This window comes from Panthera tigris, chromosome B4, assembly GCF_018350195.1.
Source record: "Panthera tigris isolate Pti1 chromosome B4, P.tigris_Pti1_mat1.1, whole genome shotgun sequence".
Taxonomy (NCBI): domain Eukaryota; kingdom Metazoa; phylum Chordata; class Mammalia; order Carnivora; family Felidae; genus Panthera; species Panthera tigris.
The window spans coordinates 135,682,549-135,821,065 of record NC_056666.1 but is presented as its reverse complement, the minus strand read 5'-3'; the positions used below and the strand labels follow the sequence as shown (position 1 = coordinate 135,821,065).

The following is a 138,517-nucleotide window of genomic DNA, read 5'->3' as shown; positions in this document are numbered from 1 at the left end:
CACGTGGCCGTGAGGCACAGAGAGGGACCAGGGCCCCCCGCGTCTGTGGGCCAAGCCTGGGTTCCCTGAGCCGCCAAAATGGGGAGGAGCTGGGGGAGGGGCAGCTGGAAGGCGGACACCGCGTCCACGGAGAAGGCTGCCTCGCGAGAGAGTGAGCTTCCCATTACAGGAAGCGTGCAAGCATTCGCCACCCAGCAGGAAGGCCGCCGACGCTGGGGGCAAGGTGGGCACAGCTTGGTTTTCTCATCTGTAAGACGGTGGGCAGGGCGGGCCCATCAGGTCGGGCACAGTTGTACTCGGGTGTTCTTGAGCCTCTGTCTTTGGGCTGCAGGCTGCTGGCCGTTGCGTCCACGGGGGCAGCTCAGGGGGCCCTGCTCCCCACTCAGCCGCCAGGCCCCAGGGTCCCCAGGCGTCCTCAGGATAAGCTTGCCCACCTGCGGGGAGGCAGGGTCAACACCTCACTCTCCCTGTCTTAGCTCCTCCTTAGGGGCCTTGCGAGCCCACAGAGGGGCCAAGCCAGAGGAGGGAGCAGAGGGGAGGCCCCACTTCGGGGAGAAGGCAGAAAGGGGCAAAGGGATGGGAGGTCGTCACCGGGAGGGCTCCCTGGAGGAGGGGTAACCTATCTCCCTTCCCTCCTCCCCCCCCTCCTCTTCTTGGACATCCAGCCAGCTGTCCCCCTCAGCGTCTCTCTGCCTCTGTCTCCCATCTTTCCCTGTCTCCATCCCTGCCGGCCCCACTGTCCCTCTCCATCTGTGTATCTCTCCCCGTGTCTCCTGTCTGTCCCAGCCCCTCCCCACCCCCGGTGAGCGACAGGGTGACAAGACGGCCCTGGAATTAGACCAGCAGGTGAGAGGCCGACGGCCACCGTCTCCTTCCTCTCTGCTTGGGACCCCCATCCTGGGGCAGGTGGACTTCATGGCCCTCTGGACAAGGGAGACCCAGTTGTCGCCACCTTGAAATAGTGCCAGGTGGAGTGTCGTGGCCGACGAACCACGGACAGCGGGGTGGGCGCACCCCGGGGAGAAGGCGGTGGCCCATCAGACGCCCACACGCAGGCATGTACGGGGGGGTGGGGGGGCTCTGGGCTCTGTCCCCGGAGGGTGACCATCCCCTGGGCTTCTCAGCTACTCCGTCCGGTGCACAGACTCCCGGATGCAGCCGGAGTCCTGTGAGCAAGGGCAGGGTCTCCAAGCCACAGGCAGCGAGTGACAGGGGACGTGGCCAACATGTGGGGCGAGCGAAACAGCTCAGGCGGGGAACGTGCCAGGCTGTGGACCCTGGAGACGCTCTGAAGGGGCTCCTCCTCTGTAAACAGGGAGGTGTCTTCTTTGGGGAGTCCCTTCACCCCCGACCTACCCCCTGTCCTTTCCTGTCACCTCTCGGGCTCTGCTCTCATGCCTCCTGCTTCTCGGCGTCTGAGCGCCTCTATCTGGTCACGACCACCACGTGGTGGCCTCGCGCTCACCCCCAGGAAGCAAGGGACCACGGCACGTGGTGAGCCCGCTGGGCTCCAGAGGGGAGCGACTCCCCTCCAGACCGTCACACCCGACGTGTGTCTTCAACAAAACTGAAGCCTTCCCATAGCTGCAGTTGGCGATCACTTAGCTCGGATCGTGGACATTCGTCCCGGACACCGAGTGCTGTCCGGACAATGCTGTGAATGGCCGCACGGCTGCGACATCGTGTGGACGGCCACGACTCACCGAACCCTTCCTTTGGGGGAATTTGCCCGTTTGCCCAACAAACAGGAGCAGAGGGCCCTTGGAGCCCCGCGTAAGCCACGTGTCTGCCTCTGGGGAGTTCCTACCCTGTTGGAAGAGACCATCGTGAGCCAAAGCGAGGACACAGCGCACAGAATCTTCCGGACGGGTGCCCTGAGGGGTCTGAGCCTGGAGAGAACCAGGGAGACCTGCTTCAGAGGGCAGGGTGGCGGGGGTCGGGGGTGGTCATTCCGGAACGCGGCGCGGGTGGACGTGGTCGTCTCCACCTCATGGTGTTCCTACCCCACGGGTCCCAGAAGAGACCGCTGGCTGGGCCCGGTCAGCCGCCCTGGGGGCGGGTGGTCCCGGTTAAGGAGTGACAGCCCAGACCCTCCCTGCTTCCAAGCACCCTAGGGTTGTATGGCTGGAGGAGGCCCAGGTTGGGGGGGGGGGCTGACATCTGTCTCCTGGGGGGGGAGGGGAGAAGCCCCCACGGCTACATTTGCATTGCAGCATCCACAAGCCTGCTTCCTGTTCCCCGGGGCAGGGTGGGGGTGGGGGGGCACAGAGGCAGGAATCCCAGTCCCCAGCCCTTACGGAGAAGGTGGCATTGGCGTGGGAGGCTGCAGAGGGCAGAGCGGCTCCTCAAAGGCGGGCTGTGGGGTGGCCTAGACGCGTGGTCCGTGCGTCAGGGACGGGGCTGCGTCGGTTCCGTGAGGGGCAGCTCAGCCTGGAGGCCCCACCCTGCCGAGGGCGAGAGGCTCCGGTGGTGAAAGCACATCCAGCAAACACACACACAGAGCAGCAAAGTTCTTTCCCTACGAGCTGAGTCAATGTGGATGGGCAAACACTGGCGGCCCGGTGTGCGCCTGGCACCGTCCCCTCCTCGCCGCGGCAGGGCCCGAGCCGGGGACAAGGAGAGCGAGGCCCAGGTGGGTCAGGAGGTGTGCTGCCCCCCCGCCCCCCGCCACGGAGAACGGGGCTCCCCTCGGGACACCAGACGGCTGCAGAGAGGCCCCGCGGCCGAGTCCCATAGCCCATCAGTGGCCATCTGGTCTGCAAAGGAGATGACATTTATAGAACACCCAGCGTGCCGTGAGCCAGAGGATGAGAGGGAGCGTGGGAGTGGCGGGGACAGCGGTGGGGACAGCGGTGCGGACAGCGGTGGGGTAGCGGGACCGTAGTGGGGACAGAGGTGGGGACAGCAGTGTGGTATCAGGACCGCAGCGGGGACAGCGGTGGGGACAGCGGTGGGGAATGGGGACAGCAGTGGGGTAGTGGGACCATAGCAGGACAGTAGCAGGGACAGCGGTGGGGACAGAGTGAGCAGGGCTGAGGCTGGGAAAGGGGATGTGCCAGGGGATGGCCGTCTGATCAGGAGGCAGGACGGGGGAGCGAGAAATGCCTGAGCCGTCACCCAACCCCCCGGAAGCTGCTGTCACCTTCGAGCAGGGTCCTTGGGTCGGCCCCTCACCCTTCCAGACCTCGGGCCCCACACCTATCAAATAAGTGTTCCCAGCAACCTTGCGGGGCAGTTAGGAGACTGATGCTGGATACCAGAGGATGGGCATTTGTTCCCTTACTTACTATTTACTGAACACCTACTATGTGCGTCCACCCTGGAATAGCACCCTGGGGGTTCTGACGGTGAACCGGGCAGCCGGGGTCCCTGTCCTCCTCGACCTCAGTCCAGTTGGGGAGAATACACAGTGGGCAGCTGTGGCTCCCCATCCTCCCGTCCCCGCCCTGCTCTGCGCGGGGGTGCCCGCTGCACTCTTTCGTCTTCCGGACGGGGAAACCGAGGCAGGCTGGAGAGGGGAAGCACCTTGCCCAAGCCGAATCCCATTCTGGCCGCTGAGTCAGGGGCCGTCCTCGCCGGAGGGTCCCGGAGACCCCCCCACCGCCCCGCCCCGGTCCAGCCCCGCCCTTCTCAGACCAGAACACTGAGCTCCACACCCTTTGAGCACCTCCGACTCTCTTCCAGAACATTCCCAGTAAGTCAGCCCAGGAATGGGCTCGTTTGAGCCGCTGGAAATCTCAGCTGGGATCCTGGCGTCTGGGGAAGGGCCGGGCTCTAAAAATAAACCACTCGCCTCAGCCTGGGAGAGCAGCCGGCGGGAGCCTGGTAAGCAAAAGCTGTCGCCTGACGCTCCTGGCAGATGACGGCGGGCCCGGCCCGGCCAGAGCGCCCCCCTTCTCGGGCAGCTGGCCCCTGGGATGGGCCGGTGGCAGGTGGCAGCCAGGAATATTTGACCCCTGGCTCCTCCCGGAGGCACTGCTACGCCCACGGGCACATATACACGTATGCCCCGACCCGGGACGCGCCCCACACAGCCTGGCCGGGGCTGCTCCCGAGGAAGGGGCTGGTGGCGGGCGCCCCGGACGCCCGGGGTTACCCTCTGCGGGCTGGACAGCAGCGAGGCTCGGCACAGGTAAGGGGACATTTCATTGCCCGGAGGACGTGAGGCTGGGGTGGGGGAGTTCCGGCGTGGGGGTGGGGGCTCCAGTGCCCCCGACGTCAGGGAGCCCCGACATGGGGGAGGCGAGTGACGCCACCTCTCCTCCCTCTGCACGCCCCCCGCCCCCCAGCCTGGTGGAGAACGGCCTGCCCTTTCCAGCTCTGAATGCTCTCAGCCGTTGCCAGAATGTCAGAGTCCTGTTGGCTCAATTAGAAGCCGCTGCAGGTTAATGGGGTCGCAGGAGCCGGATCGAAAAGTTCTGGCGGCCGGTTCGGGGGAGACGGGCCTCCCATTCTGCTCCAGCAGTGGGTGGGGACGTGCACAGGGGGCAGAGGGGACCCTGGCGGCCGGCCTCCTCGAGAGCCCTGTGTGGGGAAGATTCTCTAGAAAGACCAGGAGAAATGCCAGGGACCTACAGCTCCCAGGACGGGCCTCGAGATCCCTGGTTCTGGGTTGTACTTCGAGGTTTACAGGGAGGACGCCGTCTGGGCAAGGGCTGCTTTGGGCGAGGAGTCAGGCCGGAGGGAGCCAAGTCGGGAGGGGGTCCGTTCCTGGCGCTCTGCGCCTCTGTCCCCTGGGGCTCGGAGGGGCTGTCACAGCTGACTTTCTGCCCAAATGGATTTCTGTGCCTGATGCCTGGGCAGGATAGTCAGCGACAGACCAGGTGATGGGTGCTAGCCGACCTCCCACGCCCAGGAGGGGCCAGGCAGGGAGACGGGCTTGGCCAGGGGGCCTGCTGTCTGTCTTCACCCGTTCGTCGGAGGAGGGCAGGTGCTGCGGGAGATCGGGGACAGGCCAGACCCGCCTTTCCTGGGCACGGGGCAGAGTGTCACTTGGGGATGGGGGCGAATCAGGACGAGTCTCCGTGGCCTGAGAGCGAGCTGGCCTCTGCCACGGTCAAGTCACGTGGCCGCGCTGGTTCAGCCGGAGCCCCGGGGCTGTCCCGGCGTCGAGTCCGCGCCTCCCGGGAGCCGGTGTCCTTCGACCTTCTCCCACGTATCCCCCAGAACTCAGGGGCCCCTGCCCTCGGACCTGCCCGGGAAACCCAGCCCACGTACCCCAGCTCCCGCACGACCTCCAATCCCAGTGGCCTGCGACGCTGGGACGTGCAACCCAGTGCCGGCTTCCTGTGAGGCCAGCACTGCCCGCTCTGCACTAGGCCACGTGCCTCGAGGGCCAGCCCTTCCAGCTCGGGCCCCGGCACACGGCAGACTCACGCGCGCACCCACACGCTTGCGAGAGCGCGGCTGCTCGGGCCCTGACCCGACCAGGATGTGGTCACAAGCTCCACGGAAGCGTCCCCTGTCACCCCTTCCAGCGCCTGGCGATGCCCCCGCCTCACACGGTCCTGGCCGGCTCGGGGGGCTGACGGATTTGGGTCCGGGGCACTCGGGGTCACCTCCTTCCCGCGGGGCGAGCGGAGCGCAGGAAAGGGAGCGTCCCCAAGTCTTGTGAGACATTAAGGCGCCTGTCTCGGGAACGTAGTCTTTGTTCTCCGATCTGGTTCATCGGGTTCCTGCCTCATGTTGCGCGTGAACACCCGGCCTTCCCCTCCAGTGCCTCTGAAGCGAGTCTGTCCCCGGGAGCCACCTCTGACCCAGCACAGCCTGTGCGGCCACCCAGGAAGCCTGGGGGGGGGGGGGCCCGGGTGGGGGTGGGGGCTGTCCCAAGACCCACTGACTCGGTCACGGGGAGCCTTGTAGCAAAGCCCTAAACACCCAGCCGCGTTCCTGCCTTTGCCGCCGCGACCCCGCTGGCCAGCGACCAAACGCTAGGCTGGGGCCGGCTGCGTGACCCCTTCTCGCGCCTCTGACCGCTCGGGTCTACCGCGAAGAATGCACGGCTCTGGAAAGAGACCGCTCCGCAAAATGACACAGCTGCGCGTCCTCTGACGGTGTCGTGATGCGCGTCTGCCGTCGAGGCCGTCGGGAAACGCACGGTGCCCGCCGGCCACGGACAAGGCCCCCTCCGCCTTCGGCACCAGAGCCCTGCCCCCGACCTTGCCCCCCTGGCTGCCCTCTGTCACGCTCCCCACGCTGCAGATGCTGAGGGTAAAACCCAGGCTGCAGGTGCCCCGCTGGGGTCGGCGTTCTCCCGTCTCATCCAGGTTAAGGCGGCCCTTAGGCGGAAGGGGGGCGTCTCTCCCCCTGCTCCTGACGCGTTGGAGCCACATCTCTGCTGCATCGGTCAGCTTCTGCTGCAACCATGCTCTGTGACAAACGAGGCCCCCCTCTCGGAGGGACTCACGTACTTTTCTCGCTCTTGGGTGTGGATTTGGGCTGACGGTGGTGGGGTCTGGCCGGGCCGAGCTGGGTTCAGCCGCACTTGACTCCAGGCTGTAATGCGATCGGGCAGGAAAGGAGGGGGCCAAGCCGCGTCAGCCACGCCTCAGCTCGCGCCGCTGGGGTATCACCCGTCCGCCCGACCCCAAGCGGATGGGGGAGGGTGTAGATCCCACCCTATATTCTCCTGGGGACACTGCAAGTTCAGGAGATGAGGGGGCCTCGTCTTCCACATGCACGTACCTGACTCTCCCTGGACCACACGGCCCTGATGTTGCAAATATCACTGGGACGAGGTCAAGTTGGGGGTCTAGAGGGGGAGTCAGCGCCCAGGTCACGGCGTTGCCCCCAGCTTGGGGGGTCGAGGGAGGGGAATGAGCGGAGACCGGGGAGCACGGAGGCGTCCTTGAGGGGGCGGTGGCCCCATAAAAGGATTCCAGCAGGCAGGGGACCGGATGAAGGGCATCCTGCAGGCAGGAAAGCAGGGGCCGTAGTTGGTCCCGCTGCTCACCTGCTGAGCATACGGCCCGCCGCCCCCTGGGGTCGTGCAGAGAATGCTGCCGGGGCCCCTCCAAGGCCCCTTCTCTGCTCCTGAGTTGCTCCCTGAGAACTCTGTTGAGCTCCTCTGACCTGCTCTGAATTAAGTAGTAACCGGGAGCCTCTGATCTCATGATGTGCATTATAATTGTCCTGTTCTTTCTTGATCATTCCTGGTGGCTGAGCCTGGGGACACCGGGCTCGGGAGAAAGTCTGCAGACGGGCAGAGGAGGCTGGAGGGTTAAAGGTCACTCACAAATACTCCGCTTCTCATTAATCCACACAATAAAGAGCAGCACAGCCCAAATGCCCTTAAGCCCGGAAGGTATTTAAATACCAGCCGCTCAGAACACCGAAGGGGAAAGGGACGGTTTTTTCAAGTTAAATACTCTCTAAATCTCCCCAGATTTCAAGAAACGCCCTGGGCAGAGAGGTCACTTACGGAAACAAATCCCATCTCAGAGACATGTGTTCAAGGGGGCTCTCCCGTGCCGGTACATGCCCCTGCCAGGCGGGGTGGAGCAGGAGACAGAAAGGCCTGGATTAAGGAGCGTCCCTAGCATTGTAGCCGGGTGCACCTCCCCTAGCTTTGAGCCTCTGTTTATCCATCTGTGAAATGGGCCAATCCTCTAGGAGGGCTGGGAGAAGGCAGGTTGGGAGTGCATGGGGCCTGGGGGAGGAGGGAGCAAGGAGGGACCCAAGGGCACAGGAGGGAGGGAGGGGGAGGCAGAGGGCGGAGAGAGGTCCAGCTGCTGTCCCTGACTGGGGCCCCGAGAGGCCCCAGCATGCGCCAGCCTCAAGGCTGAGCGTCAGAGACTCTCAGCCCCACAGAACCCGCCCTGCCTCACTGTCCTTCCCGGAGGGGTGGGGGGTGGGGGAGCTTCACCGTCGTCTCCGGCCCAAACGGGAAAGAACTGAGCCCGTTTGAACCCGTAAGAAATAACACGAAGGCCAGCCTGGGAACAAACGTTCATTAGCTACCAGCTCGTCCTGGGTGAGAACCAGTTTCCGTCTTACTGTCCTTACCCTCCTTCGCCAGGGGCCATCGTTGAGGGCCTACTGTGTGCACCAGGCGTGGACTGGGGGCTCTGGAGCCAGACAGCCTGGGTTCAAACCCCAGTCCTGCTGCTTACCAGCCACGAGACCTCGGTGAGCCTCAGTTTCCCACCCTGGGAATGGGGGTCTCGCGGAGGCGCGGTGAGGGGGGCAGGCGTTAATTTGTGCCGAGCACTTAGCACAGAGCCAGGCACAAGTGGGTTCTCCAGAACACCACTGGCTGCTGTTGTCAAGACATTTCTCCTGGGGGACGTCCTCCAATCTTGGGTAACCTGGATGGGGGGGTGTGGATGGCCACCGGGAGGGGGGACCACGGCCTTGGGGCTTTGAGCATTCTTTCGGTGGCTTTTCAAACAAAAGGTTTTCTGGAGCTACTCTGATTGGAGGAGATGCGAGCCCCCCCCCCCCCCAGAGTGGAGCCCCCACCCCTGGAGCTCTCCTGCTCACCCGGGGGGGGTACAGTTAGACCACCCCCCACGGACAGCATCTTCCCCTAGAAACCCCCTGGGCCTGGGGCCAGTCAGAGCCCCCCTCCTAATCCCAAATCCTGGTCACACAGCTAAGGAGAGCCCAGCGGGCTCTGGGCCTGCCTTCCTCAGCCTTCTTCCTTTCCATGGAACATTCCCGGCGGCCTGCCCTGGGCGGCTTCCACCTGGCAAGAGGCTGAGAGAAGAGGTGGGTTCGAGGAGGTGCCAGCCTGGTGGGGGCCACACCCGGGTCTCCCTCGGGGCCGCTCCCTCTCAGCTCCCTCCCCACAGGGGTGGGTCCCCGCCGTTCTCCCCTCCCTTATCTGTCTGTCCCTTTTCTCTCTAGACCCTCAGTCTCCCTCCCCCCCGTCCCCCCTCCCTCTCTCGGCCTTGAGTGGCCCTGAAATAAAACCGAAGTGTCCTCTAAGGCAATTTAAACGTATCAAATGTTTTCAGTTCTTAATTTAAAAAGCAGACGAGTGGGGTATTTTCTCTTTCTGTCTCAAAAAAGTGCAACCAAACGACCAAATGAGTTAACGGATTCTTTTCTCCCGCTGCCCTCTCTGCGGGGCGCTGGGGCCTCGTCGCCCTTCACGCTAATCCCACCGACCTGGCAGCAGGAAGGACTTCACGCCAAGAACGTGCACGTCTGGGCCTCCGAGGCCTTGGCTGGGTCCAGGCAGCAATGGTCCACCTCTATCCTGCTGGGCTCCCCCGGGACCCTGTGCCTGCCCCCTGAGCCCCCCCCACCACCACCCGCGCCCCCAGATGCTAATGCAGATGCTGGCTGATGGTCAGCACGGCTCTCTACCCCTTCCCTCCGCAGCCCCGCACTGGGGCACTCCGTCACTCCACAGGCACGACCGTGGGCTCCAAGGGGCCAGGGGACATGTCCAGAGGCACCTGCCGTGTGTCACAAAGCTGGAGCTCGAGCCCCTGCGCAGAGAAGCATTAGAAGCAGGGTGAGCGTCGAGGGTCTGGGCACTGGGTGTGGTGACCCTACTGTTCAGGCCCTGCCGGGCGCTTTGTCCCAGGTCGGGGCCGATCTGGGGGAGCGAGGGCCCGCCCGAGTCACTGAGCTGGTAGCGGTGGCCGCGCGTGTGCTCTGCAGGCCGGGGACGGAGCTAGCTCGCACGGGGACTTGCCCACGCACGTTCGCCCAGTCGGCCGTGTGGCCTGGAGCGGGGTGGGCCTGAGCTGTGTGCCGCAGGGGCAGGCAGGACTCTCGGGGGGCTTGGGGGATGGGAGGGGGCCTTGGGGCCTCGGACACAGGCAGAGCTGAGCGGGCCCCGTCCTGGGCCACCGTGGGCTTGGTCACCATGTCCTTAACTTACACAGCGGTGACGCCGTTCCTGGCACAGAGGCGGCCGGCCCTGCCCGTCTCCCGAGGGTGCCAGCTGGCCCCGAGCGCACACAGCTCCCCGGGGCCCCTGAGTCCCCAGGCTCCCTCCCACCCTGAGGTCTTCGCACATGCTGAGCCCTCTTCCCTCCCGTCCCCGCCCGCCTGTCGCTTCGTGCCGCTTCGTGCCGCTTCGGGGTCTTTGTCCTCCTTGGCGCTCCACCACCCCTCTGCTCCCAGCCTCAGCGCCCGCGCCCTGCGCCCTGCGCTCGTCTGGCCTCATGCCTCCCCTCTTGCTGTTCCCAGGGCCCCTGTTCTTCCCGGTAAGTTAACTTCTCCTGATTCAAGCATCACCTCCTCCGTGAAGCCATCCTGACCTCCCCCCGACGCCCACTGGACCCGCGCAGACTTCCAGGAGGGAAGGCAAGGGGACGGTGGCTCCACGGCGGACGTGTGCCCTTTCCCACCACGAGAGGGGACCCCTCGAGGGCAGGGACAGTGGCGGCCTGAGCCCGCCGCGGAGGAGCCCTTCCCAAACAGGGACCGTTGCCACCACGACGCAGCAAGGCCCCGGGGATGCGCGGGAGCTTCCGGCACTTTCTCCCGGCCACAGGGAACCTTGTCTTCCTCCTTGTCTTCCTCCAGGCCACTGCTCCGTCTCTCGCATCCCCAGGGAGAATCCGGAGGGGCCGCCAGGTCCTAGATGAGATGCAGAGCTGAGAAAACAAGCTGAGGGGGCGGGGCGGGGGCGGGGGAGGGAAAGAACCTGTTCACTGGATCGGTTCCTGAGCTTTCCTTTGTTGGAGAGCGTCGTGATCGCGGGCAGAGTGGAGCAGAGGCCATGACGCGAGCGGGCAGGCCCAGGCAGTAAGAGAGGGTCCGGGGCTGCGAGCAGGACGGAGGGAGGGACGGAAGCGTGAGCAGGGTGGGGGCGGACCGGGTTTGGGGTGCGGTTGGCTTCCCTGCAGAGACTGGGCCTCACGGGGCCACGAGACCCTTCTGGGTGACGTCACGTCGTCGTTACGAACCAGGGGTTCTCCTGCCCGGGGGCATCCCAGCCTGCACCGCACCCCGAAACGTCACTCTCGGGGTGACTGTCCACACCCTCTAATCCGGGCCAACTGAGCACAACAGTGAAGTCTCCCCGCTTCCTGGATGCAGCACAGAGATCAGAAACCCCGTTCTCTGCCGGCCTTCTCGGGCGGGCCGGTCTCAGAGCCGGGCTGCCCCCCAAGTGCAAGTCCCGAGCCGTGCGATCTCTCCGAGCTCAGTCACGGGCAGCACGAGCCGCTCCTCGCCGCCCGCCCATTAGCCCCCTCGGAGGCCCGCGGACAAAGTAGGTCCTTCACGATGAAAGACCGGGAGACGGTGAAGGTTGCTTGTGCCTCCCCGTTAATGCTCTTGAGAAAAGCGAGTCATCTGGCCCTGCTTCAGAGGAGCCCCTCGGCCCGTCTCAGGCTGTCGCCCCGCCGGGACGCGTCGCCCCGAATCGAGGCGCAAGGTGGGCAGAACCGATGGGATGGAGGGGTCAGCCGGGAAGATGCCAGCTCAGTCATCAGTTCGCGGTCCCAGCTCTGCAGGACGCGGCGGGGAGAGCTGGGGCTTTTCTGCAGCCTGAATCCAGCTTCCGTCCCCACGCCGGCACCTGGGGGCTGTGTGACCTCGGGCGACTGACTCTAGCTTTCTGAGCTCCAGGTGGCCTCCTCTGTAGAGCAAAGCCCAGCATGCACCTGGGGCGAAGGGGACAGATGGCAGAGCGAAAGGAGAAGGCTCCAGAAGGGCCTGGAGCCCATGGAGGCTGGAGCACGGCGACGGCTGTCAGGTAACAGGCTGCCAAGTTTAGGACCCCAGGCCCCTCCAGTCCGTCCCCTGCCCTTCGATAGGTGTCTTCTTTCTGGAAGATGCCCGTCATCACATCCCTCCCTAGCTGATCAGCTCGGCGTAAAGCCCAACCCCTTTCTGGCCCCCTCCTCCCCCTGCAGCCCCCACTCCGCTACCGTCTGCCCCCCCCTCCCCGCGAGACAAAACCTGGGCACCGGGCCTTTGCACGTGCTGTGCTCCCCAGACCAGCATCCCCGCCCCCCCCCAGAAGACCCCGTCCCCCGCCCACTTCACATTGGCCGTCTCCTCAGTCAACAGTAGACCCATCTGTAGCCGAGAGAACAAGCTCATGGGGGACGCTGGCACCAGACCCTAGAACTGGCGATACCAGGAGAGGGGCCGGGAGCCCAGCCGGCCTGGCTTCCAAGCCCCGAAACTCAGTTGGTGGTGTAGACAAGCGCTGGGGCTGACGTGGTCCGGGCCGAGGTCCCGTGGGGGCCTTGGTGGCATGGCATCTGTGCGAGGAATCGGTGTGGGCTGGCCCCCATGGGGACCCCGCCTACCGCCACCGAACCGCCAGCTAGGATTCCTCTGAGGACCCGCTGCGGCAGGATCGGTCACGGGGGCTCCCGTAGCGGTCAGGTCTGCGGGTGTATCGTGGCGCCCACCGCCTCCGCGAGCTTCGATCGCGTCAAGACTCCAGTCTGGCCCCCAACTTCTGTGCGCCATCAGACCCCCCTCTGCTTCTGCCCGCCTGTTCCCCTGACTTGGAAACCCCCCCACCTTGGCTTCTGTGAACACGGGCCCCCTTCCCCGAGTCGCCACACGGCGATAGGAACTGACTCTCCCCGTGGGCCCCCGGCACTGTGTTCGGTTTCCAGGTCACCGCTTCTGCTCTCGGTCGCCGCGCTCTCGCCCCCGCAGCCACGGGGCCCGGCTGGAGGAGGCAGATGTCCGTGGAGAACGGGGCACCTCAAGAAAGGACAGCAGTCTCACAGCATAGGTTGGAAGGCAAGGAACACCCTCGCCGAGGAAGTGACATTTAAGCCAAGACCTGCGGGAGCGAGGGCAGGTCAGGGAACAGCATCCCGGGAGAAGGAACGGCGTGGACGAGGCCCCTGGCGGTCAGGCTCGCGGCAGCTCGCCTGCCATTTCCGGGGTTCTCTGACGTGCCGGGCTCCAGAGCCCTGTGACGCAGCGCTCCTGTCACCTCCTTTCCATAGTCGAGGAGACTGAGGCTCAGGGAGACAGAGTGATTTGCCAAAGGTCACGCAGCAAAGGGACAGAGGGCACCCACGTGGGCCTGGGACCGCATCCTGTGCAATTTCCACCCCAAGGCACAGCCTGCTTGGCGTTTATGCGCGGGAGCTGGCAAAGCGTCGGGATCCCTGCGCTCGGAGAGGGAGAAGCCCCGTCCCTTCCAGGAGGCTGCAGGTGCCTGGCGGCCTGGCGCGGCCGGGGCGCCCGCGGGCCGGCCTAGGAGGCGAGCGTTTAGCATCCGTTATTCCCCGCTAGGCCGCAGAGCTTATTGCTGCCTCGGTGGGCACTTCAGGACTATTTCCTCAAAGAGCGGCAGGCGGCCCCAGAGGAGCCGGCGGGCTCATTCGGCCGCGCCCCGGGATGCCGTTTCCGCAGTCAGAAGGCTTCCGAGTTCCGAGTTGCCACGATTTTTCAATGCATTTATAATGTAATTGGATTTCAGACTCCCAGGGAGCCCCGGGATGGGGCCAGTCCAGGGCCGGGGAGCCTCCTTGTAGGAGCGGGGCTTTGGTGCGGCCTGCTGGACAGGTGCCCGGGATGCCGGGCATTCTCAGGGGATGGTCCTGTTCCCCCCTGGGAGCCGGGGCCTCGGAGAGCCGGCAGCTGGGCCTGCCGGGCTTCGAATGTCAGCTCTGCCATTTACCAGCCCTTCGACTCTGCGCGAGCCAATTTACCCCCCACCCCAGAGCCTCTGTTTTCCCATCTGTAAAATGGGCTGTCGCCAGGAGTAAATGAGCTCACCGTGTGTGCGCAATCGTGGCAGGCAGCGAGGTCCATCAGCGCTGGCTGCGCTCGCGATGTGATTCTGAAGCACCCAAGCAACGCGCCCAGGAGCAAGTTCCGGCCGCCGCCCGTGGGCACCCTCACCCCCCACCCCTCACCTGCCCGCCCACTTCCTCCGCGGCCTCACTCCTGCTTCCTTGGGGGCCCCTCGCACATCCTTTGTCCCTTCTGGCCTCTGAGTTTTGCACGTGCTGTTCCTCTGTTCCTTTCCATATCCCTTCCGCAGGCTTGGCCGCAGCGCCGCCTCCCGGAGGGCGCGCAGCTCTGCGCCACCGCGTCCCCTCCAATGACGTTAAGGTGGGCTTCTCACTCTGAAAGGAGAGTCCCTCTGCTGCTTTCTGGTTCCCCGCCCCCCCCCCCCCAACCCTGCTGTCAATTAAAAAAGTTACATGCGCGCCTGGTCGTGGGTCACGCGTTTGCCAATCTTATGGAAATGTGTTCCCTGAGGCGCACAAGCTGCCTGCCCAGCCCCCCGCCCAGACCCTCTCCCACGAGCCAGCGGCTGCTCTCTGCTTTTGCTTCTAGTCCCGCGGTTCTCTTTAGGACACGCTTACACGCGCCGCTCCTGCTCTGAACCGGAGGCTCGGCTCGCCCACGCTCCGCTCCCCGTGCGCCTCCGCCTCCCGCTGCTGTGCTCCCCGCACCTGCCCCGCGGACTCCGCGACTGGCCACGCTAGGCCTCCGTGGCCTCCGTGGCCGGGCGCTCGCCTCCGGGCTCAGCCCTCCGCCGCCTGAATCTGGACCTCAAGGCAGCAGCCCCAAGTCGCTTTGCGGATCAGGGCTGTCCCCTGCTTAAAACCACACGGCAGCTCCCAGGGTGGAGTCCAGACTGTGCTGTGGCCTCCAGAGCCCACGTGGGCTGGCCCTGGGGTCTCCCCACCTTCCGGGACCCCACCCCCAGACCAGCCCTGCCACCTCTCTTATTTATTTATTTTTAATTTTTAATGTTTCTTTATTTTTGAGACACACACACACATACACAGAGTGCAAGTGGGGGAGGGGCAGAGAGAGGGAGGGGGACGCAGAATCCGAAGCAGCTCCAGGCTCCGAGCTGTCAGCACAGAGCCCGACGTGGGGCTTGAACTCACGAACCATGAGATCATGACCTGAACCGAAGTCAGTGCTCAACCCACGGAGCCACTCGGGTGTCCTCCTACCGCCTCCCTTAATTCCTTAGGCCTGGTCCTACTCTGGCAGGAAGTCTGCTCCCCGCTGGCCCTTCCTGACATTCATTCCTTACGAGCTTTAGTCCCTGCTGGCCCATCGGAGGACCTCCTGTCCCAGAGCTCAGCCCCCAGTGGCCCCGGCCGTTCTTGGCCACTCTTGGTGTCTCCCTCCCATGTTGTTGGGTTTCGTGTCTGACTCTCGCATGAGAGAAGGAACTGGTTCGCTCTCGACTGTGCCCACGACCCACCCACGTGTTTGCAGCTCTCCGGAGGCACCGGGCAGAGCGTCCCCTGCGCGCAGGAGGAGAGACGTGGCTCCCGGCTTCTCTGTTCACTGGCGCCTTCCCTCTTCGCCTGCTGCGTGGGGCTGCTCCCCCCCCCGTCAAGGTTGAGGGTGGCTACGATCCAGACAGAACCCTCAACCACTGTGCCTCCTCAGGTGCCTTTACGTCTACGAGTTGGAAATTAGTCAGTAGGGCTTACGACGTAAGCGTTACTTAAATCTTAGGCCCCGAGGAGCCACGAAGCGTGATTGAATCTGCAGACGGGACGTATGATCCCAGATCTTGAAAACACACCCCTGGGTGGAGAACCTACCTGGCGCACAGCTCCGTGGATACTTGTCCCCGCGGCTCTGCATTGCCCGGCGGCCCCATCACCCGGTCCCCACTGCCTTCTCCCGGGCCTGGGGTTTGCAACAGCATGTGTATATACGGCCCGGACTCAGGGGGCTGGGGGTGGGGGGCAAGCCGGCCGCCTCGCCCTCCGTCTGGAGAAGTCTCTTTTGCTTTCAAACCTTGTCCCATCGTCTTCCCGCTTCCCTGGCTGACGGGGAGAAGCCCTACCCAGGTGTGATCCCCTTTCCTCACACGCTTTTCCCCACGTGAGCCTTCAGAGTTTTCCGGTATTGTTGCCCTGCTGAATTGCACCAGGTGTGGGTTTTTTCCATCGTCAGCCCGGTGCACGCTCATCGGGCACATTCGATCTGTCAGCGTGTATCTGGCTGCGGCTCAGGGGAGACGTTGCTCCTGTCGTTATTTCTTAAGCTGGGCTTTCTCTTCCCCGTCGTCCCTGGCTCACCGTCTTGGGAGCTGCTCTCGGACGCTACTGAATCCCAAGATCAGGTGTCCAGGTCCCTGGTCCTTGGCTCACTTCTGCCTCTCGGCCGTTCCGTCCTGTGTTGTGGGGGTCCTTCCTCGTCTTCCAGAACACCACCTTGATCTCCAGGTGAGACTGTGTGATTGGTCAGCCTCGCCGCGAGACCGTTTTCATGCACGTCAGCAATATTCAGCATCCTAACGGTTCTCCCGCATGAGAAGGATCCAGGCAGGACCCGCCCCGGCACGCTGGCTCCGGGTTGGGGGAGGTCAGAAGTCACGGTCGCCAGCAACTCCGGCTAACAAGAGAGGAGCACCCAGACGAGCCCCCCCATCCCAGATGGGCCCTTTGACTCCTGCCCCCTGACCGGTGACACCCTTTGAACTCATCACGCCCAGCTGTCTCCCCCCCGGGTCCCGCCAGGGAGACCCACGCTCCTCTTCACCCCTGGCTGAGGTTGACTCCAATCGCTCAAGCCCGGTGCGGTCCAGCCCGCAGGGGGCCAACCAGCGGCCCCTTCCTCCCCCGCCGGCACAGCCTGGCCGTGGTCATCCTCACTAGACGCACGCTTTCTGCTTTTAGACACCTCGGTGTGGGGGTGGGCAGGGTCCCGAGCCCCGTGTGCCATCTTGGGCAGGAAGATGCCCAAACAGGTTGCCTTGGCTATTTTCCCCAGCAAATCAAATTACAGTATTTTGGGTGTTTTTTTCCCCTAGAGTAAATATTAAGGCATTGCTTTTTCCCCCCAGCTTAACCAGTGAGACCCAGTCACCTGTCAGGCATGTGTGATTCACCCACTCCGGGGCAGCTCCAGGAGAGCTGGGGTGGGGGGGGGGGCAGGGGAGGGGCGACTCGGCGTATTTGTTTTTGTCCAGGGCAGTGGCCAGGAATTAACTCGTCAGCCGTGTGATCGTGCCTTTTCTCTGCCTGGTAACCCTCGGCTGGCTGTGAGGCTTTGGCTCCCTGGCTGGTTTGCTCTCTGGGCTCCAGAGCAGGATTTGGGGAGCCTCCCGCTGCCCCTCCATCAGCACGGTGACACGTGGTGGTGCCCTGAACCCCGGGTCCCGAGGCCCAGCTGCACAGCACTGGGTGTGTCTGTGGCACAGAACGGTGACGTCCTCGGGCCAGCCTCTTCTGCTTCTGGGCACCTGCAGGGCCTGGGCCTCAGAGATAGTCTTACGGCGGAGAAGACAAATATGTGTTCTCTGGTTTAGAAAGTCTGCAGGGGGGAGGGGGCGGGCAGGTGGCACCTGGGTGGCTTGGTCAGTTGAGCATATCTGACTTGCGGTTCGCGAGTTCGAGCCCTGCATTGGGCTGTCTGCTCAGCCAGGAGCCTGCTTCAGATCCTCTGTTCCCGCCACCCCTGCCTCTCCCCTGCTTATGCTCTCTCTCTCTCAAAAAATAAATAGCAATAAAAACAGTCTGCAGGGGGGCAACCGGGTCCTCATGGAAAGTTACTTACCCAGAGGCATGGGGGCAGGGCAGGAAAGGCTGCCCAGGGCCCCGGGCAAGTGCCTTGAGTTCCTTCACATCCCCTCCCCAGGTTAGCTGGGATGGCCCAACCTTGCAGGTGGGGAAACTGAGGCCTAGAGGTGGCAGGCAGGTGGCAGAACTGCCGTGGGGCCAGACCTACTGGTCAGTCAGCCTTTGACTCTGTCGATGGACTGTTTCCATGTGCCTGAGACCCCCCAGACCAGAAAGGGGTCCCCGCCCGGAGCCATCTGGGGAGGGTACCCACAGCCGGCGGGTGGGGGGCGGGTGGGGGGTTTGGCAAACAGCTGGAGTCACCGGAGTCCTTCCTGTAGGTGGAGGAGGGGAAGGGCCAGATGCGGGTGGGGCTTGGTCCCCAGGACCCAGAGCGACATGCTCGCATTTGCATTTAAAACTGATCCAGAGGGCGGAGGGCACTGGAACTGGAGGCTGCTCCGTGGTGACTGTCATCTGCAGGGGTGGGGCGGGCGGGGCAGATGTCCACCAGCCCACCAGGACTCCAGCATGGCCGGGCCGGGACACGTGCCTCCCCCTTCCTCTGCCCCTGTCCTCTGCCTTTTTCTTCCTTCCAGCACCCAGCCCTACCCACCCTGCTTCCCAGGGGAACAGTCAGGATGGGGAGGGTGGGGGATGGGAAGGATCACCAAACTCCGGTTTAAAACTGACTTCCCACACGCCGTGTGACCTTCAGGAAGTCACCTGACCTCTCTGAGCCGAGGCTCTTGCTCGGCGGAAGGCGCAAACCGTGTTCCTGCCACCAGGAGCTGCGGCGAGGGCCCCACGAGTGATAAATGCCAAGCAATCGTGTGAAGGGAGGGAGGGAGGGAGGCAGGCAGGCCGGGGGTTGGGGGAGGGGGAGGCTCATCAGAAAGGCATTCTTATTCATTCATTCCTCCATCCATATGGATGTCCCGCCCCAGGGAGAGTGGCACCCGGCCACCCCCTTCTGGCCTCTCCCACGGGCCTCGGGCTGTGACCTCAGGCCCTCAGCACGCGGCTGTGATCAGTTGATGTGATTAATGTACATGCACTCGGCCCCGCACCGCGGAGGGGAATGTGGCTTGAGAGTAATTATAATCAAGTTTGAGGAAAGCTGACGGTATTAATGAAAATCATTACACTCCTGGCAGCTAATCCGGGCAAAGGGAGGGACTGACTATGTTTGAATTCCATTTTTTTTTTTTTTTTTTTTTTTTTTGCTGTTCTGCTTCCGATCAAGAATTCTTGCAGATGACTTGGGGAGGGAGGGCTGCCTCTGGGCGAGACCCGTTTCTCCCGCCCCAGCCCTTCCAGGGGATGTTGTAGACAGGCGAGGAAGCCGCGGGCTGGCCTGCCTCTCCCCGCAGCTCCTGGAACATTCCTGGGGGCTTTCCTCCTCGTATCTGCCCTTCTTGGAAAGGCTGGCCGGGCCCTCTGATAAACAGCATCCTGCTGGAGGTGGGGGGGGGGGGGCCTGGCCTCCTCCCAGGTGCCGGACACAGCTTCCCGAGACCCTGACCTGCCCAGCTCCCTCCCTGCGGCTGAAACTGTTCTGTGGCTCCCCATCTTCTACAGACTGGACTCCAGACCCCTGGGAGGGCCTGTGTGATCCGCTCCCACCCCACGCCACCCCTCCTCGCCTCTGCAGGCCCTCCCTGGACGCAGTCCCGCGCCCTGGCCTCAGGGCTCGACACGCCCAGCGGTCCCCTCCGTGCCTTCGTCCACCATGGTCCCCGGATCAGCTCCTGGAGATCGACTCACCTCCTGCCTCGGTTTCCATGGGAAGCACTCTCCCAGTCCCCCTGCCACCCCCAGGGCCGTCAGGCTCCTCCTCTGTGCTCCTCTGGCCGATCTCTTACACTCATGTGTATTTGTACGTCTGGACCCCCCATCCCGGCCACCGGTCCCCAAGAAAGTGCCTGGTTCACCAACCCCTGCGGCCGACACGTGGCCTGGGCTCAAGGCCGCAGGCATCTCAGCTTTGCCCGTCCCTCCCTCTCCCGCCCTCCCATCCGGGACCACCCCAAGGGCATCTCGGGCACAGCCCGCCGGCCAATGTCACGTGCCTCGCCATCTACCCAGGCGGGATGTTCTTAGGAGGACGGACAGCTCTACCTTCTAGAAAGTTCCTCCTCAGAAGGCCTCCCTCCTGTGGAGCTTCCCCATCTCCGTCCTCCAGCACAGGTGGGGCTGTGACTTTGCGTGGCGGCCGTTCGACGGGCACCCAGCGTGCAGGGAAAGGACAGCTGTGAGGTTCCGCACAGGCGGAGGTTGGCGCCAAGCTCCTTCCCAGCCTGGCTTCCCCGGCTCCCTGGCAGACACGCTCCCCCACCCCCCCCGGGGGAAACGGGCCTGCGTCCCACCTCTGCCACTCCCTGGCTGCGTGACCTCCAGAAGGTTTCCGAAGCTCTCTAAGCGTGGGAGGGCGGGAGCACCGTCGAGGGGGGGCTGTTGGCCTCCCCCCGCGGGTAGTATGGGGACCCAGCTCTGTATACAGCGGGCGCCTTTCTGGGCAGGGAGATTCCGCCATGTGTTTTAGCCATTCTATCGCTGTGTAACCGACGGCCACACATTTGGTGGTTGAAAGAGTGACACCTTGGGGCGCCTGGGGGGGGCTCCGTCGGCTGAGCCTCCGACGTCGGCTCGGGTCACGATCTCGCGGTCCGTGAGTTCGAGCCCCGCGTCGGGCTCTGTGCCGACGGCTTGGAGCCTGGAGCCTGCTTCGGGTTCTGTGTCCCCCTCTCTCTCTGCCCCACCCCTGCTTGTGCCCTGTCTCTCTCTGTCTTTCAAAAAAAAAAAAAAAGAAAGAAAGAGTAACATCTATTCTCCAACAGGACTGGGGGTCAGAGGTCTGGCTCATCTCACTGTGCTAAAACCAAGGTGTGGGCAGGGCCGTGTTCCTTTCTGGAAGTCCGAGGGGAGGCCCTCTTGCCCTTCTGACCTCTCCTTCTCCTGCCGGCCCTCACCCGGCCAGGAAAGGCTCTCTGCCTTTAAGGACTCTTCGAATTAAATTGAGTCCACTTGGGCAACCCAGGATAATCCCCCCCATTTCAAGGTTCGTGCTTTTAACGACATCTGCCAAGTCCCTTTGCCAGGTGGGGTGACCCCTTTACAGGGCCTGGGGATTCGGGCGTGGACACTGCTGGGGGCTGTTATCTGGCACCTGTAAGCAGTAAAGAGGCAGGACCAAGTCTCTGAGCCCCAGGCCTCATGTTCCAGCGAGGGGAACAGAATACAGTCATAAACCAAAACCTAAATGAGACACGTTAAAATACAGGCAAAGGCCACGGAGAGGAGGAATGGGTAAAGTCACCCTGGGAGGGCAGGCGTCCCTCGTCTCGGGGAGCTCTTGGACCCCGGGTGGTGGCCTCAGCTCTGGCAGGAGTCGTCCCTCCTGGTGTCGGGGGGGAAGCTGAGAGAAACGTGCAGGGGGAGGAGGGGGCGGGAGGAGGGCGGCCACCCGAGCCCAGGGTCTCCTTTCTGGTAAATAAGAGTGGGGCCGGCCGGGCTGTGTCCAGGGAGGGCCAGGAGGGCGTCGGGCTGCCCTCTGGGTCTGCTGAGGCTCAGACCACGGAGCTCCCAGCCCCGAGCCAGCCCCATCTGTGTGTATAAGTCCGAGGACAGAACACAGGGCAGCCGGCTCTCCGGAAGGGACCTCAGGCTGCCGCCCAGGAAAGGGTCCCCTCCCCTCCCCACCATGACCCGAACCTCGAACCTCGACACCTGCATGAACGGGCCGGGGCTGTGATGCTATTTGCACGAACCCGCTCTTCTCAAAGTTGCCGGGTGCTCTCAGAATCTGGAGCTGTCTTAGGGATCAGAATGGCGCGAGGCCTGGGGCCAGTGTGCTTTGTGAAAGGGACAGTTCCGTGCAGGAACTACAGGACTCTGGGGCTGCTCCCGGTGGGCGGAATGATTCAGGTGTCGGGGAGCAGGACACCTGCCCCGGGGGAGCCCCCGCACCGCCAGTATCTCATCTCAGGCGGCCGTGTCCAGACATTAGGGGCTCTGGCTCCGCAGCAGGACAGGGGAAGATACAAACCCCAGCTATGCCTTGAAAACCAGGGACCTGTAAAAACAATTTTAAAAAGCGGGGGGTGCGGGGGGGCGCCTGGGTGGCTCGGTCAGTTAAGCATCCGACTTTGGCTCAGGTCACGATCTCGTGGTTCGTGGGTTCGAACCCCACGATGGGCTCTGTGCTGACAGCCCGGAGCCTGGGGCCTGTTTCGGATTCTGCGTCTCCCTCTCTCTCTGCCCCTCCCCCACTCATGCTCTGTCTCTCTCTGTCTCTCAAAAATGAACATTAAAAAAAAAAAAAAAAGAAAATCAGGGACCTGGAAGGACTCACCTCTCTGGGCTCAGGTTCACCCCGGTTATGGGAATAAGATGTGCCTCCCTAGATGGTTTAAGCAGCATTTAGTAAGCATCTACTGTGGACCAGGCCTTGCCTGGGGAGATGTCAATGCCCCAAACAGGCAGGTGCCCGTGGGCAGGAGGCAGACATTAGCTACCCAAGGGGATGAGTGGTTACAAGGCAGGTAGCTACTGTGAGCCCACCAGGGAGCGTGGAAGGTTTCCCTGAGCTGGGATCAAAGGGTGGACAGACAGTAACAAGGAGGAGAGGGGGGCAAGAGGGAGGAAAAGCATTACAGGCAGAGATAACAGCCTGCGCAAAGGTCCTGGGGTAGGAAGGAGCCTAAACTGTTCAGGAAGAGAAAAGCTCAGAAGACAGAGGCGGCAGGATGTGCGATGTGGCCATGGGCAGTGGCCAGTCTCCCCCTTACACGAAGGCTTAGCATGAGGTGACCACACGTCCAGGACGGCCCCGGACGGCCCATGCACACCTGTTGTGCCAACTCCGTCATTCAGAGCTCTCCCTTTTACGTTCAAGAGCAAAGTCCCAGTTTGAACGATGTGTCGTATGTCTCTGGAGGATCCCAGTGTTTATCCTGAGGGGGGGCGTTGGCGGGTTTCTGCAGGGAGCATGCGGGCAAAGAAGCCTTCCGGCAGGGCGACCAGGAGGCCCAGGAAGAGGTCGTGGGGACCCCGTCCCCTCAGTCCCGGTGCGGCACATGGGGTGGAGCAGGGTGGTGAAATCTGGGCGCTAAGAGGTCAGTTAGCTACTGGGGCCGGTGGGAGGTGTGGTGGGGGGACCCGAGGGGCTGCCAGGGTTCCTGGGTTGTGCATTGCTGGGAGGGGGGTGCTGTTCCCCAGAGGAGAGGGCCGGGTGAGGGCAGGTGGGAGCCGGGGGGCCACGGCTTCCCCGCTTGGCCTCTCCTGCCTCCCGGCCGTCTCCCAGGCCCTCCAGGCACGCACACACGCTCACTACACGGGTGCCCACCTGCACACACACACCTGCTTGTGGAGCGTCAGGGCTCACGCCTTACTGCCGCACGCACCCCGTGGGCTGGCCGTGGCTGTTCCCCGCACGCTTCCCCGGGGAGGGGCTCTCTGTGTGAACCAGCTGAGTGGCACTGGCTGCAGCCTCTTCCTCGCTGGGCCGCTGGGGCTCAGTCTGGATTAAACTCAACACAGCCCGTGGCCCCCAGGGCTGAGCTCCCCGGGCCCAGCCTCCCCGGTCCCCGGTCCCCGAGGGCGGGGCGGCCGCCTGGGAGGAGGCAGGACGAGCCCCAGGAGCCGCCCACACAGGCGAAGCTCTGTGACCCACGGGCTTGAGCCCGCCCCCCGCTCCTGCACCACGGTCACCATTGACCTTGACCCGGATGCCCTGTCCCCAGGGTGCAGCGCTTCCCAGGCCACAGGATGGGTACATTCCAGCATGTTCTCTGAGCCCTCACGTTCTCCTCAGCTGAGCTGGCACAGGAGCCCGGACTGGGGACCCCCCCCCACCCCCCACCCCCCGCCCAGGCATCCTGCCCGCAGGCCTGCTTCCCTCTGCCAGGCCGGCCCCAGGCCCCGTCTCCGGGGGTCGGGGGGTGGGGGGAGGGAGCCCCTCGAATCCACCTTGCAGGCTATTACCTGCCCAGCCCGCAGCTCCAGACAAGCGGAGGTGACGCCAGAACCCCCTCGCCTCATCTGTGGCGGCCAAGGGAGTTGTCACGGCTGTCTCTAGCCTCTGAGCCCAGGGAAGCATGACCGGATGGAAATCCCCAAGAAGGTCACACGTTTACTCTGAGATGCGGTGCTCATCGAGGGAAGGGGTCAGGGCCGCCGGGAGCGTGGGTCTGGGGCTCAGGGAGGCGGCGGGCAGGACGTGCACACGTGGGTGCCCTCGGCGTGCGGCCGGGGGTGAGGCCGGGGGTGGGGGCTCACCGATGGGGAGGTGGACGGGCCCAGCGACCTTCAGGGGGATTTCACCAACCTCTGCCACGGGTACGGGGCAACCACGCCAGCGCCCCGGAGCAGGAAGCCCGCCAGGCCGCCGGGGGAGGGCAGGGGGGTCCCCCCGGTTCCGCCGAGATCAGGAGGTGGACGGACAGTTCCGACCCCGGAGCTTGGCAGGCGTCCCAGGCGAGCTGAGCTCACCTCCCGTGGCTGGGGGCTCCTGGGGGGCAGGGATGACATTGAACAAATACCAACTCTGCCCTGATCCTTCCCCCTGATCTGATTCTCCCACAAAATGGTACCTTCCCCTCCTGCCTCTACCTCCGGCACCCAGTCCATCAGCAAATCCTGCAGGCCCCGCCTTCCAGAAACCTCCCGAATCCGTTCAAGTCTCTCCATGGCCCTGCTCTGTCCGGCCACCCTCTCTAGCCGTTCGTCTCTCACCTGCTTCTGGGGTCCCCTCCCCCCACCGCTCAGTCGGCCCCCTGCTTCCCCTCAGCCCCCAGGGCTTTGCACCTGCCAAGGGGCTCTTTAGGATATTGTTGGCATCACGTGATTTCTCCTCCCTGCGCGGCTCCACGGCCTTGAGGCACCGTAGACGCAATCTCAACCCACCCCCGGCCGCTCAGACCCAACTGTCAGCCTTCTCCAGGCTTCTGGAAGTTCCCAGCAGGCTCTTTCCGGGCTCTCTGCACGGCTGACTTCCTCACCCTTCTGCCTGCCTCACCTCTGACCCCTCAGAGGAGCTGTCTTTTGCGGGAACCCACCGGCAGAAACCAGGGGCTTTAACACTCTTTCAGGCAAGCCAGCCGGGAGCCCGGGGAGATCAGCAGTTCGTAAAACACAGGAACCGGGGCAGTTAGCGGGGAGGCGGGTTCCCTCACCTTCACACGGGCCCGGAGGAGCGGGGGGCTGTCGGAGGACAGGCCTGGGGGCCTCTGGGCCTGGGCCTGTTTTAGGTACTGGGGAGCCGGACTTGGGCCCTGCCCTCGAAGGGCACATTGTCCGCAGTGCGGCAGGAAAACTCATGTCTCTGTGTGCTCCTTTCTGTGATGGGAAAGACTGGGGCTACTCTAGGTAATCAGGGAGGGCTTCCTGGAAGAGGACACCCTGAACGGACGAGGAGGGAGGCACCACCAGGGGGCTGCAAGGCCGAGCAGTGAAAGAGTCGGGGGGCGGGCGGGCTGGCCGGGAGGAGGCCCCGTAACAAGGGACAGTTAGCCTGGCACCGTGGTGACCTCTCCCTGTGTTGCTTCATCATTTTCTCGGCAACCCCTCCAGGCAGCTCTTCCTTTTGTAGCGTCTACAGGTGAGGGCGCGGGGGCCCTACTGGCGACCTACTGGGAAGGGCAGAGCCGGGAGGCCGGCTCGAGCGCACCCACCAGGGTCTCGCCCCCAGCCTGGCAGTCAGAGAGATGCCAGCCGGCGGAGAGCTGATCCTCACCCAGAGGGTTCGGGTGTTATCCAGAGAGCACTGGGGAGCCATTGGAGACTTTAGCCAGAAGAAAGACAAGATCAGACTCAGATTTTTTTTTTTTTAATGTTTATTTATCTTTGAGAGAGGGAGACACGGAATCCCACGCGGGCTCCAGGCGCTGAGCTGTCAGCACGGAGCCTGCGATGCGGGGCTGGAAGTCACGAACCGTGAGATCGTGACCTGAGCTGAAGCCAGACGCTGAATCGACTGAGCCACCCGGGCGCCCCCGGACTCAGACTCTTAAAGGTTATTCCTGCCGGGGACGGATGAGCCGGGAGAGGCCGGATCAATTCGTGGCGGAAAGCTCTAGAGAGGGCATCTTGAAGTCCTTTGGGCTGTTTCGAGTGTGGCCGGGCCGCCTGAGGCCTGCAGCAGGGACTTGGCTCACCGGCCCCTCCTCCCAGTCACCTGCTGGGGCCTTAGTGGCGGCTGGGGGAGGGGCCGCCAGCCCCAGGAAAGATCCTGACAAGGAGGCGGTGACGTCTTGAGCTTTGCTTTAAAAACCTTAATGGACGTTTTCCCCACTTACTGAAACCGCCCTGTGGTCTAGGACTGATCATTGAGATCCGGGAACGAGGCTAATGTGTGCCCCCAGCCCCCACCCCTCTCGGCTGTGCTGCGGGCCAGGAAAAGCGACCTCCCGGGGTGAGGCGTGAGGCCTGAGCCCCGTCTGTCCTCACCCTCCAGGCATGTGACAGTCACCCTAGCTGGTGTCCCGACGGGCCAGCACTCTGCCTCTGCACATAGGAGCGCACCCAGTCCTCACGGCGGCCCCGCGGGATGGGGCCTGCTGTCACCATCATATTCTCAGGGGGAGAAACTGAGGCACAGATGCCTGTGGGCTGCCCCCCCCCCTCCGTATCACACTGCCTCTCACCTCTCAGGACATACGGACTCCCTGGCCCAGGAGCCCCACCCCTACATCGAGCACCGAGGCTTGCACACCTCTGGTGACAGGGTGCTCACTACCACGGTTCAGAGTCCTTATGCCCCAGCTGCTCTGAGCAACCACCACGTGGGTTCAGGACGTCTCCCCTTTGCCTCCGCCCTGCTCCCACGTGGTGCCAGGAGGCTTGGGGGCACCAAGTGGATAGATGGGAGCCGCAGGTTCCTGTCCCTGAGGGCTGCCTCCCCCACCGGGGTCATCCAGGGAGCCCCTCACCTGTCCAAGGGGGGGCTTGAGAAGTGACGTGCTGGGGCCACCCGGCGACTGGACTGCTCTGCCCCAGCGCCCTGTCTCTCCCTAGTTCCCGCCCTCCCCCTACGCCCCCCGCCCGCACCCCTTGCCAGGAGTTCACAGCCACACCAGCAGCAAACCCGGTTCCAGCCTCCGCAGGGGCTGGCCTGTCTCCGGCACCTGACAGCGTGGCCTCCCGGGATCCCCTGGCCCCTCTGTACGGAACGCACCCCACTGATGCCATTTCACCACCGAGGATACTGAGACCCAGAGAGCCCGAGATATTTGCCCAAGGCCGCACAGCCCCCCGGACGAGGGAGCGGAAGACGCCGTTCTCGCTTGCTTGTGACCAGGCAGCTAGGGGCCCTTGGCCCCTAGGAGGGACCTCAGGACACTGAGGAGCGCTGTCCCCAGAAGCAGTGCTCGCGCCTCCTCCGGGGGCGTGTGGGACACCCAGATGACCCGGCCTCCCCGGTTCCAACCCCTTCCTCTGCGGGGCCGGGATCCCCCTCCTCGGCCCCTGCTGCCAGGGCAGCTGCTTCCCAGAAAGGGCCCGGAGGCTGCGCGTAGGTCTTGTGCCCTGTCGGGACCCCTTCGTCCCCTGAGCACTTACAGTCAGGAGGCTCCTGGAGTCGAGCAGCAAACGGGTCTGGGGGGAGAGGAGGCTCAGGGCTCCGCACGCAGCCCTCAGCACGTGACTTGGGCAGGTGGCTCCCCACGTGTCTGGAGCCTGTGCGCCCTGTGCACCTACTGTGTGCCGGGCACCGGGAGCAGCCTCTTCCCATTCTGATCCCAAAGATTCCTCCCAGTAGTCCGGTGAGGGGGTGACGTCCCATGTCACCGAGGAGGAAGTGAGGCCCCCCCCCCCCCATGCTCAGGGCAGAACGAGGACAGGGGCAGACCCGGCCCCGGCCCCGCCTCCCTGTCCGGCCACCCCGGATCTGTGGTGTTTGGAAGCAGAGAAGGCCCGGGCTGTGTGAGAGCCAGCTTTGGGGGCTGCAGAGTCCACAGGCCTGCGGGGGGGGGAGGAAGGCGGTGACGCCAGGCTGGGGGTGCCCTGCTTCGCCAGGACGCAGAGCCACCCGTGGCCCCTGCCCACTCCTGGGGCCCCTTCTTGGGCCTGAGCCCAGTTTCCATGACTGGAAACACAGGTCACAGAGTTGCATCTAGGTTTAAATCACAGCCCTACGTGACTTTGGGCAAGTGGTTTCATTTCTCCGAGCCTCGGTTTACTCGTCTGTAAAATGGGGTGGTGATGCACTCTTTCTGAGCCGCACTGAGGATTCCAAGAGAGAGAGAGAACTTGCAGAGTGTTCAGGAGGGAGGCCTGTCAACACTAGGTGCTCTGTCCCTGTCCCCCCACCCCCACCTGCTACTCCCCGAGCCCATTTCTTTCCGGTGGTTCTGTTGACCCCGCGTCAATGAGGGGTCACTCCCTCATAAACCTTGCATTTGCACACCACGCTCAAGGGAATGCTGGTAATGGGCTTGATAAGAACTCTTTTTTCAAAAATGTTTATTTTTGAGAGACAGAGAGAGAGAGAAAGAGAGCGGGGGAAGTGGAGAGAGAGAGGGAGAGACAGAATCCAAAGCAGGCTGCAGGCTCCGAGCTGTCGCAGAGAGAGCCTGATGTGGGGCTCGAACCCACAAGCCGTGACATCATGACCTGGGCCGAAGTTGGACACCCAACCGACTGAGCCACCCAGGCACCCCGGGACTTGATAGAAACTCTTGAATTCACCCCTGTGAGTTCCCATTTTGTTCTTGTTAGAGATTTAAAAAATACTATAGGTCCTTTTCATTTGTATATAAATAGTAGGGCCAGTCTGTCAACTCACACACAGACACACACACACACACACACACACACACACACACCTACCTGCTGGGATTTTGACTGGGATAGCATTCAATGTACAGATCGATTTGGGTAGAATTAAAAGCTTTATAATATTGAGCCTCCTCATCCATGAACATGGTATATCTCTCCATTTTAAAACAGGTTTTATTTGGTTTCTCTCAATCAAGTTCTGATTTTTCCGGGGGGGTGTCTTGAACGTCTTTCATTATTTATTCTTGGGTGCTTTCGTTTTTGACATCATTGCAAATGATTTATTAACATTTCATTTCTGGGACGCCTGGGTGGCTCCGTCGGTTAAGCGTCTGCCTCGGGCTCAGGTCATGATCTCACAGTTTGTGAGTTTAAGCCCCACGTCGGGCTCTGCTGTCTGCGCGGAGCCTCCTTCAGATCCCCTGTCCTCCCCTCTCTCTGCCCCTCCTGCATTGCACTGTCCCTCTCTCTCAAAAAATTTCATTTCCTGGTTATTTGTGAGTGGCGTATGGAAATACAGTTGCTTTGAGCACATTGACCTTGTATCCAGCAATCTTGCTAAGTTGATCCGTTCTAACATTATCTGTACAATCTTTTGGATCGTTTGTCACCTCTATATGCTGACAGTTTCATTTTTTTTTTTTTCTGGTCCTTGTGCTTTTCCTTCTTCTTGCCTTATTGTTCTGGCTAAAACCTTAATGTTGAACAGGTGCAGTGATAGTGGGTACCCTTGACTTGTGCCTGACCTCAGGGGCAAGTTTTCAATCCTTCATCATTAAGTATGTTTGCTAAAGATTTTGTAGATACTTTGATCAGATTAGAGAAGCTTCTTCTACTCATAAACCCCTACGCATTTTGTAAAAATTATGAACGAGTGCTGAATTTTATCACATGCGATTTCTACATCTATGGGGTAAGCATATCGTCATGTATTATTTTCCCCTGATGTGAATTCCACTGACTGCCTGTCCCATGTCAAATCAATCTTGCAGTCCCAGAGTAAACCCAATCATGATGTATTGTTCTTTGTATAGATAGCTAGATTCTACTTGGCTAATATTTTATTTAAGATTTTTGCATCTTTAACGTTTGGCCTTTAATTGGCTGTTCACTTTTCTTTGGTGTTAGTTACTTACTGCCGCATAGCAAATCGTGCCCAAATACCCTGGCTTAGAGCAGTCATCTTATCTCTAGCGGATTTTCTGGGTCGGTCAGGAATTCAGACAGGGACTTCTCATGTTGGCTCTGTGATGTCTGGAGCCTCAGCTGGAAGACTAGAAGGCTGGGACAGGACAGGGATCACAGGAGATCTGAGGCGGCCAGTGGTCGATGCTGACTGCTGCCTGGGGACCTAGCTTGGGCTTCCTTACAACATGGTGGCTGGATTCCAAGAGCAGGTGTCTCAAGAGGGAGGGAGGGAAAGAGAGACAGAGAGAGAGGCAGAGAGGCATACACTATATTGTTTTGTCCTTTGTAGACCAGCTTGGGAAATCACATAACATCACTTCTACAGCTCTCCAGTGGTCAGGGAAGTCCCCCAGAGTGAGAATGCCCATCCCGTTGTAAGAGGAGTCTGGGGGTGGGGTAAACACAGTGGGATGTTGCCTTTGGGAAATGCATTCTACCCCTTCTCTTGTAATGTCCTCTCTGGATTTAAGGATGAGCGCTCTGCTCTGACTCTAGAACAGGTAGAGAAATAGTCCCACTTTTTCATTCTGTGCGTAAGTCGTTTCTGATGGGTGTTATCTCTTCCTTGAGTGTTTGAAAGACTTCATCAGGGAGGCCATCTGGACTGAAGATTTCTTTGTGGGAAGGTTTAAGTGACTGATTACATTTTTAAAATAAACATAGGACTATTCAAACTTCCTATTTCTTCTTGGTCAGTTTTGGTCAGTTTGTTTTTCTAAGGGTCTGTCCGTTTCAGCTGGAAATTTTAATTTACTGGCAGGAAGAGGTGTATTTATTCTCTATGCTATTATTTTGAGATCTCTCTCTTCTTTCCTTTCAATTTCTTTGAGTTTCCTTTGTTTTTGTTTGCTTGTTTGCTTGGGTTTCTTTGCCTCTCACAGTGTGTATTTAGATCATTTCTTTTCCGTCTTTTTTCCCCCAAACAACAAGTTCTGAGACGATAGTTTTCCCTCTAAGCCCTGCTTTAGCGGCATCCCATATTTAGGGATCCACTTTTTATCACTGTTTATTTCAAAACATTTTCTGATTTTCATCGTCCAACCCATTGGCTATTTGGAAGGGTATTTATTAATTTACAAATGGTGGGATATGCTAGACAACCTTTTTGTTCTTGATTTCTGGTTTAAATTCCACTGGTTTAATGCCAAAGAACATATGATTTTGATGATTTGAAATTTGTTGAGACTTCCTTGATGGCCCATCGAAGAATCTGTTATGAACATCAGTTCTTCTCCTCATCCTGACAATGTCCTATACGTATCAGGTCAGGCGGATTAATCACGTGGCCTCAACTTTCTATATCCTGACTACGTTTTTGTCTGCTCGTTTGATCAGTCGCTGAGAGAAAGGTATCGATCGCCCACTATGATTACAGCTTTGTCCATTTCCCCTTTTCATTCCGACCATTTTTTGCTTCATTTTTTTAAATTAAAAAAAATGATCACGATTATTATTTTGATGTTTGTTTGTTTTTTAAGTTTTTAAATGGTGCCACCCAGGCACCCTCGATGTTTGTTTATTTTTGAGAGAGAGCATGAGCAGGGGAGGAGCAGAGAGAGAGGGAGACAGAATTGGAAGCAGGCTCCAGGCTCCACACCATGGGCACAGAGCCCGACGCGGGCCTCGAACTCGTGCACCGTGAGATCATGACCTGAGCCGAAGTGAGACCCCTGACCGGCTGAGCCACCAGGCGCCCCTGCTTCGTTTATTTTGAGGTTGTGTTGGGAAGTCTGTACCCATGTAGAATTGTTTTATCTTCTTAGTCAATTGGCCTTCTCTCATTACTGATCTGTGCGGTGAATTGTCCCTCTGTATCTCTACTTGGGAATTTTGCCCTAAAGTCTACTCTGCCTGACATTATGTAGCTAAACACACTCCCCTCTGATTAGACTTTGCACAACCCTTTCCTTCGCCCCTTCACTTTCAACCCCTCCTAGGCAGCCTCGTATTTAAGATCTCTTCCAAGTGGCATACGAGCTGGGTTAAAACTGAACCAGTTACAATTGTGAGATAATGTCCAGGGCCCTGGGGTCCGGCGTCTGACTTCAGCTCAAGGTCATGATCTCGCTGCTCGTGGGTCTGAGGCTCGCATCGGGCTCTGCGCTCACAGCTCGGAGCCCGGAGCCCGCTTCCGATTCTGTGTCTCCCTCTGTCTCTGCCTCTCCCCTGCGCGCACTCTGTCTTTCAAAAAATGAACAAATGTTAAGAAAATTTTTTATGACTGTGAGCTGTCTTTTCGTAAAAGTATTTATTTCCTATGTATTCCGCCCATCCTGTGTTCTTTTACTCCCTCGCTTTCTTTCTTTTGGACGACTGAAACCTTTTTGGTCCCATTTCCCCGTTTCCGTTAGCTCGTTGGTTGTACATCGTTCAAGTCGTCTGTTAGTGGTTGCCTCAAGGGTCTTTGACTGTTCTTACCACTTCCCAGAAAATGCAAAATGGCGAGGGCCTCAGGGCATTTTGACTGGACCTGCCCCCTCCGTGTGTGTCCCCCACTTGGTCTACCCACACGCTCGCGTGTTAACCCTTGTTCGTGGTCTCCCCCCTCCCTGTACTGGTAAGCTTCCTTGTCAGTATGCCTGCGGTTAATTGCCTTCTGCCTGGAGAGCTTCTTTTATAGGATTTGCTTTCTTGGGGGGCTACGAGACATAAGTTCTCTACACTCCATTTGTCTGAAAATACCTTCATTTCACTTTTATTTTTGAAGGATATTCTCCTATGCGGTAAAGTTCCAGCTCGATGGTTCTTGTCCCCTAGTCCCTTCACGATGCCCATCGAGGGTCTCGTGGGTGGCATCGTTTTTGTTGAGAAGCCACCTGCCAGTCCTAACGTTCCGGTGAAGGTAGCGTGTCTTTTTCCCTCTGGTGCTCAGAAGACTTTCTCTTTGTCTTTGGCTTTTGGCCTTTTTGCTATGTTGTGGTTTCAAGGGGGCGGGTTCATTAAGCTCCTTGAATCCTGGTGTGGTGTTTTTTGTCAGATTTGGGAGCTCCTTAGAAAGTACTTTCCCAGGGGCGCCTGGGTGGCTCGGTCGGTTGAGCGTCCGACTTCGGCTCAAGTCACGAGCTCTTGGTCTGTGGGTTCGAGCCCCGCGTCAGGCTCTGGGCTGACGGCTCAGAGCCTGGAGCCTGCTTCGGATTCTGTGTCTCCCTCTCTCTCTGCCCTTGTCCAACTCATGTTCTGTCTCCCTCCCTCTCTCAAAAATAAATAAACATTAAAAAAAAAAAGGAAGTATTTTCCCAAATATTGTTTCTGCCTGATTCACTCCCAATTCCCCTCCTGGGACCCCAGTTACATGCCAGTTGGATCTTTTAACTGATCCTCAGGCCCTTTACTAGCTTTTCTGTATCGTTCACTTTTTTTTTTAATTTGAAAGAGAGAGAGAGTGTGTGCGCACGTGATCAGGGGAGAGGGGCAGAGGGAGAGAAAGAGACAATCCCAGGCAGGCTCTGTGCTCAGCACAGAGTCTGACACGGGGCTCGATCCCACGACCCTGGGATCGTGGCCTGAGCTGAAATCAAGGGTCAGCCGCTCAACCGACTGAGCACCACCCACCCCCAACCCGGGTGCCCCGGTACTCTTCCTTCTTTTGCGACTCTCTGCCTCACCACAGATATCTCCGCATCGCTTCTTTTCCAGTTCATTCCTCTTGCATCCAGCCCAGCCTACGTTGCCCTCAACTCCATCTTTCGAGCTCTTGCTTTCCGTTATTGTCCCGTTCAGGTCCAGACTTTCCATTTGCTTCTTTTCCTGCATGCTCCAGCTTGGGGCTGAAATCCGTCGCATTGTCCTCTACTTTCTGGAACATACTAGTCACAAATAGTGTTACCGTCCACATCCGATGGCTCCAATATTTGGATCTCCAGGGGGTTGTTTAGTTTGTCTGTTTTGTTTTGTTTTGTTTTGTTTTGTTTTGTTTTGTTTTCCTCTTCCTCCAGTCGCTTCAAGCCTGGGGATTTTTCAGTGGATGTTGAGCACTATAGACGTACTTGTAGGTAAATAATTCTAGGTCGGCAGTGATTTTCTGTCAGCCCCGCAAGCACAACGTCATAATCCTTTCGAGGGGGTTTACTTTGGCTTCTGAAAGCATTTCGATGACAGATCACCCGAAGTCTGTCCTGGGCATGCTTCCCCTCTGACTTACCTTTACTCCTCCGGGTTAACTAACTTCAGGGTCCAACTGAGATGACGGTGTCCCCCCCTCCTTGGCAGTCCCTGAACTCCAATACCCCACCTCTTCAAACGGTGGAAAGTTCTGGTAAGATTTTCAGTCTGTTGGCCGCCACTTTCTGCTGGGCTCATTCTGCTAAAGGAAACGGCAGGTTTGTCCAAGGGGGGACGGAGAGGGCACCCCTCTGTGCTTTTCCTCTCCTGGAATCCAGACCCTCAAGTCCTGAATGCCCTCCATTCTAGGTTTCCTCTCCCAGGCCCGTGAAGTTCCCAAAAGTTCCAAGAGATGCCGGGTTCCTCGGCCTCTTGGAACGACCACCTGCAAATGGGCAGGTGTCTCGGGAGAAAAACGGGGGAGACGTTCCGCCTCATGTAAATGAGCTTCTCTCTTCTCTGGGACATTGGCCGCTTCGTCTTGGCTGCCACGGGAGCTCTCCCGTGCCCTGAAGCGGATGCTTCCTGCATTTGATCTCACCTTTCTCCTCGTTAGAGCAGGAAGAAGGGCAGGCAAGAGGCAATGCTGGTGGCAGGAGAGATGGCAGCTATAGCTGGATCCAGAGAGATGCGGTGACTTATCTGAGGGGAGGGGAGTCAACGCCGAACGCAGAGTCTGTCCCTTGGGACGCCGAGCATATACTCACCAAGGCCAGGCTGGGGTCTGCTCCCTCCCGGACTCAGGCAGGCTGGACGCCCAAACCTCCCTGTGTCCCCCCCATTATCACCCTGACCACTCTGTGGCCATCATCCACGTCCTTATCCACGTCCCCCGAGGGCCGGGGCTTTGCCTGCTTGTCTCCCATGCTGCCCAGCACCGAGATGGTCTCAGGTCACTGGGGGAATGAATTCATTAAAGAAATGTGAATTTGGCTAATAATCAGCCGTGGGGGGACAGGTGTCTCCTGCGTCCGAGGGCATCTGGGACCTGCCGCTCTGTACCCAGCTGGGCTCCAGCGGGGAGTGAGGCTGGGTTTCCACGGAAGGTGCGTCCCAGGTCCCAGGCCATCTGTTCCGCCAGCAGCTGGCATGCCCGTGCCCAGGTCTGACTGGGTCACTGGTCGAGTCCCAGAGCTGTTCCCCAGACCATTCCCTGGGCCCCTGGCTGTGCCCGGCTCTCATTCAGTCCTGGCCAGGCCACATCCCTACACCCTCCCCTTTCTAGGGTCAGAGCGGGGGAGGGCCAGAGGTAAGCCTGCCCCCCGGCAGGGTGGCGGCGGGGAGGGGGGGGAGGGCTGCCGTGGAGAGAGGTGTTCATAGCGGTTTAGAGGAAACTAACACATGGCTTGTTACGACCCGGCGTCCCTTGGCCCTTGGGTGGGCACAGGATATAGACCAACAACCCGACAAGTTCTTGCACCCCCACTGGAGCACCCCCGCCCCTACCCGGCCGGCCCCTTCCCGGCTGCCCACTTCCCCTTTTCACACCACACGGAAGAGAGCTGGCCCGGCAAGCTGCCACACCCCTGTGACAGTGGGACTAAGGTCCCCGTAGGGCAGGGGCTCTGGGACAGACGCACTTCTGGGAGAGCCTGCTGGTGGCAGAGTGTGGGGAAACTGCCCTCCTGGGAGCCCTTCGTTGGTCTCAGAGGGAGATTTTCTGGGGGGGCTGTGGATGGGTTCGGGCAGAGGGGAGGGGCCGGAGGAGGGGGTCCACGGGGTCATGTGGGGAGGTGACTGGGCTAGGGTCTCAGACACCAGATTCGGGTTCTCTCAAAGCCCCAGCAGCTTCCGGCTCCACAGCCAAGCTCCTAGCCCCTACCCACTGCCCGCCCCAGACCCTAGCCACGCAACAGACTCCTCTTCACCCCTCAAAACTGTAAGGCTGTCTCCTCCAGGAAGCCTTCCTAAGCCTTCCCACTCCTCCTGAGAAGGGGTCATCTTTCTCTCGACTGCCTCCCTGACTCGACGGCACGCTGGGTGGGCCACCCTTGCGTCTGTCTCCCCCTACCCAGACGAGAGCGTCCCGGGGGCGGTCCGATTCCCCGCCCCCACCTCCCAGCGCCCAGCGCCCAGCGCCCAGCGTGAGGTCAGCCTCAGGGCTGCTGCTCCCTGGGGTCTTCGCGGAAAGGGGGCGGCTGGAGGAGCCTCAGGGAAAGGGCAGCGGCCCGTCACCGGACATCTGGCTCACTCATTTCAGCCAGCAAGAGAAAGTCCTCTCCTTTGCTGAGGCTCAGATGCTCCCCTTGAATGGGTCCCGCCCCTCTCCCAACCGCCGTAAGTGACCGTCAGGGCCTTTGGCTGCAAAAAGCGTTTTATAGGAGGCATGTTCGGGGAGTCTAAGAATGAGAAACGCAGAGCCCGGCCAGGAAGAGGCCTAGAGGCCAAGAACAGACGGGGGGGGGGGGGGCGGGGGGATGTACTCTCTGGAGGCCGGAAGTCCCAAACCAAGTGTCGGCAGGTCGCACTCCCTCTGGAGGCTCTAGGGGAGACTCCTCCCCACTCTTCCCGCTTCTGGCTCTGCGTGGCAATCCTCGGTGCTCCCTGGCTTGTGGCCACATCCCTCCAGACCCTGCTTTCTTCCTTGTCGGTCTTGTCCACGGGGCCTTCTTAGAAGGACACCGGTCACCGGATTAGGGCCCACCCTGCTCCAGGATGGACCTCCGTCTGAACCAATCACGTCCACAGATAGCCTAGCTTCAAGTAACGTCACGCTCTGAGGTTCCAGGCAGACAAGGATCTGGGGGGACCCTTTCCAACCCAGGACAGGAGCTTAGCGAGTATTTGTGATTGATCCAGAGATGTGCTCCCCTCACTGGGTGGGCGCCCCGGCCCACCGCCGTCCCCGAGACCCTGAAACGTGTCCCCAAGCCTGTCACTCCCCCCGAGGCCATCCTTCGAGGCACACTGTGTGTGCTGCTGCCCTCACCCAGGGCACCTCCAGCCGGTTTCTGGCCACAGAGCCACGGCAAACTGGTTCCCAGTGTTGGAGGCATCCGTGGGTCACGCACACAGCACGAGCCCACGGCATCAGGTTTGGGTGTTCCTTACGAGGGCCTGTAAGCGCGATGGGGCCTGGGTTGCCAGGGGACCAGAGCTGGTGGCCCAAAAGAGTCCCCTGGTGTCCAGCTCTAAGGGCCTCAGGCCTGGTGACCTCACTCCAGATAAAACTTTCAAGGGACCCAGCTACCCTCAGGCAAGACCAAATATCTCAGTGTGGCCACCAAGGCCCCACGGGTTCTTGCCCCCTTCTTGGCCACCCAACACCCCTCCCTCTGGGCCACCCTGAAAGTCCTTCATTGCCTCAAATACATCCCGAGGTCCTGCCCCAGGACCTTTGCACAAGCTGTTCCGCAGCCTGAGAATGCTCTTTCTTCCCCCCCCCCCCCAATCCGTGTGGTCAGTTGATTCTCCCCACCATTTAGGTCTCAGCTTGAACGTCCTTTGCTCGGGTCAAGCTCCCCACGCGTCAGCTTGCGACGGTACGTTATTGGTGATGACCGTTTGGTGTCCCCTCATCTCCCCCGGGACCGCAAACTCCACAAGGAGCTGGCTCACTGCTATATCCCCCTGACTAGCACTGCGCCTGCCGCGTGATCGGGGCTCCACGAGCGTTTGCTGAACACGCACGTGAGGGTCCCTGGCCTTGGCCGGCTGGGTTCTGGGCTCCAACTTGCCTCGCCGCTTCCTTGTACGTGACCTCAGGCAAACTGCTTTTTTGGGGGGCCTCCGTTTCTCCTACTGGCAGAATAGGGCTCTGTCTGCCCTTCTGGAAAGATGGGGTGAGGCTCAAAATCATCTTATTTTACTCGTTCATTTACCCAACATCCCTGTCCTCGTGGAATTGACATCCCGGCAGAGGTGGCGTTGGGGGGGGGGGGGCGCGGCCATGGCACCAGATGCCAGGCGATCGCAAGTGCCGTGAAAAGTAATGACAGCAGAGCGGGGGGTGGCCAGGGTGGCAGAGGGTGGCTGCGGTGAGCTGAGCGACCTGGGAGGCTCCCTGGGAAGGCGTCACCGGCCGCTTACCTGCAGGAGGCGCTGTTCCCAGCCTGCCAGAGCGGCTGGGCGCACAGCCGCCCGGGGACAGGTCCTGAAACTCACGGAGGCCCAGCCCCGCAGGGGCGGGCAGCTGGCCGTGGGCACACGAGGCTGGACTGCGCTCTGAGCTCTTGACGTGGAGAGCAATTTCCAGGCAAGTCTGTGCTGAAAGCGACTCCCCCGATACCCAGAAGTTTTGAATACCATACCCGGTGTCCAATTCTCAAATCAGATATTACTGGCTGTATCAGTTAGTTTCTGCTGTGTAACAAACCATCCCCAAATCTTTGTGGCTTAAAAATAACAACCGTTGGGGGCACCAAGGTGGCTCAGTAGGTGAGGCGTGTGACTCTTGATTTTGGCTCAGGTCGTGATCTCGTGGTTCGTGAGTTCAAGCCCTGCAGAGGGCTCTGAGCCCACAGGGTTTGGGATTCTCTCTCTCTCTCTCCTTGTCTCTCTGCCCCTCCCCTGCTCATGCTCTCTCTCTCAAAATAAATAAAACTTAAAAAAAGGAAACAACTTAGCTCATGACTCTGTGGGTTGGCTGAGAAGTGCTGGGTCTGGGTCAGCTCAGCTCATTCCTGCTGGGCTCCCTCATGCACCTGCCGCCAGCTGGCAGGTTGACTGCCGATAGAGAGATTTAGGGTGGCCTCGCTCACTTGACCGGTGGTCCGCAGGCACCTTCGTCCTGCAACACGGCCTCTCCAACAAACGAGCTGGGGCCAATTCACCTGCTGCTCTCAACATCCCAAGTACAACACAAGGGCAAACCCCAGTGCACGTGTGGTTTCCAAGCCTCTGTTTTCTCCGCCCTTGCCCGTGTCCCCTTGGCCAAAGCAAGTCCCAAGGGCAAGCCCAGCCTCGGTGAGGGAGGGACTACCCAGATCAATGGAAGAGGCAGGGAGAGAAGAGGTGGCCATTTTTGCAATCTAAGATCATTATCGTTTCTTTTTTTTTTTTAATTTTTAAATGCTTATTTTTGAGAGAGAGAGAGAGAGAGAAAGAGGGAGGGGGAGAGAGCAGAAGCAGGGAGGGGCAGAGAAAGAGGGAGACACAGGTTCCGAAGCGGGCTCCAGGCTCCGAGCTGTCAGCGCAGAGCCTGACGCGGGGCTCGAACCCACGGACCGTGAGATCATGACCTGAGCCGGAGTCGGACGCTTAACCAACTGAACCACCCGGCACCCCAGATCATTATTATTTCTGGAAAATGAGGGTAGGGTTCGTTAGACGGGGTAGGGGAAGTGGGAGGTGAGCCTTCTTCTCAAGTGGCCTTGGGCATCCTGTCTTGGGTGGTTGGTGGCATTGGCGGTGGGGGGCACGCAAGCTCGCAACCCCCCCCAGCCAAGGTGCCACTAAAACCCAGCCGATGTTGCTCAGTGAGGGGCGGTCTGACGAGGCCACAGACTGTGTGATTCCAGGTCTGTGACGTTCTGGAAAAGGCAAACCTCCGGACGCACTGAAAAGACCAGTCAGGCCAGGGTGATGGGGGAGGAGGGATGAACAGGCAGAGCACAGAGGATTTGGGGGCAGCGAGACTTGTGGACACGGTAATGGTGGCCGCATGTCATTGTACGTTTGCATCCACGCAGGTGCAGCACCAAGAGCAAACCCTGATGGGCTTCGGGTGACAACACATCGGGGGATGTGTCGATGTGGGTTTACCCGTGGTGACAGATGTCGCCCTCTGGTGCAGGGTATCGATAATGGGCGGGGCGGGGATATGTAGGAAACTCTGTACCTTCCGCTTCATTAGCTGTGAACCTAAAATGCTCTAAACACGACAATCTGTTCACAAACCCAGGCCACTCCGCTCCGAGAGGGCGTCCAGCGTGAGGTGACGAGGGGGCGAGGGGCTGCCGGAGGCCAGCAGCGAGGAGGAGCTGGGGGTGGGGTCTCAGAGTGCCAGAGACCGGAGAGGGCCGCAGACCGCCCAGACCCTTCACAGTGGGGAAACTGAGTCATGGATGCCCAGGACAGCCGAGGAGAGGGAAGGAGCACTGTGCCACCTGCGTGGCCGCCTCCCTCTCCCTGATCCTGGGGGCGGGGGGGCACCCCCGGCCTCTTGGGGCTGGGTCTCCCGCCTGCAGGGTGGGTCCGTTCGCTGTCCTTCCATCCCCGGGGTTGGGGGAAGGGTTCAGTGACTTGTGCAAAACACGTACAACCGTGTCCGGCGTGCAGGGTGTGCGTAGGTCCACTCTCGTTAACGTTATTGCTGGAGCCCAAGCCTCCCGCCTCCCTGAGCTGCTTCCTCGGCCGTGTGACAGCACCACACAGCAAGAGGCTTCGGGGCGGGGGGGACATCTGCCTCTCTCGGGAGCAAAGTCTCCCCGTTGAGGCTGCGGGTTGCCTGGTCCATCAACGGAGTTTCCGTCTGCTGGTGCAGGGGTGCTGCGGGTCACGGGAGGTCCCCAGGAGATGCTGGCGACTGCGTCCACGTGGGGGCCAGCCCCAGCTCGGCCGGGTGACCTCGGGGCGTCCCTTAGCCTCCCTGTGCCTCGATGGCCTCTGGAGAGCAGGCCTGGCTCTAGTCTGCACTCGAGGCTCCCTGACACGGCGGCAGGAGGACCCCACCCGTGGCGGGTGGGAGAGGAGTCGGTTTTGTCCTTTTATTTTTATCGCTGCTCCCCAAAAACCGGGGTCCGTTCCTTTGCGCCCTCATTCCGTGTGGAGCGAGTCCTGCAAGCTGCTGGGTCACAAGCAGATTCGGACCCGCTTCTGCTCCCGGAGAGTCCCCAGGCCCCCGTGGCGGGGCTGAGACCCGGGGAGCCGGGAGGGGCCCCGCACGAGCCAGCTCCACGTCTGGCCCCGTGCAGGTGGCTCCTCCCGAGGCTCAGTTTCCCATCTGGGTGACGGGCAGGGATCACGCATTTCTGTGGCACTCCCACCTCGTGCCAAGGCACAGGAATCGGGTGCAGAAGCACCAAGAGCCCCCGCAGGGGGTGGTCGGGGAAGGCTTAGCCAGGCATCAGAGCCTCGGGCTGGATCCAGAGGAAGACCCCGAGGTCCCTTCCTGCAGACCTGTGATCCACCGGGAAGGCTGGGTCTACACCCGCTGGGAGCCGTGTAGACGCCCAGCCGGTCCAGGCCTGGGGAGGGCGCCCCTGGCGCGCCAGCTGCCTGAGCAAAGGCTTGAGACAGGAGCACTGCTGTCTTTACTCCATTTTCACAGACGTCATCCTTTTTAGGGTCTACCTGGGCCAAACTGCCGAATTTCTTTTTTTTTTTTGTTAAGAGCGTCATTCTTTAAAAAAAAAAGAAGTTTATTTATTTATTCCAGAGACTCGTTCTTCCCACGTTCGCACACACATCGCAGGGTACTTAGCAGGAGAATCTCATGGAATCTAAAGTTCCGCCTGCGACAGCTCAGCTCAGCTGGTTTAGGGGCCAGGGGCTTGCTTGGCTTCTCCTCTGTCCCCCTTCCGTCGCATTGCCGGGCAGGCGGTGAGCTGGGGCCGGGCCCCCCGAGCGGTCTTTGGAGACACCCCCCACGAGCTCCGCAGCCTGCAGCCTCTGGGCCATACTCTGCCCTCTGCCCTGGCTTCTAGGACCCACCCGTCTTCTAATCCGGCCACCATCTGGCCCTGCGTCCCCCAGCACCTCCCGAGCAGGGCCGACTCGGCGTCGGCCGAAGGGGGTCCAGGCAGGAGCCGGAGAAGGATTCCGGAAGGCCCTAGAAGAGCGCCGGGTGCTGTCCAGGGGCCGCCAGCCCAGCCCGCTCCGCAGGGAACCCTCCCCACCAGCCGGGCCAGTGTCCCTGACCCAGCGGCTGGCCCCTCCAGGGGGCTGGGGCTGCCCCAGGCCTCACGCGCCTCGAGCACGCTGTCACGGCACAGCAGCGGGTGAGGAGTGTTCGAGAGCTCCCGTGACCCCACCGCCCTACCCTGCGTGGACGCCCTCAGGGACGCCTGTCTCCCGTCAGTGCCCCGGCCTGGGCTCCCTCCACCCCCACCCCCGCTCCTGCGCCCCGTGTGTTTCCTTCTCCGGGGTCTCCCCAGGCACTGCCGCCCTCTGGCTGAGTGGTCCCAGGCCTGCTCTTTAGCCTCACGAAGTAGAGACAAAACTCTGCCTCACTTAGGATGGTGAGGCACACAGACAGCCTAGAACGAGGGTCCATCGGGGCCGGGCCTCCGTGGAGCGGACCCACGCGGCTCACTTCGCCGTTTCTGCCCATGATTTGTGCCCACAATAACATCTGTGCCCAGATGCTTCCTTGCAAACGGCCCCCAGGGGCAGACGCCCGGCCCGGGGGCAGCAAACTCTGGCTTTGCCCCCATCAGGGATGCCGGGAGCCATTGAGCATTTGGGATCCTCTGGGTGAAGAGCCGTCATCTGTTGTCTCTGGAGGCAGGAAGTCCAAGGTCAAGGTGTCTGCAGGGCCGGCTTCTTCTGAGTCTCTCTCTTTGGCTTCCAGACGGCCATCCTCTCCCTGGGCGGGTCTGCGTCCTAAACCCTTTTCATAAAGACATAAGTCCTATTGGATTAAGGCCTCCTTAATGACCTCATTTAACTTAACGACCTCTTTGAAGACCCTGCCTCCAAATACAGTCACGTTCTGAGGTCCGAGGGCTTAGGACTCAAGGGCTTAGGACTTAGGTCCAAGGGCTCCACACAGGAAGGGTAGGTTCACAATCAAGCTGGTAACACGCTGACTGCTCGTAATTCTGGAATTTATGGAGCCCCCGTCACGAGTCTCAGGACCACTACCCCGGGAACCCCTGTGAGAACGGCCACCCCCCTCGGGGAGCCCGGGGGGCTCGGTCAGTTAAGTGTCCGAGTCTTGATTTCGGCTCAGGGCGTGACCCCAGGGTCCTGGGATTGAGCCCCACGTCCTGGGATTGAGCTGACAGCACAGAGCCTGCTTGGGATTCTCTCTCTTCCTCTCTCTTGCCCCTCCCCCACCCACGTGTGTGCGTCACGCTCTGTCTCTCAAAGTAAATAAGTAAACTTCAAAAAAAAAAAAAAGCCAAAACAGAATGCCCCTTCCCAGCACCACCAAGAGCGCTGCCTCATACAGGGAAACCAAGGCTGGGAGAGACCCTGACTTTCCCTCGGCCACACAGCCAGCCAGGTGCCGAGACAGCCCTGGGACCCAGGCCTGGCGCATTCCGGAGCCTGTTGGCCTTCCGCCGTGCCACGACGGCTTCCTAAAGTGGTCCGGGAAAGTTCCGGACTCCCCGGAAGCTGCCTGCAGGGGCCACGACGCGGTCAGTCGCCTTACATCAGGTTGACTGGCCAGCTGCCCAGTCCAGGAGCCCGCTCAGGGACAGAGAACTGACGCCTAGTGATCTTGCAGCCACAGCGACCGGCCCGCAGCCCCGGTCCGCTCACCGCTGGTCGAATCCTGGGTGACACGAGGCACGGTCGCTGCCCTGGAGGAACACACACGCTCTGCCGGAGGGCGGCTGGCCACTCATCTGAGCCAAGAGCCGGGCCGCCCGCCCCTCTGGTTTGGGGCCTGCGTGGGGCTGACCTTTCCCCACGTCCCGAGCCCCCAGCTGTCCCGGAACTGAGCCACGACGGAGCTTGGAGGGGTTTCTGGTGGGGCGCAAATCTGGCCGCCACATGTTCTCGCCTGCCTGCATCCGAGCGAGTGGCTCCAGCCTGTCACCTCGTCACGCAGAAGCGCCCCTGGAGGCCACTGGGCCCGGCTCTGAAGGCCTCACCCCCGGGGTCCCCGGTGTAGACAGCGTGCCCGGACAGCCCGCAGGGCGGGGACCTAGAGCGGCAAGCCCGTCTGTCTCTGTCCCCGTTGGCACTGTGTTGCCAAATGACATGTGACTGGCCGGGCCTGCTGTGTCGGAGCTCGGGGTGCCCCCCAGGCTGCGGGGTGGCGATCGTCCCGGGGGAGGAGCCATGATTTTGTGCCCCTTTCACGGGCTGCTGCTCCTTTGTGGTTCTCAGCTAATCGGCATCAGGGGCCCCACCTGACAGATGAAGAAACTCAGTCAAATTATGGCGCGCAGCCGGGGGGCGGGGAGGGGCAGGAATTTCCCATCACACTCAGGGCTCTGTCACTTGTGTACCTGGGTGGCCCTGGCCTCATCCCAGGGACGCTTTTCCCAAAAAGGAAAACAGCTTCCCCGGTTCTGCTCTGTGCTCCCCGAACATTCGCTCCTACCCAACCCCCCAAGGGTTCGTGTCCCTTCCTGCCCCCCAGCCTTGGCCTGAGCTGTCCTACTCCCTGAAATGCCTTCCCCGCACCCCGACTCCACCCCGACCCCCCCAACTGCGGGTGAGGACTCGCGGCCAGAGAGCTGGACGCACGGTCCCCAGGCCCAGACTCACATCTCCCGAATTCCTTGCCGGCTGCGAGCCCCAGGCGGACCCCTTGGCCTCTCTCAGCCTCCCCGCCTCAGTTTCTGCATCCACAGAACGGGAATAGACGCGGGGCCTTCTAAGAGCTATGAGAGGGTCAGGGAGAGGTGACATGAGAAGTTCTTTTCAAAACAGGAAAAGCGTTTAAGTGTGTCATCACCGGCCTGCCCCAGGCCCCTTGCACACACCCCCGTGCAGCTCATGGGGGTGTAGATGAGGTCTCTCCCCTTCAGTCAGCCTTGCAGAGCCCAGTGGTCAGGCCGGGGAGCCATGGCTTGGGGTGGGGGGGACCTAACTCTTGCCCCCCTCCTCCTCTTCTTCCTCTTCCTTTGTCTTCATCACCACCGCCATCATCAACAGGGTGAGCCGGGCTTAGCTCTGTGGCCACTAGAGCGCTTAGCATCAGCTGCGCTGTGGCCCCCTGGGGAGCAGGCAGGTGGCCCAGGCGGCGCCAGTGTCCCAGGCCCTGCTCGGCCTGAGTCCAGCTTCGGCAAAGAAATCCCGCTAAGCCGCTTTATCCAGGATCTCTCTGTTCCTCAGCCCCCGCCCTCGGTATCGAAGTCCTCCGCCCCGAGGAAGAATTCCGTGGGGCCGTTTAGCAGGAATCCCCCTCTCCCTGGTGTCTAATCAAGCTCCTCTTAGTAATTTTCCATCGGGTGACCCCCCGCTCTGCTCCACGGCTATAAATCTCCAGCTGTCTTTGCTGTGTTTGGAATGGAGTTCAATCTCTTGACCCTTACAGCAATAATAGTCTTGAATAAAGTCTTCCTTGCTGTTTGCAACAAGCATCTGGTGCAACGTTTCTCTTTAACCCAAGCCCCCGCCCCCGCCGGCCTCCGCCAGCCCAGCCATCTCCCCGGCAAAGCTGCCCATCCCTGAAATCTTACTCTGACCCGGTCTGCAGCAAGCTTTGGCGTTCAGGGCCCTGACTTCACCTCTTGGCTCCCCGCCCAGGGGGCTCTCCCTGCCCCTTCAACCACATCTGTCAAATGGGTAGAGAAGAGAGAAGAAACCACACCCACAGCACAGGAGGCAGCTCCCCGAGCGGAACAGGTGCTCGCTCGGCAAACAGGTATCTCTTTGTCCGCCTCAGGCGCCTGTTTATAAGATGCCTTAAATCTGCCAGCAAAGAGAGACTCCACGCTGCTGGAATGTTCTGGCTTCCAAGGGGGAAAACAGAATCCCAGGTGGTAAGGGAGCAGCGACTCTCAGAAACGGTGACATCTGCCCGGCTCTGCTTCCCCATTTATCTCTCTATTTCGGTGCTCAAAAGGACAGGCAGGTGGCCGGCCGCAGAGCCGACATCGAATGGAAGGACCGGGAAGGTATTGGACGGTCTGGGCTCGGCCCCGGCGGGGTGTGCGTCCTCAGCAAGATTGGCTTGGCCTTTTGTCCCCCTTCCCCCCCACCCCCAACTGAAGGAGCGGGGCCGGGAGTCTGTGAAATGTTTTAGACGTTTGTCCGGAGTTTTCATCTTCTTACCCTCAGGCAGGCAGCCTTCTTGGAACTGGCTGGAAGGTGGACCCACTCACCGGAGGGCCTTGCGGGCAACCTGCGGTCTTTACCTTGGCTCACCTAGAGGGAAGGGCCTGGGGGCAGTGGGACTTTGCAAAGGTGACGGCCTGAGCTCTCCCGGGGGACAGACAAGCGTGAGTGGTGTGTTTCTTCCTGCAGGGTCACGGGACGACCATCGATGCAGGCACTGGGGCCAGGTGCATGGATTCCTTTCCTTTTATGCCTGCTTCGAAAGTCACCTCCTCTGTGAAGCCTTCCTTGCATCCACCCCCGTCCCCAGGCCGGCTCAGGGCCCCCTCGACGGAGCCCTGATCTTGCTGCCTTGCACTGGCTGCTGGCGTAGCTCCCTCTTAGGGGCAGATGTGTCTGAACAGAGAGGCGGCAACAGTCCGTCTGAATAAATGATGGCATGACAGCCCTTCCCCCCTCCGGCAGGCCGCTTCCTGCCCCACACGCGGTGACGGCAGAGACCCAACCGCGAGGCACTTTTATGCCCACAAGGGCCGGCTCGGACCCGGCAACTGACAGCTAATTACAAGAACGCTATTAATACACCAATAATAAAAATAACCAGCACACCACTGCCACCAGCCGTCACTGAGCCCTACGATGAGCCAGGTGTGTTTTCCAGCGTTTTCTGCTGAGGGCTCGTGACAGCCGTGGGAGGTGGGTATTCTTATCCCAATTTCTCAGACGGGTAACCAGAGACTCAGAGAACTGACTCCTTTGATGAGCGAGGGCGGCCCTGGAGAGGGGTTCCGGGCGGGGGGGGGGGGGCTGGAAGGGGCGTGCGGGTGAGTGGGGCCACGTGGCTGGTGTCCCGGGGTCCGTTGTGACAGAGCACCACGGCCGGGGCAAGGGGAGGGGGCCCCAAACAACGGGAAGCTATGCTCTCACGGTTCTAGAAGCTGGAAGTCTGAGGCCAAGGTGTGGGCAGGCTGCTTCCCTCTGAGGCTGAGCGGGAGAATCTGCCCGGGGTTCTCGCCCTTTCTGGGGAGGCGGAGGGGGGGGGGTGTTTGCTGGCAACGTGGGGAGTTCCCTGGTGTGTGGACACATCACCCGGATCTCTGCCTCTGGCTTCACGTGACCTCCCTGTGAATGAGTCTGGGTCCAAATTTCCCCTTCATAAGGACATCGGTCCTCTCGGGTTAGGGCGGACTCCAGAATGACCTTATGGTCCCGTCATTAATTCTATGTGCAACAATCGTATTTCCAAACAAAGTACCACATTCTGAGGCGTTAGAACTTCAACCTGTGGGTTCTGGAGGTCGAATTCAACCCGTAACGGTGACTCCAGGTGGGGCTCCGGGAAACGGGGCCAACCACGGAATCAGTGAGGTCAGGCTGAGTGCCATGTGGGCGCTGGGGACAGGCCAGCTGCGGGAGGGGGGACAATGGGGACACTGTGGACACCAGCGGCTGGTCAGGGAAGGGTCGCCTGGGTTCCCCATCAGGGCAAGTGGCCCCGGCCCCCCCCCCACCCCCACCTGGAGTCACCGTTAAACCCGGAGGGGGCCCTGGTGCCTCCCTCAGCCTTCAGATCTGAACCCCCACCGCCTCAAGAACTCTTAAACCTGTTCACGCCTCGCAAAGCAGCAAGTACGCATGCAACGTAGCAGATGACAGCGAACCCCTCGGGGGGAAAAGCCTAGAAGGCAGGTAGGAAGTGTCAGGAGGGGAGGGCGCCTCGGGGAGGGCACGTGTGTCAGCCAAGGCAGGAAGGAAGGAGGAGCCCGGGGTGGGCGGAGGTATTGGGGGACAGCAGAACTAGCCGGTAAGCAGGACCAGCCGGTGCAAAGGCCCTGAGGCAGGCGTGTGCGAGACACGTCCCGGGAGCAGCAAGGAGGACAGTGGAGTAGAGGAAAGCGACACATGAGAAAGGCACAGGAAAGGAGGTCTTGGAGGTGTGTGGGTTGCCTCATGTAACGCAGCCTCTGGCCCAGGCTGGTTCCCCTTGATCCCTCCATGCGGTGGTGAGAGAAGCCTCAACCTCTGAATCCCAACCCCTGAGTCACACCCAGGCCCCCAGGCCTTTCCTGGCTGCGCAGTAAGCCTGGGCTCCCAAATCGGCAAAAGCAAACAGTGCTGGGTGGTCACGACTGAAAGTCACTTTCTGTAACAGTGTATCCCACAACCCTGGGAGGGGGGAGGAGCCGGGGGGAAAAAACAAAACAAAACAAAACAAAACAAAAAACAAGAAATAATGAAACAAAGACCAGGGACTCACTAGGAAGAGAAACCCTACTTGCAAAAACCGCAGAAGAGATCACAATATTTCCAAATCTTCCCGTGGCTTTGGTTTAATTGCCGCAAAGCACCACTTTCTTCCTGATGCTTTAATCAACCAATTTAGATGTATTGCCGTGCTTGACGTAGGCTTGATTTCTGATAAATGGAACAAAAATATTAAAAACGCTGGCACAGTCGGGAGCAGCAGGTGAGCTGCCTCACATTTCTGCAAAATGTCCCCGAGCGTTCAGCAAAGCTTTGCTAAGGGCCTACTGTGTGCCAGGGCCCCCCCCCCCACCCCCTGGAGGCACAGCAGGGAGCCAGCAGATACAGGAGCCCCCCCTCCCCCCCCCTCCAGAACTTGGGCGTATTTGTAACAACATGACAAAGGAACAAAAGTGCCCAGATGGGCAGGGAGGTGCTTTTGCAAAAACAGACCCGGGAAGGATCGAGCCCCGCCTCGGGCTCTGTGCTGTTAGCACAGCCTGCTTGGAATTCTCTCTTTCTCTCTCTGTCTCTCTCTGCCTCTGTCTGTCTGTCTATCTCTTTCTGTGTTTCTCAAAAATAAAATAAATACACATTTAAAAAGAGAGAGAGAGAGAGTATTGCAGAGAAGGGAGGCTACGAGCCTGCCTTGGTTCTGGCTGGGATGGGGCCGTGGTGAGCCTGAGCACCCGGGAGCGAAGGGGTCCCTCGGGCTGCTGGCCGCGAGTAGACTGGGAAGCAGAGGGGCATTTGAGTCACAGCTCTGCCCCGAATATCTCGACTGCGTGAGTCTCTGGTCCTCAAATGACCCAAAAGCCTCTGTGACTGCACTGAGGTTTATTTTATTTTATTTTTTAAGGTTACTTTAATGTTTATTTATATTTGAGCGAGAGAGAGAGAGCGCGCGCACAAGCAGGGGAGGGGCAGAGAGAGATGGAGACACAGAATCCGAAGCGGGCTCCAGGCTCCGAGCTGTCAGCACAGAGCCCGACTCGGGGCTCGAACTCACAAACCATGAGGTCATGACCTGAGCCGAAGTCAGATGCTTAACCCACCGAGCCCCCCAGGCGCCCTGCACCGAGGCTTAGAAAGCCGGTTCTCCCGACGGCCGCTGGGCCTTCTTGGACAAGCCAGCCTGTGGCCGGCTCGTGTCTCCAATCAGCGTGTGGCCCCACTGGCTGCCGTGAGTTCTCCGCGAGGGCATGGGTGAGAACGCGCTGCGCCCAGGTCAGGTGCTCTCTGCGTGCCGAGAGGCACCCTTAGGAGCCCTGTGGCCACCACTGAGTGGCCCCGGAGGGTTCTCAAAAGGGGCTGGGAGGTCAGGAGCCAGTGAGCACCGGCTACCTGCCGGGAGGCACAGGGAGTGCAGGGGAGGGGCGGGGCCACCCCAGCTCACCACAAATGGGAACTTAGCTGCAAGCGGAGGGTCCCTCGTTAGGCCCCTGAGGCCAGACTTGGGGCCGGGAGGGGACCCCACCAGGCCCTGCCCACGGTCTAAACCTCTCCGTGCTCAGCTCATGCGTCTCCGTGTTGACAGAGGTGCCTCAGGGTCCCTGAGACCCGGAATGCAGGCCCAGGTAGGCATAAGCCCCGCCCCCAGCCTGATGGGCAGGACAGGGAGCCACAACTGCGTGACCTCAGGAGGCGGACAGGGACCGAGGGCCCTGAACAGAGCCAGAGGTCTGCATGTTTCCCCCTCCAGCAAGGAAGCCACAGGAGAACCACAGCCCCCCGGGGTCCTGCCACCAACCCCACCCCGCTGCCACCTGCCTCGTATCCTCCAGTAAACCCGCAAGGTGCACCCATCGTGGGGAGTTCTCGCCTACCCTCCGGGAGCCTCAGGCTCCGCCTCTGTGAGACCGGAAGAATTTGGCCAGTGAATCGCTCGCCCAGAGCCCAGCGGCACGGGAAGCATTTTCTTGCTCCGGTCACGGCCTTGCCTCGTCCTCTCTGGCTCCTGAGATGAGCCCGCGGGCCTCCGGCCACATCTGGGGGTCAGATCCACCCCGTCCACGTTCGCCCGGCCTGTGGTCGTGGCTTTACGTCCGACCCCCCGCCCAGCTCTGGGGGCCAGGACGGGGGTCTGCAGGGCCACCGTCATCCCGTCCCGTCCCGTCTCCCCTCCCGTGCCTGTTGGGCAGTGGAAACATGGAGGGGCGCCCGGGAGCAGCCTGGAAGATGCACATCGGATTTTAGCCAACAGTCTACACAGCCTGCCCCTACTGGCCCCGGGTCCGGATAAACCCCAGTGTCATGAAACCCCCGAGGAGACATCAGCCCACGTATGTGTGAGTCACTGTTTCGATCCCCCTTAAGAGCAGAGGACCAGCTAACACTTGGTAGCCCCTAGAAATGGGGAGCTCTCTACCCGACGGGACCGTCTCTCTCAGCTCCACTGGTTGGGGTTACTCTTCCCAATTGGCCCACACGGTCTCCCTGCCGGCCCCAGCCCTGCCCCTCGGGGACACAGAGCGTGGCCATGACCTCTCCCGGCCAGCCCGGCCCTGCGGAGCTCATCTGTGTGCCGGTCTCTGCACCCCGCCCCTCCCACGAGGACGCACGAGACCCACACCGGGCACCTGCTAGGTGCTTCGGAGGCGCAGGGTAGGGAGGGGCCGTGGACCAGCTCCCCAGGCTGAAGCAAGGGTGCCATTTCCTCACCTGGGAGGCGGAGGTGGCTTGCCAAAGGTCACTCACCGATGACAGGCAGAGCCAGGGCTCAAGCACCTTCCCGGTACTCCAGGCGGCACAGCGGCCAAGCGTGGGCTCGGCACTTTTGGAGTCGGAAACTCCCCCCCTTCCTTTGGCTCCTCTCCTCTTCCGAACAGCTGGCAGGGCTCAGCCGCGCGCCCAAACATGCCGGGAGCAGCTGTCCCCTCCGCGGGCGGCAGGGTCCTTTGGCCCCGGCTGCACACAGGGCTGGGAGGGGCGACGGCGGGTTCTCAGCTCCCCGGGCTATTCTTAGCTCCGGGGGCCCACAGGCAAGGTCACCCTGCTGTCCCGAGAGAGAAGTGACTCAGATTTGGACAGGCTGACAGAGGGCCTGGTCCACGGGCTGCCCTGATCTGGAAGGCAAGGGGACAGGCCAGAGTGGGCAGCCGGGGTGGGGGGACCCGGCCCAGGGGGGCAGCCAGGTGGGGGAGGGCCACAGCCCCGAGGCAGGTAAGCGATGCCGTGGTGAGATCCTCGCCACTCGCCCGCAGGTGCCCAGGGTCCACGGATGCGTCCCGGGGCACCCAGGACAGTGCCTGGCACCTGCAAAAGCTCCATCAGTACCTGTGGAACGTATTGATTAATTAATCCCCGAAGGAGCCCCAGTCTCATTTTTGGGGCGCAGGCAGTCGCTTTAGGAAGGGTTGTCGGAGCCAGTCGTCTCCAGGGCACTGTTTACGTGTCAGCTCCTGCAGAAATCACTGGCATTCTAGAAGAGGCAGCACAGAGGCAATGACCCGGGAGCCTGAAAGAAACCTGTCGTGGAGAAAACCGCAGACCTTCGGTGTGTCCTCGGTGGCTGGCTATGAGACACCGGGTGCAAGAAGGCTGTGTGTCCACGGGTGTTGGGGGGCCAGGGGAGGGCTTGGGGCAGGCAGGAGGCAGGATTGGGGTTGTGCTTTGGCGGGATCCCCTTGGCTGCCATGTGGAAAGGGCACAGGGGGGACTGGGGCAGCTGGGGAGGGGGGGGGGGCGGCGGCTGAGGCCAAATCCAGCACGAGTTGATGGGGTCTGAAGTCAGGGAGGGTCTGAAGTCTCAAGACCCCCCCGACAGCTGGGAGAGGGAGGGAGTAGCTGCCGGGGGAAGAGAGGGACCTAACTGCGCGGTGGGATTAATCACGGCACCTTTAAGGACTTCCCACATCATCATCTGCCAAGGGAAGAGCAGCTTGTTTGAGGTGCGGGGAGAATTAATTAAGGTTGGGGACGCCTGGGAGAGCTGCCGATGAAAGGTGTGCGGCAAGTGCTTATTAATAAAATATCGGGGCCACGTTGCAGACTCGCTTCACCCAGGCCGGTTACAACCACAGACAACAGCTTCTTGAACGAAGGCCACCTCGGGGCTGGGCCCTGCGCTGCGACGCTAAGGACGCAGAGCGGGGTCGGACCCAGGCCGGCCCTCGGGAAGCCCCCGGCCGCGACAGGGTCACGGGCAGGGCACCCACACGGACTGGCCTCTGCACCCATGGCAACCATCCAATCCTTCTCTGACCGCCAGGCCCCATGCTCTCGGCCAAGGGTGTTCTGGGATCGTCGGCCCTGCGGGCTCCACCTGTGGGGAGGTACCCCAGAGTCCCCCCACGCCGTGCTTGATGACTCTGTTTCCCCCCTTCCTCTCCCAGCGTGCTCGTCCCCAAGCTGGTTCTGGTGTGCCCTTGTGGGTGGAAGACAGAGAAAGACCGAGCTGCGGGCACCGGCGACCTGCGGGGGTAGAGGGTGCGGTTAGCCAAGCAGGGTCCGCACCGCGTGCCGGGCTTTACACGAAGGCATTCCCAACATGGCCTCAGCTGGCCGTTTATCACAGGGGCCCTGAAAGATAGGAACTGCTGTCCCCATCTCAGAGGTGAAGAAACCGAGGCTCAGAGAGGGAAAGAGACTTATCCGAGGGCCTGCTGCGAGACGAGGCGGACCCAGGAGCCGTGCTCCACGGCTGGTTTGTAATTTTCACATTAAAAGACATCAAGGCCACGGGAGGGTTTAACGTGCCGGATGACCCTGGGCGGGTCACCGGACACTTCTGAGCCTCAGTTTGCTCATCTGCGGTGGGGCTTCCTGGTGCCAATCCTGGAAGGCTGCTCTCGTGGGCCATGGTTTGGGGTCCTATCTTTGCAGGTGCGTCCCTGGCCAGGACACTCCCACGGGGCTCTGAAAGGAGAAGGCAGCCGATGCTGTCTTCGCTCTGGGTTCCGGCGCCGGGCATTGTGCTCTGGGGAGACCTCAAGGCGAGGCCTGAACAGAACCGACCGCAGGGAGCCTGGCCCCGCCATGGTCTAGTCCCTGTGGGCAGGACGGACACAAAGGCACCCCCAGGGCACCAGAGTGAGGCCGCACTCTCTCTGACCCAGAGAGGGGTATTGGCGTAAACGGTTCTGAGCTTGGAATTCTAACACAGGGTAGACAGGCCTCTATTGACCTGCTGTGTGACCCTGGGCAAGGCACTTAACCTCTCTGATCCCCCCCTTATCCTCAACTGAAATGGGGCAAAACTAACAGAGCCTCCCTTATGGGGGGCTGGGGATGCTCATGAGGGAGTATTTGCAGAGTCTGGGCTTGGCATGGGGTATACGAATCGGGTTCCAGAAGCTGGACTTTCCCCTCCTTCTACAGGAGCCGGGGGTGGGCTGGCCCTGCTCAGCCAGAAGAGCCCTGGGACACGGCCTGTGGGGCGTCCTAGCCTGTGACCCCCCTCTTAGTCTCCTCACCCCAGCCGCACCCCTCAGGCTCCTGAGCAGCCCTCCGGAGGGTCCGACTCATGGTGGATGCTGACCCGTGAATAAGTTGTGCCGGGACATTGACCGGACAGGCAGGGGCTACCGGGCCAGGGTCACGGGCTCCGCCCAGCTGTCCGGGCCGGGACCCGCTCCCCACAGCCAAGAGTCTCACCGGAACGGAATTCAGACAGATGCCTTGAACCCACCACCAAAGGCTCCACTTTCCCCGGGCCTCCCCGGAAACACGAGATCTTGCAAGGACACGTGGCTCTGGGAGGCTAAGTCAAACAACTGACAATATTTGGAGAGGCCAAAGTCAGAGAAGCCTGGAGTTCCGATCCAGGTCGCGGGGGGCCTGTGGAACCCTAGAACCCTAGACAACCTGCCTCCCAACCCCTCCCAACCTGCCTGGGTTAAACCCGCGAGAAGCGGCACCCGGCTGAGCCCCCAGAGCCCCACGCCGTCTGAGCCGGAGGGCCCTGAAGGCCAGGACATGCTCCCGTTCCAGGGCTCTCTACTCTGTTCCTCGCGGCACGGAGAGCACGGGGCCAGGGCAGGGGATGGACAGACCCAGGTTCAAATCCCAGCTTGACCACTTCTTAGCTGTGTGATTCTGGGCTAGTCCCTTAACCTCTCTGGGCCTGTTTTGTCAGCTGTAAACAGGAATGTGCAGAAGCAACTTCTGGGATGGTAGTGACGATTTCGGGGGCGCATCCAAGTGATGCCGTGGGGCACAGAGCACCCACTGAGTGCATATGCTTACGGAGCCGGTACCCTGTGCCCACCCAGGAAGCGGGGAGAGGGAAGGCGCACTTCCCGCCCCGAGAAGCTGTCCACTGAACTCGAGAGAAAAGGTAGATCGTCATCCCAGACAGATTAGGCGGCCGGGGTCATGCCGCTGCAGGGTGGAGACCCCTATTTGGGCCTCAGCTGCCTCGCCCTACCTCTCCAGACCGTTCCATAGAGCAAAGCCCTCGCCCCAGTCTCCCAAGGCGGAGCTTCTGAGGAGGGGCCGCCGGGGCAGTGAGGCCCTCGGATCTCTGCCCCTGGCCTGCCTCTCACCGGCAGCGTGACCTCGGGCCTGTCCCGGGACCTCGCCGGGCCCCCTCCTGCGGCCCTGAGACGAGGGTGGCCCCCCGCCCCTACACCCCGCGTCTCCTCTGGGCGCAAGTGCCGATGGACGGCCCCGAGCTGAAGAGGTTCCGAACGTGCCAATGACCCGGATCATCACTGTTGTTGTGATTATTCCGGGGCCTGCCCGCGGGGAGGGCTGGGCTGCGTGCAAATTTTGCCTCGGCTCAGGGTGCTCGGCTCAACCCACCAATTTGCATCGTATTAATCTCCGTCATCCGTGCCCCGGGTTGGAGGTGCTGGTGAGACACGGGAGCCCCGGAGCCACGGGCCGCAGCAGAGTCCAAACCCGGACGGACACGGGAACGGAGGTCCTATCAGTCAGACGCGTGCTGGGGTCGGGGGACAGACCGGCCGGGCATCCGAGGCCTGGCTGGAGGTCTCTCACTGTCCCCAGCGCGGCCTCTCTGCCTCCCGTGTGGGCCTGCGCGGTGCCTCCTGAGAGCCGCCCCCCCCCACCTCCTCCCGCCTCCGGAGGTGAACTTGCCCGCGGCCACCAGCTGGCTCTCAGGGGGCCGGGGTTCACGGCCAGGGCCCTGCTTCCCCAGCTCCTGCCGCTCCCGAGAACTGGAGTCACGGTGTGACCCTCCCGAGTCCCTCACCTGCGAGACTGTCATAGTGACTGAGGACATCGGTCGGCTCCAATCCCACAGGCTTGCCGGGACTTAATACCCACGGTGCCCGAGGAAACCACAGAAGGGCCGCAGGCAGAGGGGTGGGCTAGGTCAGGGCTGGGCTGCACAAAGACCACCCCGGGGGTCTGCAGCGGGAGGGATGGGCTGTAAGCATCCTCGCCCCATAAAAATTAAGTAAGTAATTGGCACCAAGTCGTGGCTGAGTGTATTGGTTTCTCTATTAGCGCTTAATAAATGCAGCGCCCGTTTATTACCTCAGAGCTCTGCAGGTCAGAAGGCCGGGTGGGCTCAGCGAGTCCTCTGCTTGGGGTCTCACAAGGCAGAAATCGAGGCGTCAGCCCAGGGGTGCCTGGGGGAGGCTCAGTCAGTTAGGCGTCTGACTCTTGGTTTCAGCTCAGGTCATGATCTCCTGGTTCGCGAGATCGAGCCCCATATCGGGCAGCCTGCTTGGGATTCTCTTTTTCCTTCTCTCTCTGCCCCTCCTGCCCCTCTCTCTCTCAAAATACTCTTTAATGTTTTATTTATTTTTGAGAGAGAGACAGAGTGCGAGCGGGGGAGGGACAGAGAGAGAGGGGAGACACAGCAGAATCCGAAGCGGGCTCCAGGCTCCGAGCTGTCGGCACAGAGCCCGACGCGGGGCTCGAACTCACAAACCACGGGATGGTGACCGGAGCCGAAGTCGGACGCTTAACCGACGGAGCCACCCAGGCGCCCCAATAACTAAACTTTAAAGAAAAAAAAAAAAGAAATCAAGGTATCAGCCCAGACGGGCCCTCGAGAGGAAGTTCTGGGAGACTTTTTTCCGGGGCTCCTTCAGGATTGGCGGATGCGGTTCTTGGTGGCCCAGGACGGAGATCCTTTTCCTTTGGTTGGGTTGGGGGCTGCTCTCACCTCCTTTCCCTAAGACCCGCCCCCCCATCTCAGCATGAGCCCCCCTCATGTGGGCCCTCCGCCCACTGGCATCTCCGACTTCCTCTTCTGACAGCAGCTTTGGAAAGGCTCCTGCGATCAGCTCAGGCACAGGATCAGCTCCTTGAGGTCAACTGATCAGTAACCTCCACTGTATCTAGAAAACCCCTTTGGGCACGTAATGTCATGTCAGCGTAACGCCAGGGCGGGGGGGTAGGTGGTGGTGGGAACATTTTAGAAATGGGCCTGCCACGTGCACTTTGGATGCAGACAGAAACCCGGTCTCTTCTCGGCTCTGAGTGGCCCTGCCGGGCTTCCTGCCAGGGCCAGAATAGAAGCTGTGTTCACACCTTGCGGCCAGGAGGCAGGCAGGCGGGAGCAGGGAGGAGCGGGAGACTCCGCAGAGGCCCCTGGTGAGTTTATGGCCCCGCTCACGGCCTGCAGGACCCAGCACATGCTGGTGTCGCCGTGGCCCGTCTGGCCCACGGAACAGCCTTTCTGGACCCGGCGATCGGCGACCAGCTCACCGCATCCGGTCTCCCAGATCCTCAGAATGGCAGTCGGCCACGGCAGTGGCTTTCACACCGTGAGCACCTACTATGTGCCTGGCTCTGAGCAGGTCAAGACTCACCACGTCTTCCGGGTGAGCAAACAGGCCGAGAGCCTGGCCCGGGCCGCCGGGTGCAAGCTCGGGGCCCCGGTCCCCCATCGCTGGGCCATCCCACCGACCCCATGGCCCTGCCACCACAGGGAAGCTATAGCTTTTCTGCAACACGTGACTGCTGTGGCCAGTTGGGAGAGCGTAAGCAGCGAGGTCCCAGGGTGGCCGTGACCTAACTGGCCTCCTGCGTCAGAGGGGGCGGGGCTGGGAGGCCCAGAGGCCTGGCTGCTGGCCAGCTCCTCCCACTCTCCCGGGGCTCATGTCCTCCGTGAACGAGGCGGGTGGACGTGACGCCCTCCAGGGCCCTTCAAAGTGCTTTATCCAGAGGTGGGGCAGCCTCTTTGGACTGAGAAGGAAACAGCCAGCAAGAGGTGAGTGTCCTCCCCACAGGGGGGACCGAGTGGCCAGATGGCCCAGAATACAAGCCCCGAGCCAGGCCAGTGGTTCAAATCCAGGCTTGGCCACATCCTCCATGGGTGACTCTGGGGGGTGAGGTTTCCAGTGTCTCTGAGCCCCGGGGCCTTGTCTTGAACTGGGGGAACAGGGACTCGGGGTCGGAACCCTAAGATCTTGAAGAGGGAGGAGGGACTTGAGAGTCGGCTCAGGTGGTTCAGAGGCCGGGGGTGGGGGGGAGAGCAGCTGGGGGTACGCACGCTGGCACCCCTCCCCCTGCCCAGCCCAGGGGCTCGGCCTCCGCGGGCCTCGCTCCCTCCCAAAGGGGGCTTCCCTCACGGACCTGTGCTGAACGCCTCGTGCCCCCAACTTCTAATTAAACGGCCGTGATTCTGATGTGGCAGGTGATCTTGTCGGGAGGCCTGGCTTTAAATTTAGCTCCCTCCCCAGCCAGCCCTTTGAAAAGGCTGCTCTTCACGGGGAGAGAGAGCGTGAGTCATCTCCAGTCCTCCCGCCTGCCCGCCCCGGTGAGCAGCAGCGTTTGCGGGGGAACAGGCCTCCCGAAGGCAGAGAAATAGTAAATAGGGTTGGTATTAAAGGGGACAGTGGATGTGGAGCTCGACACACAGTAGGCTCAGAAACGGGGCTGACATTTCCCACGGCGGTCTGTGTCATTGCCTGCACACACACACCCCCCTCCCCACCTGTCTCCACCCCCCAGCCGGGCCCCCAGAGGAGACACGAGTATCTGTGGCCTGGGTGCACGGACACCAGGGTCTGGGCTCGGCTCACCCGGCCCCCAGAGGCCCTCGGAGCCCCCCCTCCGCCTCTGCCTGCTGCAGGTACACTGCCGGCTGGTTGGAGCTCCGAAGCCTGAGGATGCTTCCCACCCCCACCCCCGCCCCCAGAGATACCTTCTTGTGCCCCAGCCCCTCGAACCTGGGGATCTTCCCTGATCTGGCAGGAAGGAAAAAAAAAAAAAAAAAAAAAAAAAGGAGCCTTGAAGATATAATTAAGGAAGGGCCCTGAGACGGGGGATTACCCTGGATTACCGGAGGACCCCAAGTGCGATCACAGGGGACCTTCCGAGGGGGCCCTCTGGCGCGCCCGGAGGAGCCGGCCACGTGAGGAGGAGCACAGACAGATGAGCAGGTGCTGGCCTTGAAGGGAGTGACACGGCCACGAGCCCAGGCTGCTGGCAGCCACCGGGAGCTGAAGCAGAGTCTCGCGGGGAGGCAGCCCTGTGGACGCCCAGGGACGCTGATTTTGGGCTTTCTGGCCCCCAGAACTACAAGGGAATAAATATGTGTCGTTCTGAGCCACCAAGTCTGGGGTCCCCGTTACGGCAGCCGTCGGAAACCAGTACACGGGAGTTGGGAGAAGTGAACGGACTTGCCCTCTATCACGCGGCTGGTGAACAGCCAAGCCGAGACTCAAGCCCAAGTCTGACCGGTGCCAAAGCCCATGCTTTCTCCTGCCCACTGGGGACTTCCTGGAAGAACAGAAGGGACACTGATGCAGATCAAGTTCCAGCTAAGTGCCAGGTGCTCACTTCTTTTATGACACAGTCGCTCACTTAATTCTACGTCGACACTTTGAGGTGGATAAAATCACCCCATTTTGCAGACGAGGAAACGGAGGCTCAGGGAGGCAACCTGGCTCTGTCCCAGGTCGGGGAAGGAGAAGGTGCAGGCCCTGGAGCCCAGGGGGTAGTGGAGGCTTGAGGAGTCCACCCAGGGGCCGGCTTGGGAAACCCCAGCCCCTAGCGGCCTTGATGTGGCTGGAGCTCAGGGCGCCCAGCTGCGGGGGAGGCTGGGAAGGCGGGCTGGGCCCTGGATGCCAGGACGGGATTGTGCTCCAGCGGGTAGAAAACCGGGGCTAATGGAGGTTTAACATCCTGAGTCATCACCCGACTGGACTGTGAGCCTCCCTAGGGCACTGAGCTGGTCCCAGCTCCGCGAGTCGCACACCAGACACGGGACAGGCCCAGAGCCCCGCTCGGTGACCTCATGGGGGTGGCGGGGTCTGAATAACGAGGCTTTGCGACCCCCTGAAGGCCCCACACATCCACAGATCCCTCACCCCGGGAGACACGCACACACGCACACACACACATGCACACAGCCCACTCTATAAGGTCTCAGTGAACCCCAGGACACAGCCTCTGCCCACAGAGGACAGTCCCCTCTCAACGTGAACACCCATGAGCACTCCGGCCTGTTCCTCAACCTGTCTTGTGCATGGGATGATGCACAACGTGGGATGATCACGCCCCCCACCCACTACCCGGAGGGTCTGCGGGTGCAGGCAAAGGGCATCACACGTGCCCTGTCTCATTTATCCCCGCAATATGCCATGAGGGAGGTGCTGCCGTGACCTCTTTAGGGAAGAAAACCGTCTCAGGTGGAGAGCCCGTGATTGGAAGGCAGGGGGATCTGGGCTGGAGCCCCGGTTCTGCCTCTTGCCGGCTGTGTGGCTCGGGGCAGGTGCCCTAACCTCTCTGAGCCCCAGCCGCCTCACCTGTAACACGGGGAGGACGCCACGCGGTGCGGTGGTGTACGAAGGGCTCAGCCTAGTTTCTGGTGAAGTTCAATCACCTATAAACGTGAAGATCCAAAGATAGGAGAGACCCGGGGAGTTTGCACTGGGCGGGGGGCACTGACTTGCCCTCCACGGCTCTCAGGCTTACTCTCCCTCCCCAGATGAGCAACTGATAGCCATCCTCATCACCACGCCTCCTGTGGGGGCCCTGTGATGTCCCCCCACGGTCCCGACCACTGGAGGTCACTGGGCCCCGCACAGAAGAAGGTGGGGAACCGGCTTACTGAGGTTGGCTCCCTGGCTCAAGTCCACCACACGGCACAGCCGCGTCCTGCAGGTGAAGGGCGAAATGGGGGGCCAATAGGAAACAGGGGCTGTTGGGGAGGACCGGTAGAGAGAAGGACCGGCACAGGGGAGGGGAGCCCCAGCAGAGGTCAGGGCGTCAGGGAAGTCGGTCTTTTCCCGCTGGAAACCGAGCTGAGCATCTTGTCTGATGTGAACGACTCCCTCCCCGAGCCCGAGCCTGCCCTTGACCACCTGGTGCAAGGAGGGCCTGGCCAGAAGGAATGTCTCCCTGGACGGAGAAGGGTCTGGGGAGACAAGGCCCGGCCCCGGGCGGGGCGGGGAGGGGGGGTGCTCCTGTGGCAGGAAGGCCGCCAGGACTGGGTCCTCGGGGCAGAAGGGACGGGGCGCACCTGGATGGCGGTCGGGGAGCGTGGGGGGCTGGGAAGACGGGAATCCGAGCCCCCGGTGGGAGAGAAGCAGAGGGAAAAGGAAGGAGGGAGCGCGGAGGAAAAAGGGGAGGGAAAAGTGGCAAAGAAGGAAGGAGGAAGGAGAGAAAGAGGGATGGAAGAAGGAGCGAGCCGCCCAGGGAAGGGAGAAGGAGACTGGGAAAGAAACCGAGAGGAGGAGGAGGAGGAGGAGGAGGAGGAGAGCGAGAGGGAGGAAGGGAGGGAGGGGGGAGGGGAGAGCGGGAGGGAGGAAGAAAGAGGGAGAGAAAGCGGGAGAGCGAGAGAAAGAGCGAGCGGCGCGGGGCGGGCGGGGCGCACGCCGGCGCGGGGAGAGGGGGAGCGCGGCGCGGGGAGAGGGCCGGCCGGCGGGGAGCCGCGAGCGCGGACAGGGGGCAGCAGAGGGCGCGGCGCGAGCGGCGAGCGGCAAAGAGTGAAGTGGCGGCGGCGGGCGCGGGGCCGGCGAGCATGAGCGCGGCGGCGGCGGCGGCGGCGGCGGCGGCGGCGGCGGGCGCGGCGCGGGGCGCGGGGCCGGCGCGGGCCGCCCAGTAGCCGCGGGAGCCGGCGGGGCAGGCGGCGGGCGGCCGGAGCGCCAGCCGGAGTCCCGGCCCGAGCCCCGGCGCCCCGCGCGCCTCGGAGCCTCCCCCCCACCCCCCCACCCCCAGCCCCCGGGTCCCCGCGGCCCCCGCCCGGGGCCGGGACAACTGTTGCGGCGGCGGCCGTGGCGGCGGGGGGCGTGGGCGGCCCCGCGCCCCCGGCAGGCGGCTCGGCCCCGCGGGGCGCCGGCTCCCGGCGGCGGAGCGAGGAGCGAGCGGGCGGCGGGCACGAGGTGAGCGGCGCCCCGGGCGGGCCGGGCGGGGGAGGGGCGCGCCGGGCGGGGGTCCGAGCGCCTCGCGGAGGGGGGCCGGGGGCGGGGCTCCTGGCGGGGGAGGGTTCGGGCGCGTGGGGGGGGGCGGGGTCTTCGGCGCCCGGGCTCCCCGGGAGAAAGGGGGTGCGGGCGCCGGGGCCGGGGAGGGGTGGGCGCGCTGGGAGAGGAGCGTTCGGTGGCTCGGGGGGGACGGGGGGGGGGCGTCCGGCGCGCTTTGGAAAAGGGGCCGGGGCCGCCCGGCGGAGAGTCCGGGGGCGGGAGCCGTGTGGGGTCGCCGGCGCCCTGGCGTTGGGGTCCGCGCCGGGGCCGTCCAAGGTCGGGGTCGCCGAGCCTTTGCAGAGGACCCGGCCCCGGCTCCGAGGAGCGGTCCGGAGCGCGTCGTGCCGGTACGCGGCAGTTGGGACCGGAACGCGCGTCCGAGGTGGGGACCGGCGTCCGAGGACCGAGTCCGGGAGCGCAGCGAGCCGGGAGCCCCGTGCGCGCCGGACAGAGTTCCGGAGGCACGCTGGGGCCCCGGCCGGTTCCGGGGGCCCCAGCCGGGCGGCGCGGGCCACCGGGAAGACCCCTCCAGGAGCGCGCCCCGGGCTCCCCGCCTGCCGCGTGGCCCCGGTGGAGCCGCCGCCGCCGCTTCCCGGGGCCGAATCAATATTGATCCCGCGCCCGGGGCGGGGTGGCCCGGCGGCGGCCTCGGCAGCTCATTAACGCCAGCGGTTGCCATGGTAACGAGACCCCAAGCGTCTTCAGGTTATATTTATTCTAATTATTGTTATCATTATTAGTATTAGTATTGGTTAGCCCGGCGGAGGAAAAAAGAGAGGAGGAAGAAATGCCAGCGCGTCCTGGCGCCTCCAACTGTCCTCTCTTTGGAGAGAGCCGGCGTCGGCTGGTGGGCCCCGGGCCGGTGGGTCGGTGTGCGCGCCGTGGGTTCAGGGCCGCACCCCTGGGGCGATGGGGCCAGGGAAGGGGAGTTACATAATCTGCCGTGGGAATGTGTCTGTATGCTTCTTTGTGTCTACTCTGCCTCTCTCGGCCTCTCTGATCCCTTGGCTTAGTGACTGCTCCTGCCCAAGGAACCCGGGACCTGGATGGGAGGAGCAGAGAGTGCCTTTCGCCAGGAATCACAGCGGGTGGCCTCTATCTGGCCCTGGCTTCCCTGGCTGGGTGACCTTGAGCAAGGTGCTTGACCCCTCAGAGCCTCTGTTTCCCCATCTGTAAAGTGGCATGGCAGCCGTTGCCACCTCTGTGAGGTCGCGCTGAGAAGGCCCTGGAAGTTCTGATCGGGTGCTGTTGGCTGTGTGACCCCAGGCTGCCCCTCTCTGGGCCTCAGTGCCCTAGTCTGTAGATGGAGGGCCCTGACCCCCGTGTGTCTAAGACAATCTTCAGTCACTGGTGTCCTGTGAATCTCATTCTGGGCCTTGACGGAAAGACTGTTGAGCCAGCAAGTTAGGCCCCACTCAGAGCCAGGCCGAGGGGGATTCCTCCGTCAGCCCTGCTTTCGTCACCTGTCCGATGGTCTGAATGTGACCAGGAAGCATGTGGGACGTCGGGACATTTTCACCGATGGGCAGAGTCTTCGGGAAATGGTTGGAAATGGCTTTCAAAACCAGAATCAGAATAACCCCGGGGCCCCTGGGGCCAGCTCAGGCCAGCCCCCACGCTGGTCACGGTTGTCCAGAATCGGAGGGTCCCCCCCAACCCTGAATCTGTGACTGCTCGGGGCAGGACACCCCCCTGCAGGGAATCCATCCCTCCAGGGAGGCTGTTTGCCTGTCCTGAGTGGGGGGTGAGTGCAGGGCAGGAGGTGGCCAGAAAGTTCCCTGTAGCCAGGTGGCCCCTGTACCTCGGGGCTCAAGGTGAAAGCCCCAGGTCGGGGGTCCTGCCAGGTTCTTTAACGTGGCTGTCACGCCGAGTTCCTCCGTGTCAGGTGCCTGGAAGGTATTGGGCTCGCGGGGAGGTCAGGAGAAGCAGTCTGGCTTGGAGCTGTGCGTGTGCGTGTGTGCGTGTGCGTGTGCGTGTGTGTGTGTGTGTGTGTGTGTGTGTGTGTGTGTGCCAGCATCATCTGCGGTGTGCGTGTGCCCCACACCCCCTCTCCCGGGTGGGGGCATGTCCAGGGCTGCTCAGACTTCTGCAGGGTGGGTAGGGGGGAGAAGGAGAGGAGGGGAGCCTGCCCCAGGGAGATGCCGAGAGCCACTCCCCGGTCCTGCTCTCCATCCGTCCATTCATTCATTCCTTCACTTCTCGCACACAACCCAGCAAGCCCCCCCCCCCACCTCTGCCCTTGGCAGCTTTTGAGGAAACAGCCCCCGGACGAGCCAGTGGGGTTGGAGCCCTGCCTGGGGGAAGCCGAGGTGTGGGGGCGCAGGTGGGGAGGATCTAACCCCGGGGGAGGGGGTGGCCCGAGGAGGGGTGCAGGGGGGCGGGGAGCCTTCCAGAAGGCAGGCCCGAATCAGCCAGACGGGAGGAGCAGAAGGTGTTCTGGGCAGAGACCCTCTGCGGGTTGAAGATGCAGATCAGGCAGGGGGAGGGGGGGGGGATGCTGCAGGACTAGAGAGACGCTTGGCAGATGGTGCAGCCCGAGCGGGCCTGGCGCCGGGGAGCTGGACGCCCCCCAGCCCCGGCCCGGGCGAGGGTTCAGAAGCAGGGGTGGGGCAGCGAGGAGGGGAGGATGGTTAGGTGGCCCGCCGGCGGGCGTCCAAGGTCGGGGCGGGCAGAGGGAAGGGCAGGTGGGGAAGATGAGACGGGTCTGGTGTCCAGCCCTCTGGGACGATCAATCGGCCAGACCCTCGACAGCCCTCCCGCTTCCGGCCACGCTGCGGGAGAGCAGTGCCTCCGGCCGCAGCCGGCCCTTGGCTTCTGGGAGAGGGAGGGAGCCGGGGACACCAGACCTGGCCACTTCAGCTGCCTGCCTACGATCCGCGGCTTCGGTGAGGGGGGCACAAGGTGGCACCTCCCCACAGCAGGACAGCATTTGGTAGCAAAAGCCAGGAAGCCTGCTAGGCGCCGGGTGCTGTGCTGAGCAAGCACCGGGCCCCGCGATTATGGATGCTGTCATACGACAGAACAGCAGTGACGGGTGACCCCACCGGGATCACGCTCCTAACCAGGACACTGCGCTGCCTGGAGCCCAGCTCCTGTCTCGTGGCTGTCCTGCGGCTCCCCAGATGCCGTGCGGGTCTCTGGGGTCTCACCTCCTTCTGTTTGCTCTGCCCTGGACTGGTCCAGAGAGTGGCCCGTCTCACACTCCAGTGATAGGTATCACCTCCCTTCTTGGGAATGCTCTGCCTCTGTTAACCCAGCCTCTGCTGGCTTGCGTCTCCCTAGCTGAGTCACACAACAGATCCGCACTGATCCTAGGATGAACTGAGAGCCCCAGCCCCAGCTCCCTCAAGAAGTGCCTTCTCCCAGCCCAGCGGCCCTTTCTAGAATTCACCAAAACAGCAGTCGACCTCTAAGAACAGGAGGGCCTTGTTTCCTACACACTCTTCTGTAGGGTGGTGTCCTGAGGCCTGGGCTGCGCCCTCCTGGGGACAGCAGGTGCTCCCAGCCCTGTTTGGTCTCACCCTGCACAGGGCCGTCTCCTCCTTTTCTCTCCCCACCTCTTTTTCCTTCCTGACTCCCTGCCTCCGGCGGGCACATTCCTTGACCCCTTGTCTATGTGTGACCCCCCCCCTCCCCCCGGGGAAATGGAGGAGATCCCAAGGCCTCAGACCTGTCCCCAGGGAGTCCCTGCCAGAGATGAACCAGGGCTCGGATTGTTTGATGACTGAGCGTCTAAACAGATCATTCGCCGGCTGGGACTGTGGCTGTCTTGACACCCCAGACCCTGTTAAAAGTACCCACCTCCCGTATCAGCTAGGCCCACCTGTGACAAGCCCCTCCCTCCTTTTCCCCTTGGCCGTGACCAGGTCAGAAATTTTCTGGAGAGCCTTCTCTGGGCCTCCTGATTTGGCCACTCACTGGTGACTCACTTGCCCTGTGAGCCTGTCTTCCCATTCAGCAATGCGGGACATGAGGGTTGTGGGGGGGGGCGGGGGCTGGGGGAGACATCCCAGTAGGGTCTTGGGTGTGGAAGCCCCCACTCTCCGTAGCCTGAAGTTGGGGGGTCAGACAAAGATGGGGACCCCGGCATATGTGCTCGGTTAGAGGGAAGCCCCAGAGGCTGCTGCTGTGGGTCCCGAGAGGGACCTGGAAACTTGTCTGCCTATCCAGCTACAGATGGGGACACTGAGGCCCGAGCTGGCCTGTGACATGCTCAAGGTCACGGTGAACGAGCATCCTTGAAGGCCGGGGGTGTTCAGGGATACGATGGAGACTTGGTAGGGGTTTTCCAGAGGCTCCCCCCACCCTGCCTGGGATGCCCCGAGGCTGCCTGGGATGGGGGGGGGGACCCGGAGGGGGCTGCGCACACCCTTAGATGGTAAATTTCACTCCAGTAAAAGGCTTCAGACCCCCCCCCACCCTTAGATGGTGAATTTCACTCCCTTCAATAAAAGGCTTCAGACCCCCCCCCTTAGATGGTGAATTTCACTCCCTTCAATAAAAGGCTTCAGACCCCCCCCTCCACCCTTAGATGGTGAATTTCACTCCCTTCAATAAAAGGCTTCAGACCCCCCCCTCCACCCTTAGATGGTGAATTTCACTCCCTTCAATAAAAGGCTTCAGACCCCCCCCCTCCACCCTTAGATGGTGAATTTCACTCCAGTAAAAGGCTTCAACCCGCGCCCCCCCCCCCCCCCCGCCATCCCGGGGGAAAAGCAGGACCCGAGATGCAATGCTAATGCCTCCCATCCCAGATTTCTAGACGTCAACCATGAATGGAGCCTTTACTTCTCGTGTTTTCGGCCGCCTGCCCCCTCCCCCGACCGGGGCGTGCACTCCGATTACCGCCCATCTGTCCGCACGCACACGTACCTCAGCAGATGTGTGCAGGCTCGCCTCGAGAAATTAAGAAATAATGCATGAGTTTCCCAAATTACACCCATTTAACACTGAATTAAGTTCTGGAAGCTCTTAACAGAGCCCCGGGAGGGAAAAAAAAAATTTTTTTTTTTTTTTTTTTTTAGTTCACACTTCCCTGGAAAATGAGACAAACCGTGATCTTTTAAAACCCAGCTACATAATCTGATTATTCCTCGCTGGCAAGCCTCAGAGAAGAGCCGTGCATCGGGAAATTGGGCCGGGAAAGTTTGCCTCCTGCGCCAGATTCGAAGCTCCTCGGTGCATGATGGGCTCAGGATAAAGTGCCACTTTCTTAGATATTGGCACAAATTAAAAATAAAGGCAAAATCCCTCCCATAATCCAGTGTGAGAATTTCCTCCGCGGCTCCCTGAGCTGGTTAAGGAAACGATGGTGATTTGCTTTCACTTCGGGCTCCTTTTTCCTCTGCGGGGAGAATCTTGGGTGTGCAGCTGGATTTGTAGACGAACAGAAAATGCCTTTAGCTTTTGCTTTCCTTCCACATTTCCGGGGCACCTACCCTGTGTCCGGACACGGTGCCAGGCCCAGGAGGCAAGAGACGATCAGACCAGGACCCTGCCCGGGTGGGTTTTGCAGTGTGTTTGTGGTGGGGGCGGGGGCAAGGGGGGGGCAGAATAGAATAAAGCAGGCATCTGCAAGGTCCCACCCACCCTGCCTGATGGGGCAGGGAGGGCTCCCTGGAGGAGGTGACTTTTGGCTTGGGTCTTGAAGGGTGAGTAGGAGTGTGCCAGGCAGAGGAGGGCAGGGGGCATTTCAGGATAGAGGAGGAGCCTGAGGAAAATCCTGAAGCGGGTCTCACATTGGCTTGGGCTCCCAGTGGCATCTTCCGATTTTAACATTTGCAGGTTCCTTTATTACAAAGCCCTTTCATATCCATTATTTTCCAGCAGCCGCAGGAAACCCCAAGGCCAACTTCTGGGTCTCCCTTTCCCTAAGGAGAACAGAGCCCAGAGGGGAATCGAGGCGTCCAGGGTCCTAGGCAGACAGGGCTCTGAAACTCAAGGTTCTGGATCCCGTGGGCTCGGGCTGGGGGGAGGGGGGTAGAGGGACAAGTATAAGCTGCTATATGGAACTTCAGTCGGAACCACAGACACTAATCCCAAAGTCTAGAAAGTTTCCTCTCTTTCCCTCTGAGCCCTGCTCCTCCTGGGCTGTAGCTCAGGCTGGGCTTCAGGACGTGGGTCCTGGCAAGATCTGCGGGCTCCGAGCCTCAGTCTCTACCTCCAGAAAATGGGGGAGGGCCCCCCTCTGCCCATTTGCAGGAAGCCGGGCATCACCACTGAGCCCCAGAGGCCCGGCCTTCAGCTCAGCGGGGGTCCAGCTTGTTCCTGCCGTCTTTGTCGTTTCACTTTTTCAGGGAGCAGGGCGGGAATGTGGCATCGTCTGGGGATGGCTTCCTGCAATCGAATCCCTGGGACCCCAAGTCCTCTGGGGAGTGGGCCCAGCCTCGGAGCCGAGGCCCGTTGTCAGGGCAACGGGCAGAGCTGGGGGGAGGCTCCTGGCACAGCTCCTCCACCCTGACAAGTTTCCCCTCTGCTTGTTCCGAACTCTGTGACCCGGGGCGAGTGCCGTGGCCCCTGGGCCTCTGTTTCCTCGTCTGCGAAACGGGTTACGGTGAGAAGCAGGTAGGATTTGCAGAAGGTGCTTCGTGTGCACGGAGCGTGTGCTCACGAGCCCGCCAGCTCCCTGCTTTCTCGCTCTATCGCAACGAGCGGGAAGGTCACTGTTGCTGTCTGTATCGCTCCGGCCCTTCCTGAAGCAGCCAGGCAGGGACCGCACCTGATCGTCCCTGAACCTCCAGAGCGGGGGACTCCGTGGCAGTGGTTGTTGACCGAATGAACAAACGTATCGAGGGGGCCATTAGACCACAGAGCCCGGCAGCACGGGGGCCGGCCCCGGTCCCCCCTCCTGCGTTCACAGCCCAGCCCCAGCGTCCGGCTGCTTGTTTCACTCCTGGCCTCAGTTTCCTCCTTTGCAAAAGAAGGCGGATGACGTTGGTAGTGATAAGTTACAGGGGTGCTTTTGAGGGTTCCAGGTAAGAATCCTGACATTGTGGGCTCCTGGGCCAGTTACGGTGACAACCATTGTTTACGGCCCCAGAACTCTGGAGGGACCGTCGGGGCGCAAACCCCAGTTACGTCACCTCTCTGGGCCTCAGCGCCCTCGTCTAGGAAATGGGGATAGCGGCCCCCTCACAAGGTTCTTTCAAGAGTTAAATGAGTAAATGCAAGGAGCGTGCTTGGCGTTGAGCCTGACCCCTAGTAAGTGCTCAGGAAATGGTACCGTCATTGTCACCGCTGTCGTGTTTAATAACCGAAGCATCCAGGAGGCACAGAGCAGTGGAGTTTCTCTCTGTCCTCGAAGGATGGAGACCACGTCTCTCCCGATTTAGCTCTGTACACAGCTCCTAGCCCAGGTGTGCCCGGACAGGACGGACAAGGTGGAGGGGCGGGCCGGCAGGGGGATGGACGGGTGAGTGGGTGGATGGATGGAGGGACGGACGGACAGAGGGAGGAAGGAACGACAGCTCTCAGGAAGCATCACAGGCCAAGGATCAGGGCAGTGGGGAGGGGACTTCTTTTGAGGGCCGCGAGCCATGAGATAGAACGGGCTTTGCAGCCATCTCCCGGGCAAACGTCTGTTGTCCCCGTTCCACGGGAACAGGGGTGGTGGCCCAAGTCTGGGGGCCCAGGCCGCTTGGTGCCCCCGGCAGTTTGGTTCTGAGCCGGACGGAGTCGAGTTCCGACCGTGGCCGCCTCCCGTCGGGCGCGCTTCTGAACCTCTGTCTCGTCCTGCGTGATTCGGGAGGGCCGCTCGCTTCCTCTGGAGGGGGGGGGGTGGCGATGCACAGAGGCAGCGTGTCTGAGTGTAGTTTGTAATCTGGGAAGCTGCGCGGGAAGTCGGAGGAGGTGTTTGGACTCCATACGGTGGGGGACAGGTTGCACGGGAGGCTTTGCAACAGGGTGGCACGTTGCAGGCAGAGATCTGGAGCACCAGCCTGTGAGCCGCCCGGGTCCCTCCCCAGGAGGCCCGAAGCACGGGGTCGGGGAAGGGGCAGGCGGGAGGGCAGAGCCAGCCTGAGCCAGGCCTGCCCGTCCCGGGGTTGGGAGGGTTGCCTCCCACGCGGGTGGGGGCCCTGAGGGGCCGGGCAGAGTGCTCCGGAAACAAGCCCTTCACGTGTTTCCACTGGTCTGTCACCATCACCCAGCTCCTTCTCTTTGGGGGGACAGATGCAGGGTAGCGAGATCCTGGGGAGGAGGTGAGGTCTGGGAGGGGCTGCATTGGCTTTGCCCAGCATCATCTGGACCTCGAGGTCAAGGGCAGTGGCACCTTTACTCTCTAGAACCTGGTTTGCGCTGTCATCTGTGGCCTCCTTGGAAGGGGCCGGGTGTCAGACAGGAGCGCGCAAGCCGTTTGTTCGGGTGCACGTTGCCCGGTTATTCACTCCGGAAGCTGTGCCTGGAGCTCGCCGTCCGGGCACAGTTGCCTGTTCCGCCCCGGGTCGGGGTCCTGCATGAGGGACTGAGCAAGTGTCGGTGAGGACAGCGGTTGGAGGAGCATACTGCCTGGAGAAAGGGGGCGGAGCAGCAAGGAGGTCTTCCCGGAGGAGGTGGCATCCCAGGAGGCAGAGTATGGGATGACCGGGTCAAGGGGCAAGGGGTAGAGGGACATCGAGGCAGAAGGGACGACGCATATGGAGCCCAAGAAAAGGAGTTTGCAAGCTTTCCGCGCCTGGGCGTGGCTGACCGTGGCATCGGTGGAAAGGCAGTAGCATTCGCCAGTGGCCTGGCCTCCAAGGCAGTGGCCTGACTCTGGCAACTTAAGGAGTGTTTGCCCTGCTGCTGGCTCAACAGGGATAATGCTGGCCCTTCACGGTTGCTTAGGTTGTGGCTCAGCCCAGCACCCAGGGTACTTTTCCTGACGGGCAGGGGAGAGGAAGGCGGGTGGCGGCTTCCAGCTCTACCCAGGCTTTCGGGCTCCCGAGTGGCCCCACTGCCTGCAGAGCCCCTCGAGTCCGGTCCTTCCCGGAGGAGCAAAGCCTTCTCTTCCGGGGACAGGACGTTTCCGGGGAGTCCTGGGCATGAGCGCCACCAGAGAGCACAGACCCACCCCCCCCAGCCCCGGGGGAACCCCCGCCTCCAGCCAGATCGCCAGGAGAGGGCTAGGGCGCGGCAGAATTCTGGGCAGGACCGAGGAAAGATTAGGAGACTTTTCTCCTGAAATTCAAACAATTGGACAATCTGTTCTGGATCGATTTAGAAGCAGTGAAGTGGGAAAAAAAAAATCAGAAAATATAGTGTGAAAGCTATTTTCTGTCTCTCTCAGTCGGGAAGGGGGATGAGCAGTTTATTTGTGGACTGTCCGAGGCCGGGGCCGGGGCCTCTTGCCTCCTCGCCGCCCGTCCCCCCACCGCCTGCCGCCTGCCGCCTCCCGCTCCGTGCCCAGTGCAGGGCTGGGCAACCAGGGTCTCAGAGGGGCACCGGCCCTGGCCCCGGCCTCCACCGGGGGGCCGTCAGTCCGCAGGGGCCTCAGGCGTGGGCGTCGCCAAGGTGGGCGCCCGGAGCTCGCCCCCTCCTGTGCCAGACCCCAGGGGGGGAGGCATGCAGAGCCCCCCTCTCCGCTCCAGACGGAGGCATCCACGTGCCAAGGACAGGTGTCTGTCTAGTTCAGTTCTGCATCCTCAGGGCTGGAGTCCGGAGTGGCACCTACTAGGTGCTCACTGAAAGTTTCCTGCCCGCGAGATGGACGGGAGGGAGGCAGGAGCGAAACTGGGGGTTTGAATGGAGCGACCTGCTCACGGTCCCATGTCTGGTAGCGGAGGTGAGGGCACTGGAACCAGATCTGTCTCCCCAGTACCTGGATGTTCCCCGTCCCCCCATCCCTGAGGCCAGCAGCTAGGTCCGGGACACCCAGGGGGCCTCCCACCCACCACCCCTTCCTTTCCCAGGCGTGGCCTAGCCTACACCCCCTGACACACCAAACGTGGATTCATTTTTCACAGCTTGAGCCAAATGCTGACTGTTTTAAAAGAGGCTTGTTCCGGGGCGCCTGGGTGGCTCTGTCGGTTAAGCGGCCGACTTCGGCTCAGGTCAGGATCTCACGGTCAGTGGGTTCGAGCCCCGCGTCGGGCTCTGTGCTGACAGCTCGGAGCCTGGAGCCTGTGTCAGATTCTGTGTCTCCCTCTCTCTCTGTCCCTCCCCCGCTCACACTCTGTCTCTCTCAAAAATAAACAAACGTTAAAAAAAAAAGTAGCCCGTTCAGTGTGAGGCCAGAGCAGCACAGAGGGGAGGGCCGGGAGCACAGATTCTCCCAGCTTCCCAGTCTGATTGTCCCCCAGGAGAATGGCCCCCGGGGCCGTGGTGAGCTGAGTTCTGGGGATGAAGGAGTTCAGTCAGGGGCCAGATCTGCCGGGAAGTCCTGAGTGTGGGCGGAGGGCCGGGACTCCAGCATCCGGTGGGAAATGGGACCAGCTGATTCCAAAAATGGTCTCTCCTCTGCTTTCCCCCAGGCCTCAGGAGAGGGGGAATTTCTCTGCGGTTTCATTTCAGGAAAGCGGCAGCTCCCTCCCTCCCCCCCACTTCCTCCCCATTGCCCAAGGCCAACAGCCAGAGGCCCAGAAAGAACCTTGACTTGGAAACCAGACCGGCTGGATGCCAGTAGCTCAGCGCCCCCCCCCCGTGACCTTGGGCAGGTGACACACCATCTCAGTTTTCTCATCTGCAAACTGGGAGCAGAAGCCCCGCCTCCTTTTTAAAGATTAAAGGAGGCGGCCTTTGTCAAATGCTGTCCCAAGGCTGGATACGCAGTAGGTGCTCAAGAAATAGTCTCTTTCTCCCGTTTCCCCTGTACAGAAGGCCAGTGGTTACATACAGGCTAACTCTTGCTTGGGTTCTGCCTCCACAGCCTGGATCCCCTGGGCTCTTGTCCAAGGAGGGGCCCCCCGACTGACCGTGGGGCGCGGGGAGGGGATGCCGCGGCCCAGACAGCCGTGTGAGCCCCAAGTGTAGACGCCCCCCCCTCCCTCCGCCGTGCCGCGGATGGGAGCGTTGTGGCAGGTGTGGCCAGTTTGACACTGTGGAGGGAGCCCCGTGCCAAGAATCTAGAAACCTGGGTACCAGTCCCAGGTCTGCTTCTAATAAGCTATGTGACCCCCCTCCCGCCGCCGCCCCCCCCCCCAGAAATGACAGCCCCTGGGAGGCCTCTCGTGTCCACCTGAGGCTAATCATCCCCCCTTGGAGCGCTTCTCAGGGTCACGTGCGACCACCTCACCTAGGAGAACACGTAACTGCTCTAAGCAAACCTCCACGAAGGGAAGGCACGAAGGGATGGGCCACCGACTGACCACCCGGCAGGGCCCTGGGTTCACGTACACGATCTCATTTAATCCTCACCCCACCCCCACGAGCCGGGATTAGCACCCCCCTTCGCAGGGAAGGGGGAGGCGCAGACAGGCTAAGGGGTCCCAGGGCAGCCGCGCGCCCTCCCTCAGGCCAGCCCGCACCCCTGTCCTCTCTCTGGCCACCCTCTGCCAGGCTCGGGCCCGGCACCTGCCGCCTCGTGGAATTCTGGCCTCCCCGGCCCAGCCCTGGCCGGGCTTCCTGCTGGTGGAGCTCTTTCATGAATGCTTTTGGATGGGACCTCTCCGTTCCCCAGAAATCTTTGAGCCCACGCTCCCCCAAGCGGCACGCTAATTAGACCTCCATAACACTGTTTACCTCGATGTCAACCTAGGCTATAAAACTGAGCGAGTTTCTCGCCGTCATGAGCAATGTTCCGTCTTGAAAAGCAGGGAGCCGGCCTTGCTGGGCAGGGTTCAGGCCGCGGAGGCCCCGTGTGAAGGAGGTTCGCCCTCCGGGGGCCAGACTCTGCCCTGTCGCTGCCAGGGTGAACCTGGATGGGCCTCCAGGGCCGGGGGGAGGGCTGCGTAGGCCTGAGGCACTGGTCTTCCCTGAGCGGGGAGAGGGGGCGCTCAGAGCAGTTCCCTGCGATTCCAGAAGCCCGCTCTTGACCCCACCCCTGACAGGGCCGACCGTGGTGACCTCAGGCCTGAGAGCTGGCTTCTCTCCGGGTCACCTAAGACCGTGTGATACTGCTGTTCCCCTGGACAGGATGGGGGCTCGGGGAGTGTGTCTGAAAGGGGCGGGAGGGCCTTCCCTCTGTCGCGGAACCCCTGTGCCTTCCACCCCTCACGGGGGTCTGGTGGCCGACCCCTCACTCCTCCTGGGAGGTCCGTCGTGGGAGGGGCTGGCAGAGGGAGGCCGCAAAGCCCAGGGGAGGGGGGGACCACGGGGCTGGGGATGGCTGCGGGGCGCTCGTGGGGGTGCCAGGGGCCCCGCGAATGGAGATGAGCCGGAGGAGGAGGCTGTCCAGGTCTGGGTCGCAGGGGTGAGCAGCGTTTCGTAAGCGCTCGGGGAAGATGGCTGGGAGCCGCTTCCTGCCACTTTTGGGAGTGTCCTGTTTCCCCAGGCTGTCGGGACACCGCCACCAGGGAGCCCTTTTAGGTGTGGAGGGCCCCGGTGAGGCCAGAACCGGCTCCCGTGGGGCCAGGCCGGCCAAGCGGGGGTGGCAGAGATGCTCTTCCGAGGGGCGTCAGGGCCTGGCTGGGCTCCTGCCGGCTGCTGGCTCACCTCCCGCTCTGGCGGCTTCGGTGCCAACTATGCAGAGCGTGGGCGGCCGGCTCGTTAACCCCCAGAAGCGGAGCGGGTCCAGGGGTGACTCGGGCGGGGGCCCCCCCCACCCCAGACCAGCGGTGGCGGTGGGGGGGGCGGTTCAGAGCGCCAGGTCGAGTGAGGGAGCCAGCGGCGCTCGCACCCTCCCTGTGGTCTCCTTTATGGTCCTATTTGCATAATTTTGAACTTGATTGGCCTGAAGGCAACTTCGCTTAATCACAGCTGACAAGTCTCTGGTTGCAACAGCAGCTGCTGCCGATTAGCTGCCTAGTCGGTGCCGAGGTTTGTTAGAACCCGCTTGGCGGCCCCTCCCCCAGCTCCCCCCCCCCCCCCCCCCCCCCCCCCCCGTCCCTGCTCATCAGACCCCGAAGGAAGGAAGGAAGGAAGCAAGCGGCAGGGCCCCGGGGCCGCCTGGAGAGGCCGCTGCCTGCTCCCCAGCGTGTGCTGTCGCCCAGGGCCTCTCGAAGTTGCAGGTGCCAGCCCGGTTGGTAGGCGGGGCGGCCCAGGGGCCCGTGTCTCCAGCCAGCTCCCGGGAGGTGCCCCGGAGGCCGGTCTGTGGACGGCACGGTGGGTATGGAGGCTCTGACGCAGGGGCTCAGCGGCCCCGGGCCGCCTGGTTTCGTTAATAAAGTTTCATTGGAACACAGCCTCACCCACGTGCTCAGGATGGGGTACGGTGCGACGATGGCCGGGCTGAGTCGTTACAACCAAGATCAAGCGGCTCAGAGGACAGGTGCCTTAGGCCCTTTCCAGAAACCATCTCCTGACCTCTGAGCAGCCCAGTGGTTCCCCTGCGTGAGCGGGTGTCGGAATCCCCCAAAAGCCGGTATGAAGGTGCGGGTTCCGAGATCCCGTGTTTCTAGCCGGCTCCCAGGTGGGGCGCAGGGCCGCTCTCCAGGCCCCCCGGCCCAGCCACCTTACCACAGTCTGCGCGCTTCTCGTTCTAGTCCACACCATCCTCAGTAGACAGAAGGGGACGCCTCGGGTCCGAGAGGTCCCTCGATTCTCCAGGGTCCTGAGCTGGTAGAGGCTCTGACTCTTCCGCACCACATAGAGCATCCTCGATGTAGGTGCCTCACCCCAGGGTGAACGTGCCCAGGTGCATCACACCCCGGTTACTTGGCTCGGTCGGGTTTTTTAACGTTTATTTATTTTTGAGAGAGAAAGAGAGAGTGTGAGTCGGGGAGGGGCAGGGAGAGAGGGGGACACAGAATCCGCAGCGGGCTCCAGGCTCCGAGCCGTCAGCGCAGAGCCCGACGCGGGGCTCGAACCCACGAACCGTGAGATTGTGACCTGAGCCCCCCGCCCAGGCGCCCCTGGCTCGGTCTGTTTTGAATCTGGGTTCCACGCTGGGGCCGCTGTTAGTAACAGCAATGCCTGAGCAAGTCACGTGATGCTCTCATCCTCCTTGGGTGGGAGAGCACCATCATGGGGGGTCAGGGTCAAGGGCACGGCTGAGAGCACCTGGCGCCTCGCGGGGGCTTTGCTGTCTGCAGAGTGGCGGGCAGCGGCTTCCGTTTGGCATCCTCTTCCCCTCAGGCACCCATCCTGCCGTCCCTGGGTCCCCTGGCGTCCCTGTGAATGGCCAAGGGCACCTCGCGCACGACTTGACCTCCGTCTCCCTCATTTCCCCGTGACCCGCAGCGGGGAGAGGCAGGGCGCCCACTTACAGAGGGGGACACTGGACCTCCCGGAGGCGGGTGACCTGTCCAGGCAGGTGCAAGGTGGCGTTGGGGTCCTGTGCCTGTGTCACGTCAGGTGGGTCCACCAGAGCAGGTCAAATTGTGGAGTTAACACGGGAGGAGGGGTCATGACCGGTGTCCCCCGTGTACAGGTGAGGAAGCCAAGGCACAGAGAGTTTATGACCAGGAAGTACTCAAGGGGACAGGACACTTACCGGGAGGAGGCTGGAAATCCACATGGAGACAGATCCTTAGGGGCGTGGGGAAACCCCAGCACCAGGCCAAGAGCCTGGGAGGTAGACCCGAGCACAGGCAGCCTTTCTGGAGAACTCTGCCAGGCCAGCCCCCTGCAGCCGCCCCCGCCCGTCACGCCCGGGGGGTTGGCTCCCCAGTGCCTGGGGGTTGGGACTATTTACAGTTGATAGGGGAGGGGCATAATCTTTTTTTTTGTTCATGTTTTTTAAAACGGTGCTTTTTAAGTGTACTTATTTATTTTGAGAGAGACGGCCAGGGAGGGGCAGAGAGAGAGAGAGAGAGGGAGAGAGAATCCTAAGCAGGTTCTGTGCCATCACCACAGAGCCCGACGGGGGGCTCGAACTCACGGTCTGTGAGATCATCGCCTGAGCCGGATCCAAAAGCCGACGCTTGACCGACTGAGCCACCCCGGTGCCCCGCGCGTTGATTTGACATTTTATTGCCTGGACCGCGGGCCGGAAAATGAGGTTGGCTCCTCCCCTGGTGCTCTCCCACTGTGATCTGTGCCAAACCCTCTTTTTTTACTCGTTTGTCCCCTGATGACATAATAAACATTCCCAAACCCGCCACCCAACGCGAGGGCTGCAACATTGGCCCCGAGTGCCCTCCCTCGCCCCCTGCCCCCGCAGGACCCAAGCGTTATGTTCGCTCCCTTCTGTGCCCGGTCACGGCCACATGCCTCCTTCAAGAGCGCCTGTTCCTCTCCAGCTGTGTTTAGTCTCGGAAAGTGGACCATGCCGAGTTGGATCTGGGGACCTAAATTTCTCCCTCAGCCCTGGGTTGCTAAAATGCCCCGTGACGTCCGGCGTGGCTGTGTTCCAGTGTTGGGCACACCGCAGTGCATTTTCCCATCTGTCCCCTTGGGCTGTCCCCAGGGCTTTGCTCTTCTACACCGCGCTACCGAGAACATTCTCGTGCGTGGTCCCCGCGGGCCAACAGGGCCGTCCCTGAGCCTGGGAGGGGCGTTGGTGCCCTTTACCGTGCAGAGCTGGGCACCCACTCTGAGATGTGGTGACATCAGCCTCCCCCAGGCCTCCCCGAGCTTGCTGAGGACTCGGGTTTCCTCCAGGTGTCCTGTGTCCCGGCCCACCAGGCTGGCCGGTGGGTCCTGTCCTACGTAGGGTGGTCACAGAGAGTCCTGTGACACTCCAGCCACCTGTCTGTGTATCATGGTTCTCGGGATCTGGCACGCAGCGGGTTTGCTTTGAATCGTATCGTGAAAACGTCGAGGCGGGCCGGGCTCAGAGAGGTGCGGGAGCATGCCCAGGGTCGCACAGCTGAGAAGTGGCCGAGCCGGGACCCAAGCCCGACTGTCGGGACCCCAAGCTCCGAGCCCGCCCTCCGGCTCCCTCTCCCCTTGGTAAACGCGTTTGTGGCACTGAAACAGCCCTCGCGTCCGTCCGTCTGCCTGCCCCCTGTTCCTCTGCCGGGAACGCCCCCATCCCCCCAACCCATCCCTCGGGAGGCCACTCTGGTCGAGTCCCAGCTCTGCCACTGACTAGCCGGGTGGCCCCGGGCCGAGTTGAGATGAGAAATGCCTGGTTCCTCACCTGTGAATCGCGGATAATCCCGACTCCTCCTGGTCCCGAGGCTTACATAAATACTGGCCCCCAACCCCACCAGGCTGGGGCGGCACTTCCCCTGGGCCCCACGGCCCCCGCTTTCCCCGTGCTGGGGGCCTCTGCCCACCTGGGCCGTGGCGGGACACAGGGGCCCCAGCCCAGTCTGGACTTGGTGGCCCGCAGGGTGCCTGTTCTCCCAGGGGATGAGAAAGGGGGTTTATCTGTGGCGCAGCTCAGGCCACATGGGAGTGCAAGGGTAGAAGGGAAGGGGAGGGAGCCGGCCTCCTTTGTGGCCCAGCTGTAAATCTTTCAACCTCCCCTGTCCACCCGGCTCCTCGGGGTGGCCTGTGCACTCACCCAGCTCTGGCCAGCAGAGGACCGTGTGGACAGACGGAGGGGCCCCCCACAGAGTCATGGCCAGCACCTCCCTCCCCCCTCCAATGCAGGCCCAAGAATGCACGAAAGTGCCTGGCACACAGTAGGTGCTCAGATGCCCCCCCCCCCCCCCCCCCGCTTCACTCGCTTTGTCTTTGCTCTCTTTTCCTGTCCCCTGCCCGCCCAGGAGCGCAGCCCCCTTCGTCGCTGGTGGTCTTCACGAATGATGCCCGCTGGCATGTCCCCTGTGCCCGGAGCGCTCACTTGGGCCCTGATAGGTGAACGGGGTCTCCTCCCCCTTCCTCTGCCTCCCCTCCCGTCTCCCTTTGCACCTCTTGGCCTCTGCCGAGCTGCGCTCAGTGCTGGAACGCTCTCTCCCCCAGGCCCACCCTCTCCTGGTCTGGACCGGGCCCGCTTACCTGTCAAAGCTCAGCTTCCCTGGGGTGCCCCCGACCCAGACCGGGTCAGCCCCCTCCCCCCCATCTGCTCCAATGCCCTGAGTCACACATGTGGGTATTTGGTTGGCTTTGTGAGGATGGGGCGGGTCTGTTCGGCCCAGCGGGCTGCAGCCCCCAGCCCAGCGTCATGCCTCGAATGGAATGGAAGAAAGAAAGAAAGAAAGAATGAATGGATGCATCCGTGCATGCCTCCGTGGTCCCTCCCGGCACCCCTTCAGGGTGGGTGTGTTATCTCTACCTACAGGTGGGAACCCGAGGCTTGTCTCTGGCTTCTGTTCTCCCCTGTGAGGAAGGGTCCCGGGGCCAGGGAGGGAGGAGGGAGGGAGGCCGGAGTAGAGGCCCCGGCGTCGGGAGAGAAATCGAGGCCACCCTCCAGACAGGCGTTCGGCGGGCCTGTCTTTCCTCTTCCTGCCCTGACACAGTCAGTGATTCATTCTTCATGTGATATTTTTGTGTTTCTCTAGTGGGGAAAAAAATGCCGCTGGGATTTCTAGGGGTTGTTTTAGCTCCATGGTGCCGCCAGATAATTCCAGGGAACAGACGGAGGCAGAGGATTGGCAACTTGCAGAGTGCCCCTCGATGGCCTCAGCTAAGCCCTCCCCTTAACCAGGGAGGAAACTGAGGCTGAGTGGGGGGGGTGGGGGGGAGCCGCTTGCCCTGTGACCCGGGGTGGCACCGAGGGGAAAGAGCAGAACACCCGGGGCCTTCAGCAGGACTAGGACTTCCGGCTCAGCCTCCCTCAGCTGTGTGCCCTTGCCCGGGCCTCAGTTTCCTCACCTGTGACGTGGGGAGAGCGGCAGTGCCTGCCTCCAACAGTCGAGGGAGTACCGTGCAGGAAGTGTGCAGAAGGGGCCCAGGGCAGGGGCTCAAGGAAGGGGGCCACAGAAACAGGCCGAGTTGAGAACTTGAACCCAGAGCCCAGCTGGCTGGGGGGAGGGCGTTGCAGAGGGGAGAGAGCCCTACCAAGGAGAAACTGGAAGAATGTGTTCTTGAGGGGGGCATTGGAGGAGACAGCAGTGGTTTCTAGGTTAATGGTAACCTGCACACTATTTTGGTCACAACACCCCAGCACCCCACCCTACAGTTTGCAGAGAGCTCTCCTCCCTGGGTGGAGAGGTGAGCAGGTGTTATCATGCCCCACCTGGGTTCCCTGGCCCCAGAGTTGGGGTTTGGGGTTTCTTGGCTAAGGTCACTGGCTTCCGCCATGAGGCTAATGCCCAGGGTCACTGGCGATGACGGTAGAAATCGGGACCCGGTCTCCGTGGGAGGAGCAGGCATGTTGCTGCTCTCTGCCTGGATCTACGCTGTTTCTTCTGAAAGCCTGCTCTTGGCAGTAAGGTGAATCTGGCATCCAGACCAGTGAGTGTGGACACAGTTTCTACTCCTTGGGCAGCAACTATTTATTTAGCGCCTGCTGGATGCTAAGTTTGGTAGGGGCCTGAGAGGCACAGAAGTGCCCCCTGCCCCAGAAGCTCGCACCGGGCAGGGAAGCGATGAGCCAGCCGTCAGAGCGAAGGCTGTTGGCGCTGACCAAAGGCACAAGCACAGCATGGAGGGAAGCACTTCAGAAATTCACGGGCAGGCATGGCTTCAAACACACCGCCGTTTGCTAAGGGGCACACAGGAAGCTCTAAACCCCTGGCTTTGGGAACAGTGGGCGACACCAGACGGGAGCCCCTTTCGGAGTACTTGCTAGATGCTAGGTGCTCTGCTGTGCTTCTGGTCCTTTCTGTCCCCAGTCCCCCAGCAAGGTGGGGGCACGGTTCCCGTCTCACAGACGAGGAACCCGAGGCCAGTGACGTAACTTGTCTAGAACACCCGGCTAGTGGACGGCAGGGCTCGGATTCCAGGCCAGGTGACGTCACCGCCCCCCGCCCCCGGCACCCACCGTGAGCCCATTTGCAGTCAGGCAGCCCCGAGTTCGGGTCACGGCCCTGCCACCTTCCAGGTCCAGGCAAACCATTTAGTCTAAGTTAGGGTTTTTTTTTAATCTGAAAAATGGGGCCGACGATGCCTGCACTCATTCACCACTCCTGCAGGTGTTTACCAAGTGCCTACTATGTGCCAGCCCCGATGCTGCTTATGGCGACAAGCAGCAATGGCACGGTCTCAGCAGGGCCGGCTTCGCGGGGCTGCGATTCACGCAGTCGTCCTGCCCTCGCTGTCCAGAGATACCGACTTAACTTGGTAGCAAAGGCCCGCGTTTTCCATTTTGCACCGGGCCCTGCGAATTATGTCAGCGGTCCTGGGTCCCAGCCCTTGTCCGGCTTGCGGCCCCGTGGAAGAGGCAGATGTGCTCAGAGAGCCACCGTGCCCGGCACGCCACGGAAGCCACCATCTGTGTTTGAAGGAAAGGTGGACGGGCTTCGAGCACGACGGCAGGGGTCAAGGGACCCGCTCTGATCTGGCTTCCTGCGGGCGTCTCGCCTCCTGGAGTGTTCATCCCCAGCCTTCACATCTCGGAGTGAGACGGTCACGGCCTTGAAGTGGGTGTCGTCCTGGAAACAAACATTCGCGAACTCGGGGTGAGGTCTGCGCTGCCAAGGGAGGGCCCTGGGAGCCCGGGGACCTGCTGGAGGTCAAGTCACCGCTGCCGCTGTGTGGGCTTACACGCGTGTGCGCGTGTGTGCTGCCTCGCGTGTGGACACGCTCATCGGTGAGCGCAGACGGGGCACAGGAGCAGAGCGCGGGGTTTGAATCCGGGCCCTGCCCCCTCCCCCCTGCCTGCACCCTGGGAAGGGTGTCGGTACAGGCTCGGGTTGGGGCGTGGCTAGAAGCGAGTGAGCTCCTGGGTGACGCTCATCCCGGCCCTGGGGACAGCCCTCAACAGCTGCCAGCTGCCGCCTCCCCATTAGTGCCAGCGCCTGTCTCTTGGGCACCTGCCGCCCGCAGGACGGTCTGTGAGTCCCCAGAGGGCCCTGCCCTGGGGAGTGCTAATCAACAGCGCTCCTACCACCGCTAGAAGCAGGAAGAAGGTCCAAGCTTAGCCACTAAGTCATGGTGGGATCAGTCGCTTCCTGGCTCTACCCCCCAGACCACAGTCCCGTGGCGGCCGGACTGTGTCCGACTTGCTTGTGTCTGCCCTGCACTGGGTTTGGCCCCCAGTGGAGCCCATTAGGCATTCGCTGAACGGGCCTCCAGAAGAGGGGCCTCTCCCCGGACCGTGGGGTGGGGGTGGGGGTGGGGGTGGGGGGGCGTAGCCGAGGCGGCTGCCCAGACCGGGTGGCATTTGAGCTGGGCCTCGCGGGCTGGCCTGATGGGGACGGGGGAGCTGGGGAAAGGGGTGCCCAGGGAAGGGCCAGGCGGAGCAAAAGCCTAATCCTGTGCCTTGATCCCCACCACCGGGCGCCCAGGAGGCCGGGGCGGGACCTGTCCTCGCCCTGCCGTGGGCCTGGCCTTGGAGGTGCTCCTTCCACCTCGCCCGCCCCTCGTGCACCCCTGCGGGGGAGGGGCACGGTGGGACACGTATGCGTTGGTGACAGGCATGTCACTGGTCACGTGTTCTTTGTTCCCAGTGCCGGGAGATTCCGGGCTCGGGTGGCCAGGTCCCAGGGGCGAGGCCTGCGTTCCCATGGTCCCCTCTCCCGGTTTGCAGTCAAGGCAGGGCACCAAGCACACAGGCAGCACGGTCCTGTCCACGCTGGTGACGGGGGAGCCCCCCGTGACAATCCTGAGGCAGGGGCAAGGCCGGAGTTTCAGGAACCCACCCAGGGGAGTGAGAGAGTCCGGGGGAGAAAACCTTCCTGGGAGATGGACGCCCCAGCCGAGCCTTGAAAGCTGGGCCGGAGTTGTCCGGCTGTAGGAGAGGGGAAGGGTGTCCCAGGCGTGGGGGGGAACAGCATGTGCAAAGGCCCAGCGGAGAGGGCTCACACTCGACGAGCAGAGAGAGTAGGAGGTGGGAGCAAGGCCCAGACCGTGCAGGGCCTCAGGAGTGAGCGTAGACTTGAGCCCCGGGGCTGGCAGGACTCCCGAGGAGGAGCGCTGCTGGTCCGATGGGTCCAATGGGCCCACCAGGACCTGGATGGCTGTGCGAGGCTGGGACGGAGGCAGCCTGCCGTTCACCGGCTCTGTGTCGGGCGCTCTGATGAATCACCTCACTCCATTGTCACAAGGGTCCTGTGGATTAGATACTATTTTTATCCCCATTCTAGGTCCCAAGAGACCGGGGAGCCTTGTCCCAGGCCACTTGGGGTGTGGTTACAAAGGCGGAGCCAGGACTTGGCCCCAGACGGTGTGGTCCAAGCTCTGGCACCCAACTTCCAGGCCACGCTGCCCTTGACCCCGTCCGGACGGGAGGAGGCGCTTGGCCACGTCCAGTGGGGGAGGGTGGGGTGGCCTGAAAAGGGGCCGGTGGACGCCCAGAGAGGATGTGGCATCTCTGGGCGCCCGGCCTGGGGTGGCTTTGGCAACCCCGTCAGCACAGCCCCCAGGCCCTGCCCCTCGTCCCTCCCTCGCCCAGCCTGGCTGATGAGAAAACAGATCGCTTGTTGTTCCCGGGGGGACTTCATTCACCCTCCTCAGCTCTGTTTCTCGCCACATGCCCTCCTTCCTCTCCTCTCCAGCCTCGCCAAATTCGGTGTTTAAAAATAATCCTCGAATCTGGGAACAGCAGTCCCCGGCTGACCCGAGGGGTGGACCGCAGAGAGGCATGCCCGACTCGTGATTCTGGATGCGGTCAGAGCTCAGGGGAGTCCTGCTCATCCAGAACGTTCTCCCAGTTATTTGAGTTTTATGGCTGGCCAACGAGCCATTTACCAATTTCCAAGGAGATAGAACCCAGGACAATAAATCTGATCTGTCTGTGGGAAATGGGCTCTCTCGGGGGTGCCGGGGAGGACCTGGAAACTCCTGCAGGTCTGAGATGGAGAGCAAGATATAGGCCGGGTTGGCCTCCTGTCTGAGCCGCTGAGTGGCTTACGTGACCCTGAGCCTCAGTTTCCTTCTTTCCGAGCCGCGTTTGGTGATCTGCCTCTCCCGCCTGGGACGGAATTAGCTGAGATTACGCAGTGAAAAGTCAGTGCCCGCTACTCAGGGAATGGGGCGGGGGGGAGTGGCGGTGCTCAGCCAGAGAAAGCCGGACCCAGGGCCGCCCGGCGGGAGGAAGGGTGCCCGCCCTTCCCCACAGGGTCACCTGTGGGGGTCTCAGGGGGCAGTACCTGATGGCACGACACCCCCTTTTCACCTGAACTCAGAGTCCCTGAACCCACGTCCCCCGCTGCAGACCCCGCGAAGGCTTGGGCTTTGTAAATGTGGGTCCTGTGGATCGCGTCACCCCTGCGAACAGACCAAGGAGCACAGCTGGCCACCGAGGCCACGGACCTTCCAAAGCCACTTTCTGACCCAGCCGGGGATGGCTTCTGAGTTTTGCTGTCTCATTAGAAATGGAATTTTTATGTAACTTCCCGCGTGACGGCAATGGGTGTTTCTTCCTCCACAGACTCAGCCTTCGGTTCTGGCACCTGAGCTGCCCCCAGCACCCAGGGAGGTAGGGCAGTGCCCCCTCCGTGGGCCCCCGCGCCCCCACCCACAAGGCTGTGGCTTCCGCTGCCCCCTCCCATCCCCCTGCCTTGACTCATGCCCAGGCAGCCCCCGGGGTGGGGGTGGGGAGCACAGCCGGGCAGTGGAGTCTGAGCAGACCGGTTCTGGACGGGGGACAGATGTGACCGAAGTGCGTCCTGGGCCCACACGCCCGCAGTATGCTGGCCCCAAGGCCACTCTTGCTTCAGAACCCCTCTCCCCGCCCGTCCCAGGCAGGCCTGACAGCCCGAGGCCGGTGTTGGCCAGACTCTGGAGCCCAGGCTCCGTGGCCGTGGCCCCCAGCTGGCAGGGCCCCGGCCCAGGACCCTCATGGCCTGATGGAAGAGAGCATGGAGACCGGTCACAGAAGGTAGAGCTCCTGGGCGTCCGTGCCCGGCCCACGCCCTCTTCCCTGTCCCTGGAACCCGGCTCGGACCCTGTTCCAGAGTGGGGGTTAGTGAGCGGGTATCGAGAGAACAGGTGAAGAAACGTGTTAACGCTTTAATGAGAGAAATGATGGCACACGAGCGGTCCCTCTGGAGGGACAAACTTCTCCCAGCTGATGGGGTCAAGGCAGGCTTCCTGGAGCCACTTCTAGGGTGGCACAGGATTTGGGCTCCCAGGAGTGAGAGGAGGACACAGCCCCCCCCCCCCCACCCCAGGATATGGAGGGCTGTGTAGGGGCAGGCTTGGGAGGGGGGAGTGCAAGGCAGAGGTGGAACCCCCCACCCTTCCCCAACCCCGGGATTCATTCAACAAACCCACCGGCCCTTGGACTGGAGTCCTGGCTCCCAAACTGGGGCCACCCCATCCTACAAGGGCCAGGGCCCGGGAGTCTGGAGACCCGTGTCAGCCCTCCGTGGGCCTCGGCTTGCTCACCTACAGAATGGAGCCATGGAGGGGCTGTGTCAGGGGACCTGTCACTCCCCACCCCCGCGGTGCCTTTTCCCCGGATAGATCCTTGGGTTTCCTAAGTGCAGATCCTTGCTAAGCACTTTGAAATGCTTTAATCTCCTTCATCCTCCCAGGAGGGCCCTGAGGGAGGCGGGGAGGAGGCCCAGGCTCAGAGCAATTAAGCAGCTTACAGCCCGTGGGGCTCCGGTGGGCGGTGGGCGCAGAGAGGCCCGCAGGAGAGGTGGGGGGGCCCTTCCCCAGGGGCTGACGCCACGTCAGCCTGAGTCACCACCCCATGAAGGTGTTTCAGCTCTGTCTTGCACTCACGCCATCCCCCACTGGCTCACGTTCTAGAAGAACAACACCCGGCAGCCTCGGTCCACCCCGCTGCCCGCGCTCTGGGTGAGAGGGAGGCCCGAGTGGCCGGCCGGGCCCAGCCGTCTGCTCCCCGCGTTTGGCCTGGAGTCCGGTCCTGTCTCCTCCCTGCCAGGTGTCCAGCCTCTGGGTTTCCCAGGGCGGCTTCCCGCTCTGCCTGCCACCAGTCAGTGGGACTCAGGGCCTCCTCGGACCCCAGCTGGTGCCCCTGTGCCCTCCCTGATGGGGTGGTGAGCTCCGGAGGGCGAGGACAAACCAGCTGTGGTGGCCCCGGGCGCGGGCCCAGAGCAGGTGCCCCAGGACAGTCTGGGGTGGGGAGGGGTGCGGGTCGGAGGGCCATTCCTGTGGACTGCACCCTGCCCTTCCCGGTCCCCTCTTCCAGAACTGTGTTTTCTGGCAGCGAATCTCTACGGCGTGTGCCCTGCTCGCAGACCTTCCCCCGGGAGGTGGAGGGCTCCACCAAATGCGGAGACAGGATCGCACGGACAGCAGAACCAGGATGGAGGGCGCGAGGGCCCCCAAAAACCTGGGGGCACAGCCTGGCCGGGAGGGCGCGCGGGGTCTCCGCGGGGCGGGGAGGGGGCTGGCCAGGCCTTGTCCATCCTCACTTTGGGTACGGCTCCCAGGTGAGCGCCCCTCACACCTCAGTGCGGATCCCAGCCCCTCCCGGGGCGATTCCCACGGGAGGGTCCGTGGCAGGGTCCCGGGGCCACCGGAACAAGCCCCACACACCGAGCGCTCTCACGACGGAAGCGTGTGCCCTCACAACCTGGAGGCCAGACATCAAGGGGTGGGCAGAGCTGGATCCTTCCGGGCGGCCCCAGGGAGCGTCCGCGAGGCTCTCCCCAAGCTTCTGGAGGTTTGCCGGCCATCTCTGGGGTTCATTGGCTTGTGGATGCAGCACCCCGGCCTCTGCCTGCGACTTCGCATGGCCTCCCTTCTGGGCATGTCTCTGTCCAAATTTCCCCTTCTTAGAAGGTCACCAGTCGTGCTGGATGGGGGTCCAGGGTGGCCTCGCCTTAGCTACGTCTGCAAGAATTCTATTCTAAATGAGCGTCCGTTCTGAGGTGCGGGGCTCTTAGGACTGCAGCCTAAGGGTCTGGGTGGACACGGATGCCACAACGGGGTGCCACGAGGGAAGAGTGCGGTGTGCAGAACCAGAACGTGGCGCCTGTGAGGTGCTCAGCAGATTGATCCCCATCCCGAGTCCCTACACCTCCCCGCAGCCACACGCGGCTTACAGCCCCCTGGGACTCAGGTTCAGCCGCGCCGTTGACCCAGAGTTTCTCCTTTCCCGCAGCCTCCACTCCCACACGCCTGCAGGGAGGGGGTGGTGTTGGCAAGGTTCAACACCCTGATGTGACGTGGCCACCGAGGGCCAAGGCCCTGCCTCAGGTGGCCTCCTGCTACCCGCACCCCCCGCCCCCACGCGGTCTCCCGTTGGCCTCCGGGCTGCTCGCACCCCAGGGCCTTTGCACTTGCTTCTCCTTAGTCTGCAGCACGGTTCCTCCAAACGGCCACAGCCACGCTGCTCGGTCCTGCCTCCCTCGGGTCTGCCGGCCGTCGCCTCCGCCCGAGGCCCTCCCCGACCACCCTGCCTGCGCCCCCCGCACCACTCTGCATCCCTCCTCCGACCCCTGGCTTTATTCCCCCTCGTAGCTTCGTTTCTTGCGGTAAAATACTCATAACATAAACGTCACGTTTTAATGATTTTTAGCACACCGTTCAGTGGCATCGAGCCCTTTCGCGGTCACCCCCCCCCCCCCCCATATCCAAGACCCTTTCCAGCCTCCCAGACTGAAACCCTGCCCCCATTGCACACGAACTGCCTGCTCCCCCGACCCCCAGCCCCTGGCGCCCACCGTCCTGCTCGCTGTCTCTGTGATGAGCCCGGGCCCCTTGTGAGTGGAATCCCACGGGGTTTGTCCTTTGGTGTCAGGTTCATTTCACCGAGCGCGACGTCCCCCGGGGTTGATCCGTGCTGTGGCATCGGGTCAGCATCCCCGTCCTGTGGGAGGCCAGATCCTCTCCCGCCGCGTGAATAGGCCGCCTTCTGTTTCCCCACCTACCCACCCGCGGACACCAGGGCTGTTCCGCCCGTTACCGTCGTGCCCCGTGGCCGCCGTGAACGTGAGTGTGCCAGTGTCTGTGTGCGTCCCGGCCATCAGCTCCTCAGGGCGCGTCCCCGGGAGCCTCGCAGCGTTTTAAATATTCATCTGCTTGTCTGCGCTCCGTCGCTGGAAGGCACGCCGGGCGCGGCCAGAGTCCCCTCGGTTCCACTTGGCGTCTGTTTCCTCCACTGCTGTGCCCCCCGATGCCCGCAAGGTGCCGGGCTCCGGGCCGACTGGCGGAGGGGCTGATGGGAGGCACTGCCAGCGGCCCAGCGGGGAGACCCGGGTCCCGCGGGCCCCCGGAGGTGCCCCGGCCCTTGCCGACCGCCCCCCGCCTGCGCTACACGGCCATTCTCGCCCCCCTGCGCTCCGGGCGCCGGCCCACCGGCCGCAGTCCTTTCCGCACCTGAGCCATCCGTCCGCCTTGGATCAAGTCTCATTTTGCCGTGCAAAGAAGCGGAGGTGACGGTGGCCTGGGGGGTGGGGGGGGGGGGGTCATTCATTCCAGAAAGGAACTTGGATGGTATGGTCTCCATCAGCCCCGGCCCGGCCCCGGCTCCCAGCGCACACGCATCCCCGCCCGTGTCCCCCCCGCCGGCCAGTGCCTGCACCCGCAGGCGAGGCGGCCCACACCCGGCCTCTCCCGGATCTCGTTACCCAGGCGGCTCTCGACGGACCGATGCAAGCCGAATGATGACCAGTTGTGGCCAGCAGTCCTTGAACGTGCTCGCTGTCCTCTCGTTGCTGATTTCTGCAGGTAGGACCTCCGTGGGTGGCCGGCGGGGAGGGGGGCGGGGGCGCAGGCGGTCCCTTCCCGGGGTCCGTGCTGGCCGGGGCCGGGGTCCGGGTGCTGGCAGGGAGGCACCCCTCGGCCCCCGGCGTCCCCCCGCTGGTGAGGGCAGCTAGGGTTCGGTGCCCGGCAGGGGGAGCCTCCTGTGTGCTGCGCCCCACGTGCCTGCCACGGGAGCCGGGCTGAGGGCCCTCCTGGGCGTGGTGGGGTTAACGGCGGCTGCTGGCCCCGGGAGTGGTCTCCCCGCGACTTCCTACCTACCCCCCGAAAGCCAGGTCTGAAACGTCGCGGTCATCCCGTTGCACGGATGCGGAAACTGAGGCTGAGCGCCGGACTGGCTAACGGGAGGTGACGGCTAGTGCAGGGGCCGGGGTCCTGACCCGCCTCCCAGGCGTCCCCCGACGGGGCAGATGGGCTCTCGCACCCCTGTTGGCAAAGATGGGCGTAAAGCAAGCCCTCCAGCTGCCCCAAACCAGAGCTGGCCCGCTGGCGGGCTAAGCCCCGATCGGAACAAGGCGCCAGCTCTGTCCTCCCCCTCTGTCTCCGTCCGTCTGTCTGTCTCTCTCTCTCTGTCTCCCCCTCTGTCTCTCTGTGTCTCCCTCCATCTCTGGTTCTGTCTCCGTCTGTCTCTCTGTCTCTCTCGTTCGTCCGTTCGTGCCCAGGGGCTCCGCACGCCTGGTGCTCTGGCAGAACTGTTCACACCAGCTTCCTGCCCTTGACCCTTCGTTGAGGGCCTGGTTCAGAAGGAGGCCGCGAAGGGCCCTGGGGGATGAGGGCTCCCAGGACAGCAGAGCCAAAGCCAGGCCAAGGCCCTGGGGACCAAGCTCGTGCCTGACTCCTTTTTGGTGCATTAGCTCATCGGGTCCTCCCTGCCACCCGGGAGACAGGAGGAAGATTCCTCCCCCCCCCCCCCATTTTACAGATGAGGAAACTGAGGCTCAAAGAAGGACAGTGAGCTGCCCGAGGCGACACAGTCACACTGCTGTTAGATGATGGCCGTGTTGGCCCAGACTGGTCCCCAAGACGGGGACGCGCTGTGGTCCTCGCTCTCTCCTTGGTGTCCCCTCCCCACCTGGGCTGGTTCTCCTGGTGCCTCAGGACCCACCGGCCTCCTAACAGAGTCCTCCCTCTGTCCTCGGGCCCCAGGCACAGCCTGGGACCGCGCTGAACCCAGAAGCCGGGAGGCACAGCCGCATGTTATCCACTCACCTCCCTGCTCGAAGCAGAGCCGATGCTCCGCTGTTTACAGAACCCTCCTCGGGGACGCCCGGGTGCCTCCGTCAGCTCAGGTCATGATCTCACGATCCGTGAGTTCGGGCCCCACTTTGGGCTCTGCCCTGACTGTGTGGAGCCTGCTTGGGATTCTCCCTCTCCCTCTCTCTCTCTGTCCCCCGCCTCCCCCCGCCCATTCGCACTTTCTCTTTCAAAATAAAGACATAAACTTTCAAAACAAAAATGAAAAACCCTCCTCAGAGCCCCCAGCCATCCGGGACCCCGGTGGTCTCCCCTCTATGTCCGGGACCCCGGTGGTCTCCCCTCTATGAGGGGAAGGAGGCACGGAGAGGCCGTGATGGCGTGGGTAACCCTGTGTGCTCCAAGATTCAGACCCAGCTGTCCCGGCCCCTAGCCCTGGGCTCCGTCGGCTCTCGCACTCTCTCCCTTGGGAAGCGGGTGGCCTCCCCGTCTTTGCCAAACGGCAAAACAGGTGACTCTGACCATCTGTGGCGGCCGGTGGCCAGGGGGACCCTGGGGGATGCCCCGCGCCCTGCCTTACTCAGCCTCCCTCCCCACCCCATCTCTGCACAGCGGGCTCCCCTGAAACCCAGCTCAAAGACACCCCCCCCACCCAACCTCCCGCCCCGCCCCGCCCCTTCCCTCCCTGAGCTTCCTCGCCTGTCTGGACGGGGACACTTCCCGCCTCTCGCCCTCACATCCAGCCGTTAGAGCGTCCTTCCTCTGGGCCAGTGGGTCCCGGACCCGCGCCCATCAGCCCCCCTGCAGGGCCTGGCCTCACCCCAGCGCTTCTCATTCAGAAGGTCCGCTGAGGGGCCTGAGGAGCTGCATTTGTGACACATCCCCAGGGGATGTAGACGCAGCAGGTCAGGGCCCAACACTTGGAGATCACCGCTCTGAGCCTCAGTCTTCTACTCTGTGCAATGGGAGTCCAGGAGATTAAACGAAACGGTGTCTGCCCCACCAAGGACGGGGCAGCCTTAGTGACCCCTGTCTCCCCGCAGGAGGGTCTTCCGTTTCCCAAGGTCGAGGCCGAGCAGGGGGCCTGGGGGGCTCCCCTGACTCCTGAGACGGGGGCCCACCTCCCCACCGTGACCATGCCAGCCCCACGAAAGAGGGTGCTGTACTCCGGGCACAGGATCTCACGAGGCCACCCGAGCCGGCCCCGGCACCCCAGCTTACAGAGGCCCGTCCGCCCACTGGCCCCCCAGCCCAGCTGGGACTCCCCTCCGGCAGCCCCGGGCGCGCCCAGGGAGCTGTGTGGGCCGCAGTCTGATTACCTCTAAGCAGACACAGAGCTTTGAAATGGCTGAGGAGCTTTTGCAAAACCAGAGGCTTTGTGGTTGGAGAAACGTCCTCAGCCAAAGAAGCCCCTTTCCAGCGATACAAATTAGATACAGCGATCCCTTTTATGAAGATACTAATTAAGCCGGAGACAGCAGGCTCCAGGTTTTTTTCCATTGTTATATCTGCTTAGGCTTTCGGTCCTATTTATCACCGTCGCCACGACTGGTAAATCCCGGCCGGGGCCTGCAGCAGCCTCTGTGGCTGAAGAGGGGCCCCTCTCCTTGAGCTGGGGGACGGGGGGGTCCAGAAGCTGGGACGGCCCTGTGACCGTGAGAGGGGGGCGGCCAAGCCAGGCTCTTGGGGACCTCCGGGTCTCGGGCACTGGTTCATTAACAACCGTGGTACAGAGGAGGCGTCGCTTCCTCCGAGAGGGCAGCCCGGTTCCTGCACCCAGGCTTCCTGGGCTTGTCGACAGGCCCGCCACCAGCCCACGGGGTCGGAGAGGTTCTTAAAGCCAGCGACGGGGGAGTGGAGAGGGCTGGACTTCAGACCCAGGCAGGCCTGAGCTGGATTCCCTCTACCACCCCTTACCAGCTCAGGCAGACCACTGGAGGCCGCTGAGCCTCAGTTTTTCCATCTGTAAAGTGGGAAGGCCAGGCGGGCTCAACGAGATACAGCGCGTGACGAGCAGAGCAGGCGCTCGGCGAATGTCGTGTCCTTGCCGTGTGCAGAGCCCCGGAGGCTTAAGATGTAGCCCTGCCCGCAAGGGGCCCCCAGTCTGGGGGACACGGTGTAAACAGGGCTGACAGCAAGGGGGGCCCGGGCCGAGACAGCAGCCCAGAGCCAGCTTCCTGGCAGAAGTGAGGCTCACGCTGGACCCCAGAGCCCTTCTGGGGAGGGAAGGGGCTGGCGACACCGCGAACCAGGCTGAGCTGGCGGACTGCCAGGGCAGCCGGGCTCGGGGAAGCACCCCGCTGAGCCGGTGACTCTGTTTTCCAGTCTTGTCCGCGCACTTCCGAGTCTGTGAGCCATACACGGACCACAAAGGCCGCTATCACTTCGGCTTCCACTGCCCCCGGCTCTCGGACAACAAAACCTTCATTCTCTGCTGTCACCATAACAACACGGTTTTCAAATACTGCTGCAACGAGACAGAGTTTCAGGCGGTGATGCAGGCGAACCTCACGGCGGGGTCCGAGGGCTACACGCACAAGTGAGTACCGCGCTGGGGCCGCGGCCCCGCCCCAACACTCCGTCCCCTGGGGCGGCTGGCAGCTCACCGGACAGGATGGGTGGGCCTGGGAGGAGTCCGGGAAAGCCTTCGGGTGACGGGCGTTCTGGCCTGACTTTAGCCTTCCCTTCTGGGAAATGGGCACATCAGACCGACGGCTACCTCCCTGCCCACCTCCCCCAGCTCCCAGGGCTGCTGCAGAAGTTAGACGATGTCAAGGATGTGGAAGGCTTTGAGGCGTGGAAGGTGCTTGGGCCAGGAATCCGCGTTCGTTCGTTCCTTCCTTCCTTATTTATTTATTTGCACGACAAATATCGATTGACAGTTCTGACCCAGAGATTCATCCCACGCAGCCCCTTTCCTTAAGGCGATTTAAACACAAGAGACCGAGGCCCAGACGGAAGGGACCGAGAGCATAAATAAAGAAAGAGAGAGATGCCCGGCAGAAAGGCAGTGGGAGTGTGCGAGGTAAAGGCGTGCGGGATGGAAACAACATGCATTTCTCTTACCGCGAGCGGAAGAAGCGAAGCATCTTTCCACGTGTTTGAAAGCCGTTTGTGCTTTTACTGCGAGCCAGCTGTTTATGTCCTCTGCCCCGTCCCCGTTGACTTTTCTGGCTGTTCTTTCTTAGTGATTTACGGGCACTCTTTATATATGAAGGGAACGTGATGTGTTGCAAATATTTTCTCAGTGTGCCTTTGAATGTGTGATGCTTTAACCTCATGCTTAACCTTTAGCTGTTATAGAATCGCATCGGATCCCTTTCTTTTCTTTTGTGTCTTCTTCTGGGTGTTGTCTCAGACCGAGAAAGTCTTTCGTGATTCGGAGCTCATAAAAATCCCCTCATGTTTTCTTGTACTTTTTTTTATGTTTTAATTTTTTTTTTTTTTTTACTTTCAAATCTTTGATCTGTTAGGAATTTATCGGGATGTAAGTTTTGAGGTAGGAATCCAACCTTTATTTTTTCTTTCCAGATAGGCAGCCAGCTGTCCCCACACCATTCACTGAATTGCCCATCTTCCCCCCACTGATGTAAACGCCAAAGTTCCATACTAAAATATATACATTTGAGTATCTAGACGGTGACACATTCTCATGGCTTTCACTGGTCTATCCATACACTGGCATCTCACTTTGTTAACCACTGTGGCTTTTGATACGTTTCAATGACTTCTTAGACTATTCCCCCAGCTCTTTTTTTCACATGAACTTTGGAAGTATGTTGTGTCGTCTTGCTCCCCGCTTCGAGAATCCAGGTAGCATTTTTTCCTGAGATCGTGTTGAATGCATGGGTTAATCCAAAGAGAATGGACTTTCCATGACATTGAATCCAAGAACAGAGTACAGACAGTCCCTGACTTAAGCTGATTCAACTTAGGATTTTTCAGCTTCACTAGGGTGAGCAAGCTGTGTGCGTTCGGTAGGACGCGTACTTTGAATTCGGGTCCCGTCCTGGGCCAGCAACATATCGTACAAGCCTCGTTGGTAAGCCTGGATAGTGGCAGCCTTACCACTTCCGGTCGGCCAGGCAACCATGGGGCTCGACCTCCAACACACTTAACCAGCGATCTGGCCTATGTCAATCACCGTTCTGCTTTTTTCACTTTCAGAACAGCATTCGCTAAACTACGTGACGTGGTCCACACTTGATTATCACCCAAGGCTTCGCGGCAGATGATTGCCCAGCTGCAGGCTAACGGGAGTGTTCTGAGCCGTTTGAGGGCAGCTGGGCGAAGCTGCGATGTGCAGTGTGTCCTTACGATATTTTCGGCTTACAGCCGGCTTCTTGGGACATAACCGCGTCATCAGTTGAGGAAGCTCTGTATGTCTTCCCAGTTCAAATTTTCTTCCGTAGCATTTTGGAATTATCTTCATGGATATCGTATTGCATATCTTTTGCATTCATTCCTCCTTACTTCTTTTTATGCTGGATCTTTTCTTTCATTGCATCTTCCAACTGACTCTCGTTTCGATGATAAAACCTAATGGCTTCTATATAAGAATTGTAGGGGCGCCCGGGTGGCTCAGTCGGTTGAGCGTCCAGCTCTTGATTTTGGCTCAGGTCATGATCTCACCGTCATGAGATCGAGCCCCACGTTGAGCTCCTCCCTGGGTGTGGAGCCTGCTTCAGATTCTCTCTCTCCCTCTGCCCCTCCCCCACCCATGCTCACCCTCTCTCAAAATAAATACATAAAAGTATACGAATTTTATGCTCAGCTACCTTACTGAAATTCTCTTTGTAACACCTTTTCAGTTGATTCTATTACATTTCCAATTATGCTATTTGCAAACAGTGACACTTTTATCTGCTTTCCAGTTTTTGTGCCTCCATTCTTTTTCTTGTCCAATCACATTGGCTAGCACCTCTAAACCCATCTTTAGAGTGATCAGGCATTCTTCTCTTGTCCCTGATATTAATTGGGATGCTTCTAATATTTTCCCAAGGAGCCTGAGGCTGGCTGTATTTTTTCATGGTAAGGAAAAGTCCACTTGGAAGGAAGGAGGGTTTGTTGAGTGACTGTGGAACCACAGCAGAGGGGTGGAGGGGCGGTCTGAGCCCCAATCTCTCTGTCCAGCGCTGGGACTTGAATGCTTTGCCGCTGTGCCGTGATCACTCCGGGGAAATCTCTTCCCTTTGGTCAGGCGGGAGATGCAGACTTCTTGACTATCATCCAAATCTCCCTCCTCCCGCCAAGGCCGACTCCCCAGCCCTTCCTTCCTCAAATGCATGGGTGCTTCCCCTGAATATCTTGCCATCTGCTCAGGCCTTAGAATAATTCTGTGTGTGAAGTCGTTTAGCAAGTCCTGTCCATCACAAGGGCTGGAATCGAGCCTGGGATCTGACCCAAGTCTTTTATAAGACCAAAGACTGACTCCCTGAGGGAGGAGGGCGGTACCAGCACTGGGGTTAGGACCCCCGAGGGCTGTCGTTGTCGGCCGAAAGCCAGACGGGAGACAGAGGCTTGGCAAGGCGAGCAGGCTTCGCCGAGGCTCTGGCGACTGGTGTCTGGAATCCTCGTTTTGAAGCCCACAGGTTTCTATAATCTGCACCCTTCCACAGGATCTCACGCAGAATACCCCATCATTTCAGCACCGCGGGGCCTGCTTGCGGTGATAAAGAGTTGGGCCCTGAAATAAAGCCGTTCCCCTGCGCAGGGCTGGAACTATTGAAGAAGCCTAGCTTAGTTCTTACCCTTTAACCCCAGAAAGCATTTACGGAGCGTGCGGCACGGGGCACGGCATGTCGCCGAAGGCACCCCACGGCCCATCCTTAGCCCACGTCGCACGCGGGGAAGGTGGGCACGGAGAGGCCGTGTAACTTGCCTGCTCCGGGCAGCCGGTCAGCGATGGAATCAAGAGCCAAGGGGAGCCGTGGGGAGAGGCGGGGGCGGGCGCGGTGGGGCACAGGTGGAGGGTAAGGGTGGAGGGGCTGTGGGCTTTCTCCTGAGGGCCGTGAGGTGCCCCGAGGGCTCTAGCTGGGTCTGTTCTCATGGATGGTGCTTGGGACAAAGACAGGACACCACAGAAGCCAGAATGGTGGCCTGGGCAAGACCGGGGCCCTGCTGAGGAGAGAGGCCAGCATCATCTAGAGATCATTAATCCAGAGCTCAGCTCAGAGGCCCCCAGGCAGTCGCCCAAGCTCAGGGACTGGGGCTCAGGGGGCTAGACCGGGCCTTGCATCCAGGGGGAGCCTGCGGCAGAGAGGGGACAGCCCGGAGGGACGTGAAGGAGAGCCAGGTGGTAGCCACCTCGGGGACCGTCCTGCCCTCTGGGGCCCTGACCCCTTTGGGCAAGACGCCTGTGTTATTTTGTTAACAGTGGCTGCCTTCACAGCTACTCTGAGAGGAAGAAAGAAGGGGCTGGGCCCAGGCTGGTGAGGTCACCGGGTCCGGCCACCGTCGAGGCCTGAGGGACGCCCGGGGCCCTTGTTAGGGTCACCGGTCCCTGGAAAGCCAGGACTTGTCTGATGCTGGGGAATGCACCAGATCTCAGCCAAGAGGCTGGATGTGCCAACCTCCCGGACCCGTGAGCACCCACCGCGGCCCGTCCAGGGGACCAGGGCAGCCGTGACCCCCAGTGGGGCTTTCTGAAGATGCACGGGGTCCATTAGCAGCCATGCCTGCCTGGCACCCGCCCACCCCACCCACCCCGCTGATGAATCAGCGAGGAGGCAGGGCCGGTGACAGGGAAAAGGAGAGCACTTCTGATGACTTATTTATTTGTGTTTTTCTGGAGGAACAGAATGGTTTGTTTTGGTTCTGGCTGCCTGGCAGAAAGGCAGGCAGAGCGAGGGAAGCAGCCTCGCCAAGCCCACGGCCACGGCAAGGTGCCACTTCCTGCCACGTGGGCAGGGCCCTTGGCTTTCAGGAGATGCATGCCGCATGCCTTCCCGGGGCCGGTGGCTCAGGCTCGGGGCCCCGGGCCTGCCTTGGGGGCGTCCGCCCGGGGCCCAGGGTGGGGCGGGGCGCTCAGGATCGGTTCGGCGGTCAGCTCTGTCTGGGGACAGAGGTGGCCTGGGGCGGAGTCTTGTGCAGTGAGCGGGTGTTCCTTCACCAGGCAGGTGGGCTGCAGGAGAGGGAGCCTGGGAGAGGGACCCTCGGAAGGCACAGGGGTCCTCTAAGGCCTCCAAGGATGGAGTGGATGAATTCTGGCTCCCCACTTGGCCGCACGTGAAACCTCTCTCCCCCAGAAGCTTTCCTTTCCCCGGTGCCTGAGGACCTGGGCTCCCCGGGGCCCTGGGCCCCGTCCCGCAGGCCTTGCGTCACCGTCCAGACGCTTCCAGCTACGGAACGCAGCCCCCGAGGGCTGTCAGAAGCTTCTAGATGTTCTTGTCGGCTGTTTGACCCCCTCAAGCCCTGTTCAGCATGGAGCCTGCAGACGCACTGGCAGCCTTGTAACGACCAGAGAGGTTCTAGAATCACGATGTTCCTTCGTCAGAATACACTCTGCTGAGCCAGGGGAGGGGAACACTTTTGAGCACTTACTGTGACGTGAGGGGCCTCACCGTAGCTCCTTTGATCCACGTGGGGGTGTTTTCTGTGAAGAGGGCCCCACCGGCCCCCTGACGCCAGGGCTGAGGCCCAGAGAGGGCGAAAACTCGCCCGGAGTCACCCGGCGCACCAGGGACGGAGCAGGGCTGGGGACAGGTGCGCCTGTCCTCCAGGCTCAGTTATGCTGAGGGAGCGGGCACCCCGTAAGTCCCCGCGGCTCAGGAATCAGAGGCCTATCCGGGACTCTTCTTGCCTGTCCTCGTGTGGCCAAGCCCGTTGCCAGCGGGGCGGGAGGGACAGTGAGCATTTTGATAGTAGTGGACTCGGCTTCGTTGGCCCGACAGGCTCCATCCCGCTGTGTGACCCCGGCACGTCGCTTGGCCTCTCTGGGCCTAGGTCCATTGAGCGTTCCTGTGTGCCTTCATCACAGGAGCCAGCGGCCGCTGGGTCCTTTCCCCTCTAGGCCCCGTGTGATCGCACGAAGCCTCATAAACAACACCGCCACTCGAGCAGGGGTACCGTTGTCTCCACTTGACAGATGAGGAGGGTAAGGCCGTGGCCCGAGATCACGGAGGGAGAAACGCGCACGGCTGGGCTTTGAATCCACGCGGGCCTGACCTCTCGGGCCCAGAATGCAGTCACCGGGGTTACCAGCTCGTCACACGGACCCACAGGCCGCCTCGTGAGTGGGTTCGGGGCTCAGGTAGCTTAGGTGAGGTCGGCTGGGGGCCCTGCGGCCCGTGTACCTTTCTGACCCGCTGGCCTCGGCGGGTCCTCAGCAGGGACCGCCTCTGGGGCGCTGGCGGGAGCTGCCTTCCGGCCACAGCTGGCCTCCTGCCTACGTACCTGCTCCTGTAACCAGTAGGTCCTCAGTGAGACCCCTCCAGGCTCTTGCTTGTTGTTTGGGAAACACCAAAAGAATTGGAGGCTGTAAATATCCCCAGATACACTGAAAACCTGCTCTCTGGGGCTCCGGCTGGCTTCGCATCTTGCCCCACAAAACAGCCTCTGCTTTATGTCCTGCCCTTTGCAAAGCACATGCATACACACAACAAAGACCCCTGCATCTGGGTGGAATTAATGTCCAAATCGCTTTTTTTTTTAATTACGTTCAACAACAACAACAACCCGGAATGCTTCCAGCCGGCCAACCATGAAGAAGGCAGGCAACGAAAGGCAGGAGAGCCGCCTGGGGATGCTGTCCGTGGCCTGGGCTTTCCAGCCGCCCACCGCGTCTGGCGAGGGCTCCCTGGCAGGGAAGTCCGTGAAGGTTGCGTCTCCTGTCGGTGCGCCCGTCCTTTCCCTGAGCGGGGGGTGGGGGGCGGGGGGGGGAATCAGGCCACCACTCCCCATCCCCCCAAATGCCGGTTGGGACAGAGCAACACGGTGGGATGCAGGATGCTCCGGGCGGGGGGCAGGGTGAGCCCAGCCACTGTGGGAAATCCCCCCCCTGGACATCCGGACGTGACCTTGGGGTTTTCCCAAGATTCAGCACACCCCGAGGTTAGACGGACCCGGGTCTGAATCCCAACGCAGCCCCTTCCCAGCCGGCCGGTGACTTTGCCTCTCTGGACCTCGTGTCCTCACCTGGACCTCCTAACTCACCGGATTGTTGCGGGGAGCGAGAAGCACGGGCACTGGCGTGCTGTGATCGCCTGTATCGCTATGAACTCTTAGTGAATGTGCAGAGAGAAGGTGAGGTCTCGTGAGGGAGCTAGTTATATATCGAGGTCTCCGTTGTCACCAGCTCACCGAAGCGTTCGACGTGCGTTCGAGCTCTGAGCTCGAGGGGCCAACGATCCCACAAAACAGCCAAGACGACACGGTGTGTTCTGGGAAACCCAGTGACTTTGGGAGCCCCAGGGAGGCGTTGGATCTGACAGGGGACACCCAGGAAGGCTTCCTGGAGGAGGAGGTGGCTGAGCTGAGACATGGGCGCACGGGAAGTAGGGAGCGGGTTCCAGGCAGAGGAGCGGCATAGACCAAGGCCTCGAGGCGACCCTTCTGCCCTGGGAACCTGGGGGCACCTGTCCAGGACGGTACGGCGCCACGGTTGAGAATGTGCGCTCTGGGGCCAGACTTCCGAGTTCAAATCCCGGCTCTGCACTCACTGGCTGTGAGATCTTAGATGAGTCTCTTCACCCTTCCGAGCCTCAGTTTCCCATCTGTAACACGGGGATGGTGGTGATAGCAACGATGCTTCCTTCCGCGTTGGCTGGGAGTGCCGAACGGGCCGCCGTGCAGAAGCGCGAAGAGCGAGGTTCGCTGGCTGCCGCTTTCATTACTGTTCTTGTTTCGCTGCTGGCTCAGGCCCAGCTGCGGTCCAGCCGCCACCCCCGGGCTGGCATCCTGGTCTCCCTCTCTGCAGGGGCAGCATCTGTAAGCAGCTGGCCCTGCCTCCCGCTTCCCGCTCCCCTCCCTCAGCCCCGAGGAGGCCGCTGCCATGGGAACCACCAAGGAAAAAGCTGATGTTCGCAGCGATGCAGTGGGGGCTCCGGGGAGGCTGGAGAGAGGGTGCTGGGGAAAGCAGGAGGGCCGGAGACCGCAGCCAGGCCCTCCTCCTCTGTCCACGTGGACGTCCACCCCAGGACTCCTGCTTCGGCGAGCCAGGCGGGGACTGCCAGCCTCTGTTCCCTCCCAGAAATTCCACATCCAGATGTATCCAGGCAAAGCTGGCTTCCGCCTGAAGTGCGGCAGCGTGGGGCCTGGCTGTCAGTCATTCACACCTTAGCACGAACAAGCCCCCGAGACTGCTGCAGGCCTCGTGGAGGTGGTGGCTGGAGGTGGGGCCACACCAGGGAAGGAGGGTGGCTGAGATACGGACTTGCGTGTCCCCCCCCTCTCCCCCCAAGCAGATACCAAGCCCTGAGCACTTACCGGGGCCTGCTCCGTGCTGAGTGCTTGGGTACCCAGAGACCTCCCACTTGAGGGACCTCCAAGCACGCAAGCCAAGTCTTCAGGGGGAAAAACTGGCTAAGCAAGGGGGAGGGAAGGCGTTCCGGGCAAAGAGCATGTGTGAGCAAAAGTGAACAGCCCTGGCCCCGGGCCCAGGAGTCGGAGGGCAATCGCCCCCGTCTCGCTGCTGAGGCCACGACTGGGCGGGGTGAATTGAGACGGTCTCTGCCAGGGCCCAGGGACACACAGGGGTTCTCCCAGGCCGCACAGCAAAGCTGGGCCAGGGAGGAACCTGAAGACGGAACCAGGTGCCCTGGCTCCAGGCCTGTGCTCTCCAGCCCCGGGCAGGGTCCAGAGGGACCTGCCGTGGGGACCCAGGACACCCAGGGGCCCTGTCTGGGTCCGGAGCTGGGGGAGGGGGCACTGAGGCGGGACACTGGCTCTGCTTCTCTTCAGTGCCCCTCCTCTCTGCCACCCGCCAGCGCTCACCCACCTGAACAGATGCCCGCAGCAGGGACCAGATGGAGGCGGTCTCTGAGTGATTAATAAATCAGTCTCTTTAAACAGCCACAGCCCCTGGCGAGCACTGTTTGGAGCAAGGCAGCCCCAGCCCAGGAAACAGCCCTCCCTGGGCTCCCAGGGGACACTCAGGATAGACCCAGACGACTCGGTCCCGGGGGTGGGGGCCGGGTTTGACGGGCACTCAGGACTGTGGGTCAGAGGAGGGGTCTGTAGGAGGGGCAGCATGTCTGGAAGGCTTCCTGGGGGAAGCAGTGTCCAAGAGGCCGAGGGGGAGTCGGGCAGGGTGGCGGGGAGCCAAGCTTCACAAAGGAGCTGTGAGCCCCGGCAGCCTAAAACTGGGGCTGACGGCCCTCAGTGGGGAAGTCCTGGGTGAATGAGCAAGAGAGACCTTGGCCGGGGACCCTGAGAGCCCCAGCCGCGCACCCTGTGGCGGTGCTGGGGGAGGGGGAGAGGGCAGTGGCGGCAGGGGCTGTGAGTGCTGCGTGGGGCGCAGGGAGGGAGGCTGAGCCCACGTCTGCTTTCTGGACTCCTGAGGAAGGGCAAGAGGGAGAGTCCGAAGGGGGAGGGGCTGCCCGGGGGAGGGGTGCCCCCGCCGTATCCCCCACAGCCCATGGGGGGGGGACGCCGAGGGCCAGGGGTATATGGCTCAGGAAGTTAGGACCTGCGTTTGCCCTGGGTCCAGTAAGGTAGGGAGGAGCTGCTGGGGGACGAGGGAGGGAGGAGGCAGTAATCCATGCAGGAGAACATCCCGGGAGGTGGGGACAGCACACACAAAGGCCCGGGGGCGGGCAAGCAGGGGGCACCCCCAGGGGACAGCCGGCAGGCCTAAGAGCAGTGCCCATGAGGATGAAGGTCTTTCCCAACTCCCTGGAATCCCTGCCCCCTCCCCCCCCCCCCCCCCCCCCCGGGGTCCTGGGGCGATGCTCCCTGGGGGGGTGGGGGAGGGACAGGGCGCAGAGGAATGTTTTCCAAGGATCTAGGAGGACAGGAAGTGGAGGGCGGGTGTGGGGAGGGGAGCCAGGACACCGCGCCCCCAGGGAGGGGCTTGGGACCCCGAAGGAGTCCCGCGGATTAACTCTGTCGATGGGGCTGTTGCTGTCTTTGCTCTCAGTGTCTGTCTCTGTTTCCCCCCAGCAATTACACCGCCTTGCTGGGAGTGTGGATCTATGGCTTTTTCGTGTTCATGCTGCTGGTCCTGGATCTTTTGTATTACTCGGCAATGAACTACGACATTTGCAAGGTTTACCTGGCGCGGTGGGGCATCCACGGACACTGGATGAAACAGGACCCCCGGCGGTGGGGCAATCCTGCCCGGCCCCCGCGGCCAGGGCAGCCGGCCCCGCAGCCCCAGCCTCCCCCGGGGCTGCTGCCGCAAGCCCCGCAGGCCGCGCCCACGCTGCAGGGAGATGCTCACCACCCACCACTGATGACCTTCCAGAGCTCGTCTGCCTGGTGAGTGGTTGCGATCAAGGCCCTGGCCGCCACGGATCACTGGCCCTTGACAAGCTCGGAAAAGAGCGGGTCCTTACTGCTTGCTGTGTTTGGCTCACCGACCGCCTGATCGTTTGCTTGTCTTACTTGCCGAGAAGGATTCGAAGGTGCCCGTGAGAGCACGTGCCTGGGCAAGAAGGTCAAAAACGAGAGGTGGACGCGGAGCTTGGGAGCCGAGCTCGCAAGCTGATGGCACTCAGAGCCTGGCGCGGGAGTGGTCGCCACTGAGCGTTTAATGGAGTCGTGAGTCTCCCGGCTGCCACGGCAAGAGGGGAAATTGGATGGCTTGCCGAGTTTGCGCGGTCTAGGCAAAGGAAGCCAATGGCTTTTTGGAGGTTGGGGGATAGGCTTTTTCGGCATGGAGTTAGAAAGTAAGCCTGTTACTGGGTTGGTTCCTTAGGTTCATGTGCACTGAGCCCCACAGGGACGGCTGAGGTTATGCAGGCAGGCTGCTCGGGGTGGCCCAGGGGAAAGGAAGGGAGGCGGGAAGGGAAGCGGGATATCAGGGCTTGGCCTAGTAGCCTGGCTGCCCCAGGAGAGCCGGGTACACCGCCCAAGGGGTATGTTCAAACCTGACTTTCTCTACTCTCTACTGTGTGAGTCCCAGGCCAGCGGGAGGTAGGGAATGACCGACCGTCCTTGGGCAGGGCGGACTGGGAAGGAGTGAGGAGGGCTGTACGTATTTTTTTTTAACTCTATTTATTTATTTTGAGAGAGACGGAGACAGTGCAAGGAGGGGAGGGGAGAGGAGGGCGGGGGGGGGGGGCGGAGAGAATCCCAAGCAGGCTCCACGCCACCGGTCCAGAGCCCGTCGCAGGGCTTAACCCCACGAAACCGCGAGATCGTGATCCGAGCCAAAACCAAGAGTCGGACGCTTTAACCGAGGGAGCCACCCAGGTGCCCCGCGGGCTGTACATTTTGGAGCAGGAGCCCAGCGTGAGGGAGGCCCGCGGAAGAGACGGGAGCCACGCAGAGGGCAGACACCCCAGTCAGGAGGTTTGATGTGGGGATGGGCTGCAGCCGTGGTCACGTGGGACGTGGGGCACATCCTCCCACTGAGCCCAGCCTACGAGGTCCCTCCCACAGTCTCTGAGCTTTGCAGGAAACCCGACCCGGCTTTGAGCCCCAGCAACGCGTTCAGGCAAGTCACCTTCCCGATCATCGTCCCAAAGCCCCCTGCCAGCTCCCTCCGAGGGTTAAATTAAATGTCTGGCACACAGTAGGTGCCCAGTTAACGACTGGTCCTTCCTTGCCGGAGATGCGACCCAGCTAGTGAATGATCGTTAAATAGCTAGCAGGTACTGACCTTTTCAATAATGGATGACTTAAATAATTCATAAAGAGGCACTTAAATCAGCTTATTGATTGAATAATTGCCCCATCTGTCGTGCAGGAGACAAAAACACGGCCCCGTGCACCTCAGCTTGGCAGATACCGGCCGAGCCGGCCCTCTGGGCCCTTCCCCCGTGCCGGGCCGCTGGTGATATCGAGGTGATGGGTGGAGAACCCCGAGGAACGGGGCGGAAAGGCGGGGGCCCACACAGAGCTACAGACCTGGCCCCGATGGTGGGGTTTTCTGAAATACGGGTCTCTGGCGGCAGCCGTACCTGGGGCGTCTGTCGAAATAAATCCCTGGGAGCCTGCTAATCGGAAAACTCTGGAGGGGGCGGGGTACCTGAGGGACCACAATTTGGGAACCACTGGACAATGTCATTCGTACGAGCGGCCAAGTTTTCGTGAGAAAGCTCACGGGGACCGTGCGTAAAGTCCAGACACGAGACTGAGCTCGCGGTCCCCGAGCTGTGCTGAGTGGGAGACGTTTCACCCAGGAGCTCAGAGGCTTTTCGTGTCCCCCCCCCCGCCCCCCGCTTCCCATACTGTGGCCTCCGAGGGGTGCTCCCGTAATCGCATGCGCGTTCACGAAACAGACCATCAGAAGCCGGCGAGCGTGTGACGGGGATGGAGGGCTCACACCGGGTGGCCTCGCGGCTCCTGTCGTGCCCCCGACACCCGGCGTGAGCTTGGGCGAGGGGCTCCCTGCTCGGGCTTCCACGTCACCCACCACGGGGAGAGGGGGTGGCCTTGGCGAGACCGTCAGCTGCCGGCCTGCTGGCGGATGCCCACGGTTCTGGCGTCATCCGCGAGCGCCCGCCGTGGCCCTGGCTCCACGTTCGCCGTGTCCCATTCTTGCTCTGACCCCGTGGGTGGAGAGGAGAAGGAGCCTCCCCAAAGCCACCGGCCGGTGACGGAGCGGGATCAGGCCGCGGTCCTCTGTGCTGGCAGAAAGGACGCGGTGGGCGAAGCCACCTTCCTTCCCACCGTTCAGCGGGGCTGACGCTTCCCCCATCAGCCCCCGGCCCCATCCTGGGCGGAAGACGTCAGTGACACTGGAAGATGTGACCGGCGGGGGGCGGGGAGGGGCGCAGCCCGGGCAGGGCTGAGCGGGCGTCCCGGGCAGAGAGCCGTGAGCGTGGCCACCAGGGCGTCATCAGGCGACACGGGGCGTGTGGCTGGGGAGGGAGTGGGGGGCGGGCCGTGCTCAGTGCTGCTCCCAGAACGAGAGCTGGGGTCTGCCGCCGCCTCCAGGTTGTCACCCTGGGTTCCCCAAGCAGCCAGCTCGTCCCCGTTGGGTACAGATCCCATCGCCTGTCCCGGCACCGTTACCGTGTTTGGGGCTGGAGCTGACGGTCCCGGTTCAAGACCCACCTGCATCGCGCTGTGACCTGAGCAAGGCATGGCACCGGCCCCGCCTCAGTTTCCCCTGCGAACATACCGGGGGGCACGTCCGCCTTGGGAGTTAAGTGGGAGGATCCTTCGGAGGAGGGGCCTGGCCTACTGCCCGGACCCGGGGGCTTGTGGATTCTCGGGGTCACAGGTGGGTGACTCAACGTGGTCGGGGTCGGGGCCCCGCCCTGCAGGGCGGACGGGGACGTGGAAGCCGCCAGCCACGTGCCGCCGATGTCGTTGCCCATTTGCCCTGTGGGGTGAGGATCGTGTGCCCCATCCTCCCGTGTGGAAACTGGGGCGCTCGGGGCGGGGTGGGGGTGACCTCTGTTCGCGGGGAGCCGGCTTTCCCCTGTTACTCAGACCAGGAGGTTTGGCGGTCGAGCTCCACGAGCTCAGTCCCCCCAGGCGCCCCGCTGCCCGGGCTCACGTCCTCCTCAGAGTGGTGACAGGCGCCCTGCACACCTGCCTGTTCTGTTGGTCGCCCTGCCCCCCTTGTGCTCCAGAAGCTCCCCAGACAGCAGGACCCTTCCCCTGCCTCCCTCTCCTCCTCTCTTCCTTCTCTCTTTCCTCCCCACCCCCGTCCCCTCCCCCTCCTCTGTCTCCCTCCCCCTCCTCTGACTCCCTCCCCCTCCTCTGTCTCCCTCCCCCTCCTCTGACTCCCTCCCCCTCCTCTGTCTCCCTCCCCCCTCTTCTGTCTCCCTCCCCCTCCTCTGTCTCCCTCCCCCTCCTCTGTCTCCCTCCCCCCTCCTCTGTCTCCCTCCCCCTCCTCTGTCTCCCTCCCCCGTCTTCTGTCTCCCTCCCCCTCCTCTGTCTCCCTCCCCCTCCTCTGTCTCCCTCCCCCTCCTCTGTCTCCCTCCCCCGTCTTCTGTCTCCCTCCCCCTCCTCTGTCTCCCTCCCCCTCCTCTGTCTCCCTCCCCCCTCCTCTGTCTCCCTCCCCCCTCTTCTGTCTCCCTCCCCCTCCTCTGACTCCCTCCCCCTCCTCTGACTCCCTCCCCCTCCTCTGACTCCCTCCCCCTCTTCTGTCTCCCTCCCCCTCCTCTGACTCCCTCCCCCTCCTCTGACTCCCTCCCCCTCTTCTGTCTCCCTCCCCCCTCCTCTGACCCCCTCCCCCTCCTCTGTCTCCCTCCCCCCTCCTCTGACTCCCTCCCCCCTCCTCTGTCTCCCTCCCCCTCCTCTGTCTCCCTCCCCCTCCTCTGTCTCCCTCCCCCTCCTCTGACTCCCTCCCCCTCCTCTGACTCCCTCCTCCTCCTCTGTCTCCCTCCCCCTCCTCTGTCTCCCTCCCCCTCCTCTGTCTCCCTCCCCCTCCTCTGTCTCCCTCCCCCTCCTCTGTCTCCCTCCCCCTCCTCTGACTCCCTCCTCCTCCTCTGACTCCCTCCTCCTCCTCTGTCTCCCTCCCCCTCCTCTGTCTCCCTCCCCCTCCTCTGTCTCCCTCCCCCCTCCTCTGTCTCCCTCCCCCTCCTCTGTCTCCCTCCCCCTCCTCTGTCTCCCTCCCCCTCCTCTGTCTCCCTCCCCCCTCTTCTGTCTCCCTCCCCCTCCTCTGTCTCCCTCCCCCCTCTTCTGTCTCCCTCCCCCTCCTCTGTCTCCCTCCCCCTCCTCTGTCTCCCTCCCCCTCCTCTGTCTCCCTCCCCCTCCTCTGTCTCCCTCCCCCTCCTCTGTCTCCCTCCCCCCTCCTCTGTCTCCCTCCCCCTCCTCTGTCTCCCTCCCCCTCCTCTGTCTCCCTCCCCCTCCTCTGTCTCCCTCCCCCCTCTTCTGTCTCCCTCCCCCTCCTCTGTCTCCCTCCCCCTCCTCTGACTCCCTCCCCCTCCTCTGTCTCCCTCCCCCCTCTTCTGTCTCCCTCCCCCTCCTCTGTCTCCCTCCCCCCTCCTCTGTCTCCCTCCCCCTCCTCTGTCTCCCTCCCCCTCCTCTGTCTCCCTCCCCCCTCTTCTGTCTCCCTCCCCCTCCTCTGTCTCCCTCCCCCCTCCCCCATCTATCTCTCCCTTCTACCCCCTCCCTCCCTCCCCCTTCTTTCCCTCTCTCGGTTCCTTCCCACATTCACAAGCATTCCCCCAGCACCTGCCGTGCTCCGGCCCCCTCCCAGGCCCAGGGCCCCCCACCTGCTCCCCCCGGTTTGTCTTTGGCCCAGCGCCTCCCACCTTCTGGCGAGTCACATCACTGATACCCGGCCACCATCTCCGTGGGCCAGGACCTCAGCCCAGCAAACGCCGCCTCGCGCCAGCCCTCGGGCCGGCTCTCCTTGTGCCGGTGGCCACCCCGGGGGCCCTTGTGGCCTAAAGGAGAAGGACGGGGCAGCTGTGTGCCCGTGGCCGCCAGGACAGTCCCCGAGGGGCGGTGCCGTCACCGGCGCGGGCCCGCGTTCCTCGCTGCTGCTGTGGCGGGTCTGGCCGAGAGCCAGCAGCCACACAGGGGCAGACGCACCTGCCTCGAATCCCAGCTCGGCCCCTCGAGGCTGCCTCGCCTGCCCGCGCCTCGGTTTCCTCACCTGTAAAATGGGGACAAGGGCAGCCTGACCTCAGAGTGCCGTCGTGAGGGCCGAATGCCCACCTGGGCCCCCAGCCTCCCGCACTGTCCCCGCCCTCCCGCGCCCAGGGCCTCAGCCCCTACCTGGCCCCCGAGCCCCCCGCCCCCACCCCCACCCCACAGCTCTCTCTCGGAAGCCCGGGCAGCTCTGCTCATCTCCCTCTGAAACGCGCCGGGAGCCACACCCGCGCACCGTTTAGATGCCACCCGCCGTCATTATTTCCACCGGCTGGCCTGTGTGACTGCTGTCGCCCCCCTTTACAGAAAGGCAAACACAGACCCAGAGAGGGTAAGCGACTGGCCCGAGGCCACACAGTAAGCTCGTGGGCTTGAGCCCGATCTCCCCAGCCCCGGGCCTCCCAGAAGCAAGCAGGACCCTGAGCCAACCGCCACAGGCCCCTGCCTACGTCGCCCCCAGCCGCACTCCTTCCGCCGGGGGCCCGGCCCCGCTCTGGCCCTTGCCGATTCCCACCTCCCTGCCGTTACACGCAGTTCCCTTCCCCCCCGTGCTATTCTTGTCTTCTTCCGCATCTCCCCGGGAACTCCTATTCGTCCCTCAAAACCTTCCCCGAAGTCAGAGCCCTGGTCAGGCCTAGAGGCCCGAGGCCTGGTGTGGGCGGGGAGGAGGGGGGTATGGGGTGGGGCAGTGACGGGAGGAGAGGAGGCTGGCCAGCCCTCGGGGCCTCTCAGTCTTTCAGAGCTCAGGGGGAAATTCCTGACTTGGCCCAGGAAGACGGTTGTTTGTGTATCTCAGGCTTCAGTGGGCACTCAGTCCCCTGGGGTCCTGTTGGATTTGCCAGTTCTGAAGGGCATAGTCTGGGTTGGGCCTGGGAGATGCCGACGGTGCCAGTCTGGGGACCGCCTCTAGAAGAGTGGGGACAGAGCCCTCCTGTTCGAGCCGGGAGCTCCTCTGCAGGGTGGTCTCGGAGAGACTTCTGGGCCCAGATCAGCAGAAGGAGCCCAGGGGGCCTGGGGGGCTGTCTCTGGCGCCCATGGGGGACACTGAATAACCTGGCCCCCTAGGCAGGAGAGGGGCAGCTCCCCACGGCCCTCAGGGCAGCCTTGGGTGTGCACAGGAAGTCGCATGTCGCTTGAGATCACGTGGAACCAAATTACATCAGGCTCTGACCTGTCCCTGAGGTGCCTTAAGTGGTGGTGGGGGGGGGGGGGGCGGCCTGCCCCCAGGAGGCTCCCAGGTTGATGGAGCAGGACAGAGAACGGCCACAGTCGCCCAGAGCGCCCAGAGAAACTGGGCGAGCCCATGATGAGCTGCAGGGGAGGGGAGAGTCAGGGCGGGCTTCCTGGAGGAGGAGGCAACATCGAGCCAGACCCGGGGACGTGAGGGGTTGGAACAAAGGGGCAGAGCCACTTCAGACAGAAGAAACAGCCCAAGAAAAGGCCGCAGCAACCCCGGAAATTGCAAGAGGGCTGCAGATGTGTCACGTGACCCGAGACGGACCCAGACTCCCGGCCCCGATGTACCGCCCCTCTCGGCCCAGAGGCCTCCCTCTGCCCGCCAGCAAGGCCCCCCAAGCGGCTCTCACCTCCTTCCTCCCGGACCCAGAACACCCTCTGGCTCTTTACGGAACTCATCCCTCGGGGGGTCCCCGGAGTTTTGCCCGACCCCAGAACCTTCCTCCCAGTAAAGCTCGGGCATCACTTTTTTTCTCCCCGGCTCCGTGGCCAGATCCTTGGTGTGCGGTTTCTGGCAGGCCCCCAGCCAGCAGCAAGAAATTCCAGAAAGTCAGAAGACAGAAAGGGAGACCAAGTATCTTCTTTCCTTGGCGCCACGTCAAATACCAGGGAGGCCTCCGTGATTGGAATCCAGAAGACGTGGAACGTCTGCATTGCGGGCGCAGTTCCAAGCCTCGGGGCTCTCAGCTGGACTAGGAAACCCTGGACCCGTCCCCTGCCACCGCCGTCTTTCCAGGCCGGAGCCCTGGCCTCCTCCCACCGCAGCCCAGTTCAACGGAAGGCACATCCCCGCTGCTTCCGCAGCTGTGTCCGCGGCACGCACGGCTCTGGCGGAAGCCCAGGAAGGTGATGCTTCACGACCAGGCAGCACCACGGAGGGTGGGGGTGACGGCCCCAGACCCAGAGGCCTCATCGGCTGTGTGTCCTCAGGCCAGTTGCTGGCCCTCTCTGAGTCTCAGCGCTTCCTTCCCCTCAGCAATGGTGACGAGGAGTGAAGGAGAGGGCCCTTGCCCAGGGCTGAGCACGCAGTAGGGCTGCAGGGAACATCGCCGCCTTTCCAGGCACCACATCCTCACCGCCAGCCAGCTGGCCTGTCCTTCCTCACCCCGCGGGTGCTTGGCCCAAGGAGGAATACTTGGGGTCGGTGCTAGGGAGCGGATTTAAAATCACGGCCAAGCCGGGGCCACGCTGGGCACTCAGACGGGGCTCCCTACGTTCCTGGCCCGTCCCCGCGAGACTGCGAGAACGAGGGTTTTGTCCGCTCGGTTTGCTGCCTCGTTCCCGGCTTTCAAGCATTTATTTGATGGATCCGCGTTTTACAGGTGAAGAAACCAAAGCACGGAGAGGTTAGGTCACTGGCCCGGGGCCACCCCGCTGGTCACTGGCAGACCCAGCGTTTGAACACAGGCAGCTTGCTGTGACCGGCCTAGAGAACTGCTCAGCCGTCAGGGCCCGGTCTCCAGTCTGGTCCCTTCAGCCAGGGGGCCGGACCGGACAAGGCAGGCAGGAGTCCAGAGACAGAGGTCGAGGGCCTCAGACACCCGACGAAGCCTTGGGCAGGAGCTGGGTCTGTGCCACGGGCGCCATCAGCCACGGCAGGACCCAGGGCCCCGGGGAGGGTTCAGGGGCCAGGAGGAAGCCAGGGTGTGGGGTCCGGTTCTGGTCGCACCCTTCTTCTGGGCCGGGCGCCTGGACGTACAGTCTGGCTGACTCAGGGGCAGACGATGGCGATGAACCGTCAGCTGTGACAGGAGAGAGCGCGAAGGGTGTGTTGTCCGGACCGGGCATCGGGGACGGCTTCCTGGAGGAGGCGATCTTCAAGGATGAGGAGGAATTAGGCAAAAAGTAAAGGGGGGAGGGCGTCGCTGGTGGGAAGAAGAACATGAACAAAGGCCTGGGTAAGGGGCCGGGACCCTCGGGGTCTCGGCAGGGAACAGCCGTCCTGGAACACAGTGCATCTCAAAGTTCCCTTCTCTAGTAGAATGGTCAGGTTGTTTTTTCTGGTGAGAGCCCTTTACTGATAACATCCCACAAGAGGCCACAAATGCCCCCCTGAAAGTTTTCTGGGGCTCAGGCCTTTCTCTCTTTCTGCTCTTTCCCTGCCCCCAGGGCCGCCGTAGACCCAGAGACCCCAATTCAACCTAAAGGATTAAGTTCGGGTGCTTAGGACAGACTGGGCCGCAGGGTCCAGAAGAAAGGACCAGACCACATCCGAAGTGACTGGGGCTGGTAGATTTTCTCGCTCGTAACATTGAGTAAACCGTGACCTGGGAGCAGCAGGGAGGGGTCGAAGGAAACCGTTTGGAGGGAAAGGCAAGGACAGCGCACAGCTCGAATCCCACGTCGGCCCCCCTGGGTCGCGGCACCCGGACAGGTCCCTACAACCTGTCTCCAGGCCCCAGTGGCTCAGAGGTCATCAGGAGAGGGTGAGGGGAAGGCCGGCCGCCCAGAGCCAGAGCGCGGCGGTCCTGGTCACGGGTCTTCATTATTATTTCCCTGCTCTGCGGCCGCCTCTGCCTCAGCCCTCCACCGGGGAGTGGCCACAGGTTCCTTTTATGCCTAATTCCCTTTTTGGTTTTTAAGTTTATTTGTTTATTTTTGAGAGGGTGGAGAGGGACGGAGCGAGAGGGAGGCACGGAATCGGAAGCAGATTCCAGGCTCCGAGCCGTCAGCACAGAGCCCCACGCGGGGCTCGAACCCACGAACCGTGAGATCGTGACCCGAGCTGAAGTCAAGACTCGAAGGCTTAACCGACCGAGCCACCCGGGCGCCCCCTGATTTTCCATCATAGAAGTGCCGGTGCTCGCTGGAGAACACGGGGGGCCAGACACACCCCGATGGCTGTCCCCCACAAACGCAGCCCGTTGTCCCCTGCGACTCTTCCCGTTTTATGACTGTTGCCATCTGCACATCGAGCCGCGCGTCGAGGGTTTTTAATACAACGTTCTGTCTCGATGAGCTGCCGGCATTATTGAGACGTTTTCATAACACTGCTTTAATGGCTGCCTTAATTGTCCGCTGAGAGATGATGGTCCGTAAGTCAGTGACCCACTTCCCCGTCCCAGGCCACCTGGGGCTTCTGACCGTCGCCCCTGCCGACCTTCCCCGTCCAGCTCTCAGAGCATCGCTGTGTCCCGTGCGGGCCCCTCAGCCCCCAGGACGACAGGCTTCCCAGATGGAGGGAAGCCCAGCCAAGCACGCCCAGTGATGGAAGGACCGCTCAGTCCTCCAGAAGCCGCCTGCCGCGTTGGGACAGCCCTGCCTTCTAGGAAGCTCTATTTTTTTTTTTTTCCTAAGGCAGGAAACAGTGTTCAGATGCAGAGGCTGTGAGAGGCAGACAGACCTGGGTTCAGATCTTGCTCCCCCATTTTTTTAAAAGTCTATTTATTTATTTTGGGGGCGGGGAACGCAGAGAGAGAAGGAGACAGAATCCCAAGCAGGCTCCGCACTGTCAGTGCCGAGCCCGCCTCGGGGCTCGATCCCACGAACCGCGAGATCACGACCTGAGCCCAAATCAGGAATCAGATGCTTCACTGACTGAGCCGTGCAGACGCCCTGCTGCCCCGTTTTTGGATAGCTGGTGATGTGGCCACACTCCCCTCACCTGGAAAGCGGGATGGTAGGATCCACGCTGTCTGGTTCAGCAAGAGGAGGCGTGGAAGACTGTGGCGCACAGAAGCCGCTCTACCAGTGGCCCTCCTCTCCCCACCCCCCCGCCCCTGGCGTCATGTCAGGGTGTGGCAGGCTTTCTGTGATGTTGAGGACAGCAGTCAGCTGCCCCAGGGTCCGCAGCCCCCTGGGCCGAGTTCTGGCTGGCCACGGGGCAGTCAACAGCCAGAAAGGGTTTCACCGGATGAGTAGGAGTTTGCTGCAAGTGGAGATACGGCCGTGCGGGCGGAATGCGGCTCAGGCTAAGTCCCAGAGGATGGAAAAGGCTAGTGAGAAATGGGGAGCCCTGGGGAGCTCCAGGTCCTGGGTAACACCCCTCAGGGCTCCCAGCCCCTCACGTCTCCCTCCTCTTCTCCCCAACCTCAGACACCGGAGGACCCGGTGACTGACTCTTTACCATGTCAACGTCCTATCAGGGACGCCAGGGAACGGACCCCGAATCCGCCCTCCTCACCCCTCTCCCGAAACCAACCATCTGGTCCACCTTGCCAGGACTGAGGCAACACCTTCTAAATCTCTTCCCGCTTCTATCCTTTGCCCCCCACAGCGGCAGAACAATCCTATTAAAACAGAAGTCAACTCCCGTTGGCGCCTCCCCTCTGTCTAGGAGATGAAGCCCGAATCCTTTCAACGGTCCACCCCATGTCCTGCTACCCCTCCCCGGTCCCTCCGTCCTCATCTCCCCCATTTGCTCCAGCCACCCCGGCCTCCCCGCAGCTCCTGGAGCTCACCGAGCTCCCTGCCACCTCAGGGCCTTTGCACCTGCCACGCCCCCTGCCTGAATCTCTCCTCTCCCGGTCGCCTGCTCCACTCCCTCCCTCCCTTCCACCTGGGGCCCGCCCCGATGTCACCTGGTCAGAGAGGCCTTCCCTGGCCAATAGAATAGCTGTGCTATCTTATAAATGTCTAAATAAGTTTCCCTATTTTATAAATAGCCTCCCCTCTCTCCTCCCCCTCACCCCCTTTCATCTCTTCATGGCGCTTACCGCCTGCTGCTGTGTTTATTGTCTTGCCTGGTGTCTGCCTCCTCTGCTGTCAGGAGACCCGAAGAGAGTCGGGATGGGTCCGTCTTGCGCTCAGCCCGGACCCCCCGGCCCCTGTTGTCAGCGCTTAACGCCATGTGTCCTCCTCTGCCCAGCGCCCCGCCCACAGCAGGCCCCTGTGAGGGGTCAGGTCAGTGAGTTAATTGCACTATTATTGCTAATAACAGGCCCTCCCACTTCTCGAGGAACTGGGAGCTAAGCAGCTGCAGCAAGCAGTGCCATTTCGTGTCCCCAACACAGCTTGTCATCCGCACCTGGGGGGAATAAACAGACGCCCAGAGAGGGTCAGCAACTTGTCCTGCGTCGCACAGGCCGAGCCGGGATTCACACCCAAGTCCCGCGGACTCTGCAAAGCCCACGTTTTGGGAGCGGGAGGCAGTGCCTCCGCCCGTGCTTTTCCCACCGGGAGAATAAACCCTGAGCGGCGCGCACAGAGCACGCGGCCCCCTGCCGGACCGGGTGACGGGGGTTCTCTGCGCAAGTCAGGCCCCACGCACTCTTGGGGCAGGACCCCGAGGACCACCCCCCCCCCAAGTGCGTGAGGCCTCCAGGCACTCGCACACCCAACCCTCTCTGGCCCGGACCCGACATGAGCCGGAAACTCGGTGTGGGTTCCGACCCGGAGCTGGCTCTTTGTGGCTTCTGGGGAGCACGTAGTTGGCGTTGGGGTCTCCATCTTTCCTCCGGCATCACCTGTGAAGGTGCATCTCAGCCCTCGGTATCTCTCCGGAGCCCCGAGGAGAAGCTGAGGCGGCCAGGTGTCCCCAACCATCCGTCTGGCAGCTCCCTATTCGCCTCCTTCCTCCGGAAGCCTCCGCCCGTCAGAGGACCCAGCAGCTCGGAAGGGGAGATGCGACGCACGGGTTGTTTCGAATACTTTTACTTGGAAGATCTCACAGCAAATGCGCAGAGAGGTGGGAGCTGGGTTCCCACGTGCCTCCACTTGGCAGTGGGGAACCTCGGGCAAATGATCTCACTTCCCTCAACTCCACTTGCCCTGTCGGCGGACTCCAGAAAGTTAGGGGCAGCAGTAAACACACTTAAGTGGTTGTGGATTTCCCTTTTCCTCTGGATACATTCCAGGCAGGGAGCTGATTGAGTCAGGGGGTAAGAGCTGTATGGTTCTTTGTACCAGCGCCAGCCTCCTTCCCCAGGGGACTGTCACCAGCAGCGGCTTGTGAGCACGGGGCACCCCTCATTTTTATGTGGTTTGCATTTCTTTGATTGTTAGGGAGGCTGAACACCTTTCCGTTAATCTGTTAATTGACTATTTCCTCTCCTGTGGGTTGCCCATCTATGTTACCGTGCCCCCAAGACAGCTGATAATTAATTAAAGGCATTTCCGGAAAGCCACTTTTAGTCCCCAAACTTCAGCTCCCGGGTGTTCCTCTTGTCTGTGTATCCCCTTCTCCTATGCTGTTTACTTAATATATTTTTAATTGACTTTATTTACTTATTTTTTAACGTTTATTTATTTTTGAGACAGAGAGAGACAGAGCATGAATAGGGGAGGGTCAGAGAGAGAGGGAGACACAGAATCCGAAACAGGCTCCAGGCTCTGAGCCGTCAGCAGAGAGCCCGACTTGGGGCTCGAACTCACGGACCGCGAGATCGTGACCTGAGCCGAAGTCGGACGCTTCACCGACTGAGCCACCCAGGCGCCCCTATTTTTAATTGACTTTAAATCAAGTCGCTTCTTTAGAAAACTCAGGCTTGCTCTAAGCAACGGTATCTTTGGTTTAAGAGTTAACATTTTTCCCAGTACGGGTAAAGACAAACGCATAAACGTCGCCAAGACGTGCCCAGGGCCACCTTGCACTGACTCACGCGAGCTGGTAGTTAAAATTTTCAGGAATTTTGGGACCCCGTGTTGAATACAGCCACTCTAACAATGAACTGGTAGGAGCTGACAAATAAATAAATTACATGAAACACAAAAGTAATCGATATTTGAAACGCTTCACTTCCTAATAATGATTTTGCTACATTTCCTATCATCTGCGCTCTTGGGCCTTTTTATCGCATGGGTGCAGTGAAACCTACTTACATTGGCTACTGTGTATCTCTTCCCAACTCTGAGTCCGGTGACTTCATGCTGACAGTATTTACACCATGGAAACGGGCAGCAGATGTTACAAATCAGGGCTTTTTCCTCTTGAGAACTGGCCATCAAATGCTCCCTGGTTACATTCCACTGCACGTAACGTTTCAGATGCTCATGCGTTCAGCACCTCCCACTATCTGCCTGCCCCAGCGGGGTGCGAATCTTAGTGTGGAGAAGCAAATGTGTCTTTACGTGCTTTCCAAAGTGGGACCCCAGTACTTCCAGAGACACCCACAGACCGGCGTCCGGGGCAGTGATAGCTGGGCCGAGAGGCAAGGTGGTCCCGGAAAGGGATTCATCAGCCCTTTCCAGCTCCCGGTCCCTCCCGGAGCAAAGAAAGCAAGGGAGGTGAGAAGTCAGGAGGACTGGTCAGACCTTCCTGTCGTCCCACTGGCCCTCGGTCCCCGGAGGGACCACCTTGGCCAGTCCCTTTGCCAACTTGCCTGCCCCCTCCGCTTTTCCTTCTCCGAACCCGTGTGTGCTCTTCTGAGGATGCGGCCAGACCCCATCGATTCGTTCATTCCTTCAACACGTGCTTTCCGAGAGTTGGCCGTGCTCTAGGGCCAAGGGCAGGGAATAAAAGATAGGAAAGACAAGGCCCCGCCCTCAAGGAACACCAGCCAGTGATGCGCAGAAAATCAATCCTGACCACTTACTTTGCCTGGAAAATCAGTGTAGTCGGCCACAGGGCGAGTATACCTCAGAGAGGGTTTTGGAAAAGTCTCCTTGAAGATGCACTTCCAGAATGAACCAGACTGGCCTTGACTGTCCACAGACCCCTCTTGGAGCCCAGGTTCCAGACGGAGGTTCACTGGGCCCAGATCGCAGGTCTGTGGGGTGGACAAGCCAGGGCCGTGAGTCCAGCCGGCCAGATCCACAGGCCCCGTGACCTTGGGCGAGTCACTTGTTCCTCCCAGGCCTGTTTGCCCGGCTGTGAAAAGGGGACGCTGGGAGATGGTGCCCACCAGGAGCCTGGCACGGGGCAGGCTCTCAGCCACAGGGTGCTCCATTGCCAAGGGCGTGCTGCTGGATGGCCTCATCAGACGTGCCTCGCCCTGGGAGGGGCTCCTGCGGTCCTGCCCGCGCTCCCGGCCACCTGGCCCCACGGGGAGGGGGGGTGGGGACCCACACTGCCCAGTCGGCACAATAGTTTGGAATCGGTTAAGATTCCCTAACCCAGTAACTGCGGCCAGCTACTGTTTAGACAAAGAGGCTGCTTTGAGTGAGCAATTAACCAAGAGATGTTTCCACGGAGGCCTGGACGAATCCGGGGAACATCGCCTGCGAGAAAGGAGGATGTTCCTTCATGTCAATTTGACAGGAATCCCGCATTATGGGTCCCTGGGCCGCAGCGGGGGGGGGGGGGGGGGGGGGGGGGGCGTGCGGAATGCGAGATTGCCACGAAGGGAAGCGCGGCCGGGCCCATAGCCATTATACGTCCCCAAACCATTGAGCGCAGGGGCTCTTGATGGGCCTGGCTCCCAGATCGGGCGCCACAGGGCCGGGGAAGGAGGAATTCATCTCCATCAGTGCAGGCCAGGGAGGACCAGAGAACCTTTCCTTCCTTATTCCCTCCATCATTAAAACTCTGGCCTTCACTGCTAAAATATTTGCTTCCAAGAATAGATGCTTGCTGGCCCAGCACAGCTCTCCCGGCGTGGGCATCCCACTGCCGTCAGAATGATGGGAACCAACGCTCGCCTGAGGGCCGAGAGGGCGCCCGGTCCTCATAAACGCCCTCCAGAATAGTCTTACTGCCGTTGCTGAGGCGCCCCTGAGGAGGCCCGGGAGACCTTCTTGGCAGATTGCTTTGGCTCAAGGAGTGACTCCCGCCTGCCCCCAAGTGCGGGGACCTGTGGCTTCAGGCATTGCTGGGTGTGGTAGCCCAGGATCCGGGTGTCCCCTGAAGTCCCCTGGGCTGCTTTGGCACCCGGCTCTGTGCTGCCCGGCTGTGTGTCCTCGGACGAGCTGCTTCAGGTCTCTGAGACACCCGCGGGGAAGCAGGTAATTCCCACCTGGCGGGGAAATAAGGGGGGTGCCGTCCGGGGATGTGCGGAGGACCTCCAAAGTTTCCGCTTTGCCCGTTGCTGTCTCCTTTGTGAGCAGGAAAAGGGGTCCCTGCCCCCAGCCGAGGCTGCTGATGACTTCTGTCCTGGCTCATCCAACCAGACAAGAAAAGGGGATATTGTGCTAGGTTGTTGTGTTGGCAGCTTGGTTACCCTGGGGCCTGCGTATCCCAGAATCCACTATCCTGGGAAGGCCGGCCAGAGTCGTCTGCATTTCAGGAAGCCCAGAACAGCGTCACTAGACCCTGGTGGTCTCACAGCCGGGGAGGCACAGCTACGGAGGTGTCCCCGGGCCCCAGCGTGTCGTCGGATTTTCCGTCTGCGTCCGGCTCTTCTTTCCCGACTGCCGACCCCAGGCCGCAGACCCCGCAGACATGCCCCAGGGCGCTCACAGAAGGCAGGACCCTTCCCTGGACCCCAGGCCCCCTCGGCGGCCCCTCAGCCCCCGGGCCCCTGCAGATGGCCCCTTCCCCCACCCAGTGCGGCTGAGTGACCACCCCCCGCCCCGAGCCTTCGGCTCCCCTTTCCTGACCTTTCCTGGCCCAGAGCGTGGAAACAGAAGCTCCTATACTCAGCGCCTTTCTCCGAAACAGCCCAGCGGCTGGGTCCTCGCCGGGACCCTGCCCGATGCCATCACTAACGTGACGCTGAGGGGCACATCTTCGGCACCTCTGGCATCCACATGCGTCCCCGGCCAAGGTGTCCATTTAACGGAGTGCTGCTTGCTTCTTCCCCCAAAAGCCATGATCTCGGGGATGTTGCACCTCATGGTTGGTGGCATCGGAGGGGGCAGGAAACCCAGGACCCCACGAGGCGGCTGTCTTGATGGGGGGAGAGCGTGTCCCTCAGTTCAAGGAAAACCCGGGACAGCAAAGCGCTTTCAGCGGGAAGCCACTTGGCCAGATGGGAGCTTTGGTGACAGGCCCCTGCCGTGGGGGGCAGGGGTGGAGGCAAGGAGGCCGCGGGGAGGCCGTTGCTGCGCCCCAGGGAGGAGACTCTGGTAGTTTAGGCTGGGGGCGGGGGACGAGTTTGGGGACGTTTTGGAGGTAGCCTGGTGGGGGCCTGTTGCCTGGCTACAGTGCCCCCCCCCCCCCCCCCGGCTGTGCGTGAGGCGACAGGGGAGGGCGTGCCTCCCAGGCGGGGGCGGGGGCGGGAGCGGGTCCCGGGTGAGCAGGAGCCAGAGAGGGGCCAGGAGGGACAGCAGACTCGGGACGTGTTGCCCGTGATACATAGCCTCCCCCCGGCTCTGGTCCCAGCCAGGAAGGCCAGAGACTAGCGTGCGTGTGTGTGAGAGTGTGTGTGTGTGTGTGTGTGTGTGTGTGTGTGCGCGATACCACGTCTGTGTGCCGTGTGTGTGCATAAATGTGTGTGTTGTGTGCACGCTCACGTGCATGGGTGTGACCCTGGCTCCAGCCTCGCCCCCTCCTGCCACCTCTGTCCCAACCCGAGCGCACAGGAAGGGCGGGGGGGGGGGGGTGGTAGGGGCGGGGGCAGGGCATCTGAGCAGCCCAGGGGCGCGTTAACATAAAAGCAGAGATTTGGACAGAGCTAGGGCCAGGGGACCAGCAGCCGTGGACGGTCACGGGCAAGGTAGAAAGAGCCGTGGGAGCTAGAGGCGCGTTAGCTTCCCCAGGATTTAGACAACGCGGACCCAGGCCGAGCTCCCAGCCAGAGCCGGGTACACAGAACGGGTCGGGCCCCAGCCAAGCCTGGTCACCTCACTGGGTCCCCACCCCGGCTCCTCTGCGAGCTCCTACTCCTCCCTCAAAACCTTGCTCCTGGTGGCCATTTTCCTGAGGCCTCCCACCCTCCTCCCTTCTCTCCCTGCTCCCCACTCGCATGACGGCCAGGCCCACGGGGGTCTGTTATCACGTCTGGGCCGGCTGGATGCGGTGAGGGCAGGGACGGCCCGAGTCCCCCGGGGTCCCAGTGCCCGGAGCCGAGCCCCGGGCTGGGAGGCACGGCTGGTGTTGGATTCCTTCCGCCGCCGGCTTGCTGCTTAACCTTGGACGGCCTCGTCCCTGCCGGGGCTTTGCTTTCCTCTCATGTGACAGAAGGCTTCTACGGTGTCTTTCGACTTAAAAGCCCTCTGACCTTCCATCTGCCTAATGGGGACGCCGATCGGGGACCAGAATGGATGTGGAGAGCACTTGAAAGATTCATGACGGGAGGCAAAGGGAGTCTTTATTTTCGTCGGGCAGGAAGAGGTGGGGTGGCGGCAGAAGAGAACACAGCGTCTCCAGCACTCTGTGGCATTTAATGCAGAACGCAGGTCTCCCGGCGCGAGCAGTGGCATTAAATATTTACCAAAGCGGCACTAAAAATTCACCTTCAGGATGTAGGTGTTTAAAGACCCCCGAGCTCCCCGAGAAACGTCCAGAAGTCAGGAGGGCGAAGTGACGGGAACAAGGCCGCGTGCAGGGCTTGGATGACGAAGCTCCCGGAGCCAGCTCCCCACGGACCCTCAGCCCCCCGCCCCCCGCAAGCCAGAACGGCCTCCAGCCCTGCGTCCACGGGGCGCCTGCCGGGTCAGCCCTCCTCGGCCACCAGCCCCCCTGAGGCTCCCCGCGGCCTGCCACGTAAGACAGGCCGTGGGCACCGAGGCGGAGAGAGCTGGGGCGTCCGTGCGTCAGAAGGAAGGTCGGGGCGCAGGGGTGGGGGAAGAAGGGGAGCACAGGAGGGAGGAGCCGGAGATATCGGCGGGGCTGATCGTGCGGGGCCGCGGTGAAGAGTGGGCTTCTGAGTCCGGGCACAGGGGACACCCCTCGAGGAGAGGAACGTGGCTCGGTGTGTCTTTTAAAAAGTTGCCTCGGGCAGCGAAGAGGCCATCGGGGTGTCACAGGCAGGGCTGTTGGCAGAAGCAGGGGACAGCGCCCGTGAGACTGGCTGGCGAGTGGTACGGAGGAGGGGGCTCCAAAGGGGAGACCCGGGACCCTGGACGGAGCCGCTGGGGACGCACTGGTGGGATATTCTGAGATGGGAACCCCGGGGTGGGTGTGGCTTTGGGTACCAGCTGCGCAGGGACATCTGAAGTTCAGGAGGCCCGTGAGCTTCTGTGAGCATCAGGGGGGTGACGTTAGGGCCGCAGACAAGTCAAGGAGGGTCTCAGAGGAAGGCCTGGGCTGCAGCCCAGCTTAGACTTGGTCAACGGGACTTGTCGTGGAGTCTGAGGGGCTGGGGGTCCCCTGGGGAGAGGAAGGAGTGTGTGGGAGCTCTTGGGGGGACGAAGGGACCCCTGGAAGGGAGTCGGGAGGAGCATCGATAGGAGGCTGGAGGAAACCAGGAGGCGTGGGATCCAGAGGCTTAAAGAGGGGGTGTCCTCAGAGGATCGAGGCCAGCCGTAGGGATGTGGGGGACCAAATGCCCTGCCCTTTGCCCGTCGCCCCCATGACGCCCCGTCCCTGTCCCCCCAACACCCTCCCCTGCCCCCGGTCCCGTCGGCGTGCTCCCTGAAACACAGAGACAACGTCGCGTCTGTGGAAGCTACGGGCAGCACCCGGCACCAGAGACACTGTCCTTCCCTCCCCCGTCTGTCTGGCCTCTCTCTTCGCTGGGAGGACAGCCATCGTCTGCCTTTAAAATGACCCGGCGTCCTCCAAAACACAAAATAGGTCTGACTTGCCCACGAGTAGGGTGTCTGCTGGGACAGCGTCTCACCTTTCCCGGAAGCCCAGGGGGCGGCGGGTAACTGGGGTGCCGGAGGCACCTGGCGGGGGGTGCCGCCCACCCTTCCACCTGCCACGTGCCCGGTCCGCCCTGGCAGCCGCAGAGCTGGGACCCGCACCCGTGCTCCCCTCCCAGCCCTGGCCTAGAGCAGGGAAGGACGCCAGGAAGTCACGACCCCGCAGTCCCGGATGAGTCTCAGAGCGCCTGACGTCGGCGTTGGCCCGAGCCAGCCCTTCCCGAGGGTGTGTGTTACACACGGCCGCCTCCTCCATGCAGCCTTCCGAGACCACCCCCTTTGTGGCTCAGAGCTCTGCCCTGGGGGGGGGGGGACTCTGCTCTCGCCTCGGTGGGATCGCCTTCTCCCCCCCCTCCCGACCCCCCGAAGGTTCACTCCGGGCACCTGCACGGTTTGCCCCTCGTGAGAGGTGGATCCGAGCATCCCCGCATCTCGGGGCTGGGGGGGACGGGGGGGGTGCAGTGGATATATGGTCAGTGCCACGCAGACGCAGACGGAGGTACCCCCGCCCTGGAGGGGCGCACTGTCTGCGGTCCCCACCCCCCCCCCCCCAGGCAATGAGTCATGTTGGGTCTCCTGACTCCTGCCTCTGTCAGCTAAGGGTTATTGTTACCGACTCTCTCAGCCTTCTGGAAGCGTTCATTGTTATTCAAATTGCCAGGTGCTCTGTCTTACCCTCCCAATTAGGACGCAGACACCAGCTGGGACACTCGTCATCCTGGTGGGTCCCCCTCCCCCGCTGCCGCTGGTTCCGCAGCTCTCTCTGCACCGCCCCCCCCCCGCCCCCTCCCCCGCCCCCCAGCTCCCTGCCCCCAGCCCGCCAGGCCACTGCCCTGCGTCAGAGCGATGGGCGCACACAGCAGCCGGCGGCCCAGGCTGCTCGCCCTCCCGGCTCCACACGTGCGCGGGTTGCGTGACCCCCCTGAGCCTCAGTGTCCCCATCTGTACGCGGAGGAAGTAACATTCCCCCCTCGCAGGGCTGTGGGAGAGCTCGGCGAGACTGTGCGTGGAAAGCGCTGGCACAGAAGAAACACCCAGCCCAAGCGCCCTGACCCCTGACCCCGGCCTCGACCCCCGCCCTTATTACAGCTGGGGAGGTGGGGGGGGAGTGGCGGCTTCCACGTCTGCTCTCGGGGCCCTAGGGTCACGTCCCAGTGCCTTCGCCTGGCATGGAAGTGCTTGGTGGCCGCCAACCCCCCAGACTCACCCCTGCCAGGAGCGTCTGTGCTGCACCGTTTGAGCCCCTGGACGGCCTCGGCTCAGGCCGTGCCCTCCCCCTGCGTCCCTTCCTCATCTCCCTGACTCTGCTCGGGGCTCAGCTCGACACCAGCTCCCCCGGCTCCCCGAGGGCTCTCCCTGAGCCCCACCTCCACCTCTGCACCAGGCACGGCCCCCGGGCACTCCCCGCTGGCACAGCGCGGACCTCCCGCTCTTGTTTGCAGGTCCCCCACCAGCTCTGAGCCCCGAAGGGCAGGGCCCACCCCTGGCTCAGGTCTGTGCCCCCAGCACCCAACCAGGGCTGGCAGAAGGTGCGGCCGGTGAGGGCTTAGGTGTGGACACTGGTGTTGAGCAAAAGGAGCATTGGTGACCCTGCGAGGCTTCTGGCAGGGAGGGGCCAGGCCACCCGCAAGGCGCCCGGGAGGACCGGTGGCCCCCAAGGACGGGGCGGGTGGCTCTCAGGGACAGGAGCCGGCCGAGCGATCGGCTTCCTGCACTCACGGATGGGAGCTCCCTGCGTGACCGCAATGCAAGTGCCATGAAAGCAGCAGAAAAGCTGACATTCGATGACTCTTTGTTCTGAGGTGCAGTGTTCCTGACGTGCATGGACTGCCCTGGGGCGACGGGCCCTGCTGTGTCCAGATGGGCCAGGCCAGAGCTGGCAGCGAGAGGCCCCGTTGGCCAGCAGTGAGGAGTGGCAATCGGGTGGGTTCTGAGGCCCAGAGAGGTTGAGCGACTTGCCCAGGGTCACACGGCTTGCGAGGGAGAGACCTGAGATCTGGACCCAGGCCTGCCCCCCAAGGCCAGGGGCAGTCACCACCCCCAGCCCGTCTCCAGGGCCCTGTGGTACTGTAACCAAGACAAGCCGCATGGAGGGGGTGCCCTGTGAGCAGGGTCTTGAAGGATGAGTAGGAGTTTGCCACGTAGAGAAAGGGGCGGTGTCCCCAGCCTGTGGGAGCAAACTCGGGCGTTCTGGAGAGGCTTTGGAGAGGGGAGCACAGATGTGGACACAGTAGTCGGAGTCTGGCGGTGAAAGGCCCCGAGTGCCCGCTAAGGCCTGTAAACTTTACCCTTGAAGAAACCCTGACCAATTTTTTTTTTTTTAATGCCATTGATTTCGAAACATTTCACTTTGTGCAAAAGAATATACGTAAGGGGCACCCGGGGGGCTCGGTCCGTTGAGCTTCCATTCGATTTCGGCTCAGGTCATGATCTCTCAGTTGGTGGGATCGAGCCCCGAGGGGGGCTCTGCCCTGACAGTGTGGAGCCTGCTTGGGATTCTCTCTCTCCCCCTCTGTCTGCCCCGCCCCTACTCATGCGGTCCCTCGCTCTCTCTCTCTCTCAAAATAAATAAGCGTAAAAAAAGAACATACATAAAATGTATAATGCAACAAACGCCACGTCGCACTGCCCGCCCGGCCTGTGGCACAGAGCGACGACAAGAGGCCCCCCGCATGCCCCACCCCAGCGCCCCCGACTCGGTTCCCCGGCCTGAATTTCGCACCTGCTGGCCTCACTCACCTCCCCCCAGGCTGTCGCTGGAGCAGCTTTTGCTGTCCGGAGAAGTCTCTCTGGGCAAATACAGAGGCTGGCCTGACCGCGGGGCCCAGAAGCAGGGACTGCCTCCTGGAGGCCCTGGCCAGGGTCACGGGTAATGCCGCCTCCCTTCAGAGAAAGGGGAGCCTCATTTCCACATCAGCTGAAGAGCAGAGACCAGTAAGAAGGACATTCCTGCTGCCTCCGTGTCTCAGAAGGGCCACCAGAGGCAGGGAGGGGAGCTACGGGAAGGATTCGGCCCATATTATAAAGGTTTCCCAGCTAACTGAACAGTAGAAAGCAATGGGCCGTGGGCTAGTGAGCTCCCTGTCCCTGGGGGAAGCCAAGCAAGGTCTAGACAACCACCTGGATTGCCTCCACAAGCGTCCTCAGACTTCCTCTTCCTTGAGCCCCTGGGGCTTCCTCTGTCTCAGCATTTCCCTGCCTGATGTCACTGTCTGCCTCTCCAGATGCAGCTGCCAAGGCCAGAGTCTGAATCATCCAGGCCCCCCCCCCCCCCCCGCCAACTAAGTCCCCAGGGCTGGGATAGAGCAGAAAACCCTGCATCAGATAAGCCCTGCTCTTAGGGAACAGATGTGGCGGCAGGAAGGCGGACGGTCCTCAAATGAAGGAATGTGAAGAGAGTGGCAGTGAGCAGGGGGTTGGGGGTACAGGTGGGTCAGGAAGGCCTCCCTGAAGAGCCAGCCATCTGCACCGAGACCTGAGGTTGCTCAGAAAATGAGCCGTGCACAGATGTCTGGGAGAGCAGCCTGGGCAGAGGAGACGGCAAGTGCAAAGGCCCTGAGGCAGGGGCGCCCAGGAATGTTGGAGGAACAACTAAGAAGCCCTAAGAGGGCTGGAGAGGAAGACAGAGGAGGCATGGCAGGAGACCACGTCGGGAAAGTATGAGGGGGCAGCATGGAGAGACACCAGAGCCTTGGTAATAAGAAGCCATTAGAGACTTTCAAGCAGAAAAGATTTATTTATTTGTAACATTTATTTATTTATTTTGGAGACAGAGAGCTCGAGTGGGCAGGGGTTGGGTAGCAGAGAGAGAGAGAGAGAGAGAGAGACAGGGAGAGAGAGACTCCCAAGCAGGCTCTATGCGTTCGGCACGGAGCCCGACGCAGGACTTGATCTCATGAACCCTGAGATCATGACCTGAGTTGAAATCAAGAGTCAGACGCTTAACCGACTGAGCCACCCAGGGGCCCCCTATATCTTTTTAAAAATTTTTTAAATACTTATTTATTTTGGAGAGAGAGAGACAGAGTGTGAGCAGGGAAGAGGCTGAGAGAGAGAGAGAGAGGGAGACACAGAATCCGAAGCAGGATCCAGGCTCCCAGCTGTCGGCACAGAGCCCGGCGCGGGGCTCGAACCCACGGACCGCGAGATCGTGACCTGAGCCAAAGTCGGACGCTTCACCGACTGAGCCCCCCGGGCGCCCCACGCCCCCTATATTTCAAAAATATATAAGAAGCACAGAGAACTCTGGCTTCCGTGTCGAGAATGCACTGTCGGGAGGTAAGGGCAGAGAAATCAGCGAAGAGTATTGAAATCCTCGAGGGCGGCGGCTTGGACCAGGGCGGCGGCAGGGAAAGCGGTTAGGTTCCGCGTGTATTTTGAAACGATGAGATACGGGCTGGCGGGTTGGACCTGGGTGTGCGAGAAAAGAGCTGCCGGAAGAATGGAGCTGCCATCAGCCAGAAAGGGGACCGAGGAGGAGCGGGTTTAGAAGGAAGCCTAGGAGTTCGGTTTCGGGCGTGTCGAGGACGAGATGCCAGCTGGGTACCCAAGGGGACAGCCAGGAGGTGGTTGGATGTTCCGGAATAAAGTCCGGGGAGGAGGCCTCGGCACGTAGACGGGATTAAAGTCACCAGCCCCGACGACGGCTAAGACAGACACCAGAGGACGGGAGGTGTGTGGGCGTGGGGCCTTGGGGCGGCGACAGACTGTCCTTTCTGATGTCGGCCTCCCTCTCCACGCGTGGGGAGCCATTGCTTTTGAACCGGTGCCCTACCGACGGCCGTGTCATTGATCCCCACCTCCCGCCATCGCCCGCATTGCTGCAGCGAACGGGCTTGTACATCCTTCGCCCTTGCGTGCATATTGGGGGGATGATGGTGAAACGGAGTTGCGGGGTCAGAGGGCATGTGCGTCTGTAACTCTGTAGCACGTCAGACTGCCTTCCAGAAATGACCTTGATGTCTCTGCTACTATAGCAACGAGGCAGGGATCCCCCGCTCCCCGCCCCCCGCCACCAGCCCCACAAACCAGCAAACACGAGGAGCGCACAACCTTTCTGGTCTTTGCCGAAGTGGTGGGTGCGAGCACACGGGAGGGTCCCGTTTGGTGGCCCGGAATGCTTTGTCATTATGGCTCTGATTTGCACGGATCTCGTTTTTGACTTTGGATTTGCGATTTGACGGTTTTTCTCTCTCCACTTGGCAATTGGTCTGCTAAGATGCTCTTTTCCTGGGTCCTTGGGGGTAATTTCTGTCTTGTTGGCAATTCACTCATTTCGTCGAGGTTTTCTGATGTCGTTGGACAGAGTTGAGCGGGCGGGCTCCCTCGCTCCTCTCTGATCGTTTGTCCGCTCGCCTCGGTTTGCCGAGCACCTGCTCTGTGCCCAGCATCGTTATTGTCCTGGGGACATGGTAGTGGACCGAACCAATGAAACGCCTGCTTTTATGCGCAGAGGATTGTAAACCTACGTGGGTAACACCTGTGCACGGCTAGATTTTAGTTAGTGCCAGAGAGAAAAACAGCATAGCACGGAAGGAATTGGAGACGGAATGCAGCTTCTCAGGGTGGTCAGAGAGGGTCTCAGGCACAGGTGACTTGAAGGCCACGAGGGAGTAAGTCATGTGTCTCTCTGGGAGAAGAGGTGGGTGTCTGGGTCCTCGGGAAACACGGAACCAATAGGATAGATGTGGATGCGGATACAGACACACATATACGTAGAGATACGCTCCAGATGTAGATATAGCGACGCTGTAGATATATACACACCGTAGATACGGATAGGCTATAGAAATAGATACTGACACCCTGTGAGCACAGGTGAGATTTACTACAAGGAATTGGCTCGTGCAGTTTTGGAGGCTAAGCAGTCCCGCGATCTGCAGTTGGCAAGCCGGAGACCCGGGAGAGCGGATGGTGCGCGCGGGCCGGTGCGCGTCCCAGGCTGAAGGCCGGAGAAGACCGATGTCCCCGTCGGAAGACGCCAGGCCGAGAGGGAACTCTCCCCCGGTCAGCCAGCCTGTCCGATTCAGGCTCTCGATGGACCGGGAAGGGTGGTCGGCTTTACACAGTCAACTGATTCCGATGTGAGTCTCATCCAGAAACACCCGAGCAGACGTGCTCGGAATCGTGTTTGCCCAGATACCTGGCTCCACCCCCACTGCCCAGTCGAGCTGACCCACGAAATGAGGCATCCGGGTCAGGGTGGAGTGACCTTCTCTCTTTTGAGAGAAGACAAGAACTTGATCGGAGGCGACGGAGAGAGAAGGTTTTGGCTTCCTCTCTGATGGGACGGGGGCCCTGAGGGATTTTGAGCCGAGCGGTGACATAATCTGATTCGGGTTTTCACAGGGTCCCTCTGGCCCAGGGTCCCAGGGAAGCCACTGCAGGAAACCTGTGGGCCCGACCCGCGGTGGGAGAAGGGGGCGCAGGAAGCGTGTGGTTCACGGGTACAGCAGAAGGCGGGCCCGCTAACGGATCGGAGTGGGCTTTGGGGGAAGAGGGGGGCCAGACATAGCCCTGGGGCTCCGGTGCGGGCCACAGGAAGGATGGACTTGTATTTCCTGAGGTCAGAGAGCCCTCAATGTATAATGTCTGAGCCCCCGGGAGGAGATGAGCTCCTCAGGGGCAATGGAGGTGGAGAGGAGAAGGGAGGGGAAGGGGGGAAGGGACGTGGAGAGGAGCGTGAGCAGCGGTGACCAGAGAAGCAGAAGGAGAACCGGGAGAGGTTCCGGAGTGTCTCGGAGACAAGAGGAGTGACCCTGTGGCAACCCCACTGGCGGAGGCGGGCGGGGGGGTGGGGTGGGGAGGGGAAGGGAGAAAAGGACCAGAATCGACCACGGGATTTAGCAACACGGAAGCCTTGGGTGACCTTGACAAGGGCAAATTCCGCAGAATAGTTGGGACAAAAGCCTGTCTGCGGGGGCCGAGGGACAGTGGAAATGGAAAGCCAGCGGTCACTTCCTCCTCCTGCCTTTTCGATTCAGCCACAGCTCACGTCTCCGTCTCCGTGTCTTGCAAAGAACCAGAAACTGCATTTATTTATTTATTCCTTCCTGCCTTTGTCTTTAAGTTCATTTCAGTTTTGTTAAGGAGTGTTTATCTACTTTGAGAGAGCGGGGGAGGGGCGGAGAGAGAGGAAGAGAGAGAGAGAGGGAGAGAGAGAGAATCCCAAGCCGGCCCTGTGCTGTCAGCGTGGAGCCCGACGCGGGGCTCGAGCTCACAAACCGTGAGATCGTGACCTGAGCTGAAACCGAGAGGCAGACGCTTAACCGACTGAGCCACCCCGGCCGGCGCCCCAACTTAATTTCACTTTTAAGGTAGCAGTTGCTTTTTCCTGGAGTTTGTTTGGCCTTTCTTTTTTAATTTTCTGAGTGGGATCGTTAATTCATGTCCTGTCTATTAATATTAGTATTTAAAGCTGTAAATTTTCCTCTGAGCGTCTCCTGAGCATCCCACAGGTTCTGAGATGTGCCATTTTCATTTTTATTATGGTCCCCATGTTCTGAAATCTTAATTCCCTAGCTCTCTCTTGGACCCAAGAGTTATTAGAGAGTTTCTAAACGTCTTGGTGGTAGAGTTGGCTTTGTTTTGTGGTTTGGTTGTAAATACTTTCAAATTCTAGTATATCGTGATCAGAGAACGTTATCTCCTTGTTGAAGTTGGGAGTTTGCTCTCTTCGTGGTCTGATAGTCATTTTCTGTGCGTTTGTTTTCAAGACCCTTTGAATAGAAGGCGGATTGTGTTGAATACGCACACACACGCACACAACTGCACACGACACAGGCACACACATTTGTCAACTTCCTCTGTAATGGACAGAGAGGTTAATCAAAACGCGTGAGTACCAGTGGGGCCCCTGGGCGGCGCAGTGGGTTGAGCGTCCGACTCGATTTCAGCTCAGGTCACGATCCCAGGGTGCTGGGATCGAGCGTGGAACCTGCTTGGGATTCTCTCTGTCTCCCTCTGCCCCTCTCCCCGGCTTGCATGCACACTCTCGTTGGCTCGCTCGCTCTCTCTCTCTCTCTGAAATCAAAACAATATGTATTTTCATTTACGTTTGTAAAAAATGCACAAATACTAGCCAGCGTGTCTCCTGCTTCCTACATTTCCAGCAGTTCTGGCCCCGTAAGGCAGAGGCCATGTTATCTGGTGCACAGACACCCCTTGCTCTGAGATCCTCGTGGTGACTCATCCTTGATCGACCCCCGCCCAGCGCCCTGCTTTTTCTCCTGCTAGACTCCAGCTTTATCTAAGATTCGGATCAAGACCCCTGCCATCTGCCCAGCCTTTTATGTTACACCCACGTGACCCCGTTCTGCCTTCAGGAGACCTTGTTTGTCATCTGGTCTGAGAGTCTTTTTTTTTTTTTTTAAGCGACTGTGTATGGCTCATTAGCATTTCCTGACGTGGCAGCTACATTTGGTGTTAGTTCTGTCATGGTTTGTGATGGGCTTCCCGCTTTTATAGCGTTTGTGGAGGTTTGTCAATTTTCACCATATGGTCTCTGTTTTCTTTGTTTCATTTTTTGTGTCTGTGTCTTGTGACAATTTGCAAGGCTGTGTTTTTGATCCTGTGGTTATCTTTATAATTATGCTGTGATAGGACACCCTTAATTCTCTCTTTCTTTAGACCATGTGTATTTTCTCCCTACATATGAAGGATGTCCAAATCCGAATATTTCTGTTTTCCTTCCCCTTCTCTCCCTTCCGCCAAATGCTTTTGGTTGCTTGTGTTTTAGGATTTTTTTGTGTGTGTTTACTGTTGTGCATCTAATTTTACTTAAACCTCGGAACGATTCTTCAGACCCCTGAACATAAGTGACGAAGACGTGGTTGATGGGATATTCCCTCCTTCCGTCTCACCTCTCCCCTCCTATCTGTTATCATTTACACCTGCCCTCTGTTTTCGCTTTCCTTCTTTCCTATAATAGTCACGACCCTCGGCTTTGTCTCAGATGGTCCTGCCGATAAATAGATTCTGGCTGCCAGGGCCCTTGCCGTGCTCCCCCCATTTGGCCTTGGTCCTCGAGTAATTTATATATAAGGACTCACGAGAACTCTGTTTCAAAAAGAGGCTCAAAAAGACGATGTGAAACCTGAAAGATGGTTCGTCTGGGTTTTCCATTCTTGGTTCGTGCATCCTTCAACACGTACGCAGGAAACCCCTGTGATGTGCCCGCCGATTACCGTCCCAGCCCCTGATGATACAGCAGTGAACACAGAACCCGAACCCTTTGGTCCCCTCGTGGCTTACTTTCTAGCTGGGGAGACACATAGTAAATTGGACCAGTAAGTAAACTCAGTGGATGCTATGGAGAAAGGTAAAGCAGGTGGGGGGGGTGGGGGGTCACCAGACCTGGCTTTGCTCTGGGCAGAGGACGAGGCTCTGTGGAACCCCTACCCTGCGCCCACGCACGTGTCCCCGCGGATGCAGAGCAGGGAGGTTGGCCTGCTTCTCGGCCTCTCGCCTGCTCTGGAAGGATGGGCTGTGCTGGCCTTGTCAGAGCCCCGCCCTCAACTCCCTGGCCTTGGCCCTCGTAACACACCCTGGGGCTTGATTGAATATGGCTTATCGGTTAAGAGCCGTGATCAGATGCGAGTAACAGAATTCCAGCCGCCCTGGCATGGAGGTGAGCTGTCAGGACCCAGCACCAGAACCAGGTTCCTCCCGGCCCCCCACGTCACCTGCATTAGCGAGTGTCCCTCCTTCTCGCGCTCTTACCTAGATTCACGTCCCCTCCGCAGTGGACTTCCGCCTACACGGGGCTGGGTCACGTGACCACCCCGTCTGCCAGGAAGTCTGGAAAGGTAAGTGTCTGCGACTAGGCCGTTACCCCTTTGAATGGATGTGGGACAGAGGACTCACAGTGCCATCGCGACGCTGCTGTTCAAAGCTGTGAGTGCCCTGTGGGCCAGTGTTTGCACTCCTGCCCCTGCCCCGTGGGTCTCTCGGCCCGTCCCTGTGCCAGGAGCACCCTGGTTTCCGCCCCATCGCTTCGTAGGATATGGTCGCATCCAGTGACGTGATTCCAAGATTCACAATGGTTTTTATTACGATCGTGAGTGGTATTGGTGCCTGTTCTTAGTATCTTCTAGATTTTTATAGCAAGGGTGACTGTATGGTTTATCATCCAAATCAAAGTCCTTACTAGCCCGGAAGGGGAACAGTATTAAAAATTGTGTCAGAACAGCTGGTGTTATCTGGGATGACCCAAGCTGAGACACGTGGTCACTCTGGTAATTGTTGCCATAGATAAACACCATTGGGGTTTGGAGGTGAATCTGATGTCTCGTGGATTGAAAGTCGTATCTCTGTATCCACGTTCTGTCCTAACAATTACCCTGTTCATTCTCTTGGATTTTCTGTGTACATTGTCTGCTATTGTGATTCAGTTTCTTCTTTTCCACTCCTGAGACACTGTGCTTTTTTCTTGTCTTATTGCATGGGCCACGGGTGCTGGTCCTGGATGGAGCCATCGTGGTGGCGGACGTGATCGTCCTGCTTCCCGTGTTAAAGCCAAATGGTTCTCAGCATCCAGAAGTCACGCACTCGGAGAAAACCTGGCTTCTCCTGGCACTGAGGCCCAGGAGAAAGGTCCTCAGTGAGTCCCCACGGAGGAGACACCAGGTGACGTTTTGTTTCCTTCTGCTTCCCCAGAAAACCCTTTCGCCGTGCCTCAGGATGGGGGAGGTGAGACCCGAAGCGCCCGGCACGACCTCCGAGAAGAACCACGTCAGCAGAGACCCCAGGGAGAGCCGAGGTGGCTGCAGCGGTGGCACAGGAGGGAATGCCACCTGTGCCCCAAACCCCCTTCCGTGGACTTCTAAGACTAGGAGCAAACTCAGGGGTGGGGGCCGGGGGCCGTAAGGGAGGGAGGGGGTCGTGAGCCACCCGTTCGCAAGCAATAGTCCCGTTCTGGGCCGGTGGCTTCTGAGAGGTGACGCCAACGTGGACTCAGGATGGGCAACACAGAGCCACTCTAATGCAAGCCTGTGCGATGTACCCGTGGGCCCCTTGCCTCCGCTCCCTCCAGTCGTGGCCTGTGGGCCTTTCCGTGTCAGAATACTGAATGTGAGTGTGTGTGTGCGTGTGTGTGTGTGTGTGTGTGTGTGTGTGTGCGTGTGTGCGATTTGGGGTGTTCTTTTTGTTTGCTGAGTCTCTGTTGGGGTCCCCGAGTCTTCTTATGGGCAGAGGTTCCCCTGTGCTGGGGGTCCTTGCCGGCGTCCCGGGGCAAGCTTTTCGCCACAGCTGGCAGCTGGGACCCAGCTGGCATCAGCGGGGTCTCAGAGGCCACTGGGGCTTCGCAAATGCTAGTGAGGGTTTGCGCTCCTGGAATTTATTCCTGTCACAACGTGGTGACAGGAGACGCGTCTTGGGCCACCCATGCATGGCGCAGGCACTCGGCCGCGTGTCTTTGTGTGCCCGCTCTCCCGCCGCCTGGGAGGGGGGTGTGGTGAGCCCCCTGCAGAAACGGCTCTGAGGAATGAAGGTGCCAGGGTCACAAGGCCAGGAGGAGGCCGTCCCCTCTGTTTGGTCTTAGGGGTGTGGGAACCCAAAGTCCAAACTCCCCAGCCCAGGGCACCCCCAGCGCAGTCCCTGGGAAATCTCTCCAGTGGCTTCTCGGTGGACTGGCTGTCGCCCCGAGTTCTCCGCCCACCACTGCCCTGAAACCCGCATCCACACAGCACATCCTGGTTAAGCACCTGCTGTGTGTCAGGCCCCAGGCCGGGCCGTGATGGGGACCGGCCCTGAGGCAGGCGGGCTTTGCCTCTGCCCTGGTGGGGCCACCATCTGATGGGATAGACAGACACACAGATCTGTGCTGGACAGGGGGCCGTGGGAGCCCCCGGGGAGGGGGACGTTTCTAGAAACCATTCTAGTTTAAGGTGAGGCTTCCAGAAACCCGGTGCCTGCGACATCCGTCCACAGAGCTCCCTACCACCACCCCCACCCCTGCTGGCCCAGGGCACACACAGGGAAGGGCATTGCCCAGGAAATGATCACATGAATCCCCCAAGGCCACACTGCCAGTGTAGACGCCCTCGTCCTGCTAGTGTCAGCGATGACCAGACCTCCCCCAGCTCTTGACTCGGTGGCCCCTGCTCGATACACGGGTGTCCCCCTGATGGCACCTCCTCACCTAGCCAGACCCGGTGTTCTTGCACGCGGACTATCTGCCCTTCAGACACAGCAAGTGAGCGGGCGGGCCCCTGCTCGTGGCGCTGGTTTCACGGCTGGGGAGAAGCGGGTGACGACTGAAGATGCTACCAATGGCGACCGGCGCGTGGCCGAGAGAATTCCGTCCAAACCGTCCGTGGGTGAGCGTCTCGCTGAGAAGCGAGAGTCAGCCACGGGCCTTAAAGCCGGGGGGAAGGCGTCCCAGTACAAAGGTCCTGAGGCAGCAACACGCTGGATGGATTCGAGGAGCTGGAGAAACCCAGGGTGGCCGGGACCCAGAGGGAGGGCAGAAGGGGCGGAGGGTGAGGGAGTCCGTAAGGCTGCGCACGCAACGGCCCGTCCTTGGACGAAGCGCTCTCCGTGTCCCTTCCACAGCTGCATGAAGAAGGGACGCTGCTTGTTTCGTGGACTAAGGCTGAGACCCCGATGGCCCCCGTGGCTTGCCACAGGCCGTGGGGGACCAGATGCACGGTTTCCGTGCATCTCCCCAGACTGGGGCGCCCGAGCGCATGGCTTGGCAGGGGCAACATGGGAAAACGTTGCTTGGGGTCTTGAGTAGGGCTGGGCGTGTCTTCCCTTCCCCGGGCACCGCGGGGGGACTTGGAGAGGCAGCCGGCCCCGCCCCACCCCTCCCCGGCGGGTCACCCCTCACCTGTATGCATCCTAGGTGCCGAGCTTCGGGAATCAGGGGGACCTGAGGGTCGGGGGTGGGGCGGCCACAGAGACCCAGATTCTGACATCAGCGGTACCCCGAGAGCAGTGGGACCTCGGGCAAGTCCTGTGCTTCCTCTGCCCTCAGTTTACCCCTCGGGAAGAGGAAGGAGTCAGGCCAGGGATGTAGGGGGCTGCGCGTCTGGCTTCCCGTGGTTGTGGGTGACCCACACACAGCTGCTCGCTCAGAGGCGCCTCCTGGGCCAAGAAGGAGCTGGCTGGCTGTCCCCACCCCCCAGGCCTGGAGGCTGCTATCCCTTAGACCAGCCGGGGCTAGGACCCGCCTGATCTGCAGCCCCGAGAGTTACGGTTTGCAAGGCTCTGCTTTGGGCCCCACCAGCAGTCTTTCTCGGGACTGACTGGTAACCCTGTGGGGGCTCGGGATGGAACATTCTGTCGGAGCGGAGGCCTCCCATATATAGCTCGGCAGACATCGAAGACGCGGCAGGCCAGTGCGGGACAGCCTGCCGGGCAGAGCGCGTGGCGGGCGGGGACCCACAGCAGCGCCCCTTCCCAGCTCCTCTCCGAGGCCCTGTGTCACCTGACGGGTGTGTGGGTCGGGTGGGGGGCGTGAGAGGGAGGGGCCGGCAGTCACGGCCTCCCAGGGGGGCTGAGAAGGCGCCCCGCGCGGCGGGCACGGGGACGGGTGTGCAGGTGCACCCCTCCCAGTGTCAAGGGCTCCTCAAGGGCCCGCAGGAGCCCAGCTCATCCCAGCGAAAACCTGTCCCCATCCTACTGTGGCAGGCCACCTTGCCAGTCAGTAGCGCATCCCTGAGAACCAGATAACGGGGTAGTGACGAGTTCCGGTAGAGATTTACAGCGTTAGTGTTTTTTTATTTTTAGCGACTCGCAAACCCGGGTGTTCAAGCTGCCTCTGTTTCCTTTTTACTGTGAGCTTCTGGCTTATCACCACGTCATTTGTAACAATACCAGTAATAATAGTACAAACAGAAAAATAAAAAGCAGAGAAAGGAGAAGACGACGTACCTTCCTGAAGAATTTGTCCCCGACGCCGGCCGGCCGGCCGGTCCGTGTAGCCGACGCCCCGTATCCGTAAGGGCCTCCCCCCCCCGCCCCGGGAACGCTGTGCGATTAACGAGCGGTTCGATCGATGCTTTAACTGTCGGCCGTGTATGGTGTAATCGGTGTGGTCGGGCGCCTGTTCAGGACCAGGACCGGGCAGCACCCTCGGGCCTCTCCGCCCTCACCTTGACCTCTGACGTCGCCCGCGCCTCAAGGAGCAGCCCGCTCTCCCGCAGACCTGCCCGGAGCCGCCAGTCGCCTGGGGGACGGCTGACACGAAACGGGCCTTAACTGCACACACGCGCGCGTGGATCCCGTGTCTCCGTGGTTCCTGATGCTTTACCAGGACAGGTGGGCAGTTAGCTAGGGCGGGTGGGGTTTCTCTTCACCATCCCAAACACCCTGGAGGCAAGTTTGGCCCTGGGGCTGGAAGGAAGGGCTTGGGGGGGGGGTGGGGCGGGGAGGGGGGACAGGAAGAAACACGGCCAGGGGTGGGGCAAAGAGACTTCGGCCACAAGACCCCTCTCGGCTCACCGTCCAATCAGAAGCTGTCTTTAGATGATTTCAGTCACAGCGAGACTGTGGGTGAGGCCGTGCCGGGCACCGTCTCCCACGCAGATCCCCAGACCCTCGTCCGCAGCAGGTGGGGAGTCAGACCCTCCACCGCACCCCTCCCCAGCCCGTCACCCCCGTCCCGGCCGCCGGCTCAGCTGTCGCCCCATTCGCTGGGTCTGCTGGAGCCCTTGCCATCAAACACAAAAACAAAAACGGAAACAAACCAAAACCACCTTTTTCCAGAGTCACAGACTTTAAAAACATGGTGTCTTGGTTCACTTTAATTTTTTCACCGTGGCTGATTGGGCAGGAAGAGCTGTGACTCTTCAGAAGTGAATTTGCAGGTTCCTCGACGATCCAGAATGACGTGACAGCTCCGAGTGGCGTTATCGGGGGCGTTTCTTGTCTGTGTGGAGGGGCAGCCTTGTCATCACAGAGCGACGTCCGTGGGAGACCCCCCCTCCCGCCCCATCCTCTGCTGTGGAAATCTGGGGTCCGAATGGTAGAGGTGACTTTCAGGAACTCCTGATCTTATCGCTTAGCTGGCGGGTGTCGGATGCCGTCTGCCTGGTCCCCACAGCCATCTGTAAGGTCAGGGTGAGGGGAGCCAACCCCCCATGAGTGGTGACACTGCTCACTGCCACCTGCAGCCCCCGAGCCCATCACCGGGCGGGGGCAGTGCCCTTTCCCCCCCCCCAGAACTCAGCCGCTGCGCACCTGCTGTGTGGCCAGCCCCACCTGAGCCCCGCCCCCCCCCAGCCAGCCTGCGGCACAAACACAGCACCAGATGGGAGTTAAACAAACGTAGGCAACCTTGGGGGCTGTGGCCTGGAAAACAGATGTCGAAGTTGAACAGTTAGGCGAGACAGAAGGTTCTAGAAGATCCACCCGTTCACGCATGCATTCGTTCATCAGTTCGACAAATATTTATCCCGCTCTGAACCCAGCGCGCATCTGGGAGCAGTTCTGCCAAACACGGGGATGTCAGGGAACGTGGGCTGGGATCCCCTGGGAAGTGGCCAGTTGTGCCCCACAGGAAGGCCCAGATCCACAAGACAAATAGGGATCCCCTCCATGATGGTGACCTTGGAGGTGGCATTGTCCCCGCCCCACCCCCAAGTTTTCAGTACCAGACCCGGCCAGATAGTTGGTGCTGGGTAGACGCTCGGTGAGTGAGCCGCTTTGACCGTTAATCACACTGTATCGAAAACTCCTATGTTTGCATCAAAGCCCCAGTGAGTTTGCCCTTGACAGAGTGAAATTCAGGGCTGCTGCAGGGGCCACCTCCGGGAGGCACCTTTCACAGTGCTGTGACAGAAGTGGTCATGGGTTCCCAGGAACATCGTTTCTGTGGACCACGTCGCCAACAGCGGCCCCAGTGGGTTTGTGGAATGAGGTGCCCTGTGAATGGCCCTAAACCACCCTCCAAAATGTGCAGGATCCCGTGGAAGTCAGACGAACCCCGGGGGTGGTGGGGCGGCGGGAGGGGGGATCGCGTGCTGGGGCGCGTGATTGAAAGTTACAGACGGCGCTGCCACCGCGGGCCCCCCAGCGGAGCCAAACTGGCGGCCTGAGAGAATGTCTTCTTGGAACCCCACCTTGGTTTCTCACCTTATGCTTCCGCCCCCGTGTCATGTGTTCCAGCTGGTGGGACACATCACGGGCAGAGAGGCAGGCAGGCAGCCTGAGTAACGTGCAATAATGGAGTTGGGACGCCGAGGGTGAGGGGCTCGGTCACCCCAACAAGGCAGGACCCCCCCCCCCAGGTGGGTATGTCCACCCCAGGGTCAGCCAGACAAGGGCACGCGGGTAAGGGTGGGAAAGAACACGTCCTCTCTCCTGCGTGGCCGGACTTCCCATGAGCAGGCACCGGGTCTCCCTGGGAGCGGATAACCGGGAAAACCAAAAAAAAAAAACAACCCAGTAATATTCCTGATAATAATAATAATAATAATGTAATAATAATAATGTATTTTACACTGCTGCTGCACTGCTTTGGTCTTTATATACAGTAGTTTTTATAAAGATGTCCTTAGGTTTTAATAAAGGAGGATCATGTCCACTGTTCCCTGTGCCGAAACTTGCTTTAACGTTTCAAGCGCACCGGAGGGAGCCTGCCCCCGTGATCTGTGACTCTGCGCCCCGGAGGCTGAAAGAGGAGGGCCTGAGGTCTCCGCTGGGGAGTCGTCCGGGGTGACATTACGGGCAGCTGGTCACACGCGTCCATCCAGAAGACCTCGGGGGCGTGGCCCCGAGGGCAGATGGAGACGCCAGATGGGGGACCCCTGCCCAAGGGACAAGAGCAGGTCGGAAAGGAGCCGAGCCCCGAGGCCCGGCCGGTGGCGTCCACAAGGACGCAGGTGCGGGTGGGGACAGGGGCTGCACGAGGCGGCCCTGCTCCTTTGTTATCTCCGGGAAGCCTGAGCCTGGGCTGGCATGGGGGGCAGCGTGTATTCCCACACCTGGCCTGGAAGGTGGCCCTGGGTGACCGAGTGCCGCCACCAGCCCGTGGGTTCTCGGAGGACGACCGCGCCCGCCGCACTCCAGGAGGGACAGACACTTATTGGCCAACAGGGGTTTTGTGCCTCCCATACCTGCCGCCTGTGGGGACCGTGTGGGGGCCTCCTTCCACCAGGGTCTCAGCCCCGTTGACAATGTGGCCAGGTCAAAGCTCCGGTCTCAAAGGCCATTCGGAGCCCTGCCTCCCACCCCCGACGGCCTGGCGTCCGGTCCCGCGGCCCAGTGGGGGGAGGGCAGACCCGGCACACCCCTCTCCTCCCCAGTGCAGGGGGCATCCGGGCTGGAGGGGAGGAAAGGGCCCAGAGGAGGGGAGGGCAGGGAGCTGGACAGATGTCACTGCTTTTGCTGCCGCAGGCGTGTTCTTGGGGCACATGGAGGCTTCTCTGGGGAGCCCCGTGCTCCTAGGATGCAGCCATTTGTGCACGCGTGCACACAGACGCACACGCGCACACACAGGGACGTGGTCTTGCAACAGCAAGCCACCCCACAGCGTCCCTGCTGAGACCCCTCCCTCCCAGGCAGCCGTCCTGTCTCCCTGGAAGCTCCCTGCCCTCGGCAGAGCCAGAGGGGACAAGTCCCAGGGTCTGTGACCTCCCCTTCCTCAGCCCCGCTCCTCCCGGCCTCTCCGCCTCTGCCTGGGGGCTCGAGCAGGGCTGCTGGCGGGGAGCAGACTGGCCACCAGGGAAGGAAATGCCAGTTCTCTCCCTGCAGGCGCCCCACGTCTTTGTGAGCGGTCATCTCGAAATCCCATCCCTACACACACACACACACACACACACACACACACATGCGCCTCCCCCGCCCGGCTCCGAGGAGGGGACAGGATCAACACCCCGAATGAAGAGTGTGCTCCTGGAAAGCTGCCTTCTGTCACCCCAGTTGTCCCTTATACCGGGGGCAAGGGGACCACACATGGCAAGGGACAGTGATCGGCTTCAGATTCCTCAGGGCCGCGGGCGCCCAGCCAACTGCCTTGGGCTGGGTTGAATGGGCAATGGGAAGCCACGGGCAGATGTGGGACAAGGGAGGGATGTCGTCAGTTCCCAATACCAGGAATCCAGAAGGAGGCCCCACCACACATCCAAAAAACATAAAAACCGATAAGAGACTTGGGAAAAACAAGTTCCCCAAACTGACACTAGAAAATAGAAGTCGAAAGAGCCCTGTAACTGTTAAATAAGTTGAATCCGTACGTAAATTATTCCCACTAAGCAAACTCCAGGCCCACCTCCAGGTGGGTCCCAGAAATGTCAGGTTGGTAGAACGTCAGAGAACAATAACTAGAGGGACGCCTGCGGGGGGCTCAGTCGGTTAAGCATCCAACTCTTGATTTCAGCTCAG

General features: G+C 61.4%; 1 protein-coding gene across 4 annotated transcripts; it reads left to right on the top strand.

Moving 5' to 3' along the window:
- The first annotated feature begins 60,816 nt into the window (after positions 1 to 60,816).
- On the top strand, positions 60,817 to 131,024 carry SHISAL1 (shisa like 1). Of its 4 annotated transcripts, none has more exons than XM_042993498.1 (5): positions 60,817 to 60,832; positions 87,410 to 87,505; positions 91,058 to 91,271; positions 100,832 to 101,149; positions 130,847 to 131,024. In XM_042993498.1, coding segments are annotated over exons 2-5 (600 nt in total). In that variant the 5' UTR covers positions 60,817 to 60,832; positions 87,410 to 87,438; the 3' UTR covers positions 130,848 to 131,024. The 4 variants fall into 4 exon arrangements, 3 of the variants coding, with proteins under 3 accessions (XP_042849432.1, XP_042849431.1, XP_042849430.1); XM_042993497.1 differs by lacking the exon at positions 60,817 to 60,832 and adding an exon at positions 61,307 to 61,615; XM_042993496.1 differs by lacking the exon at positions 60,817 to 60,832 and adding an exon at positions 68,063 to 68,110.
- Positions 131,025 to 138,517: the final 7,493 nt, after the last annotated feature.

Coding starts and splice junctions, on each gene's coding strand:
- SHISAL1 (XM_042993496.1), top strand. CDS start 68,074: ATGCAAGGAGCGTGCTTGGCGTTGAGCCTGACCCCTA. Junction 68,111..87,409: donor GGCGTTGAGCCTGACCCCTA/GTAAGTGCTCAG, acceptor CTCGTTACCCAG/GCGGCTCTCGACGGACCGAT. Junction 87,506..91,057: donor CTCGTTGCTGATTTCTGCAG/GTAGGACCTCCG, acceptor TCTGTTTTCCAG/TCTTGTCCGCGCACTTCCGA.